Below are 144,179 nucleotides of genomic sequence, written 5' to 3'. Positions count from 1 at the left end.
GTATATACTGCCCCTGCTTCCTCAGTGCCATAAGGAGCATACTCTGCCACTACAGGGAAAGGCCTGGCTGTCCAGTATTGCCTGTGCCTGGGTGCATAAATCTGTCTCATTCCAGAGTTCTCCATTATCAGTTTAATCAGTAACAACAGTAATGTTTTTATCTCTCTCTATCTTACTTTTTGATTATCTCTTAATTGCTTTAGAACTCTAGAGGGAAACAGGGAAGCTATTTATTAGGCCCTACTGAGCCCCAACCTGTACCATTAGCCATAGCACTCAGCATGTTGCTTAGAAATATTCTCCATAGGTCTTCTTCCACTTTGGTCAGTGATTCTCAGAGAAGCCTTCAGTCCTCTGGAGGCCCCTCCAATTGTCAAGAACAGACCCAGAAATGCAAGTCTTCCTATCATACTGACAGGGAATGACACACTTTCCATTAGCTTTTCTTTTTACCTACTTACCTAATGTTACTTACTAGAAACCTACTGAGTTAGCAGTAGTTTCTAAATTGAACATGTGACTAGAGTTTACTGAATCTCTAATTCAGTATTCTGTTAAGAAGTCTGGTGGCTTCTCTGTTTGAAATACTGCAAAACTTTTATTGAGTGTGAGCACACAAGACAGGGTTTCAGTAGTTTTCAGGAAAGACAATTTGTGAATAATGTATCATTGATGCTGTCTTCAATTGGTCATGGTTTTCAACCACTGCTATTGGAGTTTTGCTTTTGCATTATAAATCACCATTAGTGTAACATCTTTATTAGTTGAGTTTATTATGTGTTATTTGAGTAACCTTATAGTGTAGAGTGATACCTACTTGTCCGTCTGGAGGACAGAATAGGGTAAGAATTTGAGCACAAGCTCTAAAGTCAGACCATCCGGTTTGTAGCCCAACATCACCACACACTAGCTGTGGCACTTTGGATAAGTTAGTCGAACTCTTCTACTTCAGTTTCTTCACCATTAAAATGGGGAGAGTAGTACCCACATCATGGGGATACTGAGAAGATTAAATGAGATAATCCATGTAAAGTACTTAGACCGCATAGTTAGATATTGTTGCTACTATTTTATCATTACTATGCACATGAACAGGACTTTTAGCCTCTAATTTTCCGATATCTGCACTTCAAGCTATGTATAGATGCAGTTCAAATATAAATCATCCATAAATCTGTTACTAAAGCAGATGTATCTGTAATCCTCCCAAAATTTGTTTACCATATATTTCATTGGTGTTATGTTTTGTAGCACATATTTATTTGCTTGGTATCTAGTGTCTGTCTTCTCTACTGGAACTTAAATCTCATAAGAGCAGTGACCTTTCCTTATCTGTGCATTCTCTACTATAGCCTCAAGGCCTAGAACAGAGCCTGGCACACAGTAGGCTCTCAAGAATCTTTTTGAATGAATTAATATGCTAACTATGAATTTACACTATATATCTTGCAGTATAATATTGAATTTGGCGTAATAAAGTTACTAGATTATCAAGTTTTTTGGCATTGTTTTATACCTTAAAACCACGTTTGAGCTCATATTGTTATCTTATTAAGTAAATAATGAGTGACTTATATATATCTACTTTAATTCTGTGCTATCACTGCATTATTTTCCACTGAGAACATGTGGGATAGGTGATCATGGGTCTTTTGTAAGGCTTGAGTGGGCCACAGCCAAATAAAAAACTGTATTTTTCAATTCAACAATTCAAAAATGTTTCAAATGACCCAGCAGTTTCAGTTCTACATATATGCTCAAAAGAAATAAGTGGAGTGAGTACCATTTGTTTATTTTTTCTTTTGTTTCCCTTCCCTGAGGAGTCATGATATCCAAAAAGATACTGCTAAGACTGATGTCAAAGAGTCTACTGCCTAGGTTTTCTTCTAAGAGTTTTATGGTTTCAGGTCTTACATCCAAGTCTTTAACCCATTTTGAGTTAATTTTTTGTGTATGGTATAAGATAATGTCTACTTTCATTCTTTTGCACGTGGGTGTGTGGTTTTCCAAACATCATTTATTTGAAGGGACTTTCCTTTCCCCATTGTATGTTCTTGGCTCCTTTGTCAATTAGCTGTCCTTAGATGCGTAATTTTATTTCGGGGCTCTCAATTCTGTTGCATTGATCTGTGTATTGGTTTCTCTGCCAGTACTATGCTTTTTTGATTACTATAGCTTTGTAGTATATTTTGAATTCAGGGAGTGTGATATCTCTAGCTACATCAAACTAAAAAGCATGGCAAAGGAAACTGTCAACAAAACGAAAAGACAACCCACCAACTAGAGAAATAATTTGCAAATCATATATCTGATAAGGGATTAATTTCCGAAGTATATATAGAACACAGATATCTCAACAACAAAAAAATGAACAATCTGATCAAAATATGGACAGACAATATGAACAACCATTTTCCCAAAGAAGATATACAGATGGACAAGAGGCACATGAAGAGATATTCAACGTCACTAATTATTACAGAAACGCAAATCAAAACTACAATGACATATCACCTCACACCTGTCAGACTGGCTATTATTAAAAAGACAAGAAATAAGAAGTGTTGGAGAGGATGTGGAGAAAAGGGAACTCTCATATCCTGCTGGTGGGAATGAAAACTGGTGCAGCCACAATGGAAAACAGTATGAAGATTTCTCAAAAAATTAAAAATAGAAATACCATATGATCCAGCTATTCCATTTCTGGGTATTTATCCAAAGAACATGATAACACTAATTTGAAAAGATATGTGTACCCCTACGTTCATTGCAGCATTATTCACAATAGCCAAGACTTGGAAGCAACTCAGGAGCCCATCAATGGATGAATGGATAAAGAAGTTGTGGTACACACACACAAACACACAATGGAATACTACTGAGCCATAAAAAAGATGAAATCTTGCCATTTGCAACAACATGGATGGACTTTGAGGGTATTATGCTAAGCAAAATAAGTCAGGGGCCAGCTCCGTGGCTGAGTGGTTAAGTTGGTGCGCTCTGCTGTGGCAGCCCAGGGTTCAGATCCTGGGCATGGACATGGCACCACTCGTCAGGCCACATTGAGGCGGCGTCCCACATCCCACAACTAGAAGGACCTGCAACTAAGATATACTACTGTGTACAGGGGGGATTTGGGGAGATAAAGCAGAAAAAAAAAAAAAAAAGATTGGCAACAGTTGTTAGCCCAGGTGTCAATCTTTAAAAAAAAAAAAAAAGTCAGACAGAAAGACAAATACCATATGGTTTCACTCATATGTGAAAGATAAACAAACACACACATAGATCTGAAGAACAGATTGATGGTTACCAGAGGGAAAAAAGGTAAGAGGAGGGCAAAAGGCGTAAAGGGGCACATATGTACAGTGATGGATGGAAACTAGACTTTTGGTGGTGAACACAATGCAGTCTACACAGAGTCAGAAATATGATGTACACTTGAAATTTATGTAATGTTATAAACCAATGTGACCTCAATAAGATACAAAAGAAATAAGTGGAAAAGTCCATCCAAAGATATTCAAGAACATTCACAATGGCTTTGCTCAATATATGTATAGATAGATATTCTATATTCTCTCTATATATACACATATAGAATAGGTAAAAATTGGAAACAAGTCAAATATCTATCAGAGAAGAATAAATAAACGGTGGCATATTTGTGGAATGGAATACTACACAACAATAAAAAGGAACACTGTTTTTACATACTCTTACATGTAGCTACCTGGATGAATCTCACAGACATAAAGGTGTGCAAAAGACAACATATTGTATGACTCCAGTTTATGAATTCAATTTATAGGAAGTGTATTAGTTACAGCAAAACTAATCTGTGGATATAGAAGTCAAAATAGTGGTTATGTTTCTTGGGGGAATGTGAGGGGCAAGAGAGAGCCCTCTAGGATATGGAAAATCTGTCTTCATTTGGGTGATAGTTCACAGCTTTGCGTGTATATATTGCCATGTGTGTATAAATTCATTGAGTTGTATAGTGAAGATCTATGCACTTTACAGTATGTATACTAAATATGGATATGTGTGTGTACACATATTTATATTTTTATTTTGAGAGAGAGAGAGAATAATTTCTGCATGTCTGACTTTTAGCTGGGCCCTGGAGATATCTGATAAACAAAACAGATATAGTCTTTCCCCTCCGTATAGTGTATCTCTGGTCTTAGCTTAGTTTCTATGCTCAGTAAATTGTTAGTGACCTGAACTGAGGACTCTTTTTATACACTAACCACTTAAACTTTCAAAAGAATACTATTGCTGATGCTAATGGCAACAGCGGTGCTTCGTATTTCTTTCACAAACATGTTTTGTTTCATTTTAGGCTTTTCAATCCGAGGTCATCATGATGCCTCATTATGGAAAAATCCCAGAACCTTCTCCTCCCTCCAGCGAAAGAGCTCTGTGCACTTTCATCCTACAGACTTCAGAATTGATTCTCTGTGCTGCTAGCACTCTCCATCTCCCATGGAGTTCTGAGCTAAAATCCAGAGCAATGAACGCACCTATGAAAAATGATGCTTTCGAGCCTGCTCCATGGTGCAGTAAATTTGAAAGTACTCTTCATAATAATAAGGATCAACATTGACTTTAATGGTCCTCAAATCCATCACGTAATTTCATTAGCCACCCAGCACAGATGCAAGCAGGGGTGATGTCATACTTTTTCCCCTTGCTCTGAAACCTGAGTCAGGCGCCAGAGATGGAAACCAGTTTTACAGACTTTAATCGGATTAAAGCTTCTGGCAGCTGCTGATCAATAGGTGGTAGCTGGAGGAATCCCAAAATGTTCAAAGCCCTCTCAGGCTCCTTCATGGCCTCACTCAAGCAGAAAGGAAGTTCAGGTGGTCACCTGCTGCGAGTGGGAAAAGTCAAGATGGTGTGTCCTAAGGCACTGTGCTATTTCCAGTTTTCCCCAGTACACAGGTCGACACAGGAGGGGGTCATCACAGGTCATCACTTATGCAGCATCCTCAAATATTGCTATCTGATCTTAGCTAAACGAATCTGTAACTACTCACCCATCCATCACATAGGAAACAACAGTTAAAATCATGGGCTTTGGAGTCAGACACAGCTTAACCTAAAACCTAGTTCCCCCATTGACTAGTTAACCCAAGCAAGCAACCCTACCTCTCTGAGACAGATTCCTGATCTGCAAGGTGGAGATAATAACACCTACCTCCTAAAGGTGTAGTGAGGATAAAGAGTTCATGTGTGTAAGGCATTAAGACAGACCCTGGGCCTATGTACTTAATAAATGTGCTCAATAAATGAGAGCTAATAATGAGAAGAAGTGATCAGCCATGATTAATAGCTACCAATCAACATTATAATTCATAAAACTCTGAAATTCCCCCTCACAACCAGATAGGAGAATTTTTGTTTGCCTTTGTCACTTTACTTATCTCAACTTTCCCATCTCTCAAACTTAGCACCAGCAAGAAGCCAGTGCCTAGATATGCTCATAACCCCCAGCTTGCTTTAACAAGAACTTCAATAACATGGCAAAATACAATGACCTCATCATCTCAATGTTGCAGCGGTAAAAATCAATGCTACTTAAAAAGCCTGACAATCAATCAAGCTCCAGCCAGATATCTGTGGAAGTCAAACAGGCCTTTATGAAAAACAGTTTCACCTAGGGATCTCATTAGAGCCGTGCAGCAGTATTTCCCTGATGTAAGCAGGGAGTTTTCACTTGCGTTGGTTTTTTTTTTCAACTATGGAATCCCTGTGAAATCAGGGCTATATGTCTCCCCAGCAGCTGGCTTGGGAGCACTTTTCTTAGTTGGATGTCCTCACTAGCGTTGCCGATGCAAACAGCAGCTCACGTGTTAATGTCATTCCACCCTGATGACTGGGACCTTCTATGGAAGGTACGAGCTGCTTTAGTCCGCAGTAGACTCTTGAAAGAGTAATAAACATGCTTTGTTTCTATCACATTAAATACAGTAGTATAGGAGTTATAGAATGCATAATTTTAAAAGAATACATTTCTACTCTATGAGCCATTTTCTAAAACCTCATTATTCAAATGTTAATGTAAAACGACTTTCCCTCTTCTGAACTCAGGTCATTTTGAGAAATAGCACCTACTCTGGGCCAGGCATTCTTCTAGGCACTGGAGGTACAAAGACGGATGAAGCATGAGCCTTCTCTTCTCAAGGATATTGTGAGACCAGCAAGCATAGATCCCACTAATTCCAGACCCAGTTCCTGAAAAAAAATGACCCACAGGATATGGCACACACTGCTTCTTTTTGACTCTAGCAGTGAAAAAACTACTAGACTCTGGCTTATCCACTCCAGAACAATCAACTTAGAATTGAAACTTAAACTAGTATGAAAAAAAATGGGTGAACCAGAATACGAAGCCCCACTGTTCCCAGCTGCCTTGGCAACTTTTTCATATAAAAACTCAATAAAGGTCAATTCAGGACCCAATTCTTGGTCTACTCCATATCCCATGCATACACGGTGGGAAAGGGAATGAGTTTACGCATTATAAATAATATATTCTTCAATTCCTCAGGAGCATTTCCTAATTTCTTTAATTAGTCTTCTTCTCTATGAGTATAATAATACATCATGGCTTCGATGTGAGAGTTAAATGAAGCAATATATATATAAAGTATCTAGAAAAGCTCTTGGCTTACAATAGGTACACACTGAATGAGAGCTGTAAGAAACTCAGTTCCAAGATACCAAAAGGAGTGTGACCACAGACACTCTGCCCCCTGGCTAGTTTCTGGTTTTCCTTACTTTGAAGCAGAAGAAGAATACTTTTCTCTAGCCACACCAGCCTAGAAAGATCTAAGCTTAGCTACCAGCACTAGAAGGTCATTGGGGCAACATCCAACCTTGACAAAAAGTCTAGAAAGGTATTCAATGAAAAACATAAAGATTACAGGAATATCGGTAATCCCAACAATTATACGTAGGTTGATTTCCCTTATTAAAAGATACGAACTTTTAGACTGATTTTTTAACAGTGAGTTCTAGCTATATGCTGTTTACAAAAGATATATCTAACACAAAATAATAGAGGCTGAAAATATCAGATGACCAGTCAAATACAAAAAGAAATCACTATAGGAATATTAATATTAGCTCAGATAGAACTCAAGGCAAAAAGCTCTACATGGGACGTAGAAAGTTGTTTCATATAGATAAGCAGTTGCTTCACCAAAATATGTAGCAACCATGAATCTTTTCACTGAATGTCGGCACAGTTCTAAGCTCTTTACATACAGCAACTCGTGTAATATCCCGAGAGCCCTATAAAGTAGATGATGTGATTTTACAGTTAAGGAAACTTGTCCAGGTCTGTCAGCTCATGAGGGTGGAGCTCAAGTTCAAACCAGGCAGATAGACCTGCCTCAGTGCTCTTTTTTTTTTTTGAGGAAGATTAGCCCTGAGCTAAGTACTGCCAATCCTCCTCTTTTTTTGCTGAGGAAGACTGGCCCAGAGCTAACGTCCATGCCCATCTTCCTCTGCTTTATATGTGGTACGCCTACCACAGCATGGATTTTGCCAAGCCATGCCATGTTCACACCCAGGATCTGAACCGGCCAACCTCAGGCGGCCGAGAAGCAGAACGTGCAAACTTAACTGCTGCGTCACCGGGCCGGCCCCCATGCATCAGTGCTCTTAACTTTGTTACTATACTTCCTCCAAAAAGTTAAAAGAAAGTGTTAGAAACAGAAAAAAAAGGTGTCAGACCCATAGGTATAGTGGGAAAGGTTAACAAACCAGTGCCAAAATGTGTCATGTCAAGATGACAAAAAATATATATATAAAAGACATGAATAATAAATATTACAAGCTTGACTTCATAGCAAATCATGATCTCACTAAAAAGGGGAAAGGACACATTATTTTCAAATGTCCGTGGAATATTTATTTAAAATATGTAAAAAGAAAAATCACTTAACAGGCCTTAAAAATTTTTTCAATAAGTTTCTAAAACTCTTGAAAGGACCCACTCTTATAGAACCCAATCACTCATAAAATTAAATCTAAAATCTCCCTTTTATAAATAACTTGTGTCAAAGAGTAAATAAAAATTTAATCTATAAATTACTTGAAAATTAACATATATTGAAACAGTAAGTGGAAAATTCTATGGAATGTAGCCAAAGGTTTACTCAGGAGAAAAATCATATCCTTAAGTTAGTTTTTTCCTAAAACAAGAAAAGTCTAGAATAAATATTTTTGGAACATTAGACTCAGAAACCAGAAAAAAAAACAAAATAAACAAAAAAAATAACAATGAGTTAGGAAGTTTAAAAAACTAGAATTGTTGAATAAAACTAATACTAGTTCTTTGGGAAAAAAAGCATTAAGAAATGTTTGACAAATCTGACAAAAAGAAAAAGAAGTTTGAGAACACATATACAGCATCAGCAATGGAAAATTAAATATAACTACAGATAGGGAAGAGATTGTTTTTAATAAAATAATACTACTTGTAACTTTACGCCAGTAATGTGAAAGCCAAAAAAAGATCAACAATTTTCTAAGAAACTACTTGAATTTTTTTTAGAAAAGAACAGAAATTGAAAGAATTAGTGACTTCAACTCCCCAAAAAAGTTCCAGATGTTGGCTTTATAAGAAAGTTCTGTAAAGCTTTTAAGAAGTCATTTCACAAAGCTAATATAACCCTGACGAAGACAGTGGGAAAAAAGTAACCTTTAAGTCAAATTCATTTATGAATATATATACCCTAAAAATAGTATTAACAAATAGAACCAACAACACACTAAAAGAATAACACAGCACCTCTAACTAGGATTTATTTCAGGAATTCAAAGATGGATCAACATTAGAAAATCTATCAATGTAATTCACTAGATTAATAGATTAAAATAAAAAAATGAAATGATCAATACCTTAGTAAGAAAAAAAATTTTAATGAAATGATAAGTTTGATAAATGCAGAAAATACAGTTGATAAAATTCTGTATTCATTCTGGCTAAACCTACAGACAAACTAAGAACAGAAGGAAACTTATTTAATATAATACAGAACATTTTTTTAAAAATCTGTAACAGTCTCTTTTAAAAACTTATTATCTGGGCAAAAACTTTGAGCGACTATTCTATATTAAAAAGAAATTAAAGGTACCTAACAACCAAATATAATGAGTGAAACTTTACTCGATCCTTGGTTTAAAAAATAATATATAAAGGCAGGAATAAAATGTGTTTTGGGGAAAAAAATATGTAACAGAGCAGTAAAAAGGTTAGTATTTCTATTTTATAAAGAGGTCTTATTAATCAATTTTTTAAAAAAACAAGTGATTTCTCCTTCCTCAAAAGTAAGTAAAGAATCATGAGCAGGGCAATTTCAAAAAAAGAAACACAAACTGCCAAAAAAAACATGAAAAGATAGTCAGCCTGATTACTAACCAAAGAAATGTAAATTAGAATAACAATGAAATATCATTTTCCACTTTAAGATTAGCAAAGATCAAACAATAATAATATTCAAAGTTCATGAAGCATGGATACTCTACTGGTGAAGTGTAGTTCAACTTTTTGGAGGTAATGAATCAGACAATATATACCAAAATTTTACATAAGTATTCCTTTTGACCTTGCTGGTAAACTTATAGAATCTGCCCAAAGGAAATAGTTAGACAAATGAACAAAAATTAATGCACATGATTTCTTTTTGCAGCATTGTTTATAAATTTTTTTTAAATTAAATCTAGACGATCCATGAAATATATTGCGCCTTGGCCATATAATGCACGCTTTTAAGTATTTGAATAGAACAAGTAAATCTATAAGAATTAGCATAGAAATATGTCTGTGAAATAGTTCATTAAAAAATTTATGGGCGAGTAGGTCTAACAGGATTTTATCTATCTAAAAGATAGATTTGTGCAGATACATGTGTTAATAGTTGCAAAGAAAAACTGCTGGAAAAGTATACAACAAATTATAACAATGGCTATGTCTGTGAGGTAGAATTAAGGGGAATTTTTCTACGTCACGGATATCAGAAAAATTATAAAAATACTAGGATATTGTGGGGAGACAGAAAGCGGGACCCTGTGTTCCCTCTTCCCTAGTGAAAGCGAAGTCCCTGTCCCCTCTCAGTGGCTCCCTGAGAAGCACCCCCAGCAAAGCCACTGGGATTGGGGCAAAAACCAGATCAGGGCTGTGGGTCTCTTGCTTTGTAAAGCTCCACAAGCCTGAGCCTGAGTCACATGAGAGATTGGCCCCCTTTAAGGTCACCCTTATTGCTATTGAAATAACTACTCCACATCTGGGAACAAGAAATACATTTCCCCAAGGAAGCCCCTGGTTCCAAATCTGCACCCTGGTTTACCATCAGTTTGAGCTCTTGGCCTCTGATGGACCATCTGTCCAGCATGTCTCTTTCTCCAGTTAACAGCCACCATTATTTTTAAACTGTCTTTAAACACAGATTCAAAGGCAAAGGCAACAAGAATGTTCCTTAATTCTCTGAAATAAATCAATCCCTGTAACCTGGTCACCATGTCCACTCTGTGAACATGAGTGTGATTAGGGGTGTCATGATCGTCATAACATCTTTGCCCTGAGAATCAATACTTAAAGGCAGGCAGTTAGCACAGGGTGCCTGCCAGGTCAATATAAGCAGAGGTTAAGGAGGACTTTGCCAGTGTGATTCCGAGGGGCACAGAGTATGTGCGGGGCTTTACACATCCGAGGGTGATTCAGGAAACAGTTCAAAGATGCTGGGCTAGTGAAGAAAGGCAGGCTCTGGGTAATTACATTCATAGCTTGAATACCACATGTGGGGGTAATTAATAATCTGTAAATGTCCCGAATTAGTGCACATATTGAATTATTCCATCATTAAAAACGGTGGCAGTGTTAATGTGGTTCCTCTGTAGGGTTCATTAACTGGACAGAGTGTCAAGTCAGGGTGGATTTATTTTTTCATTTCTTCCATTTACTCTTTATTTTGTTCCCTTCCATTGTTCATAAATAGAAGTGGTGATTATTGGAAGAAAAAAAAATTTCTCAATGCTTTTGCTGGATATTATAGGGAAAGGTGGAAATTATTTACCAGTAATCATCTTGCCAAGTCTGCGGAGAACTAAGTGGAAATAAGCAATTAACTGGAAGATTTGGGTTTTAAAGTACTTTGAAAAGTATAAAGTTCTCAATATTAGTAAGGTGTTTTTCATCTTGTACTCTGTATATGTGACTTCAAATTGATCTTCAGGCTAGAGAAATCCCAGTGTAATTCAAAACTCCTAGCTTGCCATGGAGGGCTGCATGTAACTTGAGAACAGTTCTCTATGCCTTAGCCCCATCTCAGAATACCACAGGCTTCCGTAGGTCTCCTATCTCAGAGAAGAGATAACCTTACATCTTTCTAGGACCAGGTCTTCTCTTGTCCTCTTGACCCCACTTCCTCCTGTCCTCTCCCAAATCTGCTCCAACATCTATCTGCTGTCTACTGAAAGGTTAATCTCTCTCCACAAGATATTCAGCCCACAAACTTCTTCAATTCTCCCATAAGCTAGGATACACACAGTATCCCCCAACCAACTTCTGCTCAGGCTGAATTCCCTTTAGTCCCCTCACAAGCTTCTTCCAGAGTCCTCCGCAGTCTCTGCTCCATCACCTCCACCTCACCTCTCATCCCACTATAACTTGCCTTGTGCCCTCCACTCCACAATGCCTCAAATGTCCCCCAGCCCCTTCCTCATCCCAAATTCCATGGCTTCCTCTTCCTTTAATATATGACCACTTTTCTTTTCCTTGAAATTTTCTCCTCCCCAACCTTCTATGACAGTTTATTCCTCCATTACTTTCTTCCACCTCTCCAACAACCTTTCTTGATTCATTCATTCTTTAATTTATTCAATAAATATTTATTGAGAACTTACTCTGTATCAGGCACTGAGATAGATATGCAGGGAACACAAAATGACTAAGATCTCAACCTTTCTGTCAAGAGCCTAAAAAGAGATATCGTTGTGGGAACAGATGAATTACAAGAAAATGTTAAGTATAATTGATCATTCATTCATTGATTCAGAAATATTATGGAGGACCTACTACTTGCCAAGCATTGTCCTATGTACTAGGAATACAACTGTGAACAAAATTGATAAAAATTCTGCCTTTATTCAGTTTACACTGTAGGGGAGGAAGACATTTCCTCTACGTGCTCATGGTCCTTCTGGCCAAGAAATGAATTAAATTCACATGAGACAGAATAGCAGGAGAAAATTAAACAAAGCTTTATAACATGTGTACATGGGAGAGGCTCACGCAAACTGAGCAACTCGCCAAAATGGCAGAAGCTTTCCCCTTAAACACCACCCTCAGGTAAAGACAAAGGAGGATATTGGGGGTGAGGGGGGTGGATCATGGGAGGTTACCAAAAAAGTACAATAAGCAAGAGTAAGGTTATTATGCAGACATGAGTCCTTGCCTTCCACATTGATGAGTTTCTAGAGATAAGTTCCTCTCCCCTTCTTCCTGGTACAGAGAGGAAGACACCTTTACAGATGGAGATTTCCCTTACAAATGTAAATGTCTCTTAACAAAGGGTAAGTAAATTCTACTGTTCAGAGTTTCTTTCCTGTCTACAGTTTTTAAAAGTAACCAGCCCAAAATAATCCTCATGCCAAAGAGACATATCTTGGGGTGGCCAATTCCAGTCCCCCACAACACTAAAGGAAGAGAAAAATAATGTATATGAGTAAAATACATAATAGGTCAAAAAATAATAAGTGTTATGAAGAAAAATAAAGCAGGGGAGAAAAATAGGGGGAGTGCTGGGAGAAAGGTGGGTTTGCAGTTTTCGGTAGAATGGTCAGGGAAAAGCTTATGACGAAAAAGACATTTGCACAAAGATTTTAAGGAGATGACAGAGTAAACCATGTGGATATCTGAAGGAAAGTATACTGGGTAGAGGGAATGGCAAGTGCAAAGACCCTGAGATAGACTCATGTCTGCAGTGTTCTGGAAAATTGAGGAGACGAGCAGAAGATGAGGTTGGGGAAGGGTATGGCTGGGGAAGTGTCAACCATATAGCCTATTGTCCATCAAAAGACTTTGAGTGAGATAGGAAATCATCAGATGATTTGAACAAAGGAATAACATGATCTGAACTAGATGTTAAAGGGCCCCTCTAGCTACCGTATGTGAAAAAGAGTAGGGAACATGGGCAGAAGCAGGGAAACTAGTTAGGAGGAGGCCACTGCAATAATGTGGGAGAGAGTTGGTGGTGGCATAGAGCACGGGGAACAGTGGGAGAGATACAAAATGGTTAGAGTTGGGGTGTTTTTTGAAGGCAGAACAGATTTAGTGATGGATTGCAAGTAAGAACTTCCCAGAGAACACACAAAAGTGTCCCACAATCCAGTTGGCCCATGTGAGGAGTCAGCTGCCATCGACAGCATTAGTCAGGTAAGACCTCTCCTGCTCCATCCCTCCTCTCAACAGCCCTTTCCACCTTCTACTGTGAAGTTGATCTGAAATAGTGGCTTTCATCTCAAAACAAGGGAGGAGGGGTATGACACACACTGGAGAAAAAGAAAAGATGGCGGACCAGATCCCCTTGTGCACAATGCCGACGGCTGGCCTTCAGTGGACCTGAGCTGGAGGAGCAAGAGAAGCACCAACATTTAATGCAATATACTAATTTTATTATTACACTGGCTTGGACACACTACTGGGACAACCTACTGTTAACTGAAAGTGGCCAGAAAGCTACCATGATTTGCCCTAAATTTTGTCTGTCATCCTGGGAACTAGCTCCACAGAATAAATGCACAGGGACGATAGAAGACAAAATAATTAAAATAAAGTTATTGTATTGTTATAAAGTCATGCTTGTTCAATGAAACATTTGCTTTAGGAGGTCAAGACTAGAATAGTCAACGAATGCTCTTTACGGCCAGTTAAAGAGCAAACTTATGTCCAACTGATGATGAATACCTCCGGGCCCAAGCACAGCTTGCAGGAGCCCTTCTTTTAGGGTTAAATCTGCAGAAAAAGCCTCTCTCTTAGACACAAAACTGTTAGGAGCTGGTAGGAAAACAAAGTGTTTTGTTGTTGTTGCTGCTGCTTCTGCTTTTGTTGGTGGTGACGGTGCTGTCATGCAGTAGAAGCCCTTAAGGTTTGGGGAAGCAGAAATCCTGCACTGAATTTATGATTTAAGTAGATTTTTCACAAGTCAAGATAATCCTTCATTTGACATTTCTTCACTCAGTTGGTTTTCCCGTATTGTTCACATGGAGCCTTGCCAACTGATTTATTCTTACTGTGGGGACCTGAAATTGGCCACCCCAAGATATGTCTCTTTGGCATCAGGATTATTTGAGGCTGATTGCTTTTGATAAACTGGGACAGGGAAGGAGGCTCTGAGGAATGGAACTTGCCCTTTGTTAGGACACGTTTACATTTGTAAGGTAAATCTCTATCTGTAAAATGTGCCTCCCTCTCTGTACCAGGAAGAAGAAAAGAGATGACCTTCTCTCCAAAAACTCTTAATCAATACCAAAGGCAAGGACTTAAAATCTGCATTTTATTGTGCTAGTCTGGTAACCTCCTGTAACTGACTTCCCTCCCCCTCCCAACTTTGGCATTTCTTTAAGGATTAAGCATCTTTCTTTAGTCTAGGAACTGATTGCTGAGCTCACCTGTGACCGCCCAGCTCCAGACAATTAACTAGCCTCCTGCTACGCCCACCGAGACAGCAGACCACTATCTGCTGTGTCCATCAAGCACTGTGCTGAGGGACATTTCAATCATATGTGAAACACCCTCTTTGAGGGTATATAACTGCCCTATGTACCCCCACTTCTTTGGAGAGCTCTGTTCCTTTGTGGAAAGACTCTCTCGGGTTATAATCCTCAGATTTCAGCTCAGAATAAACTCACCCAAATTTTCATTTACAGATTGGTTATGGATTATTTTCGTCAACAACACGGAGATGGAATGCAAATGTTTATTAAACAGCTTTCGCTGGGCCTAAAAATGGGTGTGTTGGTGTCTTTCTATCACACCTATTTTACATCATATGATAGCTATCACGGTATGAGCTCCTTCCTGGAACAGGCCTTCTATGTTAAATTCTTTTAGGCAGTTTGGTGGGGGGAACCTCGAATGTTCTTTGTGAGCCTTCTGAGCCTTTGTTCTCTTCAGATGGAAATAATCTGCATACCAGAATGGTGCGTCTTGGAGCGGCCTGCCCTGAACCCCATCACCAGTTATAGAGAAAGTACTCAGTACATGTTGGACCCCTTCTTGTGTAGAGTTTATTTATGACACTGACCAAATCTCCCTTGTGGTGACTTTAATATCTTTTCAGAGCATAGCTGATGGAGGATGCTGTCAATCCAGAGTTTGGCAGTCTCTCACTCCTATGTAAGGCAAATGTCATGCCTAAAATCCCAATGAATTTTCCTACTTTTTTTTTGCATAACTTGTTGGGGTTAGAGAATTATGACTGTTTTGGAAACATTCCAGCACAGAAGCTGTATACCAGAAGAAATGAAATTCTGGCAAAATATCTCCTCTAAGGAATTAATTCTGTTTTTGGAAGACTACCACATATATTTTGCTTTATATTATACTTCTTAAATTGCATTTATTTCTTTATTTTTAAGTAATGCAATAATTTAAAAGAAAGCAACATCTTGGCTTCCCCCAAAGATGATATAGCTTCCTTCATTTGGATGCCTCATTTAAAAAGGAGTATTTGTGCTTTCTCTGCCAACCTTCCAAAAAATTCACTGCAGGGCAGAGAAAGAGGTTGTTAAATAAAAAGTAATTTGTTCATAAAATTTATAAACTGCTAGAAATAAGGGCCCAGGAAGAAAGTGCCAAGTCAGCTTTAAGTAGGAGATAACAATCAAACCAGCAAGTGTACAAGTGCATCATGGTAATGTAGGGGAGGAAGACATTTCCTCTTCCCAAATGGGGGTTCGTCTGGCCAGAGAATGAATTAAATTCACATGAGACAGAACAGCAAGAGAAAATTAAACAAAGCTTTATGAGGAACCATGGCCCGGGGCCTTTCTTCCCGAAGGAAGAAAGGGCACTGAAGAAGTGGGGTGCACATAGTGGTTATATACCCCCAAACGGGGTGTTTCACATGTGATTGAAATGTCCCTCCCACAATAGTCACAAGATTGCCCTGTCTGCACAGCGCTTGATGGACACAGCAGGTAGTGGGTCTGCTATCTTGGTGGGCGTAGCAGGAGGCAAGTCTATTGTCTCCAGCTGGGCAGCCACAGGTGAGCGCAGCAATCAGCTTCTAGCCTAAGGAAAGATACTTAATCCTTAAGGAGACTCCAACGTTGGGAGGGGGAGGGAAGTTGCACCTTTACCTGAAGGGCCTTTGTTCTTGCCATAGGGAAAATCTAAAGCAGATATACAATGCATGCTCCACGGCCCCAGTCAGGCCCTTTTGGAAAGACAAGGTCAGGCCGAATTAGGTTTACACCAAATGGCTTCCTTGTATACTCCAATATATCCTATTGCTTGCCATTTTTATTTGTCATCTGGGACTAAAGAAATCCAGAAGTAGGATGCCCAATTGTGTCTGCAGTCTCAAAACACCACCTATCTTTAATACACCGGTGTAAAAATCCAGAAATTCTAAAAGACGGCAAAAAAATTCCCATGAAGCTAAAACAACTAGCTCCAGATGCTAAAACAAGGTAATGTTTTTAACAGTGCCAAAGAAGCCAAACTTCAATGATAAGAACATTAAAGAATTTTACTGAAGACAAGAAAACACGCTAGGGATTTTGATTTTGACTCTACAGAAAGGCAACTTCATCACACTGCGATTGCACAGACTGCACTCCACTTTCTTGAGAAAGAAACAAGGAATTGGGCTCATCTCAGGACATATGCAAAGAAGTAAGTGTCAAGATTTGTCCTGGGATATTACCTATTTAACCTAAAGTGGGCATCTGACATTTATCTTAGCTTTCCTATATGAACCCCTTTCTGTGGGGAATTCCGTACTTTATGAGCTTTGGTGAGGGGACAAGATAATCTCTCCCTAGAGGAGCTGAAAATGTTAGCTATGACCTCACCATGAGGGCACATCCAGGAAGCAGAGTTTCAAAGCATCACACCAGGATTGAAACAGAAAGCACCCTCACACTGAGTGCTCTCCATCTTTCTTTCTCTGTCTTCTCCACCCCCTTCCTCTTCCTCTCTCAGACTAGTGAGAAGAGCAGAAGATGGAAGGTGAACTTCCTGGCACAGCAGCTGCATTTAAACCTGTGCTGTCCCAATACTCCATGGCTGCAGTGGTGGCACTTTCCTTATGGGACCATGTCTTTGTCCTGTATTTGGGTGTTATTTCTGGAAGCCCAGCCTCAAGACTGGCTGTCTCCAGCCCTCAATACAATTGTTTGAGTGCCCTCTATCCTCAATAAGTCAAAATCCATTTCTGTTGCTTGCAAACAAGAATTCTGACTGAATCAAAACCCAGCTCCAAAAGGACTTGCCTATCCAGCCCTCCAGCATTCTTTAATGGATGACCTGCATCATTAAGAAAAGGTTCAGTTATATCTCATATACTCTAATGACTAGGATTAGAGTGTAGACTTTATTTTAGAAAATTTCTGTTTAAAAAAAGAAGTTGGGAAAAAAGATTTTGGTGCTTAAATCAAGTTATCCAAAACAACAATCATCCAAACACTTTATGCCAAACCGTGCCAGGCTCATGAGGTCTTACTGTGATATGATGTATAATACAATGTATAACATATATTCCATATGAAAGAAATGCTTAGAAATACCAAGAAAGTATATATGTGGCATTCATTTTGTGTCTCTGGGTCTCTCTGCAGGAAGTGGGAGGAGTTGTGGGAAAGGGGAAGGTGTAAGAAGCAGAAGCAAGAAGTAGTTATAAACACCACTATCATTGATTTGAGTTTATTTGAAGGATTTCCAACATTTCCAAATTCAGAACTCTGAAGGGATACCACACCGTGACTTCTAATTACCAATAAGCAATATAAGGGCCAGAGCAGGACGGGGGATGGGAAAAAGATTACAGAATGTCTCTTATCACAATTTATGCCCAGTTTTTAAAAAGAAAGAAAGAAAAAAGTTTACCAACAGTAAATTACATAAGACTAGCTGCACCGTTAACCCTAATATGATTCTACCAAAACATCTGGAGTTCAAGGGTACAAAAAAGCCCGTGAGTTTTCTGAACTTACATGTATCTAGCAGATATAAAGACACTCATACTATTTTTTTGTTTTACCACATTCAATTCTACCAGGCAGGGGTGTAGAAACAAAAAAACGTTTGCTGTCCCGTCAAGCAATAGGAGTCTACAGAATAATCGAGGGCACACTAGCTGCTCCGATATTCCAGAAAAGTGCATACCTCAAAGGAGCTTTGAGAGCAGTTTGAAGCAAATGGAAAGAGCATTGAAGAAAAAGGAAATGAAAGAAATGTTAGAGAAAGGTAAATTTCTTTGAGACAGAAGGCAAGGGACCATTGATGGCAGTTAAGCCTGAACTAAAATCATTAATCAAATCGATCAAATAGTTCAATGTTGTCAAAAAGAAAAAAAGGGTTTGATGTTTTTGATGAAACTGACCAGATAATTAATTAAATGGATGATCAAGTCAGACAAAATAGTCAGGACGTGTGTGTAGATGCACAAGAAAGCTCAAAGGAAAAGATCCTAAAAGTAGCAGAAACACCAAGCGAATTCAGAATAGAAAGCGACGCAGATGAAAACGAAGATGGCAAGTGATGGAGCAATGGCCCCTCGCGGGCTGTGAATTGTGTCAGGCAAATAAAGGCTCCTGAATAACTCCTGGCTGTGCCGTTAATAAGGTAGAATTCTGGGGATTACTTATGATTGCAGCAATTTTCAAAACATTAGAAGGTACACGAGACAAGTGAATGATGAGTTCAAGGGAGTGAATGAAGAAAAAGGGCCTATAATACAGTTTTAATGAAAAGTGAAGGCAGAAAGCAGCCATGAAATAATGTCACTATATAAAAAATGGGTGGCAGAAGGGGCACCCGGCAGCCCCAAAAGGAAACACCCCAGGCAGCAGTAAATAGGCTGGTTCATAAAACAGAAAAGCCTCCCCTGTCCTTTTCCAGCTGTGTTTCAAGACAAATGCTTTGAAATAGTTAATTCTTTTTTTTAAATGAAATATATCACACAAAGATATTTTATGTGGTGATGTCTAATTATGTGAGATGGAGAGATGATGGTGTGACTGCCACTGCTTTCTCTACCTTTCTTTCGCTCTGTTCCTAACAAGTTGCATATTCTCCTTTGCAGATCCACATAAAATTCACAGTCAGCAGTCAGTCAACAAACATGTACTGAGCATGCACTGTGTGTCAGCACTCTTCCAGGTGCTGAGATTGCGGTGGCAAACAAAACAAAAATCTCTGCTCTGATGGAGCTAATGTTCTGGTTGATGGCAGAGAGACAGAGAGAGGCAAATAATAACATATGCAGGAGGTCAGATAGTCAAAAATGCTGTGAGAAAGGAGCAAGCAGGAGTGAGAGGACCCGGATTGTTGGAGTAAGGAGCTGCCTTACAGTCATACACACAAATGAAGATGAGCGAAGGGGCTGAAGACGACCTTGGGTCCTGAGCTTCTTTTATTTTTTCTAATTGTGGTAAATACACAACATAAAATTTCCCATCTTAACCATTTTTAAGCGTGCAGTTCCGTTGTCGTAAGTACCTTCATGTTGTTAAGCAACCAATCTCTAAAACTCTTTTCATCTTGCAAAACTAAAACCTTCTCCTCATTAAACGACTCTGCCTGGGTCCATCCTCCCAGCCCCTGGTCACCACTGTTGCACTAGATTCCTTGCGTCCTTGGGCATACGCCTTCACTTCTCAAGGCCTAATTTTCCTCATCTTTAAAATAAGTTCTTTGTTCATTGCCCATCTTCTCCTCTAAAATGTAAGTTCCTGGACATCAGGGCCTCTGTTTTATCAATTGTTCTATCTCCAAAAGGCAGAATAGTACCTGGTGCATAATACGACACTCAACAAATATTCCTTGAATGACTTAATGAATAAATAAGCCCCTGTTATCTGCTTAGCAATGTGCTAAGTGCTGCGGTGAAACTATCTAGCATATCTGAGACATTTAGAAAACAACGCATTCCAAACTCAATGGTACTAACCACAGGCCTCCCCTATGACCACCCTTGGTTGCTATCATAGACAAATAATCAGTAATTTAGATAAGGGAGAGAGAAATGCAGCCATTTCATAAGACAATGCCATAGAAAGATGAGATTTGAGCTGGGCTCTAAAGGGCAGGTAGGTTTTAAATAAGAAAGAGGAGAAGAAAAGTCCTCTGGAATTGCTAAAAAATATAATCAAGCATGGCCTGAACAAATGACAGTGAGAAATCCTTCCCAAAGCCTTTCTTTTCTCTCTGTACGCTCTCTTCCTAGGAGTTCGATTTGGGACATGTTGGATTTGAGGTGCCTGCGGGAGACATCTAGCTTACATTTGGAAATTCGAGTTTGAAGCTTTGCCTAGAGATCTAGAATTGGAAGTTACCCACTGAAAGGTAATAACTGCCACTGATGCCGTCCAAGAAATTGCAACTCTCCCTCCAACTTACCCTAATTCCCTACAGCTTTGGATCTTTGAAACGGAAGATGGTATTCATGTTGAGAAACAATCCACATATTCAATCTCAAATCCGCCATGTAGCCATATTGCAAAACAAGCAGATCCAATCTGTCCTCAGGTTTGGGCACCCCCAACCTTACTCGAACACAGGCACCAGAGACCAGTTTGGGCCAGGAGGAGGGAAGCAGAACGACCTCACACTTCACTTTGCCCAGGACAGTTCTAGTTTATACCTCTTGTCCCAGCATAATTATAATAGTTCTCCTTTCACTCTCAAAAGCACCCCAGTTTAGATGACAAATTACACAATCTACTAATTTTCCAAATAACCAATTTCTTGAGTGACCCATTCCCCAAATGACCAATTTGCTTAATGTAATTATGGCTTTTAACTTTCTAGTTTAGGTGATCAATTTTCATTTTGCTTTCATAATACTATCTTAAGAAATGTTGGGATAGGCCCAGTGGCGCAGCAGTTAAGTGCCCACGTTCCACTTCTCAGCAGCCCGTGGTTCACCGGTTCAAATCCCAGGTGTCGACATGGCACCACTTGGCAAAAAGCCATGCCGTGGCAGGAGTTCCACATATAAAGTAGAGGAAGATGGGCATGGATGTTAGCTCAGGGCTAGTCTTCCTCAGCAAAAAGAGGAGGATTGGCAGTAGTTAGCTCAGGGCTAATCTTCCTCAAAAAAAAGAAATGTTTAGACTGTTTCTTCCCCAGTTCCCCAACACTTGAGGTGGAAACTTAAGCCTCTTGGTCTTTCTCTCTATCTGTGCCTCAGTTTACCCCTTCCTTTCTCTAATTCTGTCCCTCAGTCTCCAGCAGCAACAGCAGAGAGCTGGGGCAGAGAAAAATTGAGCGTATTCTTCTTATGAATATATTCTCCTCATGAATAAATGTTTTACTAATATATTCAATGAAAATATTCTTTATATGAAAGTATTCTTTATAAATAGTGCCTTCTTGCATATATTCTTGAATGTGAAGAGTTCATATGAATGTATCAGCCTTCTTAATAATAATAACAATGAAAAATCTACTTATAACAATTCTTCCTATTTAAGAATATATCCTTATGAATATATTTTTATTGTGGTCCTCAGCCCCCCTGCCACCCTCCTCCATTTCCCCTGCTTTCCATCCCTCAAAGTCTGCAGGCTGACTAGGGAAAAAACTGTTGAAAAGTCCTTAAAATGCCATTAGAAAATCAAAATGAAAACCAGAACTAAATAGTACATATAAATGACATAAATAAGCTCGGTGAATTTGTCTTTCGATGAATTTGGCCATGCAATGAATTAGCTTACAGCAAATTGGCTTTCAATTAGTTGACTTAGTGACCTGACCTATAGCCTTCCTGACCAGCCCATCTAAAATAGGTCAGCCATTATCCTCTCCATGACCTCAACCCCACCAAAATTCTCTCTTGGAGGATTTGTTTCATCTTTTCACAGTTTTCGCAAAACCAAACATAATTGTGTTTGCTTACTATTTTCCCCTATGCCCACTTAGCATAGCCCCATGAGGGCCAGGGCCTCTTTGTGTTCACCAGTGATTCCACAGTCCGATAACAATCTCTGGCACATAAATAGATGCTCAATAAATATTTGTTGAATAAACTAAGAATGAATGAATGCACAAGGGATCCCAAGAGAATCTCTAGAGTCATGATAGAAACAAGAAGGAATATACATTGTATACTAATCTCTACCTCAGTGCTGACCACCATCATCCCAGCCACGCTCATTTTCCATTGAAAAATAAACAGAAATCATTAAGTAAAACTTTTTTTAATTAGGTATGAAAAGAAGGGGGAGGGAAAGTGATTCAAGAGATGAGCAAGCTTCAAACCATTTTTTAATCAGATAGAACCTGTTTGACCATCTGAAATCAGAATGCAGTGAAGAAAATCTCTACCCCAGATGTTACATTGCCCATTTTGTACAGCGCTACTTGAGAGCAGATGGTGATGAGTCAGGACTTATCAAAGACCTTAATGGCTCTCCTGCCAGCCCTTGGGCTATCATTTGCATAGGAAGAGATTTGGCTTGGCTGCTAATGGTGATCACCTCTCACTCACTTGGACATGACTTCATTTTCATCTCTCCATTTTCCATCTCTGCCATATGCAGTCATAACCTTCTGGGAAATATTGTGCCACAAAATATAAAATAAAAGCAAATCCTGATCTTTTGAAGCACTATTTTAATAATGATTTTAGTGATATACCTCCTCATTAGAAATTCATTTTTAATCAGTCTAACACATTTGAATTAGTGTGACATGGTTTCCTTTTCACCCATTTAATGTCTCAAGTCAGAAGTTTAGAGCATGGCATCAGGGTAATTACATGAAGGGAGGCCACTTTTAAAGATGCGTATAATTTTATTGTAGATTCATACTGTTTACGAATTAGGTTTCTAGGCTTCACCTCGCCTCTAGATGCACTTATAATCATCAGAAGGAGAGAAGAGAGACATTTCACAAATGAAAGCATAACCTCTTTTCCATTTGGAAACAAATCACCCAATCCTAACAAACACAAAGGCATTTATTTGCTCTTGGACAATTTACCTGGGGAGGGGGGGCACAGAAACAAGGTCTTCATTTATCTACCATTTCAACTCACTGAGGTCCAGCCAACAACGTAGTTCCTCAGGAAAGGACAGGAGACAGAGGGGCTGGAGAGTGATGTTATTAATTGTACTTTCTGAGAGCAGGAGTTCAAGGGACACAGCAGGAAAGTCTCACTTTCTTCCTCTCCTCTCAAATCCCTCAGAATTACCGAACCCAAAGTTCCAATAACCAAGTCCCATAATGTTCCAGCTTCCAGATACCCAATGCTCCAAGCCAAATCCTTAGCCTATCTCTTCCTTTGATTCTACAGGTCTTAATGGTTAATTAATCTAACAAAGGAGGGAAAGTAAATGATATCAAACATTTGAACAAAATCCCCTATTTTGTAGCATTGCTGTGTAAAGGGATGCTGACAACTGTACACAGGACACTGTTTTTGAAACAGTGGCTTCCCTGTCCCTGTTCACCCAGTCCCTTGCAGTTTCCCCTGAGGGCACTTCCTGAAGAAATCACTTGCACCTGTATCCCAGCCTCAGGATCTGCTTCTGGGCAGCTGACCTAAACTCTCTCCCTGTTGCAAGTATAGGCCTGTCTGAGGAGATGGGCCTGACCAGATTTTTCTCTCTCTTTCTATTTGGCCTTGACTAGAACGAGGTTAGGTCAGGTCCTGGTCCACAGAGGTGGCAGTCATCTTAGAATCAAGGAGGGAGTGGAAACCTCAGGTAAGTCTTCAGACCTTAGTGGGATTATCCAATTCAGCTTCTCCCAGAGCCACGCTTTAGAGATCAGTATTCAGGGGTCAGCCATAAATACGGCAGGGCTTTGATATCCATTTAGCTGCTGTTCTGAAATAGCTCCCTCAGCTAGAAAACTGAGGGGAGGAGTGGTAAATGATTTAGGTATTCCTGGTTCCTCTGCCCTAAAACTATCATAATAGCAACAGAAACCTCATCCCTACCTTCCTACAACCACGTAACCAGGCTTTACACAGTGAAAGTCATCCCATATAGCTTCAGAACTGGAAAAGACCTTTGATATCTAGCCTTTAGTATACAGATGAAGGAACTGAAGCTAAGGCTAGGCGTTTTCCCAAGGTCACATCGTTGACAGTAAAGCATTTCACTGAATCTGAGTCTCCGGACCCAGAGCAGGGCAGTGGGCGCTGCACACTGTACCACGCTCTGAAGGCAAGATGAGGGGAGGTTAGGCTACTTGACTGCTGCCCTCCCAAATCCCACCCCCTGAAAGCATCTCTGGGTATCTGTAAACACATTCGTGATAATTGGCTGGTTTGAACTGCTTGATCTTTCCCCCATTAAGAGGAACAGTCTGAAATGTAGATTAACTCTCATCATCTTCCTTGAAGAAAATGTAATCAATATAGTCAGTTCATTAAGGACAGTCTCGGTCACATCACACTACATATACCCAGACCTAGCACAGTGTCTGCCATATAGTAAGCACTCAGATCATTTTTTAGGAAATTCCTTGGACAAAAATTCATACCGGGCACTCAACTGTGATTGTAATGATCCTCAAATTTATTCATGGGAAGACATGTAATAGAGTTATGGCAAAATATCATGAAATGTTGACATTTTTTAATTCTACCACACAAATTACAAATAATTTTACTAGTGGTAGGATATGGCTGTAGGATATGTATTTATATTTCTTCATTCAAGAAATAATAACACACTTAAGTATGCATAAGCATACTTTACTCACCAGCTAGCCCTCACTACCAGTGAAGTAACATTATCAAACGAAAGAAATTCTAAAATTGAGACAATGTTCCATTTATTAATTCATTATTCCTTGAAAGCAGAAAAACAATCACTATTATTTGACTTCTCCATAAACCAATGACCCGGCTTATATAACAGCACGGTTCCTTGAGAACATCAGTTTGAAAGCACTACATTAATGCATTCTTCTCACGAATAACCTCTAACACAGGTTAGTAGTAAGCAATTTTCAGACAGACAACTGAATCAGTATCTGGCCCAAACACGCTTAACTGCCACTGATCTCAAAGTAGGGAAAATATCCACTGTCACAAACACATGGAAATGTTGAAAGAAATGTTTAGGCATAAACCCCCAAAACACTGAAGACCCAAGCAATGTTTACAAATTGGGAAATGAAATTAGACTCAGTTCTCCTCTGCAGACAATAAACTTGTGAAATTTCTGAAAAGGGACCTATCAGTATATTCATAAATAGGATGAGTGATTATTCTTTAAATGTTTTCAAATTCTGGATGTAATTCTTCTCTCTTTTTGAGGAAGATTAGCCCTGAGCTAACATCTTCCACCAAGCCTCCTCTTTTCTGAGGAAGACTGGCCCGGAGCTAACATCCATGCCCATCTTCCTCTATTTTATATGTGGGATGCCTACCACATCATGGCTTGACAACCGGTGCATAGGTCCACACCCGGGATCCAAACAGGCGAACCCCAGGCTGCTGAAGCAGAACATGTGAACTTAACTGCTGCGCCACCAGGCTGGCCCCCGTCTGGATGTAATTCTATATAAAATGTGTCAGAAAGGGAGCAAAGTGTCCAATAGCACAAGCAAAGTGTTGAAAGGGAAGGAATCATGACATCTAGATCTTTCCCTTTATTGAGGTGATGCCCAAGGTCAGACACAGGAGGTTGGGCAGGGGAGAAGTAGTCCAAGCTGTGAGGTAATGGGAAGGGAACTCAGCCTGAGGGCGGGCTGTGCCGGACCAAGGACAGCCTATTCAGCTGAGTTCAATAAGCAATAACTGTCCCCCTGATGTCAAGCTCCATGCTGTGTGCTCAGGATAAAGAGATGAAAAAAGCACCACCCCTGCCTGACATGAAACCAAACTGAAGAGTAATTAAGAGGACACTTAGAGAAGAGAAGGATGATGACAGGGTAACTGAGGGGCCCTTGGGAAGCCAGATGGACATTGCCAGGCTTTGCCTTTGTGGTGGGCAGAAAAGAAGATGATCTGATTGTGCTTGAACAAAAGACAAGTCTAGTCCTCTTTTGCACCAGCTGACAGAGCCACTGCTTTCTATCAGTTGCTACCCTGAGTCATTAACTAGCAGCCATTCCCTGTAGCAGCATAAGGAGCAAGACCATAGACAAAGGTGCCGGCCCTGTGGCCGAGTGGTAAAGTTTGTGTGCTCTGCTTTGGCAGCCCAGGGTTTCACCGGTTTGGATCCTGGGCACAGACATGGCACCACTCATCAAGCCATGCTGAGGTGGCATCCCACATAGCAGAGCCAGAAGGACCTACAACTGGAATATACAACTATGTACAGGGGGCATTTGGGGAGAAGAAGAAGAAGAAGAAAAAAGAGAAAAGATTGGCAACAGATGTTAGCTCAGGTGCCAATCTTTAAAAAAATAAATAAATAAAGACCAGGGACAAAAATCACAGGCTTAAAAAATTATTGCAGGGGCCGCCCAGTGGCGCAGCAGTTAAGTTTACACATTCCACTTCTTGGCAGCCCAGGGTTCACCAGTTCGGATCCCGGGTGTGGACATGGCACCACTTAGCATGCCATGCTGTGGTAGACATCCTGCATATAAAGTAGAGGAAGATGGGCACGGATGTTAGCTCAGGGCCAGTGTTCCTCAACAAAAAGAGGAGGACTGGCAGTAGTTAGCTCAGGGCTAATCTTCTTCAAAAAAAAAAAATTATTGCAAATTTACTGTAGGTATTCTTATTGACAGATGATAAAATTTGGACTTAGGAAAGTTACTACCTTGAGCACTTTTCAAAGCTATCAAGTGAAAGAACTAGCATTCAAATCATCACCCATCTACCATCACAGTCTAATATCTTCCCCACTCACCACTGCCTCTTTATACAGTAGTGTGTCTGACTGTATAAGACTTTTGCCCCATTACATCCCCCAGAGGACAACAGGGAGACTTCTGGTCGAAGTCTAGATTGGGAAACGGGGTCATGAAATCCCAAATACGGTTTAACTACCTCTGGCCGCAGGATTGAGATCCCCAAACACCATCATCCTAGGTGCCCCTCAAAGGAGTGAACAGACCTTAGAGCCTAAGGCTCCCCACAGTGGGGTACAATTCAGGTGGCTCTCATGCTGGCTTCAGCTGGGGAACTTGGAGATTCCAAAGAGCAAAAGAAGAAATGGGCTCTGGACTACAACCATGCTTAACATTAGGGCCAGGATCTGTTAAGATGCTCCATGGTTTTGCCTAATTTTATGAAATGGGTCTTCCCATTTTTACTTATAAGTTTCTCTCTGTCTGGGATGCATACTTAAGTCCATGGGGTCAGGTCAGGGAAGACTCGGAGGCAGTCGCTTCACTGTACAGCATCCATTCTCTCACTGCACACCTACTCTTCTAGGCACTGGGGCTAATAGAAAGAAAAAAGAAAAAAATCCCTGATATCATGAAATTTTCTTTCTAGTCAATGAGGAGAAAGAGGATGAATAAGCAAATACAGCAATGAGAAAGATCATTTTAGATAGTAATAAGCACCACGAAGAAAAATTTTAAGGGGTGGAGGAATAGAAGAGAGATGTTGGGTATTTAGATGGATGATCTGAGAAGTCCTCTCTGAGGATGGAAAATTTAATTAGAGGCACAAGTCACTACCCCCTTTTGAGATCTAAGATTGGTTATTAGGCCAAGCTTATTGTGTCTGGTTCCTCCTTCCTTCCTGAGGAATTCCTTTCCCAAATGACCCTTAATCCTCATATACAGTCTTTTGGCGGTCCTGCCCCAACAATGCAACAGACAAGCCCAGCCATGTCCAGATTCCCCTTAGACAAAAGCTGGCATCTGTGTTACATCAGCGGCAGCATCAATATTATTACGATCACTTTTACTGCAGGACTACACATCTATGTATGAGCTGCAACTAAGAAAGAAAAGAAACACAAACCCAGGAAAGGACAGGTGTGTCCGGGCTCCCACAAACAAAGTAAGTAAAAGTGGATTTGATCAAGTAACTCAAGGGCAACAAGAAGATATGTTTTGTATGTGTATGTGTGTAACGAATAAGATCTATGCTAGCAGGTGATATGACTCTTTAAGGAGATCCAATGAGAAAATTAATTCTCATGGTGTAAAATCTGATAATTTTTTTTAGGTATCTGGAGGCAATATAAAAGAAAAGCAGAAAAATAAAATTAAAAAGTTAAGCTCCCCGCTGAAGTCACGACCACTCATCATCCTTCCTCTCCCGCTCTGTCCCCAGGTTTTAGAGCTTCCACTTTCCTCTGCCCAGCAAAAGAGAGGCTTGGGAGAGACTAGCTCAGATTCATATCTACAATAAAGGAATGATGGTGTTTGAGGCATAAGAAGAGGGAAGACAAAGAGAGAGAGAGAATTCTGGAGGAAAGTAGGAAAGAGAGGGGTCTGGGCTGAACACTCTGTCAATCAAAAGAATAGCCACATGGGAACATCCTCGGGGGGATAAGAATTGGCCACCCCAAAATGTGTCTCTTTGCCTTGCCTTGGTTATTTTCAAGAATAAAAGACTCAAAAAGGAACTTTGAGCTTCCCCCTAACTTTCTAAAGGAAATTTAAAATAAAAGCCTGTCCCCAGGACAGGCCATCATCATAGATAACTCTGGGTATTGATAGACTGGGAGGATCCTTGCTAAGCCCACTCTTATCAAAGTTCTATTAACCAAACATTTGCTTTTCCATGTCCATGTGAATTGCTTTCCTCCTCTTTGAAGCCGCAAACCATCCCCACCCCCCAACATCCCCCTTCTCTTTAGCTGAAGATGGTATTTAAGATGAGAGACTCTGCCATTTTGGTGAGTTGCTCACTTTTCCTGATTGTCTCCCATGTATACGTGTTGTAAAGCTTTGTTTGATTTTCTTCTGTTATCCTGTCTCATGTCAATTTAATTTGTAGCCCAGCCAGAAGAACCCAGAGGGTAGAGGAAATGTTTTCCTCCCCTACAATCCCAAAGGTATGTTCAGGAAGGCCTTGCTGGTGTCCAGAGCACAAAAAGGAGTCACCCAGACTCAGGCTGCATTTCACTCACACCCCTTGATGCCCTCACATTTGGTGTCTTCTATCATCATAAACTTAGCATAAGGAACTAAAGAAAGGTCTTTGGAGTTTATGTGCTTGTGATAACTCCCCAGAGAGAGGGAAGTAGACCACTGCCCACTACACCGCATAGCCCCCGATACCCAGCCGCACCTGATACATCTTCAGTGGCAAAGAGAACCCTCTACAGCCATCACCTGGCCAGGTGAAAGGGAATTTTCATGACCCTCTTCTTCTTCCACCCCAGAAAGGCCCATAGATTACCACCTCTCCCCACCCTACTCAACCCCCTCCAACCCAAAATAAATTAGTGACAGGTAACATCATTTTCACCATTGTTATCGTTGGCATCATGATCTTTTTTTCCCATTTTACAAATTCAAAGTGATTATGGGATTTTCTTTTTGTTTTGTTTTCCTGGGAATCAGTCCACATTTTATTTTACAGTACATTCATATAAATTCCTGCATTTCCAAGGTAACCAGATCACATTCAGGTTAGCACTGCTGGTAACAAAACTGTACAACTACCCTGGCTTCAGAAGCAAGATAGGATGACATACATTAACATTTCTTTCCCTTTAATACTGCAGAAGACAATACATCACACAAATAAAATCACATGCCTTTTGCAATCCAGTGTGAAGGCACATTATTTATGCCAAAATTAAACCATCTGGGACATGGGGAGAGTAAGAAGAGTTTTAAAACTTAAGATATCTAGAAATTTCCCCCAATGCTTTCTCTTCTATCCTCCAGTTGGCACATTCAATTTCAATGCCTTGGGAACAGAGGGACAGAGGAAAGCTGGGAATCATTTAATTCTGAAACTCGTGGCTTCTTAGGCTACGTCTGTAAAAACCACTTAAACAACCCAAAATTCAAAAAAGTTACTATTAACAAGGGATGGTAATATAGGAAGCACCTGGAGAAAATCCCTCCAGGCACTGCTGGGAAGTTTAAGCTGCAGACAATTCACAGTGCTGACTGCCGAGCTGAAACGCGAGCTCCAATCCTCTAATTTCAAACCGTGCTCATCTTTCCACTGCACCATCAGGGCATACCTGCCTCCACTGTAGGAACTTGGAGGTGATGCTGAAGAAACTGTGGCCCCATGTCATCTAACTGCTGGTACCAACAGCTTGCCAAACAGCTAAGCAAAAATATTCTCTCTCCAACATCTTCCACTCCATCAGTCATCAGATCTTAAATATGGCTAAAAGCCAGTTGTCTCCCAATATTAAATCACAAAATCAAGAGACTTAAAGTAAGAGCGTGCTCCCCACCCCATCCATACCAATCTCTGTGCAGATCCTAATTTTGTTCTTTCTTCAACATCCCACTCTTGCCATCCCTGATTTTTAATCACTCCAGCCTTAATTTGATTTCTAAATGTATCTGGATGTGATATTCCTATCCTGACTGGAATCAAGTGAAGAAAACGTTTATTAGTTCCTGCCTAGAATAAAGTCAAATTATGTGGCCAAGTCAGGCTTGATCCTGGCTCCTAGAAATGCCGGCTCCACGGTCTTGGAGTCCACAGCCTTTGAGGGGCTGCATGGCAGCTGGGAAGGAAGCACAGACAGGTGCAGCAGGAGTGAACACCTAAAACTCCTGCTGTGAGGCCATAGCTGGGCTTTGGGATGGTTCCCACCTGAATCTCAACAGCGTGCCTCGGATGCCAAAGCTGCCTTCAACTTTTATATTGTATTTGTGAAGTCCCACTGAGACCCCAACCTTCAACAGTTAACATCCCAATTCACACTGACAGTATGAGCCTCAAACACACACAGACTGGCCTGATGCTCTCTGTAACAACTGTGTGTTCACTTAAAGACTCATCATATTTGCTTCTTTAACACCCCTAAACTAGCCTTTAAATTTGTAGATTTCACTTCACTTTTAAAGAGGAATTTTCTCTCTTTCATAAAACAGCAGGCACCTACTGAATGAAAGCACCCACCTTCCAACTGGCTTTAAAAAAACATATTCATGCAGTTAAAAGACAATCTACAGACCACATGGATATCTTCCTGGGAGACCTGCCACAGGGCAGTGGTTCCTTCGGACTGAGGACAACTCAAATGTCCCCTCATTCCAGGCCTGGAAAGTTTAAAAGGCGAGAGAGAACACACATTGGCAAGGCTCAGGCAATGCAGCTCAGCTGACACCTGGACTCTGACATCTGGTCAGGCTTTCTCACCCGCTGCCTGACCTGCACAGGACTCAAACACAGTCCAAGTGGCTGGGACAGGATCAAAAAGCAGCACATACCACAACACCGGGTGCTGATGGAGATCTTGCTTCCTCAGGGTGAAAGCTGAAGTAGTTTAGCCAGAGAATATCACTCGCCTCTGTGGCTGGGGTGCTGCCATCATGCCACATTGTTGACCTTAGGGGAAGATGAAGTCAGAGGTTTCTGTAAGTGCTCCCTGCTCAAGCTGGGTGCTCCACCTTCATTCACACACAGCTACTATCTTCCTCCTCCACCAGCCTGGGGGCTGCTTATCCTCTGCCTCCTTCTCTAATTCCCACCCCATCGCCACAGGTGCACCAGGAGTGAAAGTTTGTTTCTGGTCCTTTCTTTAGGATAAAGTCCCAAAGTTGGAGTTGCTAAGCTCAAAGATATGTATATTTCAAAGACTTTGGGTACATATTGCCAAGTTTGCCCTGGGTATGGACACATGTTTGCCCGCCAGCTCTCCTGCCTTTGAAGACCCCCTTCCCATTCCATAACATTCTCATTCCTGCCCAAAACATGTGTCTCGGATGGCTCCTTAGATCCAGCTCCCAGCCTCAGAGCTGAGGTGGTGACTTCACTTGGCCAGCAAGAGGACTCCATCCCCTTGACCCAGGAAGTACTTCAGAGATGGACACATAACCCAAGGCAGGTTAACTGGAATTTCCTCAGGACATTTGCTGCAGATGCTTTGAAAGATGCTCACAGGCAAATCTATAGAGACAGAAATTAGATTAGTGGTTGCCTAGGGCTGACATGTTAAGGGGAAAATGAGAAGTCCCTCCAACTGTTACAAGGTTTCTTTTTGGGGTGATGAAAATGCTCTAGACTTGATTGTAGTGATGGTTGCAGAACCCTGTGAATATGCTAAAAATCCTTTATTGTATGCTTTAAATGGGTGAATTGAGATGGTATATAAATTATATCCCAATAAAGCTATTATTTAAAAAAAAAAAAGATGCTTGCTCTCACTCTCTCCCTTTCTCTAGGACAGCAAGCAGTAAGGATAATGTAAACTTCGGTCTGCCAACAGCTCTCTCTTCACCATGTAGAGAGAGGCTGCCTGAGAATATAGCCATGCAGAGGCAAGCAAATGAGACACAGAGACAGAAAAAGAGACAGAGAAGGAATCATTTGAACTACTGGATTCAACTTTGCATAAAGCCGCTGCCATCCTTGAACTTCTCAGTTGCATAAGCCAAAAAAATTCCCTCTTTTGTTTAAACTAGTTTAAGCTTAGTTTCTATCACAACCAACAAAGTCTTATTACAGCTTTCCTGTCCAAATGTGTTCCCTCACCAGCTGTGAATGAGTACCCACCCCCTCAAACCCTTACAACCCTGAGAATTATCTTTAATAATAGCTTTGTTCATAGTCAAAAAAATTACAAATCTTAGATTTCTAGCAAGATTGAACATTAATATCAACTCATATTTTTCTTCCTTAAATGGTCTATTTTTGCATGAACTATGTATAGGAAAATGTTACTAAAACTTTTGCATATGAATAATTTTTCTAGTTTATTACTTGCCTTTTGATTTTTATGCATGAAACCTATCAAATTTTTCTTTGTAATGCTATCATCTTTATTGCTAGAAAATCTTTTCCCATCCTGAGATTAGACAAATATTCTCATGGCTTCAGTTTTTTTTTTTTTTTTTTTTTTTTTGAGGCTATGATAGTTTACAACATTGTGAAATTTCAGTTGTACAATATTACCTGTCAGTCACCATATAGGTGTGCCCCTTCACCCTTTGTGCCCACTCCCAAGCCCCATTCCCCCTAGTAACCACTAAATTGTTCTCTTTGTCCATGCGTTTATCTTACACATATGAGTGAAATCAAACAGTGTTTGTCTTTCTCTGTCTGCCTTATTTTGCTTAACATAATACCCTCAAGGTCCATCCATGTTGTTGCAAATGGGAGAATTTGTCATTTTTTTATGGCTGAGTAGTATTCCATTGTATATATATACCCTATCTTCTTTATCCAATCATCAGTAAATGGGCACTTAGGTTGCTTCCATGTCTTGGCTATTGTGAATAATGCTACAATGAACATAGGGGTGCATAAGTCTCTTTGAATTGTTGATTTCAAGTTCTTTGGATAGATACCCAGTAGTGGGATGGCTGGGTCATATGGTATTTCTATTTTTAGTTTTTTGAGAAGTCTCCATGCTGTTTGCCCTAGTGGCTGAACTAGTTTGCAATCCCACCAACACTGTATGAGGATTCCCTTTCTCCACAACCCCTCCAACATTTGTTATTTGTTTGTCTTGATTATTATAGCCATTCTAACAGGTGTAAGGTGATATCTTAGTGTAGTTTTGATTTGCATTTCCCTGATGATCAGTGATGTTGAGCATCTTGTCATCTGCCTATTGCCTATCTGTATATCTTCTTTGGAGAAATGTCTGTTCATGTCCTCTGTCCATTTTAGATCAGGTTCTTTGATTTTTTGTTGTTGAGTTGTATGAGTTCTTTATATATTATGGAGATTAACCCCTTGTCAGATATATGATTTGCAAATATTTTTTTCCAGTTAGCGGGTTGTCTTTTCGTGTCAATCCTGTTTTCCCTTGCCTTTTAGAAGCTCTTTAATCTGATGAAGTTCCACTTGTTTATTTTTTCTTTTGTTTTCCTTGTCTGAGAAGACATGGTGTTTGAAAAGATCCTTGTAAGACTGATGTCAAAGAGGGTACTGCCTATATTTTCTTCTGGAAGCTTTATGGTTTCAGGTCTTACCATCAAGTCTTTGATCCACTTTGAATGTATTTTTACGAATGGTGTAAGAGAATGGTCTACTTTCATTCTTTTACACATGAGTGTCCAGTTTTCCCAACACCATTTGAAGAGACTTTCCTTTCTCCTTTGTATGTTCTCAGCTCCTTTGTTGAAGATTAGCTGTCTGTAGATGTGTGGCTTTATTTGCCGGCTTTAAACTCTGTTCCATTGATCTGTGTGCCTATTTTTGTACAAGTACCAAGCTGTTTTGATTACTATAGCTTTGTAGTATATTTTGAAGTCAGGGATTATGATGCCTCCAGCTTTGTTCTTTTTTCTCAGGATCGCTTTAGTAATTTGGGTCTTTTGTTGCCCTATATGAATTTTAGGATTCTTTGTTCTATTTCTGTGAAGAATGTCATTGGGATTCTGATTGGGACTGCATTGAATATGTAGATTGCTGTAGGTAGTATGGACATTTTAACTAAGATTTTTCTTCCAATCCATGTGTGTGGAATGTTTTTCTGTTTCTTTATGTCAACATCAATTTCTTTCAGTAAAGTCTTGTAGTTTTCATTGAATAGGTCTTTCACTTCCTTGGTTAAATTTTTTCCAAGATAGTTTGTTCTTTTTGTTGTGATTATGAATGGGATTGTGTTCCTGAGTTCTCTTTCTGTTAGTTTGTTATTAGAGTTTAGAAATAAAACTGATGTTCCTAAGTTGATTTTGTACCCTGCAACTTTGCTGTAATTGTTGATTATTTCTAACAGCTTTCCAATGGATTTTTTATGGTTTTCTGTGTAAAAAATTGTGTCATCTGCAAACAGCAAGTTTCACTTCTTCATTGTATATTTGGATTCCTTTTATTTCTTTTTATTGCCTAATTGCTCTGACCAAAACCTGCAGTAATATGTTGAATAAGAGTGGTGACAGTAGGCACCCTCGTCTTTTTCCTGTTCTCAGAAGGATGGCTTTCAGTTTTTCCCCATTGAGTATGATGTTGGCTGTGGGTTTGTCATATATGGCCTTTATTATGTTGAGGTACTTTCCTTTTATACCCGTTTTATTGAGAGTTTTTATAATAAATGGATGTTAGATCTTGTCAAATGCTTTCTTTGCATCTATTGAGATGATCATGTTGTTTTCGTTCCTCATTTTGTTAATGTGGTGTATCATGTTGATTGATTTGTGGATGGTGAACCATCCCCGTGTCCCTGGTATAAATCCCACTTGATCATGGTGTATGATCTTTTCAATGTATTGCTGTATTCAGTTTGCCAATATTTTTTTGAGGATTTTTGCATCTATGTTCTTCAGTGATATTGGCCTGTAATTTTCCTTCTTTGTGTTGTCCTTGTCTCACTTTGGTATCAGGGTGATGTCAGCCTCATAGAATATGTTAGGAAGTATTCCACCTTCCTCAATTTTCTTGAATAGTTTGAGAAGGGTAGACATTAAATCTTCTTTGAAAGTTTGGTAGAATTCTCCAGAGAAGCCATTTGGTCATGGACTTTTATTTTGGGGAAGGTTTTTGATTAGTGTTTCAATCTCTTTACTTGTGATTGGTCTATTCAGATTCTCTACTTCTTCTTGATTTGGTTTTGGGAGGTTGTAAGAGTCTAAGAATTTATCCATTTCTTCTTGGTTGTCCAATTTGTTGGCATATAGTTTTTCATAGTATTCTCTTATACTCTTTTGTATTTCTGTGGTATGTGTTGTAATTTCTCCTCTTTCATTTGTAATTTTATTTATTTGAGTCTTTTCTCTTTTTTTCTTAGTGAGCCTGGCTAAGCGTTTGTCAATTTTGTTTATTTTCTCAAAGAACCAGCTCTTTGTTTCATTGATCCTTTCTATTGTCTTTTTTGTTTCAACTTAATCTATTTTTGTTCTAATTTTTATTATTTCTCTCCTTCTACTGACTTGGGTTTTGTTTGTTCTTCTTTTTCTAATTCTGTTAGGTGTAGTTTGAGATTGTTTATTTGAGATTTTTCTTGTTTGTTAAAGTGAACCTGTATTGCAATGAATTTCCCTCTTAGGACCACTTTTGCCACATCTGACATGAGTTGGTATGTTGTGTTTTCATTTTCATTTGTCTCCAGATAATATCTGATTTCTCTTCTAATTTCTTCAATGATCCATTGGTTGTTCAGTAGCATGTTGTTTAATCTCCACATCTTTGCCCTTTTACCAGCTTTTTTCTTGTAATTGATTTCTAGTTTCATAGCATTATGGTTGGAAATGATGCTTGGTATTATTTCAATCCTCTTAAATTTATTGAGGCTGCCTTGTTTCTCAACATATGGTCTGTCCTTGAAAATGTCCCATCCATACTTGAAAAGAATGTGTAAGCTACTGTTTAATATATCTATTAAGTCCATCTGATCTAGTTTTTCATTTAATTCTACAATTTCCTTGTTGACTTTCTGTCTGGATGATCTATCCATTGGTGTAAGTGGGGTGTTGAGGTCCCTTACTATTATTGTGTTATTGTTAACTTCTCCTTTTAGGTTTGTTAATAGTTGCTTTATGTACATTGGTGCTCTTGTGTTGGGTGCATATATGTTTATAAGTGCTATGTCTTCTTGGTGGAGTGTCCCTTTTATCATTATATACTGCCCCTCTTTGTCTCTCTGTATCTGTTTTTTCTTGAAGTCTACTTTGTATGATAGAAGTATTGCAATGCCTGCTCTCTTTTGTTCACCATTAGCTTGGAGCATTATCTTGCATCCCCTCAGTCTGAGTCTGTGTTTCTCTTTGGGGCTGAGATGTGTTTCCATAGGCAGCATATTGTTGAGTCTTGTTTTATAATCCCTCCTGCCCCTCTGTGTCTTTTGATTGGGAAATTCAATCTATTTACATTTAGAGTGATTATTGATAGATGAGGGCCTAATTCTACCATTTTATTGCTTGTTTTCTGGTTCTCCTGCATTTCCTTTGTTTCTCATCCCATATAATTCAGACTACCAATTCGGTAAGGTAGGTTTCTATGCTGGTTTTCTTAGTTTTCTCCTTGTTTATAATTTGTGTCTCTGTTCTAATTATTTGTTTAGTTACCATGTGGTTTGTATAAAAAATCTCATAGATGAGATAGTCCATTTTCTAATAGCCTCTTATTTCCTTAGATTAAGCCAGTTCCATCCTTTTCCTCTTCCTCTTCTTAGTTGTTATTGTTACGTCTTATTTCATCTTGTGTTGTGAATTTATGGTTAAAATGACAAGATTATATGTGTTCTTGGTGTTTTCCTTTTCTTTATCTTTAATGTTATAATTAAGTATTTGCTAACCTGTTCTGATAGAAAGCTGCAATTTTCTGATTTTGTCTATCTGAATAGATATGGTATTGTAAACTTTTCCTTTTCTTTTCTGGTATGAGGACCTTCCTGAGAATTTCTTGTAGAGGGGGTTTTGTGGCAATGAACTGCCTTAACTTTTGTTTAACTTGGAAAGTTTTTATTTCTCTATCATATTTGAAGGATATTTTCACTGGATAGAGTATTCTTGGTTGAAAGTTTTTGTCTTTCATAAGTTTGAATATATCATTCTACTCTCTCCTAGTCTCCTGAGAAATCCACTGACAGCTTGACAGGGGTTCCTTTGTAGGTTATTTTCTTCTGCCTTGCTGCCCTTAATATTTTTTCTTTGTCATTGACTTTTGTCAGCTCTCCTGCTATATTCATTGGAGTTTGTCTTTTTACATTGATAAAGGTTGGAGATCTATTGGCTTCTGTCACATGGATTTCCAGCTGCTTCCCCAGGTTTGGGAAGTTCTCAGCTATTATTTCTTTGAAGAAGCTTTCTGCTCCTTTCTCCTTCTCTTATCCCTCTGGGATACCTATAATCCTTATGTTGCATTTCCTAATTGAATTGGATATTTCTCAGAGAGTTTCTTCATTTCTTTTCAGTCTTAGTTCTCTCTTCCTCTCTATCTGAAGCTCTTCTATATTCCTGTCCTCCACACTGCTAATTCTGTCCTCCACAATATCAGCTTTACTGTTCAGGGAGCCCAGATTTTTCTTAATCTCTTCCATTGTATTTGTCATCTCCAACATTTCTGACTGGTCCTTCTTTATAGTTTCAACTCTTTGTGAAGTAGCTCCTGAACTCATTAAATTGTCTATCTGTATTCTCTTTTAACTCGTTGAATATTTTAATGATAGCTATTTTGAATTCTTTGTCATTTAGATTGTAGATTTCTGTGTCTTCAGGATTAATTTCTGGATATTTGCCATTTTCACTTTGTTCTAGAGATTCAATATATTTTTCCATACTACTTGACAGTGAGGATTTGTGCCTCTGCATAGACATAGAATTTGGTCACAGTTTCCACTTACTGCCACTGGGGAAATGGGGCAGGAGCTGTGTAATCTGCACCCATGAGGATCCCCATCAGCTGTTCCTGTCCAAGCCTGGGCCACTTCTTGACATCACTGTGGCCCTCTGGGTCTCCCGCCAACTGTGGGAACAATCACACAGGGGCTCCAGGTTGCTGCTGCCTGCTCCCACAGACTTCCCAGATGCCCTCTCCCCTTAGGGACCACAGCAGTGTTATGGACTTTCAAGGCAGCTGGGAGTTTATTCACCTGGACTCACAGCTCTGCTGCCATCTGGTGCTTGGTTATATCCGCTGTTGTTCTTGATGAGTGGGGCCTCCCCACTAGGTCTGAGCCAGCCCCACTCCCTGCAACCGTAGTGGGATTATGGACTCTCCCACTGGTTGAGAGAGTGATCACACAGGGGCTCAGGGCTGCTGCCACCTGCTCCACAGTCCCACCGGTTGTACTGACCCTTCAGGACTTCTGTGATACTGTCAATGTTTGCAGTTCCTACTGGTACTTTCACCTGGGCCTCAGATATGCCGCCATCTGTTCCTAGGTTGCACCAGCCTTTATGCTTGGTGGGTGAGGCCTCTTCACTGGGACAGTGCCTGAGTCACTCTCTGGAGCTGCAGTGGGACTGTGGGTTTTCCCACTGGACCAAGGAGTGATCATACTGGCTCTCAGGGTTGTTACCACCTGCTTCCACAGTCCTGCTGGGTTGCACCTCCCCCTTTGGGGTTGCAGCAGAGCCATGGGCATTTAAAACAGCTGGAAGTTTGTTCACCTGAACTTGCGGCTGTGCCATGGTCTGGTCCTAGGTCATAGCAGCCTTTGTGCTTGGTGGGCAGGGCCTCTCTACTAGGACCGAGCCAAGTCTCTCCCTGAGACCATGGTGGGATTGTGCATTTTCCCACTGGACCAAGGAAAGATCACACTGGGGCTCAGGGTTGTTACTACCTGCCCCCACGGTCCTACTGGGTCTCATTTTCCCCTCTGGGGCTACAGCAGAGCTATGAGCATTTAAGGCAGCCAGGGATTTGATCACCCAGATTTGAAGCTGTGCCCCGTCCGCTCCTAAGTCGCACCAGCCTTTGTGCTTGTTGGTGGGGCCTCCCCACTGGGTCTGAGCCTGAGTCACTCCCTGGAGCTATGGTGGGACTGTGAGCTTTCCCTCTAGACCAAAGAGCAATCATGAGGGGCTCAGGGATGCAGTCACCTGTTTCCACAGTTGCGCTGAGGTACACGTGCACCTCGGGGCTGAGGCAGTGCTATGAGCACTTCAGCCAGGAGAACAGTTGCTTGCACGTTGTGCTGTCTGGGGGCTGGAGAGTTCTCGCCCATCTCCACTCCTCCCTGGGGATAGTCCATCCACCTTCTGATGTATAGCAGCATGGGTCTCTCAGGCATCCTGAAGTGCTGTGTGGGTATCCTCCGTTGACTTATGAATGTCCATTTAGCTGTAGTTTGAAGAGGGAGAGACAAAGGGAACCACTCACTCAGCCATGTTGCTGACATCCTCATGGCTTCAGTTTTAAATTGAACACCTTGATCCACATGGTATTTTAGATTATAATAAAAGCTTAGTATGTATTTTTACCCAAAATAGTTCACTAATTGTCCCAGTATTCATTAAATAATTCTTCTTTTTCCAACTTATTTATGATAGCTATTTATATCACATATTAAATTCATTAACATGCTAGAGTTTCTTTCTTGACTGTCCATGTGGTTATGTTGAACTGGGTACCAATATTGAGCAATTACTCTGCAACTCTAACTGTGTGATACAGTTTTGAGGGGGATTTTTTATTGTGGTAAAATATATATAGCCTCATAAAATTTATCATTTTCACCATTTTTAAGTGTACAGTTCAGTGACATTAAGTTCATTCACAATATTGTACAACCATAATCACCATCCATCTCCAGAACTTTTTCATCTTCCCAGCTGAAACTCTGGACCCATTAAATAATAACACCACACTCCCTCTCCCTCCAGTACATGGAATCCACTCTTCTATTTTCTGCCTCTGTGAATTTGACTATTCTAGGTACCTCATATAAGTGGAATCATACAATATTTGTCCTTTTATGTCTAGTTTATTTCACTTAGCATAATGTGTCAAGTTTCATCTGTGTGGTAGCATGTATCAGAATTTCATTCCTTTTTAAGGCTGAATAATATTCCATTGGATGTATAGCCCACATTTTGTTTATCCATTAATCTGTCAATGGACACTTGGGCTGTTTCCACCTTTTGGCTATTGTGAATAAGGCTGCTAATAACACTGGTATACAAATATCTGTTTGAGTCACTGCTTTCAATTCTTTTGTGTATATAATCAGAAGTGTAACTGCTGGATCAAATGGTAATTCTATGTTTAATTTTTGAGCAACTGCCATACTGTTTTCCACAGTGGCTGTACCTTTTGACATTCCCACTAGCAACATACAAGGGTTCTCATTCCTTCATATCCACACCAACACTTGTTTTCTCTTTTTGACAATAGCCACCCTAACAGGCGTGAAGTTGTAATACATTTTAATACATGATAGTATAAGTGTTCTCTCATTGTGATTCTTTGTCAAAAAATTCTTTGGTCATTCTCTATTTTTTTCTCCCAGAACAATTTTGGAATTATTTTTAAGTTCTCAAAATAGTCTATATGAATAATAATCAGAATTACATTAAACTTATTTTGAAAAAAGTTACATAATTCATATCTTTAAGACATTTAACCCCACCCCCCACCAAAGAAATAGTCTTCTCTTTCCTTTAGTAAAGTTTTAGTTTTCTTCATATTGGACCTATACATTTCTTGTTAAGATTATCCCTAGGTACTTCATATTTTTATGCTATTGTGAATGGAATAATCAGCCTCTTTTTAGAAAATAATTTTTGGAGGAAGAAACAGCCCCATAATCAGCAATAACACTCATTTATGAAATACCTGCTATTTTAAGATCAGTGATAACAGTAAACAGTGATTGTCTTCCACTGGAAGTTTACTGTCACAGAAAAAGAACACATTGGCTAAAACTTCAATGGATTGCTTCTTTTGAAGGCCTGGAGCATCACTCCAAAGGAGGCAGGTAAAATTGTGGGTCATTCAATGTTTAATCAATGTTTGTTATAGCTGTCATTAATTTTGGATCAAATTCATGATGCATGAGTTTTCTTGTGTCGCACGTGCACCTTATATTGCATTGGCCTTTCCTTGTGGATTTATTCCCACTTTATTACTTCATTAATTTACATTTAAATTATTACTGATTTACACCTGTATCTCTTCTCTACAATATATTTATATATCTGTGATTTATTTACTATCAACTCTTAAGTCAGAAAAATAATCTTTAATTTTACTATAACTCCTTGGAGGAAATATGACTCATTTTGTAACAATTTACTTTAAGACATTTGACTCTACTATACAGTTTCCTGGCTTAATGTGTAGAAAGGCTTATATTGACAAAATTCTTCCCTCATTGGGGGAAAAATGTCAATTCTGTTCTAGGTGCTGTATGCAGAGTGGCTATATAATAATATGCATCAAAAATACATGGTTTATGAAATTTAACATTCATAGCCTAGTCCTTTGGAAATGTATGACAGTTTTCCTGTGCTCTTCCCAAAATGACCTAAGAATGTCAAGAAAAAAACAAAGATACCACCTAATGCATCTTCCTCTCACATTTTTTCCCTTAACAAGTGAAGAATTTTGTCAGTAGAAGCAATCTACAGCATTTTGAGTCCTGATGAGCTTACGCATCAACCCGGTTTGCTCCCATCTCCCCCTCACCACCACCACTTGAGGGTCCATGAAAAGCAGATGGATTGTGGCTTCCCTATTTTTTAAGATTCATACTTTTAGCTAACAAAGAGCAACAAAAGACATTTTTGTACTAGAGGAAACAAAAAACGGAAATAGAAACCCATCGAGGTAAACAGTGGACCTCAGTCAAGTCATTATAAACCCTCTGGCTTATGATACCTATATTAATAGACTTGTTCTCCTTCACCACCAGTAACTCCACTCTCTTTACAAGCCTTCACTTACGTAAAAACAGGTCAAGTAACAATAATATAAACTGCTCAAAGTTGTACCCAAGAAATGACATGACTACTGTGAGTGACTCATAGCATTTTTTTTTTCATGCTGCTACTGGGTCTCTTCTGACTATTAAAATCTCCATCTTCAGAGGAAGGCCAATTGCATTTGGGATATACATTCCAATTTTGGACTGTGTAATATGATATAGTTTGTTGATCAGATATAATAGTACCATTATTTATTGCTTTAGGAAAACAGATAGTATCACTTATTACTGATTAGGGAAAGGAGAAAAAGATCCAAGTCAACCATTAATTGCTTTTAGTCCTCAACCCTTTATAAAAATAGCTACCAAAATTGTATCTATTCTTTGGATTTGGGGTTGGAAGGGCAATCTCAAACTAACGACTACTCAATGGAATAAACCAGGGAGGAATGTCATCTGAAAGATGCAAACCCATCTCCTCAATTTCCAATAATTCTAGCTAACAGAAAAATCTTGTGTCTCCACTAAATTGTTTCCATGCTCTGTTCTTGCAACCCAAATCCAATCAGAGAGTATTATGAAATAATGTTGGCATCATATAATTTGATCATATAATGATATAATTTGATAGCATAAACTAAATAGTAAAAAGAACCTTAACGTGAAATATAAAAAATGAATGTCTGTTATGTAGATAAAGGAAAAAAGCATAAATAAACCTTAAAGATCAGGGTCGCCCATGAATTGTAACCATTTTTAAGTCAACATATCTCTTAATTGAGATTTTATACAGCCAAGATCTTTGTCCAACTATCTTGCACCATCTCTGTATCAATCAAGAGAGGCTAAGTTCTGCTGTGGTAACAAATAATCCCAAAATCTTAGTGGCTGACAAAAATATAAGTTAATTTCTTGCTCACATTGAATGCCCATCATGGGTCAGCTGTAGTTCTGCTCCATACTGTCTTCATTCTGGGATCAAGGTTGATGGAACAGTCTTCATCTGAAACATTACTTATTGTTAGGGAAGAGGGTATCACAAAGAGAGTAAAGAGAGTATCACAAGGCAGGAACTGACTTTCAAAGCTTCTTCTCCAAAGTAACACATGTCACTTTGGCTCACATTTCATTGGCCAAAGCAAATCTCTTAATGTCACTTGAGTTAAAGAGGGCAAGGATATATAATCCTCCTCCTAGCTAGTCTCCCTACCTCTAGACTATTTCCTGTCAAAGCTATCCTCCCCCCAGGCCATTGCTCCCTGGGGGCCATCTTCAAATCTGACCGTATTCCTCCTCTGCCCAGAAATTTCTACAGCTGGAATTCTCTTGGTGTATGTATCAGCACTGGAGTATGTGGCAATGGACCGGGGGAGTTCTCGAATAAACATGGTGACTTTTCCAGAATGCTGGTTTTATTTGAAGATTTGGAAATATATATACTTTCTTTAATAAAATAAACTTGGATACGTTATTGGACAAAATAAGAATTAGCAAGCATCTCTAAAGAAAGTTCCTGTTTGAATCAGGTCTCGTTGGGCTAGCCCACATCTCCTAGTGCCATCGGTGCAAGTTTATCTATTCTCAAGGGTTCCTAAATGGAAGAGGTTGAGAAGTACCAAGACCTACGTTATCTTGCACTTTCTACCTCTCTAGAGTGGTACTGTCCATTATGCAAACCAATAACCACATGTGGCTATTGAGCACTTGAATTGTGGCTAATGCGACTGAGGAACTGAACATTTAATTTTACTTATTTTAATTAAATTTAAATAAGCATGTGTGGGGACCGGCCCCATGGCCGAGTGGATAAGTTCGTGCACTCTGCTTTGGTGGCCCAGAGTTTCACCAGTTTGGATCCTGGGGGCAGACATGGCAGCACTCATCAAACCATGCTGAGGCGGCGTCCCACATAGCACAACGAGAAGGACCTAGAACTAGAATATACAACGATGTACTGGGGAGCTTTGGAGAGAAGAAGAGGGAAAAAAAGAAGATTGGCAACAGATGTTAGCTCAGGTGCCAATCTTTAAAAAAATAATAATAACAATAAATAGCCACTTGTGGCTAGTGGCTACTGTATTAGACAGCACTGATATAGGACATTTCTATCTTTGACAGGCAGAATAATGGCCTCCAAAGATGCCCATGTCCGAATCCCTAGAACATGTGAAGATGTTATGTTACACGGCAAAGGGAATTAAAGAAGCAGATAGAATTAAGTTTGCTAATCAGTTGACCTTAAAGTAAGGAATCATTCTTGATTATATGTCTGGGCCCACTCTTCTTGGATCCAAGTCCCAGCCAACACCCATTCCTTGTTTTCCCTATGTATAGTTGAGTTAAGCAGTTGGATTCAAGCAGCATTTATTTAAAAACCAATGAATAAAGAAATAATAATGAATAAAGAAAACATAAACAGGACCAGTCAGAAACATAAGGAATCTGAACCCAAAGAAATTCAGTAAAAGTATGAAAGTGTTTTGCTGAGCCCCAGATCTCCTCTCCCCCGGTAATTGCTCTTGAACCACAGACCACTTAGCTCAACATACACCGTATTACTTAGTTAGGGTTCTTCTGTAAGGACTTTCCTGCCCCTAGATCAAAATTGCAGCTTATTATTATTCCTCAGAAATCTGAGGGTTATCTATGGAAGTACTCCATCCAAGTGCTATCCTCCAAATTACAATCAAAGGAACAAACCCAGTTCCAAGTTTCTCCCCCGGGATACAGGGGGACCCCAAAGAATGATCCTACCATCTCTACCGACTCACTCATCTGGCCCTGTGACTCACTCCCCACGTCCTCACCTCTCTTCCCAACATGGCCCATCCTTCAGGAAAGTGGCCTCCTATAATTAGAGTTTTAGTATTTAAAATTAGCTTATGCATATGGTGACCATAACACAAATAGAGTGCAGTGGGTTATTCTCTTACAAACCCTTTCCTGAGTATTTATACATCTTCCTAACATAGCAGCCTGTTTAATAAGGGTGGTCCAAATATGTGTTAACTCTGTCAAAACTAGAAATGTGCCTGGTACAAAGTCAAACACACACTCTTACCGTCTACAGAGAGATCCTCATCTGGCATTACTCCAAATGAAAAAGAAAATCTTTAGTAAAAACCAATAGCAAAATATCATTAAGTACTATTCTTATTTTTGCATATAAAAATATGTTTAATTAGCTTTTTTGCATTCCAAATTGACTAATTTTCCTCCATAATGAAAAACATCAGACTATTAGATCATACAGATCAGACGTTACTGGATTTAGAAAACAATACATGTAATTTCTAAAGGACCTGATAATATGCACTAACCCTGAATGTCAAAGCCAAAGATTGAAATTCCATATGAATGCATGAATCCATTAAGCAGCAGTCATTTTCAATTATTAAGAAGCAAAGATCGATATTCTTTATAGAAATTAGAAATGGCGTAAAATAACATCAACATTCATAACTGCTACAATTAGGACCAATAAAATTTTTAAATCAAATTAAATTCAGAGTGATAATAAGAGTAATGAAATTTATGTAGCACTATGTGGCTCTATTTCCTCAAAGAAATCCCTGAGTCTATTATTTTCAGGATGAAGAAACCAGTAGCCACTGCTTGTGTTTTCCAGGACACTGGACTAAGGATTCACCTGCACCAACAGGGAAATGGATGGAACGTCATCACACGCCCATGGCTACTGCCTCTCCGGCTCCGCTCTAACACCCAGGCCCTCGCTTCACCCGAGTTGTCCGATTCTGCTGGCAGCCAGGGCAGGTAGAGCCTAGGAAGGGCCTGCCTTCCTACTGGTTCCATGTCTCCCCTGCATTCATTTGGCTCTGATGGGTAACCTGATGCCGGGGGGGCGGGGGACAAGAATCAGACAGGGCTTTAGAACTGAGGAATCAACTTCCTATAGGTTAGCACATCTACGGTAACTACAAATATTTGTTTGTAAAGGCTTCCCACCCTGCCCATATAAGGCACATTTCTCTTAATCCTAAATTGCAGAATCAGTAGTGGTTATTAACCCATTTAAGGCCAAAATCACCATGAAAATCTAGTAGATGTCTCAAACCCTGTACCCAAAAAAGGTATTCAAAATCTGCTCTAATTTTTTTCATTCAATATCAGGAGGTGCACAAATCTATCAAAGCCCAGGCAGACCCTTAGGGGACCTATGAACTAATTCCAAGCTAGGAAACCTGTTTTAGGGTCTTTTTGCTTTTCCTTGATACACAGGATTAAAATAGCTGGCTTCCCAGACACAGAAAGACAAATACAGTTATGCATCGCTTAAAGACAGGGTTATGTCCTGAGAAATGTGTTGTTAAGTGATTTTGTCATTGTGTGAACATCATAAAGCGTATTTACCAAACTTAGATGATATAGCCTACTACACACCTGGGCTATATGGTACAAATCTTATGGGACCAACATCATATATGCAGTCCATCATGTGGCACATGACTTTACTGTATCTTACTTGTATGTGGAATCAGAAATAGTCAAACTCATAGAAGCAGAGAGTAGAATGGTGGTTTCCAGGGGCTGGGGGAGGGGGAAATGGGAAGACAATGGTCAAAGAGTACAAAGTTTCAGTTATGCAAGATAAATCATTCTGGAGACGTACTATTCAGCATAGTGCCTATAGGTAACAATTCTGTACTGTATACTTAAAATTTGCTGAAGATAGATCTTAAGTATTCGCACCACCAAAGAAAACTCATTTAACAATAATAATGGAGGTGGGAGGAAACGTTGGGACGAGATGGATATATTTATGGCCTTGATGGTGGTGATGGTTTCACGAGTGTATACTTATCTCAAAACTCCTCAAGTTGTATATGTTAAATATGTACAGCTTTTTACATGTCAATCATACCTCAAGAAAGCGGTTTCTTAAAAATTAAATTAAATTAACTGGCTTCCTTCCCAGAAGTTTAAGTCCTAAATAAATATAGAATATCGCTTTTCATGCTATTGTGATATTGGGTTATGTCAAGACAGTTGGACACCTGCACCCTAGTCTAAGTATCACTCTTGGCTAACTATGAGCTTGAAGAGGAACAGCATAACTCCATGGAATTATCTCTGGCCTAGGCATCTAAGTTTTACTCCAATGAACTATTCTGTCCTGATGCCCTTTCCTGCACTGATACAACTTGTCTTAAGCACACCTGGCAGGGAGAAGAGGAGACACAGACACAGCAAGCATGGGCTTCAGGCTGCCCCTCCCTCAAGAACAGAGAGCATAGTAACAGCACCTTCCAAATGACTAGAGGCACCATAGGCAGTTAAGAAACAAATGTTGTATACCATACAATTTTATCTTTTAAACACAAAGGGATATACTTTTTTTGTATTGCACCTGAGTGTCATGGAGCCAATTCGTACCCATCACACAAGGTAGGACTTCTCACTCGGATCCTCTTTCAGAACCAAGAAACAGTGGAAATCCACAAACGGATTCTCCCTTCATCGTGGGCCTTTGTTTCAGATGCATCTTTCAGCAATCCACTTGGGTACTCCTCTTCTCTTTCTGACATGGATTTAACCCACTGATGAAGAAATCATAGGTGATGGGGTCAGGAAGGGGTAGAGTGAGAAGATAAGAATATGGCACCCATTCACTACAGCAATTTCCCAGACCAGGCTAAAATCCTGATGAGAGAAGGATGAGAGGTTCCTTGGGAAAACCTCTCTCTCGGGAAAAGCATAGCCATCACCCACAAGATTTCTTAACATCATATCCGTAGTAAGGGCTCCCTACCATCTCTCTTTTCTACTGTCAGATCTCTCTAAATTGCTCTGGTTTTTCACATTACATTTTTGTAGCATTTCAAGCCATTTGCAAGGAAACATTAAATATATAGACAAGAAATAAGGTCTAAGCATTGAACACGAGAGAAAGGGCAACAAAGGAGCTCAAAGAGGGCAAGTAGGTGAAACAGACAGGTGTGCTGAAAGCACCCATCCTCTTGGGTCCATAAGGCAACAGAAAGCCCTTCTGTGAGTGTGGCTTTGAGGATGGAATTTAAAGGGAAGACACTTGAGAAAGAATAAGGCTTATACTTATAGAACGGTGGATCCCTGGCCAGGATTGATAACCCTTATGCATGGACTCCAATTATTTCAAGGCCTCATAGTAAATTCCACCCCGAATTCTCAAAACTAAATTCATTTTAAGTTTACTTTTAAGAATAAATTTTTTAAAATCTTCACATACTTTCAGTTAGGTGGCGTCATAAAAAATAAACAAAAAAGGGTGTTGCCACACCAAAAGATTTGAGAATTCTTGGTCTGGAAAGCCTTGAGAGCAGCAGTTCTCAACCCTGGCTGCACACTGGAATCTCCTGGGACCCACTCTTAGAAGATTTTAGTTAATTTTGATGCCTAATATCCAGACATCAGTATCGTTAAGTTTGAGAAACTCAGTTCTGGAAACTTTTTATAACAAATGCGTACTTAAATGCTAAAGCTTTTTTTCTTAATTTCTTAAGAATTGTTCCCACATTCCTCTTGCTCTTGATCCTCACTCAAGGTTTCTACCTCCTAGAGTGATCAGTATGAGAGAAGGAACGAGAAGAGGGACCTTCCCTGTAGGCAGAGCGGTACCCAGAGTGGTGAGCGAGATGAGGCTTTGAGGGCAAAGATGAGGTGCAAGATTTGGTCCCTCCGCATCTACATCCCTGCTTACACCTACCCAGAGTCTCAAAAAGGGGATGTGACACTGAAACTCATTTACGTCTCCGTTATCCTGCATTGCCATTGTTTGTAATGCCATTTTTCTTTAATTACCCCTGCCTAAAAAGAAAGGAAGACAAGAGGAGACAAAAAGGCTAATGCAACATTCCAGAAGAATCAGAAAAGCAGGGCATGGGACTGTCTTATTAACTTCATTGTGGCGATGTGGTATAAAATGCAAACTGCAGAAAGGGGGCAGTAATTTGTTAATAAATATGTTAATTAGGCAGAGTAAATGCCATACTGCATGCAGGGGAAAAAGATCAAGGATTGTAAACTCCGTGTACAGCAGATTTCAGAGGGCAAAATGTAGTTAATAAAACTACCTTTATGTTTTACACCGCTGCTCTTTAGCATAAACAGCTAATAACCAATTTACATTAATGGCATGGGTACAAAAGTAAATTAGCCCCTTTTTGGTTTATTCTACTGCAATGCAATCCTAAAGCTCAAGTGTTGTATTTGGCGATTTCCTTAAGGGAAAGGTCTGCAAACCCAATACAGTCCCAGGTCCTGCTTCAAGTAATTTTAATATGAAACCAAAATTACACTGCACATCCTTGTTCACCATGTGGGAATTTCCAGAAAGTGCTCTGCTATCAAATATTTTCCCTATCCATGGCTGTGTCCACAACCCCGAGCTCCTGTGGGTGTTCAAAAGGTCTTGCTGGCCAAAAATGCCTCCCAAGCCCCAGACTGTAACAATGTGGTCTTATGCAACTGCCGTCTGGACTTGTGCTTGACTTTCTTTGCTTGCCCACCCGTAGCAGCCCTGACTTGACAACAGACAAAGAGACCCTTGTATCAGATGGACTCTCATAGGTCCAGGTGGTTGGAGGAAGGAAGAGAGAAGGACCTTCAGTGCCTTCTGAGTCTGTGTTCCTACTAGCCACAAAGATTGAATGCAAATGCTAGCAAATTTTAACACACATCTGTGCTGCCTGGACCAGTGGAAGTTTTCCATTTCTGGCCTCATTCATCTGCAACCTCTCCTACTCACAGGGTCTTTCTTTAGTCATGCTGTGCAGGCAGCTACTGCATATACCAAAAGTTAATTTTACTACACACTTCAGTGTGCCACCGGAGGTGCCATAAATCACAAACCAATTTCCAATTTTGTTATGCCCTGCTTGATAAGGACGTGAAGCATTCTTTCCCCCAATATACATGTTTTTAAACATGAGGGTTAGAAGCAAGAACACGTCTCTTGATGTGCAGTGAAATTTTAACGCTCCTTTTTAAGAGAAGGTGACTGCCGCAGATCGTATTAGAATAAAACATCAACGTACGCTTTCTTTAGTTTGGCTCTTGAGTCCAGAAGCTGCCTACAGGCCTTCATGCTGCACAACACCACTTAAGATAAGTTTTGCATTTGGGATTTTTTTTTTTTTTTGGCAACTTCAGCAAATAAATTCTTTCAGATGAAGTTCAAGTTGTTGGCGCAGTTTTATTCTGAACTGTGCTGCATTTTTTTAAAGGTACAGAATAAGATTCATACGTATTTAAATTCTCATACAATCATATTCTTAAAGATGGATCAAGAGACTGTAGCATCCCTGATACAACTTTTACTCTTACTTTTAATACATCTAGCGTTAGCCCATTGCAACTGTGGGTTAATCTAATGCTAATCGATTGGTTCTTTGTTTTTGTTTTTGCTTTGTATACTGAGTCAGGATTCAGAAGTTAGATAACGACTATCAGCCTTCAGGTTCATTAATTCCCTTGCTGCTTTGTCTATACTCACAATGAGAACAATACAATATATATCTTGAGGTGATTTTGAGGTTTAAATAAGATTATATATCACTAATAATCAACCACCACAGTAATAACTGTTTTAGGCAGTAATCATCGATGGATACTAAAACTAGTGGGTGAAAGTTGGGTGAGAAATAGGGTATTACATGGTCTCAAAAAATATGCCCACAAGAAACTGGAAGGATACCCACTCAAATGTTGGTGATAGTTAGTCTGCTGAGCAAAATGAGAATAGGGTGGGAATATTTGAATGGGAGATGTGTATTACTTTAGGGTCCAAAAACATGGACTTAAGTGTAGAAGAAGGAGGAGGAAAAGGAGAAAGAGGAGAAAAAATGCTCCGATGCAGCAGTGATCGAAGGAAGCCAAGGAGGTGGGTTCTCCTCTGCAATCCCACAAACAAAGCGCAGCCCAAACTACAGCAGGACTCAGACTTTCATTTAGGCTCAAATTTCTGCCACAGAAAGACACATACACACAGGGACGTTGGATGCCTTCAGGTAGAGAGGAGACAGAATATGAAGCAAGAGAAAGCACACAGGGTTGGAAACAGCAGTCCTGGGTTCAAAGCCTAGCCCCACCTCCTGCCAGAAGCACATCTTTAGAAAGAAATGGATGTTGATAGGTAAATCAATACAATTCTAAAACCTACGGATTGTCCATCACACGCAGATCGCTCTAGAACAAGTCCTTTGTATAATTTAAAAACAAATTTTAAAAGGAAATATACAATCACTTTAGAGAACAAATTGGCACTATCTAGAAAAGTTTAAAATGTGCATATCCCATGAGTGAGCGATTTCATTCGTAGGTACACACCTTAGGAAAACTCACACACTTACGTGAGGAGGCACGTACAAGATTGCTTATTACGGTATTGTTTGTGGTAGCAAAAACTGAAAACAACCTAACTATCCATCACAAAGAGAGTTAATGTATACATTGTAAGATGTCCATATAATGGAATACCATACAGCTATGAAACTGAACAAACTATAATTATATGTATTTACATGGATGACACAGTACTGAGTGAAAAATCATGTGGCAGAAGAATATGTACAATGTGATTTCAAAAACATATTGTTTAAAAGCATTACTTTATATTGCTTAGGGTATATAAATATATCATAAAAGTATAAAAAGCGGGCATGGGACCAAATTCAGAAGAGCAATTACCTCTTGGAGGGAGAGGAGATCACAAAGGGGTATTAAAATGCTTGAGTGACAAGAGTAGGAAGGGTAAATATGTTTAAGTGCCTTTATACTTATTGGCTTCATTTATTAAATTGGAGGGTGGGAACACGTATGTTTGTGGCATTATTCTTCATAAATGATATACTTTTTTGTATGCCATAAATACTACCTAATTACTAAGTACCTAATTTTCAAACAAAACTATCTACATATATTCAAATATACGCATAGAAGATTTCTGGACAGAATCAAAGGAAACGGTTAACTGTATTTGCCTTTGGAGAGCAGGACTGGAGGCCTGGGGTGGGAGCAAGATTCACCTTTCACTACTGAACAGTTTGAATTGTACTGTTTGAGTTATATCATGTGAAAATGACATTCTCATAATAATAATTTTTTTAACAACTTAGCAAACACAGATTATTTGATACTATCTACACATGGCTTTTGCATTAATGATGGCCCTAACGCATTGCCATGTGTGTTTTAGCAGCTGACGAGCTTAACTCTCCTTCTCAGGAAATGTGGTATTAACTCTGTAGAGTGATACGGGCAACATATGTCACGAACTCCAGGCACAGCACTTCGTGCTATGGGTAGGACTTTGTAAGGCCTCCATAAAATCCCACGTAGGTGATCTTATCTACTGTCAAGACAGTAGAAGAAATAGCCTCAGAATTTTATTTTGTGATAATGACTATTAGTGTTTTGGCCATGAAATAGAACCTAGTGCCATGTCAAACTCAGTTCAAATCAACAAATGGTTATTGAATTCCTACTATGCTAGAGGCTAAGGTAGAAATGTGAAGAAGACATAAGCTCCTGCCCTTGAGGATAGAAACTTGTGTTCTAATGAAGTGCAATTGGCCTTACTTTATCTTCAGAACCAATCATCTGCATTTATTGGGTTTGGGAGCAGATACTAATCATCACTGCTCACTTTCTCTCTTCCTTCAGCTCATCAGCAAATAGTAAGTGCCTCCCGATGTTACCGCCATTGTTTTCCCAGTGTGAGAAAACGTCCATACCACGTGAGCAACTCACAAAGACTAAGCAGATGTGCACAATGATTAGTATTGCGATCCAATAAATCTTACAACCAAGTTGATCTGGCACACATTAGATGATATGCATAATCATTATCGTGCAGCCTGCTAATTAAGGATAATTGGTAAATAATTTATGTAAATTACCATAATTGATACAGCTCTGCAGCTAAGCCAAGATTTCTAGGATCAGCTAAGTGGAGTGAGAAGAAGTTAGCTGGCCAGCTGAAATCTCCCTAATCAGCTAACACGGAGAAACCTTTTCTTGCCTTATCAAGGCTTCCCACAGTCCTGTGTTTCCTAGGAGCCCCAAGCTTACAGCTGAACCCCGTCCCCCACCCCACGCACACACAATGGGATTCCTCCCTCTGACACTTCTGAGGTTCACAGCTGCATTTGGTTTCCTTCAGGGAGTGGGGTTTTCTTTCATTTATAGAGGTAAAAATATCAACAAAATCAATCAGACCTCAGGCTTCAGACCAAAATCTTGTGAAAGAAGGGGAAGGAAGCTGGACTAACTCCCCTCTCCTGCACTGAGGGGGCCAGAAATGGGTTTTCCAAGGCTGTGGATGCAACTTTCTTGTACCACTCCCTTCTTAAAGCCAGACACACACTGGGGGAAAATGTCAAGGGACAAGATTCCAAAAAGAAGTCCCCTGCCTACAGTTTCTCCTCTGAAATTCTAATTAGAGAAGCAAGCAGACCAACACAATGGGAGTGCAAAGGGGCCCTCAGTCACTCGCATGTCACATCTCCGTGGGGTTTTGTTTACTCAGCTTGGTTTCGTTACCCAGCTGAGGTAGAACAGCAGTAGGAACTCTGATAGAAGAGGAAATCACAAGTCAGAAATCATTCTGGAGCAAAGGAAAGTGGCAGAGAACAGGACCCAGGACAAAGAAGCAAAGAACCCAAAAGGTAGAAGAGGAATTAAAACACATGAGCCTCTGTGAAAGAGTATACTGGAAGACAGGCAGTATTAGAGCGCGATTTCTGTCTTAATCTTGGGGCCCAAGCTTGCCTCCCTTCTCAGCTCATTGTGTAGCGAAAAGTCCTATGAGCAGCCTGTTCACTGAACGGAGAAAAAGCCTCAGCAGGCCTTGTGTCTGAGCAGTGCTGAGGTTAGTGCAGTTTTTCAGGCCTATTCTAGTGCTCATTTGCTAATCTTGGTTGGTATCCCAGATTTGGTCAATCTTTCTGAAAACATCCATGTGTGTGCACAGGGTGTACATTCTAGAAACAGATTGTGAGTACCTATTGCCTCTAGAACATTGGAAAGGCAGTGGGGAGTGGGGACAGCAGGAGGCTGAGAATAGTTGAACTCCATAGGACAGAAATGAGTGTTGTCCCTCTGTGAGAAGACACCAGAACCTGTTCCTACAGTCTTCCAGGTATGGACAGTAACGGGTCCACACAGAACTACTAAAGATTTTCTAAAGAGCATTTCCAGAACACTAGCTCTGTGGGATGTGAATAGAATCAGTGATCGAATAAATTTTGGAGCCTCTGGTTTAAATAAATATAAACACATTTTCATATTACAAGACTTCTCAGAGCCTTTGATATGTTAATATATGCTATGGAAACCCAAGAAAGGAACAGGATATGCAATGTTTCCCAAACTCATATGATAATTTTGTGGAATACTAGTTCATATTTTCTCCCTGTCCTTTCTCTTTTCCCATCCCCCATTAGAGAAAAAAAAGCAGGTTCTACTCTTTCTTGCCTCGGGGGAGAAGCATGGCAGGGCTTCTTGAATTTTATTTCCAAATCAAACAGGGTTAGAGGAAAGAGAGCTTTGGGGATCCCAAGAGCAGGGACACATGCTCCCTATACCCTCCCAGTTCCCAGAGTGAGATCTTTGACTAGAGTTTCCCACCTCACCGAAGGCCCTGTGCCCCGAGCACAGTACAGCAGCAGCAGGGAGCCCACCTGAAGGGCTGTGCGGTCGGGAGAGTGAGCCCCTTCCCAGAAAGCAGTGCGGATAGGCATCAGCCCAACGCCTAGGCACTCTGTGAGACCACAGAATCTTGACACAACTCCTTGAAGCGAGAAGAGGAAGGAACTTCAAGTATGTCCAAGTTGAAATGTCCCATAAAGCTGGAGGGATGGAAGATAAGACTTCTTAAAATTAGGCTGATTGGGGCCAGCCCCGCGGCCAGGTGGTTAAGTTCGCGTGCTCCACTTCTGGGGCCTGAGGTTCACTGTTTTGGATCCTGGGTGTGGACCTAGCACTGCTCATTGCTCATCAGGCCATGCTGAGGCGGCATCCCACTTACAGGAACTAGAATGACCTACAACTGTCACGCACAACTAAGTACTGGGGGGCCTTGGGGAGAAAGAAAAAAAAAGAGGAAGATTGATAACGGATGTTAGCTCAGGGCCAATCTTAAAAAAAAAAATTAGGTTGATTTACAGAAAATAAGGAAAGGCAACATTTCCCTGTACAACTAAGTTTGTACATGGAAATTTATACCCACAATGTGTGTTTACACATAGAGCCCTTTTGTTAAGCATTACACAGGACTAGTGTTTTTCAGAAGACATGTAAAAAGAAGCTGAGGTAGATTATCCCATTTTAGAAGAGACGACTTCCGATCAATATTCTTGATACAAGTACTGTTGCCACTACTGAAAAGCTGTGGTCTGTGAGTAAGTCAGGAACAGAATACCCAGAATCCCTTCTGTTAATACCCAGAATGCTTAGAGAGAACTGTAAGCCCTTCGAGGAAATATGTTTATGGGAGCTGTGATGTTTGAAACTCCATTATTTGAAAAAATAATTTTGAATGTCTCCTGAACAGCTAGAATTTTTAACAAAAATCCTAGGAAACACCAAAAAGATGCACACTGAAAGAGGAGGAAAACTTCAAAGGGCAAAAGTTGCTCTTTATAACAGCTCACTGAGCCAGCTCCCCTTAAGTCAATAAGCACCAACACAGGGAACAAAACTCACTCCCTACATACAGTGGGGCCTTTGGCTTTGATTGCTCCCTCATTCATGAGCGTGTGAAGATTAAATGAGATGATCATCATAAGGCATCTAGTAGAGGGCCTAGCCTCTAGCAGACAAATCTGGTGGCAGTGGTGGTTGTAGTAGTAATAGTGTAACCAAAAGGTAGATTGATTTTCTCTTCTGGCAAACTCCCGGGGGCAAGGGGTGGGGGAGTTATAGTTTAGGTATGTTGAAATTTGGAGGGTTGCTATAGTTATAGGAAGAGAAGAAAGGGGTATGTGGGCTGGCAGCCCACCAGCACAATTCAGCCCCTAACTACAAAAGGGAGAGCATCTAATTAAATTTCTGTCTTTCAAGAAGTGTTTCAGGGCATTAGACTATCATTACTAATGATGTTAACACTCATTTGTCAGAAATAAATCTTCCTTTGGGCACCTAGAAACTGCAAATGGAGAAGAGGTTCTAATAAGATGAATTCCTTTGTTTTAAGATGACATCTCAAGCCTGCATGAGATGTGACAGCATAAATACCTCTGATCCAGTGGCGATGGAGCTGATTTTTTTTAATTAATTTCTTGCTCTTTGGAATCTCTCAAAAGTACAACAATGCCTTGTCCTTTCCAGATTCAAATGGCTCCTAAAAAATAATCCTTCTATGACTATAGAACCACTGAGTATTAATATTATTTTTTAATAGGCATGTTCCTCCTTTTTCCACCTTCACTTACTCCCCCCAGTGGTTTTTCTCGCCCTAACCAGCCACCATTACCTGCTCCTTTCCATATAGGGCAGCCATCTGGAGTGAAGTGGTGAAGAAAGATACTGCTCTTTCAGAAATCTCCCTCCCACGCAGGGTATGTGAAATGTAGAATTGATATTTTTAGTTTTTAAGTCTCTTTATCAGAAATGTCTTATCTAACTCATCTGTTCCCAGAAATGTGCAGCCACATCAATAATTTTATGACTTCCCTTGGAACTCAAAATAAGTTTAAAACCTATAAATTTTCTTCTGTGACCACCTCTCCTCAAAGTTGACAACCTCTGAGTCCTGTACAGATTGTCTGCAAAGGAGTTCAGCTAGCGACTCTTTTTCTTTGTGCAGAATCTCAGTTGTAACACCGGGTTTAATTTAATCTTATCTAGTATTCATTCCCTTGAATGATGGCTACTTTGTTGAAAATAAAACCTGTAAGAGGATATGAAACGACCCTTTACCAAGAGGCAATAAAGCATTGTGGTCAAGAAATCAGAGCTGGTGTGGTCACATCCCAGCTCTGCCACCAACCAGCTGGAAGATCTGAGCAAGTTACCTTCCTCCCTGTGCTTTGCTTTCCTTGTCTATAAAACAGGGGTGTCAAAGGACTCGCCTTAAAGAATTGCTGTGGGAACTAAGCATGTGCTAAGTAAGTGCAGCTATAATAATAATATTTTTCCTGAATGCACGTAACCAAAGTTATTCTATGATTATTTGTGTAAATTACTCTGTTCTTGATACAAACAGTTACTAATTTTCTTTGTATAGATCACTGTTGCACCGTTGAATTGATTCTGCCTGAGAAATGCCAATACTCCAAATCTCTCCACCTTTGCCTATTCACTTATTGGTTTCTACCAACAAGACGCACGTGTGAACAGCAAATGCCAAAAGCACACACCTCGTAATGGGAATCCAGCTTTGCAATCATTCAGCGCAGGCCTTGGAGAAAGGACTCCACCTTTCTTTCATTGACTTTAAGACCTATTTCCTGAGGATGCATTGCACCTCATAGCAGAGTTACCTGTGTTTATCATTAATACAATATATAGATCCATGCAATGTATGCATCTCTACAACTTTCTTTCATGCAGAGGCTGTCTAGTAGTTTGCTTAGCATAATAAAAAGGAAACCAAGCTCTGTAGAGTTAATCCACTAATCTTACTCCTGAGAACAAGAAAATAAAATAGGTGTAAAAAAATGTGGGTATAAATAAACATTTGTTGCCTACACAATCAGCAGTAGGGAGATGATTAAATAAATGATGATACATCAACTTGATCGACCATTATGGTGCAATTTTAAAATAATTATGACTGTGTAGCAATAGAGTTAAGTGAAAAAAGCAGAACCTGAAATTTTATCTAGTTCTTTACTGCATTGTTTGTGAAAGAAAAAATGGGGAACCTAAATGTCATCGACAGGGGAATAATTAAATCCATTATGGTACACACCTGCTAGCAAAATTACGCAGCACCTTCAAAAGATTGAGGAAGAGCTATACGCACTGACATAAAAAGCTCTCCAGGATATATTGTTAGGTAGAACATACAAGTCCTCAGTCAATATGTGAAATAAGATCCTATTAACTCCAGTTTGGGTATGCGTATACGTGCACGCGTAAGTGGCTACAGAGTGGAAGTACAGAGTAAAGGTCTGAAAGGTCACAGACCCAATGCTAGTAGGGCTATGTCTAGGGAGGAGAGTAGCACGAGATGGCTAAGGAAGACTAATGTCCACTCTATAACCTTCTATATTGTTGGAATTTTTCATAATTAGGACTATTACTTTTATATTTGTAACAATTTTAAGACTTTATATTATTTTTACACCTAAATTAAAGAAATGGACACACAAGGATTGGAGAAAAAGCAATTTATATGTTGGAATGTGAGACTGCCGACAATTTTTTCTGCATTCTGGTTTATTTCCTTTATAGTTAGCATATTAGTGGGTGGGAAATAAATCAAAACCTGAGAATAGTAATGGCTGCTAGTTAATTGCCTACTGCAGTGAATGCTGTTGGTGCCCCATTCAAGTCCTCTTTACTCACCAGTTCTTCCATCCTGTGGTTGCTATGGGTGTCAGCAGTTAACTTGCAGCTGTCCCCTTCTCCAGGGAGCCACCTCACTGTCCTCACCATACACTCAGAGCAGACCTCATGAAATGACTAACTCAGGGATACAAAGGTCAGCCTCTGGCCTCAAGGTGGGACCAACTCTGCAGTATAATTATGCTCCAGAGGTCCCTATGGGCTCAGGCTGAAGCTGATGTTTGCTAAGAGCACATCTTTGCTTAGCTTCCTTTCGCCTCCCCCTGCTATATTAGTCGGGTTTCTCCCAGGAAACAGGACCAAAAGAGAGAAAGAGAGATTTTTCGTTATGAGGAATTGGCTCACACAGTTATGGAGGCTGAGAAGTTCCAAATCTGCAGTTGGCAAGACAGAGACCCAGGAGATCTGACGGTATAGGTCCGTTTCAAGTCTAAGTCTGAAGGCAGAAGTTGGGACTGGTGTCCCAGCTCAAAGACAGTAAGGCAAAGAGAGTAAATTCTCCCTTGCTCAGCCTTTTTGTTCTATTCCAGCATTCAACAGATTGGATGAGGCCCACCCCCATTGGGAAGGGCAATCTGCTTTACTGTGTTACTGATTTGTATGTTAACCTCATCCAGAAACATCCTCACTGACATACCCAGAATAATGTTTAACCAAATATCTGGCCACCCTGTGGTCTATGCAATTTGACATGTAAAATTTACCCTTACACCTGCCCTATACTTTCTCCTCTCCTGTGCCTTCTCCTGAGAGCCCTCCCCCAGTAAATCCCTTGAACCAGGATTCCCATCTCAGGGTCTGCTTCCAGGGAATGTGGCTTAAATAACCTACCATGTGCCAAGAACTTTAAACACCAATCTTCACTATTCAACCCTCATAGCAAAAGGCAGTACAGAACAGTGGAAGGTAAGCCATAGTAACTATTAACAGCATGGGCTTTGAAATGAGGTATACTTCATCTCGAGATCAGAGTTTAAAACATATATATTAGCTGGATAAGCTTGGGCCAGTTACACAACCTCCCTCAAGCTCAGTTTCTTCATCTATAAAAGGGGGCCAATTTCAATATTACATGGTTACTCTAACACTTAATTGACTTGTTGTGAGGATTACCTCTCAGTAAGTATTTGTCGAGGGAATGGAAGGAGATAATGTACACAATGTTCACATATTGGCATCTGCTACAGAGTAAAAGCTCAATAAATATTGTCTACTGATTCGGAGATAATGTACACAATGTTCACATATTGGCATCTGCTACAGAGTAAAAGCTCAATAAGTATTGTCTACTGATTCTCAGATGTTAATTAAAGCCTGACCCCTTGAAATCTAGGTCAGCTTGGATAGAACCACCAAGACCCGTGAAAATCCAAAGTTCTCACCAGCTTTCTGCAAATTCCCAAGGGCTTCCATTCTCCTCTGTCTCTTGGGTACCTGTGTCATCTCATTGATCCAGACATAAAACCCAGGCCCCCATCCACTTATATAACACACATATGACCTAACTTCCATGAAACATTAATGAGTTTAGCAGACTTTATCAAAAATTGAGTCAGGAGCAGAGGAAGCTAGTAAACCAGCCAATGACATGGAAAATGGAGATCACCAAAGCAACACCCACACACTTTTAATGATTAAGGGAGCCTCACAGTTCTTACAATGTCCCCTGGCCCACCACCACTCTGCCATTTCGTTGGCCTCATTGCCTTCCTGCTGCTCTCCTTGCTGGCTCCTTTCACCTCTCTTCTCCCTTTTCTGCTCCTCGCGCCATTCTTTTCCCTCTTCTAGGAATAATGGAGTTCTCCCAGTACCCACCTGCCCTCCAGCTCCTGTTCCCAGACTCGCACAACAAAATCCAAGGCACTAGGCAGGAGAGAGGCTTTCCCTTTAACCAAACCTACCCTCTCTGAAAAAGACCTTTCATTGAAAAATGAAATTTTTGTTCCTATAACACTATATATATAAATCCCAATGAGGATGAATTTTGACCTTCATTTTACATATGAGGAAATCGAGACTGAAAGAGGTTAGATCTCTTGCCCAATTCAAAAGGTAGAGCTAGGCTTTGAACCCAGGTCTGGTTAATTCCACGGCCAGTGCTGTCAAATGCTGCACTACCAAAAATATCCCAGGAGGCCATTTGGCAGTATTCAAGTCTGTGGCAACAGTCTGTACCTTAACTTTAGCCAGCTGTCCCTCGAGATATGCCAGTGCTTTCAAGGGGCTTGGGCAAAATAGCATGAATTATTCAGCGCAAACTATTAGTCCCATTACAGAAACAATGAAACAAACGTAATCCGCCATCTTCCATGAAGAGTGATTTCCATATTCATTTGAGATGCCATATTCTTTTGATTTTATTTCTTCAGACAAGTCGTTTTGTGCATACAAGCTCTTAAAGTCTCTTCTACTTGGATTTACAGAATGTAAAAACTCAGTGCATAATGAAATATGTGCTCAATGAGGATTTGATGGTTAACTAAATGAATGGTAATGACAATGTTCCAGCCGTGTGACAGGCTGTGGGTAGTAGGAGGTACCATGATTCAAGAGATTTTCATCCCAAATTCATTTGAGCCCAAAGAAGGTGAATTCATTCTTCATGACTTAATAATCCTACAGACCCAAACTCCTGCTCATCTTACTACACTTCTGTGAGGATTAATTTACTCCAAAGGACAAAACCTTTCTTTCTTTCTTTCTTTTCTTTCTTTCTTTCTTTCTTTTTTAATGACACTCCTTAGTCATTGAGATATTTCAGGCCCTAACAAAGAAAGAAGGAATGTTCAACTGACAGCAAGCTGAAGGCGTTAGTAGTACTAATCTAAAATAAGATATGAGAGTTCATATCACTTCTTACCTGACATCTGTAATGTGTTGTGTTTCAAAACAATGGCCACAATTCTGGAAACATTTGCAAAAAAGAAACATTCAGTAGCAAAAATTCTAATTTTGAGAGCCCAAAGTGAAAATTTGCAAAGGGACCTTCCTCTGCTCCCTAAAATGTCCTCATAGCCCGTCAGGCCCTTTGGTGAATTTCCTGAAAATCTCAAGAACCTTTTAGGTGGTCACTGGCTTAAAAGAATTTTCCCCTCACATTCAGTCTGTTCTCGGCCCAAACGTGCCGCAAATCAGTGGTATGACTTTGAATAAGTCGCTAAACAGCTGTAAGCCTCAGTCTCCTGAGGAAAATGAGAGGCTGCCCTCATGCTCTCTGGAGCTCCTGGTGCTGATATTCATGATCCAATGAAATGACAAACTATAATACCTGGGATTGGCATTAGGACAAAAGGCTCATTCCTCAGAAGTTAGAAATGTTTGTGGTGGGGCCACCATATCTCCATCTCTAGACTAAGGCTCCCTCCTGAGCTGTACAGGTTGGGTCTTGCACAGGGAGAACGAGTAGAGGCTGCCACACAAGCCTTGTGCCTGCACAGCCTCACCCAGAGGAGCAGCCTCTTTTTAATTCACTCAAGAAATTTTCTGGGCTCCTTTGCAAGGAAAAACAACAGTTCAATAAAAATGTACCCTTGGGTACCAGCCTATCTGGTAAGAGAATGGAAAGCATAGATACAAGAGGGTCTATAATTTCTTATTCATTTCTCTCACTTGAACAACAAAAAAAAAAGCCAAATTTGAGAACATGATAGAACTTCTCCCTTACAAAGCTTTGTGAGAGAAATCAGTACAGGATGTTAAGGACCTTTATTGGTGAACAGACCTCAGAAGATACTGAGAATTGGATTCAGATGATATATCCACAATTTCAAAGATTTTTCTAATGTCTGTTAGACCTGAACACCCTGCCTCCACAGTCTCCCATCCCAGCCAGTTTCCCTGGCTGTTTCTCTTTCTTCCTGTTTTAAGCCTCTTTCCTAACCCTGGTGCCACAGATAAGCCCAGGAACACTTATGAGAAGCAGACCACACAGTGAATGAGCCCAGCCTGACACACTGCAGGTTTGGGATATGAACAAGTCAAGAGACCAAACGAAGAGCTCTGAGGGAGGCAGAATGTGGCCACCACATCCACCACTCACACTCTTCTGCAGCTCAGTTTAGGGATGAAGCAGGGAGAGCCCAATACCCTGTTCGAGGACCATGAGCTCTATTCAGGGCTATCAGGGGAGGTCTCTTGAGGATGGGACATTGAAGCTGAAGCCTAAATGATGAGGAGTCGGGCCTGGGAAGTGCAGGAACAGCATGTACCAAGAAGTCTAGAAAGTTTAGGAAATGTAAAGAAGAGCAACGTGACTAGAAAACAGTTAGTAGGGTATAGTATCTCTAGATCAAGTTGGGGAAGTGGGCAGAGACCAGATCACACAAGACCTTTGGCTTATGTTGGGTTCCCCTGAATCAGACCATGAGCAAGGATTTGAGTGCAAGTAGTTATTTGGAAGAAACACAGTCAGGGAGCAAGGAAATGAGACAGGAAGGGAAGGCAGGCAGTGCAGGGTATGCTAGTGAGCAGTTTACCACTGTGGGCTACCAGGACTCAGTCCTGTGGGAGACCTCTGGAAAACTGCAGAGAGCATACCTCAGAGTTCCACCACCTGAGGGCCAGAATAGTTGGGGTATTTATCCACCAACTCTTGGCCATCACTAGTTGAGACATGATCCTGGGGCATTAATTCCCAAGGGCTTCCTGCCTACCCTGCTGGCAGCCAGAAAACTTCAGGCAGAGAGTTGCAGGGTTTTGCAGTAGAAAGCTGCCAAGTGCACAGGTACAATGATTCCAAAGGGGATGTGGGCAGGGCACCAACAGCACCTGCTACAGCCTTGTAGACAAAGGTAAGGACTTCAGATTTCATTCCAGGTGCTTTAGGAAGCCACGGAAGGGGTTAAAGCCAGGCATCGACACTTTCCAGTTTACAACTTAAGATGGTTGTCCTCACTGCTGTAGAGAACAGCTGGAAGGAGGGTGGCAGCACAGAGTAGAGGTGTCATTCATTCTAAAATCCCGTGTAGTTCAAGGTGAAATAGTCCTCCCGGACCTCTCTCACAGAGGCTAACCCGAGCATCTCCTGACCTTGTCTGCCCTCCCAGCCATCCCTTCCGAAAGCCTCCCTCCCTTTTCTTTCCCATAGTTGCTTAATCCTCTCACCACTGACTAGTTAGATTTAGGCTCTTCCAAAAACATTGCCCAAGATTTTTCCTCACCTGTTGGACCCACAGTTTGTCATTTACACGAGGATTAGGTGCCACCTTTCCTCACAGCAGCACTCTACATCCACCAGCAAATGGAGGACGTGGGGAAGGGATTACACTTTCAAAAAGCATTGTGAAGCAGTATTAAGTCAGACAGTCTGGGTCCCATCCTGGTCCATCCACTTACTTCCCGTGTGGCCTGTGACAAATTACCTAACGTCATTGAGGCTGTAAAACGAGGATAAAATTTCTTCCATAGCGGGTTGTGAGAAATAAATGAGATATTACAGGCACAAGTACCTGGTACATAGTAAGTGGTCAATAAATAAGTGTTCATTACAATCATTATTATTAATACACAATGAACATTCAAGAGTCCCCTTGTGGTTTCAGAAAAAAACTAAAGCTGAAACACACACTCACACCCCCTTCTTTGTTTCTTCTGATGATCTGTCTGGTTTGAAGTAATCCAGGCTAACGTTTTCTCCCATTGTCCCGAACAATTATGCATTGGTTGTATGTACTGTTCCCTGAACATCGAAGAAATAATTTGACTTATTGCCTGGGCACTTCAGAACGTCAGCACAAAGAACACCAAGCAAAATTGAAGGAATACTAACCGAACACCTGATATTCCTAGTGCCAAAGGAAAAGAGGAGAATTTTCTTCCTATTTAAAACCTATTTTATAGGGAGAAAATAGTATTGGTCCTGGAAATTCAAATATTATCAGCAAAAACTACTAATATGATATGGAGGATTGGGTCCCACCCACTCTTGCCCATTTAAGTGAACAGCATGACTTTGGCAGCAACTAAAAGCTGACGGCTTGCCAATGATGTGCTCTTCCATCAAAAAGAAAAATAAGAGACTATTTGTGACTTTTTTGGCTTTGACTTCCACCCATTCCCTGGTGTCCACAATCCGAAATTAGCCAAACATCATATTCCTCCTTTAAACAAAAGTGGAAAATTACTATACTGACCCACACGTAGATTGACCTTTTTAGCAGGTATTATATCTGAAAAACTAAGGAGAAAAAGGGCTTCTAACGCCACGACTCTTCCTTTCCGTGCCGCCTTCCACGATTTCTAAGCATGCAAGCTGTGTGGAGACACTTCCATCAGGGAGTAGTTTAAAGACCATTGAACTTAGAGCCAGGGAAGTCCATCTCTGGGCCTCAATTTTGTCGTCTGTTAAGTGAGAGTGTTGAATTACAGAATAATAAGAAGTCTTTGGATTTAAATGTTCTACGTTGTCAGGTGCTGCTAAGGCAACTCAACCCATGTTTTCCCCTAAAAAGGGGAGAGGGAAGCTTCAAAACTTTTCCAGAAAGGAACAAAAGTGATGGAGATAGAATAGGCATGGGGCACGGCGGGAGAAGGGCACAGAAGCCATTCTTGCAAAGAGGCTTTCCGGAAGCCACTATGAAGAAGTTACATGGAATAAATGAGGGGTCAGTCAGATGACACAACATCCTGCCCGCTACTGGAGCAGTAAAGAGAAAGGTTGATTTTGTCTGCAACTCTAAAATATCCAAGCTTTCCATAGTCAACCTTAAAAGTACCTTCAAAATCATTTCAAAACTTGTCAACATTCTGAGCATCCTTCTGAATATCTAATAAATTTTGGCATCTTCTCCTAGAGTTTATATGTTAGAACACAATACCTCCTTTAGTATTTTATTTCAAGGAGTGTTATGTCTCTGCACACTCCAACATTCCAAGGACTGTGGAGTTTTGGATTCTATTTGACGATTTCTTCTACCAGCTCCGAGCTTGTGCAGACCCAAGATGTTCTTTTGCCAATTCCATCCCCTGCACCGAAAAAAAGCAGAATGTCTTAAAAGTTCAGGGGGATGGCCAATTTTAGCAAATCCCCTTTTCTCCTTCCTCAAGAAATGCACAGAGACAGGGTAGACATTGAGGTACCACTAATACATGCCTGCGCTCAAGCTATCAGCCAGGTTGCAACAGTGATTAGGCCAGTTGCCACCACAGGTGTTTTGTTTCTGCCAATATAAAGTTACGCTAGGGCAGTGGTTCTCAAACTTGAGTGTGCATCAGAATCACCTGGAGGCTTGTTAAACCCTAGATGTCGCCCTCCCCGCCACCAAGAGTTTCTGATTCAGTCAGTCTAGGATGGGTCCTGAGAATTTGCTTTTCTTGCAGCTTCCTAGGTGCCTCTGATGCTGGTGGTCCATGCTTTGAAAATCATAGACGTGGAGAAATCTGTAAGAATTCAGTAAACTGAAGCCTGCTCATCCCTGAGATCAAAAGAGGTCAAAGAAGGAAATCTGGGCTCATCTTATTTCTTCCTTAAATTCAGAGCCAATTAACATTTACTGAGTTAAATGGATTAAAGACTTGAATGTAAGACCCGAAACCATGAAACTTCTAGAACAAAACATAGGCAGTACGCTCTTTGACATCAGTCTTAGCAGCATATTTTCAAGTACCATGTCTGACCTGGCAAGGGAAACAAAAGAAAAAATGAACAAATGGGACTACATCAAGCCAAAAATCTCCTGAACAGCAAAGGAAACCATCAACAAAATGAAAAGTCAACCTAACAATTGGGAGAAGATATTTGCAAACCATGTATCAGATAAGAGGTTAATATCCAAAATATACAAAGAACTCATACAGCTCAACAACAAAAAAAACCAACAACGCAATTAAAAAATGGGCAAAAGATCTGAACAGAGAGTTCTCCAAAGAAGATATATGGATGGCCAACAGGCATATGAAAAGATGCTCAACATCATTAGCTATCAGGGAAATGCAAATCAAAACTACAATGAGGTATCACCTCACTCCTGTCAGAATGGCTATAATTAACAAGACTGGAAACAACAAGTTTTGGAGAGGATGTGGAGAGAAGGGAACCCATGTACACTGCTGATGGGAGTGCAAACTGATGCAGCCACTATGGAAAGCAGTATGGAGATTCCTCAGAAAATTAAGAATAGATCTACCATATGATCCAGCTATTCCACTGCTGGGTATTTATCTAAAGAGTTTGAAAACACAAAGGCATAAAGATACATGCACCCCTATGTTCATTGCAGCCTTATTCACAATAGCCAAGACTTGGAAGCAACCTAGGTGTCCATCAAGGGATGAATGTATAAAAAAGATGTGGTACATATACACAATGGAATACTACTCAGCCATAAGAAATGATGAAATCCGGCCATTTGTGACAACATGGATGGACCTTGAGGGAATTATGCTGAGTGAAATAAGTCAGAGGGAGAAAGTCAAATACCATATGATCTCACTCATAGGTAGAAGATAAAAACAACAACAAACAAACACACAGCAGTGGAGATTGGATTGGTGGTGACAAATAAAAATGGCAAGCAATAGGATATATTGGCGTATACGAGGAAGCCATTTGGTATAAACCTAATTTGGCCTGACTTTGTTTTTCCAAAAGGGCCTGACTGTGGCCATTGAGCATGCATTGTATATCTGCTTAGACATTTTGAGATAAAGGTGCAACTTCCCTCCCCCTCCCAACATTGGCATCTCCTTAAAGATTAAGCATCTTTCTTTAGGCTGGGAACTGATTGTAGCGCTCATCTGTGACTGCCCAGCTCGAGGCAACAGACCTGCCAACCTGCCTCGTTCACTGAGACAGCAGACCTATTTGCTGTTTCCATCAATCGCTGTGCTGACAGAGCAGCCTCGTGACTATTGTAAAAGTGACATTTCAATCATATGTGAAACATACTCTTTGAGGGTATATAACCACCCTGTATACCCCCACTTCTTTGGAGTGCTCTGTTCCTTTGTGGAAAGACTCTCCCAGGTTATAATCCTCAGATTTAAGCTCACAATAAACTCACCCAAATTTTCATTTATAGATTGGTTATGGATTATTTTCGTCGACAGTGGTTACCATAGGGGAAGGGGAGAGAAGGGAGGGCAAAAGGGGTGATTAGGGTCACATGTGAGGTGATGGACTATAATTAGTTTTTGGGTGGTGAACATGATGTAATCTACACAGAATTCAAAATATATTACGATATACGTCTGAAAGCTATATAAGGTTATAATCCAATGTTACTGCAATAAAATAAAAAAAATTACTGGGTTATGCAAGGCACTGGGTTAAATGCTTTCAAACACATTTAATTCTCACAACAATCTGTGCTATAGCTATTGTCATCCTCATTTTAAAGCGAAGCAAATTGAGACTGCAGAGAGAGCAAGAAACTTGCCCAAGACCACAGAGCCAGCAAGAGAAGGAGCCAGCATTCAAGCTCAGGAGCTCAGACTCCAAGTCTGTCAGGCGACCTCAATGATGCTGTAAATTCCACTCTCGAGGAGGCTGCCAAAGGGCTCTGAGTAGAGGTTGTAAATGGCGTTGATGAGGATAGGGACGTATTGCAGGAACTGCTGAGGGGCATAAAGGACCTCTCTTCATATGCACATCTGGCTAAGTAGGCTGACAGACTAATTCTCTTCCCTGTACCTCAGATCTGCCAACTGTGAAACTGAAGACCAAAATAGTTGCCACCTACCTCCCAGCTTGTTCCCAAGAATGAGATAAGAGCTCTCAGCTATTATATAAGAAGGATTTTTCTTACCAACCCCTCAGCGTGCTGATTAGTCTGAAAGGCTCCAAATCTTTTAAAGAATGGGTTCACCTTTACTCTCTTGAACCTCTTCCAATGGTCACCATGTTCTCCCATCCTCTGACCTCTGTCCCTCCACTCTGCCTATTATCAACAAGCTGCAAATTCAAAGTTCAAAGCGTGTCCCTAAAATGATGCGTGCATTTCAGAAACTCCATTTGTTCCTGCTGAGTGACTTGACAGAGAACTTTTCTGACATCCCAGTTGGACACATTTTTAGTTGTTCTTCAGATTCCACCCTCACTGTGTACCCCACAGGCCCCGAAGTCATATGCTATAGGCTCTACCTGTTGAGTAACTGGCAGGAGGCATGCCGTACCTATTTTGTAAGCTTCGAAGGGCTGTGGCAAGGGCCTCATCCTGTTAGAATTAAGACTCTTTTGTAGTGCTTAGTTGGTCTCGTCTAATGACCTGAGAGAAATGCTTGGGTTCCACATTGGTTGGCTACTGAACATTCCAGAGAATACATAAGTGTTCTGGAGTCAAAGGGAGAAAATAAAAGATTGATTTCTTTTTGTTTCCTTTTCTTGGCTTTGTGTCTTAAAGAGATGGCCAGAGTCCCTTTCCCCCAATCTCTCCTTCTGGGTGTTTGTTTATTAATGCAGTGGAGCGAGACCCTGAAAGCCATACCCTCGCTCTGAAGTTCTGATTGTAATGGAAACAGTCGCCAGGGGGTGAAGTGTCACTGTGGTTATCTAATGATCAAGGACAGCATGCCTGCAAGAGAGCGCAGCCAGGGTCTCTGGCTCTCACCACATGGCTTATTCTGCCTCTCCTCTCTCTGCCCTGCCAGTGACTAATTGATTTGTGAAAGTGCTTGGAGGTACTTTGAGTGAGAAAGATACTTTATATCTGTTTACAGCAAATCCTCGGAGGAACAAAAAATCCATTTCATGCACAAATTTCCCTGCTCGATTCTTTCCTCCATTCAATTCCCAGCTAGCTAAATCTTCAGCACCCAAAGAACTAAGTAGATGAAAAGAAATCTGATGGCCGGTTCCTGCCAGACAAAGAGATCGGTACATGAGGAAAAGAAATAGAATCAATGGTAAAAACGAGGATCAGAAAAGTAGCTAGTAAGGAAGGAAAGTGGCTCTGTGGCCTTTAAGCTATTAATTTAAGACGATTACCAAATCTCAAAGTCAACGTGTTCTGCCTCTAACACTGACCAATAATGAAGACAAGTCACAAAAAGCCAGAATCCTACAGTGCGGCCTTCTGGCAACTTCATTTAACACAAGCAAATTCTAATACGCTGATTTTTTCACCTCAGCAACCAATCTAATGTTTTTATACACAGACTCAAAAGTGCTGTCAGCCTTTTGTAAATCCATCCCCAAAATGTACCAAAGGGTTGTCTGGGATGTTTTGCTGCACACCCGGGGATGAGAGATGTATTCTGGCTTTCCTGCTCAGCTTCTGCCTACTGGGCATTGCTTTTCAAAAAGAGTTTGCCAGGGCTGCAGAGAGAGCTGAAGGAATATTGATAAGAAAACTGAACTTTTATCAAAAGCTGCTTCTTCTAAGTGAACTTGACCCAAACTCAGAGTTCTTCCCCCTATTGCTGACTGATCCCAGGGTTCCCTGGGTAAAAGCTATTAAAGTCATTCCCGGGACTTTTCTACGTGCAAAGGTTCAACACTTTGGACAGCTGCAATAAGGAAGCTAAATTTGTTCATTTTTCACTCAGTCAGTGTTTGTTAAGTACTGAAATGTGCCAGACTCATAAGTATAACTTATTTTTTAATCACTAATTGTTATGTTTATTCTGCGGAAAGAACTGGCCCATCTTTTTTGAAGCAGTATGCCACGAAATAATAGATGGAGGATAGTAAATGGAGGAACCTACTTTTCTTCCTTCTTCACAGCCTTTATGATAAGTTCCATGAGGCGAAAGTTCTGGAGCATTGAGCCATCTTCAAATTGCTAACAACGTTGAATTGCTTTGGCAACTCCTATTCCATTGGCTGAAAGCTGGCACAAAAACAGAATAATACACAACTTTCCAAAACCATCCACATCCAGATCCCATGTAAGTACAACCTCCCTTAGGACATTTTCTAATACCTACCTATGCAGCAAAGAATTTTAAAAATGAATTTTAAAGACACTTGGAGGTTTTCCTCCTACCCATTGCTGGGCTCTCTGAATCGGCACTGGTGTCCAAGCAGGACCAACATTAGAAACCAGTCAAAATAAAATGGAAATCTCTTTAATCTTTTGCAAATTCAGTCAAATTGCCATTATTCTTTTTCTATAAAGTGAATAAGTATTTCTAGGGCAGCTTCACAGGATTCAAATCTACCCTTGATTGCGGTATGGTCAAAGTAATGCATTATAATTTTAAAAAGTTATATTTGAAGAGTCCTTACTAGTTTATAAAACATTTTGTAGTTTACAAAAGCATTTTCTCATTTAATCAAAGCACTTTAACATTCATTCAACAAACACTCATTAACTTCCTAAGGAGGTTTCCTGGGTGCCTAGCACAGTACTTGGTAGATGAAAAATAAGACATAGTCTCTGCCCTCAAGAAATCCAGAGTCTGGTGGATAAGAAAGACAAGTCAACAATAACAACAATATGATACCAGTGCAACAGAGAAATATAAATGTGTAATGATAGATATTAGAAGGATAACAGCACAAAGAATCCTGAGAAAAAAGAACAAAGCTGGAGGTGTCACACTAGCTGATTTCAAAACATACTACAAACCTATGGTAACCGAAACAGCATGGTACTGGGAGAAAAACAGAAACACAGGTCAATGGAATGGAATTGAGAGGCCAAAAATACACCCACACATCTATGGACAGCTAATTTTTTGACAACACAGCCAAGAAGATACAATGGGGGAGAAAGGAAAGTCTCTTCAACAAATGGTGTTGGGAAAACAGGACAGCCATGCACAAAAGAATAAAAGTAGACTATTATCTCACACCATACATAAAAATTAACTCAAAATGGATTAAAGATTTGAATGTGAGACCTGAAACCATAAAAATCCTAGAAGAAAACATAGGCAGTACATTCTCTGATATCAGTCTTAGCAATATCTTTTTGGGTGTCTCCTCAGGCAAAGCAAACAAAAGGAAAAATAAACAAGTTGGACTACATCAAACTAAAAGCCTTCTGCACTGCAAAGGAAATCATGAACAAAATGAAAAGACAATCTACCGATTGGGAGAAAATATTTGTAAATCATGTATCTTATCAGGAGTTAATATCCAAAACACAACTCAACAACAAAAGAACAAACAACTTGAGGGACTGGCCCAGTGGCAAAGTGGTTAAGCTCGCATGCTCCACTTCAGTGGCCCAGGGTTCTTGGGTTCAGATCCCGAGCATGGACCTACACACCACTCATCAAGCCCTGCTGTGGCGGTGTTGCATATATGAAACAGAGAAGGACTGGAACAGATGTTAGCTCAGGAACAATCTTCCTCACCAAAAAAAACCAACATGATTAAAAAATGACAAGGGGATCTGAACAGACATTTTTCCAAAAAAGATGTACAGATAGCCAACAGGCACATAAACAGATGTTAAACATCACTAATTATTAGGAAAATGCAAATCAAACCACAATGAGATATCACCTCATGCCTGTTGGAATGGCTATTACTAAAACGACAAGAAATAAGTGTTGGAGAGGATGTGGAAAAAAATGGGACCCTCATACACTGCTGATGGGAATGTAAATTGGTGCAGCCACTATGGAAAACAGTATGCATATTCCTCAAAAAATTAAAAATAGAACTACCATATGACCCAGCTATTCCACTTATCGGTATTTATCCAAAGAACATGAAAACACTGAATCAAAAAGATATATGCGCCCCTATTTCATTGTAGAATTATTCACAATAGCCAAGACTTAGAAACAACCCAAGTGAACATCAACAGATGAATGGATAAAAAAGATGTGATACACACACACACACAATAGAATACTACTCAATACTACTCAGTTTTAATTGTGTCATTTGCAACAACATGGATGGACCTTGAATGTATTATGCGAAATGAAATAAGTCAGACAGAGAAAGACAATTATTGTATGACTTCACTCATATGTGGAAGATATGCAAACAAACAAATTCGTAAATAGAGAGAACAGATTGGAGGTTACCAGAGGGGAAGGGGGGTGGGGGGAGGTGAGAGGGGTAAAGGGGTACATGTGTATGGTGATGAATGGCAAATAGACTTTTGGTGGTGAGCACAATGTCATCTATATAGAGGTTGAAATATAATGTACACCTGAAATTTATATAATGTTATAAACCAATGTTACCTCAATAAAAAAAAGAAAGATGAAATATTAAGTATTCAAAATTAAAATTCACATTTGGGGGAGTTCTGTTTACTTATAAGTTCCTAGATATCAGGGATATCTAGGTGTATGTGCATAGATAGAAATATAACATGGGGCCGGCCCTGTGGCTGAGCGGTTAAGTTTGCACGCTCCGCCTCAGTGGCCCTGGGTTTCGACGGTTCAGGTCCTGGGCACGGACATGACACCACTCATCAAGTCATGCTGACACAGAGTCCCACACAGCACAACCAGAGGCACTCACAAGTGGAATACACAACTATGTAGTGGGGGGCTTTCGGGAGAAGAATAAAAAATAAGATTGGCAACAGTTGTTAGCTCAGGTGCCAATCTTTTAAAAAAACAAAGAAAGAAAGATAACGAAATATTTTTGATGGCAGTGTAAGACTGAGGGTGGCAACTATTGTGGTATAAGAGCTGGTGGTGATAGAAGTGGTGATGATGGTGGGTTTTGCAGGACTTGGACATTTCTTGGTTGATCAGAATTGATGCCCTTTCCTGTTACAGTACCAATTCCCAGCCATCCTTGAAACATCTCTCTTCATAGCCTAACCAATGGTTCACCATAGAGCCAATATACACCCAATTATAGCAACAACAACTGCAAAATATTATCAGTGACTGGCTATTTGGTAACAAATCGTGTGCTGAAGAACTGACAGCCAGTGGCCACTTAGAAATGTGCCTAAACGTCAAGAAAGCAAAGACAGAAGCCCTCTACTCAAACCTGCCTTAGATTAGTTGAGCACCATTTGCATGAAGAGGAGAAGCAACAATAAATTTGAGGAGAGTGAGAGAGCCAGTCAGGGGAGGAAGAAACCAAACACAAATTGAAAGCAGATGACACAAGCCCCTGGCTCACGTAGCCCCAGAAGAACAAGCATGAAATAAGTTTCTTGCAGAAGAGTGCTATCAGAAAGACTAAAAAACGGTTGTAATAAATCCTAACAGAAGAAAATGTTGGGCAATTTGTTGGATAAATATTCCGTAAGACTGATCCACCTCACTGCATTGTTGTAGAGAACAGCTAATAAAAATGTTTGTCAAGGACACTGCAAAAACCATAGGAGAACTAACCAATAACAAGAACATTAATAATAAGGGAGGACCTAGGAATGAAACCAGCTCCATCAAGACCAAAGATGTTGAGCAACCAACACAGAAATAAAGAAAACAGATACGACTGCCTGGAGGTGGTCCAAAAATACAAGAACCAAAATGCTTTTTTGCTCTTAATTTTTAAAAAGAAGACAAGTTTACAGGGTATAAGACTATAAATAAATATTGGCCAATGGGCTTTTGCTTTTCCCCGGAGACAGCTCTCTGTGAAATGACTTCCTGGAGGAAGGGGAGGAGGGAGTTGAAGGCTCCTACCCTCCTCCCTAGAGCTCATAGTCCACATCGGAAGGCTTCCCTCCCTAATCTCAACTATTTGGAATTGGAAAAAACACTGGAAGGAATCCAAAGCTGTGGTTCATTTCATTCTTTCATTTCCTGCCTTTGCCAAATGCTGACAATTACAAACAAATGTTGTCTTCACAAATACTTTTCTTCTAGATGAACATTCTGCTATTTTGGTTGGTTGCTTATGTGTATGGGACTTGAGAAACACTTTCCAAATCCCCCAGGTGACAGGATTTCCATGTAATGATAATGACTATTTAATGTCATCATCACAATGGGCTGCCTGGGCAAATGAAATGCTTGCTGGGTCTAAAGTATCCACTCAAGTGAGGTAAATTAATGCTTTCCAGGGTACCAGATTTCCCATGGGGACCCTAAAGAAGATAATTCATTACCCAGGCATCCTCTACCCCCATCACTGCTGTCTACTAGCAAGTTCTTCAGTTGCTTAAACTGTGAGACTTCTCAGCCAGTGTGGAGAAGTCCAAGAGAGATAAGAATATGCTGAGAAGGTCCAGGCTGGATGGATATTTTTAGTCATCTGAAGAGGGTGCAGGAGTGATAATAATCATAATAATAACCCACGTTAATGCAGCCCATATTACTTTTCAAAGCACTTTTATCACATAAATCATCCCCTTTGATCCTCACAATGATCCCCAAGGTATACAAAGCAGGTATTATTATAGTCAGCACCTCGCTACGGCAGTAACAAAGACATAGACAGATAGAATAGGGGCAAGCCTAGAAGACACAGGGAAGCAATAAGGAATGTAGCAGGAGAAGGGGAAAAATCCCAAAACCAGTAGCATCAAAAGCACTGAGGGTCTGGGACCAGGAGCCATGTAGAGTGAGGATACACATTGGCAAATGGAGGCAGAAATGTGAAGAGGCTCCATTGTCTGATTGGGTAGACTAGGTTGCTTTTTTAGACAAAGATTGCTCATTATCTGCTGTAAAAAAAAAAAATTACTGTTTCTAAAGCCAAGATCAAGAAAGATGGAAACTAAAATGAACTGTGGGGGATTGGAATTGGCCACTCCAAGATATGTCTCTTTGGCATGAGGATTATTTTAGGCTAGTTACTTTTAGAAACTATGGACATGAGAGAAACTCTGAAAAGTAAAAGTTACCCTTTGTAAGAGACATTTACATTTGTAAGGGAAATCTCCATCTGTAAAGGTATCTCACTCTCTGTACCAAGAAGAAGGGGGGATGACCTTATCTCTAAAAACTCTCATAAATGCAGAAGGCAAGGATTTAAATCTGCATAATAACCTTACTCTTGTTTACTGTACTTTTCTGGTAATCTCCCATAACTGACTCCCCAGCCCCAACATCCTTCTTTGTAGCTGAAGACAGTATTTAAGATGAGAACCTCCACTATTTTGGTGAGTTGTTGAGTTTTCCCGAGTCTCTCCCATGTATACATGTTATAAAGCTTTGCTTAATTTTCTCCTACTATTCTGTCTCATGAGAATTTAATTCGTAGCCTGGCCAGAAGGACCTAGAGCGGGTAGAGGAAATGTCTTCCTCCCCTACAGTTTGGTGAAGAGGATGGGATAAAATTTCACTGGCTGGACACTGCTTGCTCCTGGACTACTGCAGCTGAGAGATCCTGGACCCCTGACAAGAGCCAGAAGGAGGTAAGAGTTCTTACCACATCAGTCTCCCGGATCTCTGCCTGCAGGGTCCAGTGGAAGCAAAGGTGGTGAGTTTTTTCTGCTTTTCTAAATTTAGATTAGCAACAAAAAATTTTGGTGAAGCTAGCTTCTTGGACTTAGAGACTCTAGGATTCGGTTAAGTACTCATTGGTTGTAGATTCTTTCCTCCCATGGATAGTACTTTTCCTTGTCTCTCTTTTTTTGTTGTTTGTCATAAGACACAGGTATCTCTATAAGCTTGTTGTCTGGGAATATGCACATAAGGTGGAAGCTGTTGCTAAGGGCATCTTGGAAGACAAAAAGGCCGCAAATTTGATGGGTGCAGTTCCAGCAGTTAAGAGCCATTAGGGTGCTCACCACCTCAGGAAGTCTCCCATGAAAGGACGAGTTGGTCACAGAACTGGGTAGATGACACAGGTCCCCTACCAACTTCAAGAAAATGTCTGTGCAATGATGAGGTACCCTGTAAAGCATATACAATCCCCAACCCCACGGCACCTCCCTCCTAGGTATTATTCTGGTTCTAAGAGATCCAAAGCTTAGCTAAAGCTGTTGATGCACGTATTCGATGAGGTTTTTCTTTTGTCTTGTTCTATGTTTTGAGAGTTTGGCTTTGTGACATTTCTGGTCTCTGCCATAAGGAGGATGCATGTACCAGCACACATCTTGGTGGCCAGTCGAGTAGAGTGGGGTTCTGGAACATACTCTCTTTGTCAGGCTGTGTCAGCTCTCAGTGGAGTTTGTCGTAAGGGGTCCCAATTGCTTTCATAAAGGGCCTTTGTTGTGTCAACCTTCGTTGTTGCTGTGCAATGAAGGCCTTTACTTTCTTAGACTATTCTTGGTAGTGAACTTTCTGGATCTCTTTTGGGGACACCTCTTGCATCCATGATTAAGCTTATTGGTTGAGTCACTGTTAAGATCCTACTTGTCAATGTGACCAAATGATGGATCACTTAAATTGGAAAAACTTCTAAGTTGGGAAAAAATTTGTGAGAGCTCTCATCATAGTTTTTATTGGTACCTGTGAGAAGGCCAAATTAAAAAGGAAATACACAAAAAATATAACGACCAGCCTTAAGACCCTAAGTCGGGCTGCAATTGAATTGAGGAAATATAAAAGTGTAAGTGTTGATAAGATTACAAAGGTTGGAATGCTTGACCTAATTTTTTTATAAAGAGGTTGTATCAGCTTTGCTGAGTATGTTTTAAAATGTGTGGCTGGGAATACTTCCCCTATCCAATATTATAAGACCAAGACCTATTGACAAAGTCCTAGTGAAAGCTATGATTAGAGGTATAAGAGTTGGTGGAATTCAGATGAAATTTGTAGAAAATTGATATATTTACAGGCTTTATGTAAAATGATTATATCTCTTTTTTGTCTGGTTGTATTATAGTTTCCATTGTGCAGACAGACATTGTCGCACTGGGCAATGTTTCCCCTGCCTGACTGTAAGACTTTTAAAGGTGCAATACACTGTCCTGAAAGTTTCAGAGCATAAAAATCTTCGATTCATCTCTTAAGTTAAAAATTGCCCTAATACAAAGAAGCAATTGGAAGGATATAGCTGAAGGGGGTGAGTCAGCCTCTTTTTTTGGTCATTCAGGCTGTAAGCCAGTTCTTTGAGGAAATGGAAGAAACCATCTTTGTCTTGAAAATCTTTGTAAGGCTGAAGGTATGGCTCTAGAAGGTGAATCAAAATTCACCTGTCTTTTGCCAGTCCCAAAGCTTCGCCTTTTTCTCAAAATGCTCCTAGATATTAATTGAGACAAAAAGTTGAGACATTAGAAACAGATAAGACAAATATGCCCCAGAAACTCCATCTTGAAGAAAACTTGACTGATTTCTCTATGTCTTTATGATGTAAATTTTCTATTCCCATCTTCTCTAGGACCTAAGAGCTATTCTTTGAAATGCAAATGTTTCTCAGAAACTAGTGCATTTGGTATTGCACCTCATTCACAACAAGAATTTAACGTCTCTGTCTGTGTCTACCTGTGTGTTTATGTGTGTCTTTACGCATGTTATATATGTGTGATATTTTACCCCTGGATGGTATGGCCAAAATCAAGAGCTCTGTTTAATTGACTTAAAGTAAGCACTTACATGTCTTTCAAATTAACGTGATATGAAGTAATCTTTGGTGAACGAAAGCTTGTTTAAGTTTGTTGCTTTGATTAAAATAGGCATGCCATCAAAGTTATCAGCATTGGACATGATGCAAACATGTAGCCTGGGTTCACTAGTTAAAAAAAAAGCTCATGTTATGCCTTTTATAAATTTATCAGCCTAATAACTTAGAATGATAGCTAATTTTATCTAATGTCTCATGAAGTTTTTGTGGGTAATCCAAACATAATTTTGGGGGACAAATGATTTAGATATATGAAATAAGAGTTTATAGATAAAGTTTTAGCAATAATTATAGCTTATGGCATGTGTATTTAAAATAACTTCCAAAATCTCTTTGGTAACTTGAAACTTTGAAGTTTTGCTAGTTTAATTTAAATGATCAAATTCATTGAGTATCTAGATCACTTCCAAATAAGATAAAATATTAAACATTAATTACTAAGTGTAAGTTTATCTACTTTTGGCTTCTTATTGCAGAGAGGCTAAAAGTGTTTGAGCCTACTAGTAAACATGACCCATGTTTTATTACTGTGAAGTGGCGTGTTTCTAGAAATTATGAAAAGTGTTTAGAATGCAGGTATAAAAGATAGTTCATAATTGCTTAATTTTTAGTTTTTACTAGGGTCCATAAGGGTTTAAAATTCTAATTAATATGTATAATTAAAGCTACTGGAAATTAATAAGGAAAACATTTATATTCAAGGAAAGTAAGATATAAGTTTTCAGTAAAGAAGGTATGAAGAATGGAAATATTTTTGTTCATTCAGTTAAGAAAGATAATGTGTCCTAAAGTACTAAAAGGGAAGAAAGAAAGCATGGGACAAATTCTGAATGTAAAAAGAAATTTATAGAAGGTTTGTGAAAGAGAAATTCTGAAAAGAGTTTTATGCTGGTCAAGTTGACTAATATTAAAGTAAATCCAATTAAGTAAATGTTTTAATGTTAAAGATAAATTGGTACAAAAATTAAAATTTGGTTTTCTGTCAAAGGATAATTTGCTTGAACTTTTGACCTTCTCTAAGTCGACCTAAAAGACTTTCAGATTATAAAACTGAAGGGATTAAAAAATTACAGAATTCTAATGGAAAAACTGACGACCCCATCAAACTGCTAACAGAAGGCTAAGATCAATCAAAAAATCGATTACACAGGATTGAATGTACTGATGAGGAAGATGATAATTTTACCATTTTTTGTTTAAAATAGTGCTGATTTTTAAAAATGTTTTGGCTCTTTTTCAGATTTAAGGAAAACTTTGTCTCTTAATCTAACTATGACATAGCAATTTGTTAAATTATATTTTTGTAAACAAAATTTAAACATTTATCTTTTTCTCCCTACCTGATCCCTCTAGAATTTGGAAACTCTTAGTAAGTATTGCTATTTTCATAGCAACATAGTTATTTGCATAAATTCAATAAGAATCTGTTCTTGGGCCAGCCCAGTGGCGCAGCAGTTAAGTTCGCACATTCCGCTTCAGCAGCCCAGGGTTCGCCGGTTCACATCCCAGGTGCGGACATGGCATCGTGTGGCAAGCCATACTGTGCCAGGCATCCCACATATAAAGTAGAGGAAGATGGGCACAGATGTTAGCTCAGGGCCAGGCTTCCTCAGCAAAAAGAGGAGGATTGGTGGCAGATGTTACCCCAGGGCTAATCTTCCTCAAAAAAAAAAAAAAAAAGAATCTGTTCTCCTTATAAAAGGACAGAATTGGGAACATTGGTTATCTTACCAAAGCTTTGACTGGAATGTCATCTTTTAGAGAAATAGGCATAGACTCAGATATGACCAGACAGCTTTTGAGAAACAAAGATTGGAGTTTATGGAATAAAGCCACTTGGAAATATTGGCCTGGGTACCTTGTTTCCTAGCAACCTTATGGGTAATTAAGGAAGGTCACTTATCTAGCAGGTGCAAGGAACCTCAATATTTTGGGGAACCTCGAGAGAAGAGAGGAATTCACCCAAATCTAAGGTATTGCAGGCAAGACCTCATGACAAATCCTTGACTTGGTTTTCCTGGCCTGGAGAGGCCTTTAAAGTTCAATCTGAGAGTCTTCATAAAAAGTTCCAGCAATGCAGATTTAAAAGAGCCTATATGATCAATGGCTATTCTTGCTGTACTTACGTAAATTATTGGGCCAAGTTTACTGAAACTAAACTTACTTTGCAAAACAGTTTTAATTTGTCTATCTTTGGTAAAAATGAGGGTGATTTTAGAGAGAAAAATAATATTTCAGTAAAACACTGTAATATATTTGTGGATGTTAGATCCTAGTTCTGTTAATTTTCTTTGAGGTTTTTTCTACATGTGAACTGAACTGGATCCTGAATTCCTCCAGTCTCCTGAAATATCTGGCTACAAATTTCCAGACTGACATTTTTAATTTTTTCCATAATTTTCATTCAGAATCATTGAGAATTGAACCTGCCCTTTTTCCTGAAGCCTTGCAAACTGAAGCTGAACAACTTAATATAAACCTGAGAGACTCATGTCTGTTGCTGTGTAACCGGTAAGCCACTCAGAAAGATACCTGAATGCCCAGTGACATCATCAGAGACACTTCAAACTGGAAAAGATGCTTTAACTCTGACATCTAGAAATCTTGACTGGCTGCCCCCTGGGCTCAGGAGCTGGTTTATAATTTGCTCCAAACATTAACCTTGTTCTTCTTTTTGTTTCCATAGAAATACTCCTTATCAAATACCTGATTGCTTGCTTCCACAATCTAGGCCTAACTTTGGGAACCCACCTGCATCCATGCCTTCTAAAATAAACTTAACTGGACTGACCTATTATCAGGACTAAGAAATACGTTCAGTGAGATGAAACAACCTGCCACTCAGCTTCTGCACTATGAAACTTCTTGAAGTTTCAAAGGACTGTGAAACTTAAAAATTTCAAAGGTGGGACCATGGGGGATTGGAATTGGTCACCCCAAGATACGTCTCTTTGGCATGAGGATCGTTTTGGGCTAGTTACTTTTAAAAACTGTAGACATGAGAGAAACTCCAAAGAGTAAAAGTCACCCTTTGTAAAAGACATTTACATATGTAAGAGAAATCTCCATCTGTAAAGGTGTCTCCCTCTCTGTACCAAGAAGAAGAAGGGATGAATTTATCTCTAAAAACTCTCATCAATGCAAAAGGCAAGGACTTAAATCCGCATAATAACCTTACTCTTGTTTACTGTGCTTTTCTGGTAATCTCCCATAACTGACTCCCCCCACTCCCAACATCCTCCTTTGCCTTTAGCTGAGGAGGGTATCTAAGACAAGAACCTCCACTATTTTGGTGAGTTGCTGAGTTTCCCTGAGCCTCTCCCATGTATACATGTTATAAAGCTCTGTTTAATTTTCTCCTGTTATTCTGAATCATGTGAATTTAATTCGTAGCCTGGCCAGAAGGGCCTAGAGTAGGTAGAGGAAATGTCTTCCTCCCCCACAGAACCCACTGTCTGCTATTTGCCAGGAGTTTTCCTGTAAGATATTAACTGATTTAGTCTTCACAACTAATCTGTGAAAGACAGATATCATCAACCAATTTTTTACAGAGGAGAAAACTGAGGCTCAAAAAGTGATGCTATTTGCCCAAGATCGTATACCTGCTGAGTAAAGAAGATGAGACTCAGGGACTAGGAGAGAGACAGAGCAACACAAGGCTGCGACTCAGGCCAGGAATGACTAGCAATAAGTTCAGGACAGCAACAATAAGAACATCAAGGAAAGAGTTTAAGAATAAGGAATAAAGGCTTTCTGAGCCCTGGGCTCCCTGGGTCCTTCATGCCTGGAGATGTATCAAAGCTGGCTCACAGTGCCTGTTGAGGAGTCTGACCGAGGTGGGAGAGATAGGCTAACAAGCGAGATGATTTTTGGCAATTATCCCCTTTTACAGATGGGGTAACTAAGTCCCAGTGAGGAAAGGTCACAAAGCCTTTGGGGAGAAGTTGCTTTTCTTCTGCAGGAGCAAGGGGGAAGTACAATGTGTGAAAACACAGAAGTCTGGAGGATCACGGCAGGTGGCAAGAAGTTTGCCTAAGGGATCAGGTTCATGCTGGTGAGAAGCAGAGGTGGTGAAAGGAAGTAGAATGGTCAGAGCCAAAGGAACATAAGCAGGGGCCTGGGGTAATAGAAAGGAATAGTCTATTACTTATTTGCTGTGGCGCATTGGACAAGATACTTCTCTGAGCTTCTTCTGAAAAGTAGAGTCAATAAAATCTACTTCGTAGTGATTGTGTGAGGATTAAATACTTATAATAATAACATACATGTAAAGAGTCTGAATAACTACAGTTATTCTTAAGCATCGAAAGAAGTTTTGATGTTGAGATAGGTGGTCTCTGGGGAGGGTAAAGTAGCAGGCAAGAGTATCATTTGGATATGGAGTGATCCCCTTCTTCATGTCTGATAAGATATTTCTATTGAAAACCTACTTTCCCCAATCTTCATGAATTCAGTCGATGTCATTACTTATGTCTTGCTTAGACTCTTGATCCGAAGAAGCACATAGAAAACCATTTCAGAGACCTTTCCTTCTGCAAGACTTATATAACATGCTCCTCTGACAGACTATGAACGTTCTGCGTTAAATAACAGAGATTCTTCCTGGAGGAAGGAATCACTCGAGGACGATAGCATTCTGCCTGACTTTTATTAGCATATAAGGATCACCGCCAGTAGCAGTGCAGAAGTCAACCAAAGAGCCTTCAAGAACTTCTCTAAAAGATTTGCCCAAGAGAGCCCATAAATGAGCCACATTCATTTCTGCCGTGATGCCAGGCGCCATGAAGACCCATTCCCAAGGAGAAAGTAAGGCAATTGTGAGTAATATCACTTGTAGAATTATCTGCAAAGGTGCTTAGAAAGTTTCATCTTACAAGCCTGGAATAATTCAGAGAAGCTTAGAGTTAGCAAGAACCTGGTAGGCTGCCTGGTCTAACCTCCAACTCTAACCCCACTGGTCAGTGTCCTCACAGAGCTAACACGGGGCTTCTTTATGCGGACCTGGGTTTGGGGAAGCTATTTCTAGGAAGTGCCACAGGACTCTTGGATCTAAATACAATAGTGTCAAGAGCCACTAAATGACTCTTTGAAAACGTCTGCAATTTCTCTAATCATCTTCTTCTATTATTATTTTCAAATGTCCATATTTGATATTAAAATATTCTGATAATATGCATACAACCTGGCAGCCTCATGACAAGCAGCTTAGCCTCCTGAATAGTCTCAGCATATCCTCTTCCCCATCTCCTCCACCAGGCCCACCCACAGGCCACAGCACTAGCTCATCTTCCAAACAAATCCACTGTGAGCTGACGACACTGGCCACAGAGATGACCTCCCCTCCAAGCCCTCCCCATTTGCCAGTGAGTACAGGGCAGGGCTGAAGTCTAAAACCAGACCAGCTGGACCAGTACTTAGCCCTGCCCCTGGCCTTTGGTCCCCTCACCCCATCTGGCAGCGCTGTTCCATCACAGGGCATTGCAAGCGGACATTAGTTTACTTTAGATTCTAAATGGAAGGCCTTCTGGCTGTCAGGAGCTGGGGAAGGAAGGAGAACCCCTAGCAGGTTATAATAAGCCTGCAGCAAAGCCCAAGAACCTGAAAGGGGCTGCAGAATGAAACTTTGGGCCTCCCAGCTTTACAACTGGATGTGTGACGCACGGTGCTTCTGTCGCGAGTTAGGGAAGCCGCCGTGCTGCTGTGGAAGTGGGATGCAGGCCTCGTACTCCAATTCCATCTGATAGGCTAGCCAGGAAAACGTCACTAACAGCATTCAGTGGAATGGAAGATTTCCAGTCAGCACAGGCTGTCAAAATAAAACAAAGTCACAGCTTGCTCTTCAGCAAGTCTTATCTTTCTGTCGTCGCAGGATTTCCCATGAGATCAGGATAAGGCTTATGTAACATTTGCTTCAGGTGACTTAGTCATCATTAGAAGTGGAGAAGGGGGGAAAAACTCACCGAGTTGTCTCTAGCTAAATGCCCCAAAGCAGCCACCGCCTCGCTGGACTGAACTCGAACAACCAGAACAGTGTTCTCCTTTTTTCAGGATAAGTAGTTCTCCAAACCGGAAATGGGGAGAGGGGCCTGGAGCGGAGGGGGTACAACTGAGGCTGCCAAGAACTCTGCAGCAGAAACCATCCTCCTGAGTTTCACTGCAAAAGCAGCAACTTTCAGAACAAATGGTAGGTCGTAAAGCTTGCGAGGGACTGGGAGGCCTGGCTGGAACTCTCAGCAGAAGGAGGAGCTGGCTAAACTGGTGACAGCACTTCTCTCCTGCCCCCCCAGTGCCCTTGGCTGCCCAAAGGAGCCCCTGCACCCCAGACTCCAGGTCTTTCCTTTCCTCCAAGTCAGCTACTTCTGAGTCCTGTTCCCTCAGGGCAAAGCACTGTATTTTCCAAGGTAACACCTAGCTAATCTAATATAGCCTAATCTGAAAGAGTGAGTGAGTATTATTGGATTAATGTGCTATTACTCCTAGAAAATACAATTTGCATTCTAGAGACACACGGCCTTAAATAAAGAAGTGGGAATTTCCATTACCCTGGCAGGCTAGGAAGGTAGGCAATTTTGTAAGGGGTGAGAATTTTAAGACCAAATTTAAACACTTGAAATAGCCTTGTCTATTCCTACAGCCGGAGAGGTTTCAAGTTTCATTTTTTAAAAGCTATCAACCCAGGCCTCCATGTAATATTTTGTCTAACTTTTTCCCACCTCCTCAGTATTGATGATGTGCTCAGAGGCCTTGAGCTCTTTTTTGACCTCAGGTAATAACGATGGTTGGTAGCGCTCGAGGTGTACTTCATTAGTGGGGATTTTAGTGCTTCTTTTAAAAAATAAAAATAAAAATACCTCCACAATTCTTATTTTTGTTTACTTTTATTTATTTATTATTTTTTTAAGATTGGCACCTGAGCTAACATCTGTTGCCAATCTTCTTTTTTTTTTCTTCTTCTTCTTCTCCCCAAAGTCCCCCAGTACATAGTTGTATATTCTAGTTGTGAGTGCCTCCGGTTGTGCTGTGTGGGACGCGGCCTCAGTGTGCCCTGACGAGCAGTGCCATGTCCACACTGGAGATCCGAACTGGTGAAAGATCAGAGCATACGAACTCAACCACTCAGCCACAGGGCCAGCCCCATTTTTGTTTGTTTTTGGTAAACCTAATAAACTACTTCAGAGATATGCAAGAGCTCTCAGAAGGAAGAGCTTCCACGTATCATATATGTACTATATGTCTATATATGTTCTACACCAGTTACATACATTGTCTCACTCCTTATGACAACCTAAGGAACTAGAAGCTATTATTCCTATTTTTCAAATGAGAAAACTGAGGTGCTGAGAAGTTAAATAAAATAGCTAAGATCACATAGTTGAAAGTGTTGGAGGAAGACTCCAAACTCGATTTTGGAGTCCAAAGCTTGCCTCGTAATCACCACTACCTTCTCCTGAGAGGGACGGGGTAGATGAGAGCAACAATGTTTCTGTGATCTTGAGCGTTTCCACGTTACGGTGCTGAGTTAGGAACTCTCAAAGCATGGTCCCTGGACCGGCAGCATCAGCATCCCCCAGGAAACTTGTTAAAAATTGCAAAATTTGGGGCCCACTGCAGATTTAAAGAATCTAGAGCCCTGAGAGTGGGGCCCAGCAACGTGTGTTTTAACAAACCCTCATGTGATTCTGACGCAGGCTCAAGTCTAACTTCATAAGCTGTCAATGCAGATTCTTAAAGTGTTGGGAATGGCTCAGTAGTAACGCCTTTTTAACAGCCACCCCTTGAAGAGTTCCTTTTTAGTTAGAAACTTCCACATAATTCTATTGTACCTCTAGAGAGATTTGAACAAATGAACATTGTTGGCACATGCTTGACAGGTGTGGAACACTGTGAAAGGAAATGAGGTGATCAACGCAAAAAATAGCTTCTCAAAGTCCAGTAAAGTAGTCTAATAAGACTGAGTTTAAACGCAGTGTAATGAGTATTCCTGAGTATAAAAAAATGAGTAAAGTTTATCTAGATTGGCTATGCACAATCAGCTCCCCTTAGGCTGCTCCCTACTTGTGCAAAATCGTGTGAAACACCATGGACAGTACCTGTGAGGTTCACTTGACCAGTATCTAAAGAGGTTGCCTTACCCTTTCTCTTCAGTCTGTGCTTATTCTTTCTTAAAGCAAAACAAGACTGAGAGGCCACCTTTGGCTTGGGAAAAGCCCACCCGCCTGAGGCCTTCTTTCCCCCTCTAGCTGGAAAATCTCTGGCTAGAGGACAGGAACAGACCAGCGCATAGGCACTCCATGCACATCTGTGCTTAGTGACTCGGGGCTCAGAATAGGTCATTTTCCAGGAAGCGAGGTCTATACTCAGTCTCTCAAGCCCCATGTGTCTTCTATTTCCTTGGAACCTAGATATGTCCTGGATAATGGAAAATAGAAATTCATGGACATCATTCTATCTTTATCAGGAAAAGAAAAATGATCTGAGTTGGTTCTCAAACTGGGCCAGAGGTCAGAAGTAGAGGGGAAACTTCCTCATGGAGGCTGAGTCAGTGACTTCAACCCTTTGAAACCAGAGTTAACACATTCACGTCCTGCAAGGAGGAACTTGTTCTGATGGAAAATAAAGTTTGAACTCTGTAGCCACATTGGCCAGGAGTGCAATTCTAGCTGGGAAATTTGCTAGCTCCCAAACAGGAGTTTCTACCTGTGTGACTTTGGGCAATATACTTTACCTTCTTAGCCTCAGTTTCCTGAATTGCTTTGGGAAGGCGGGCACAGGGGGCAGGAATAATATCCACCACACAAGAATGAGGAAAAATAGGGCATAGTGGCCTAATCTACCTCAGGAGTTGATAAACTAATGTCAGCTTTTTTCCTCTTCCCCTCTAAAGTGCTGAGGTGGATTTTTACCTGACTAGGTGGAAGCATTAGCCTCAAAGAGCAGTCAGCAGAGCTCAGATTAACAGGGGTTACGTGCCCTGTTAACAGGGCATTTAGCATATCTCAGGGATCCTGGCATAGAAGGGTGTGGTTTCTAATCTTGAAACACAGAGCAAGGCCCGGATGCCTCACATCCCAAAGAAGGGAACACTGTAATCCCCCAGGCTGGGTCAGATCACAGGCCTTCCCCCAAAACCCCTGGGGAATGCTGGACTCACTTCCTCCCCTCAACTTCCCACACACAAACACACCCAAAAAATTGACAAGCGCAATCCTCAGTTAATGCTAAACATTCAGGAGAATGACACACCAATCAACTACAAAGAGAAACACTGCACTGGGAGTATGATATTAATTTTAAAACCCTTCTCAAAGACGTTTCGATTTTTCCCAAAAGGAGGGAGCCCTCTACTGGCAAGTCGTCACTCTGCGAGGAAAGGGCCTGATCCTGGAGCTTCGGTGTCAGCCAGTCCTTGGGGGCTGTTTCCTCCTTTTTCAGGCAGCAAACGTGTGAGTTATGACCAATTGGCCAAGTTTTTATCCATGGTGGGAACAGCTGTGGGTATGAATTAATGATGATATAAAACCCAAATCTCATAAAACCCTCTTGGCTGGCCTGATGACAGTTTACTGCAGCAAACAGAGAAGGTAAAGAGAGGTACAAGAACTTCTTCCCTCTCCTCCCTAATATGTGGAGAATCTTCCAGAAGTGTTTCATGCAGTGGGCTCTGCCCATTGACTGTAAAGGCATCACATCAGACTGTTTGGAGGAGACTGCAACCAACTAAATGGCCATGAAGAGCACGTGAGAAAATACGTGGTCCATCCAAACGATGGAATACCAGCAGCTTTAAAAAAAAATGAGGAAGCTCATTCTATACCCAGATGGAAAAATCTCCATATCTTTAAGTTTAAAAAGAAAAAGAAAAGTACAGAAACAATATAAATAATATGCTATCATTTGCACAAAAAGGATATATATTTGTATTTGCTTCTACATGCATAAAGTAAAATATTTCTAGAAGTTTGCACACGAAACCATGGTTACACTTGACAGGGGTATGAGAACTATAGGAATGATGGACACGGTGAGGAGAAACTCACTTCCTTATATATTGTGAACTTTGACGTAAATGCTTTAACTAGTCAAAACATTAAGGAGATGGTTTTTCAAATGAAAGTCAGAATGGGCTGAAGTTTTCCCTTTTTCAGTACTTTAATAATGGTTAACTTTCATTTAGCATTTATAATGTGCCATGAACTGTGCTAAATGCCTGACATGTGTTAACTCATTTATTTAAACCTCCCACACACTCCGTGAGGTAGGAACTATTCTTCTCATCCACATTCTAGAGATAAAGAAACTAAGGACAGAGGGATTCGGTTATTTGCCCAGGTTCACACAGACAAGGCCTCCAGGCAGACTGATTCTAGAGTTCCTGCTCTTAACAGCGCGCTCTGCGTGCGCCCCAGAGAGAGCTTCTCCAACACGGTAAAGCTGGCATCAGAGAGCTGTAAGGTAAAATGCAGGAACCTAGTTGAAAGTTCAAAGAAAGCCTTGACTGGTAGTCTCCAATGTGCAATTTTCTTTGACTGGACAAACAGACACACCTTTACTCACACACATTCACAGATATATTCTCATACTTAGGCACACTCACAAACATACACTCACATATTCTCACACTCACGTACTCTCATACAGTCTCAGACACACTTGGACATACACTTATACATTCTCACACTCCTTCATACACACATACATTCTCACACACTCACATACACTCATATATTCTCACACACATACACACCCACTCACATTCTCATATGCGCATACATTGTCACACGCTCATATACTCATGCATTGTCTCACACACTTGCACACTCACACACACAATAGTAGCCTACCCTGGCTCCAGCCTAACCTCTGCTCTGAGCTGCCTGGCACAGCCCCAAACAATGGTCCTGGTGTACTCCAACCCAAGGACTCCTGGACCTCTCTCAGGCCCACTCTCTCTTGCCCAGTCTCAGGACCTCCTCTCTAAGCATGAACCTTTTCCAAATAAAATATGGGTACCCATATTTCTATCTCACCCAACCCACTTATACTCCCACATATGCTCCATGTTGTCCAATTCAATCTTTCATTTAGTCCCCTGACAGCAGATTTTTCTCTTCCTCGGGACCTTAAGAAGGAAAGATTGTTTTTCCATTCTACTTATGCTTCCAGCTTCTCTGCTTGCACAGGGAATGAAGAATTTCATGCAATTTGATTTTTGACAAGAAAGAGGTAGTACCTTCCATCTATCTCGGAGAGCACGCACCCTCTTAGGACAAGCATACACGTGTTTCCTCACCAGCCCTGGAGGACACAGAACCACTACGAGACCAACATTTTGTGCTGCCAACAAGCCATTCAGTGTCCCTGGAGCACTGACCTGCAAATGTTCCAGATGCAAAACCACTTCAGAAGGAGAACGAGGTACAGCATTTTACATGTACTCTTTCAATTCTTTGTTGGGTTTGCTCCCACTTCAGAACATAACAGTTCTTAAACATTTTCCTGTCGCCCCAAAACCCCTCGTTGCTCTGCTGTTTCAAATACTAGAGGCCAAGATACTTTCTGTTTGTATCATACATTGTCTTATTATACAGTAAAATGACATCAAAATGCCAGCCACTCTTTTGAAATGTTTATATTTATAATAGTAAATAACATTGGAAAGTCCTTCACAGTCATTACTCCATTTAATCCTCTGTGACACTGATTATTATTCCCATTTTGCTGATGAGAAAACTGGGATCACAAGAGGGAAAGTAAGTGGTCCAAGTTCATACTGCTAGTAATTAGTAGAGCAGGAGCTAAAGCCAGATCTTTTTTTTTTTTTAAGATTTTATTTTTTTCCTTTTTCTCCCCAAAGCCCCCCAGTACATAGTTGCATATTTTAGTTGTGGGTCCTTCTAGTTGTGGTATGTGGGGCGCTGCCACAGAGTGGCTTGGTGAGCCGTGCGTAGATCCATCCTATAGATCATCAGCATCCGAACCTGAGAACCACCAGCCAGTAAGGTGGAGCACGTGACCTTAACCACAACGCTCCCAGAATGGCCCCTAGAATGCTTTGTTTATCTAACTCTGCTTAGACATGAAAGGATGTAAATTGCCCATTGAAATGTTATATAGAAAAGAAAAGAGCAATATGAATATGAAATGTACTCATATATGTGTATATATGTATCTCCTATTATCTCATTGTTGAAAACAGTATATAAATATATATTTCATATATATTTTGAAAATACGAAAGGAAAGCTGCCAGGATATTAGCAGTTATTAACTCTAGAAGATGGGAATATCAACTTTTTTCTTTGTGCCTATCAGAATTTTCTGATTTTTCTACAAAGCACATGATTGAGTAATAAAAGACTAATTTTTAAAAAAAAATTATGTTTTCAGTGACTATTGAATAACATAAGAAAATATTTACCAAATATTACGATATATTTTGCTTTTATAGCAAAGGAAAAAAAACAGAGAAAATACCTCAAAATGTCCACTTTTGTTATCTCTGGGAAGGAAGATGGAACTACAGGGAACTCTTCTCTTCTCTTCCAGAACACTAACTCCTCTTCTGGTAAAGCTTGGGGTTCTCATTTCAACCCCAGGAGCCTCATTTTTCTTTATCTGTAAAATAGGAGCAAGATAGGTTTCCTCACAAGCTTCTTGCAAACGGTTAAAACTTTTCCAAAAAGAAATGCTTTGTAAATGAATAACAATAGTATTAAATTATACAATAAATGATTATGTGATCTTTATGCAGCTTTCATAACAAAGACTTTAGAGGGAATGATGCCCCGTCAACTAATAGTGGGAATTTTAGTGGAATTTGTATCTTTTAAAACTCTACAAATCTCTTGTGTCTTTTAAAAACTAAGCCTCTGCCTACCTTATATTCAGTGAATTATTGTGACATGATTCTTCATGGATGATTCAAGAAAAAAATACCCATCTACATCAATAACCTAAATAGCTCAGCTTCTTTTTTTCTTAGTGAAATGGAAAATAGACACCAAAATGATAACCTCAGGGCTCCTCTTGCTTTGCTATTCACCCTGTTGCTGTGGCCCAGATGGGCCAGGCATGACAAGGAACTCCTCACCGACGTGCTGAGACACCACTGCAGATCATAGACAGGCTGGAGGCAGGCCATGGAGGCACAGCTCAGCCGGTCTTCTCATCTGGTGGAAGCACCTCCGGGATCAAAATGCCACACAAAACAGCCTTTACACAGGAAGCATGGACGACCACAAGCGCGTTCCATTTCAGGAACCCTTAACTTGGACCCTGGTCCTGCCCAAGCCCCCAAGGCTGACTCTTCCCTTTCCTTGTTCAACCATCCTCCATTACATTCAGCTCCAGGTGTGCCAGCCAAAGCACTGGATGAGAGCCAGTCTTAAAAGAAGCTCTCTTCAATTCTACACATGTGCATTCAGCAACCATTCTGTGCCCAGCATCAGGCACCTCCACACTTTCCTTTAAACTCGAGTGATTTTTACAACTGTTTTCCCTACTCTCCATTTCATCTCCTTTCCACACAACCCAGTCGTATAGATGACTTCATTCGCAAGTGACCAGCATCCCCATATGTCACCAAATGTTTAGTGATTTAAGCTTTATAAACCAGGAAGAAAAGAACACATCTCAATCACCTGGTAACACTTCAGCCACCCAGAATCCTTTGGGAAAAGTCAAACTTCCTAGATGTCTGCAAGTCCGACTCCTTTAAGCATCACAACCTTTAAGACATTCATAGTTTTGAATGGAAATCCTTTTCCATTATAGTCTATGTTCTCTGCTTTCTTAAACAGATTACACTGAATTTAACATCTTTTTGATGACTCATCCTCATGCACTTCAGTGACTGCCTTCTTGGGGTTGTTGCCTTGGGCAAGACTCTGCCCACCGGTATTTACCCCACACTGCTCTCGTCTGAGGTTTTCATTTTTCTGTCCCTTTCCTTTGGGGAGCTCCCTGTTTCTGCTCCCCTCCAGCCTTACTGGTTCCCTTTTCTAATCCACTGCTAATAATCTGCTGGGTGTTCAGAATCCGCTGATCAAAGATCGTTGGTTTCAGCACATAGTCAGAGTAAGGTCTGAGGACCTCTCCTGTGAGTAAAATGCCCACACCTCAGGTCATCGACTTGATGCTGCCTATTTTGGCTGCTCTGAGCCCTGTCAACCCACTTCCTGGTTCTTATTATGTTCTAAGTCCATGGTTCAAAACAGACGTTTCAGAAAATTGAAGCTTTCACTGCATCTCAAGTCATACCTAGGAACTAAACTTAAAAACTTTCCAGTGACTCCCTGAGGAAGAAGTGGTTGAGTGAGAGGACCACACCATTGTAGCAAACTATGGAGATTAGAGAGAAAAAACAAAAAACAAAAACAGAGAAAGAGAAAGAGCAAGAGGAAGGTTTTTATACCTTCTTTTTTTTCTTAGCTGGTTGCTCAAATTTTTCAAATATTTACCTCCTCACTTCAATCCTATTCCATAATCTCAATCAGAGGGTTAAAAAGGACCAACAAAGTACATGATGGAAAATTGGAAAAGTTCATTTAGAGCTAATGAAATAAAGAGAGATAAAGATGATTCCAGACATAAGAGTGGGCATAATGTATTCTGAACTCATTCAATCATAAAAATAAAATTTCATTTTATTTCAGTATTAACCTGGATAAAAGGGCAAGACTTGTTGCTACGAAATATGCTTCCAGGTTTTCAGGCTTCACAAAAACCCTTCTTTAGGGACACAAAGTTGTGTTTCTCAGTTGTCTCAGACTCTTCAGAGCTGTTTGTTTTTTCATTCATCTTACTAAAGCTCCCAGTGCTAACTCTGACACTTTGTTCATTTAATAGCATTTATCCAGGTCCTACTACGTGCCTGGCACTTCCCAGGGTGTGGTCACAATAGCCCTTCCCTCAGCTTTCTATCTCCTTCTGATTAAAGATAATCAAAATGTCTCTAGAATTTTGTTGTTAGAATTCTTCCTAACTGCTGGTTTGCAAACTAGCTCCCATACATGACAGGCAAGGAGAGACTGATGAATGAGGCAGACCACTCCAGATTGGTAAGTGGCAAGTTTAATAAGCAAAGGAACTTACTTGTGAGGCTCGTCTTGGGCAGCCACAAGACAAGTAGATTTCCACACCCACCTGCCAGAATCTTAAGAGTTTATACTGAGGACTTAACTAGGTTCAGTCACCTGTTATGTCCAGGTAGTCTCAATAACACCTTGTTCTCTGATGGCTACATCCTTGAAACAGGTTCCCATTGTGGGAACAGTGGGCAGAACATGCATTCCAAGGACAGGGAAGGGGGCGAGGAGCCTGTGGTTGCCCAGGTCTAGTTTTTAGGTCAACTGGTGGTCATGTCCTCTAAATGACGTCCTCCAACAGTAACAAATGAGCAAAAATATATGTATAAGCTTGTTCATTTCAGTATTGTTCAAAATAGCAAAACAATAGAAAGAAGCTAAGTAGTCTGAAACATGTAATTGATACAATAGTATATGACGTGGATTTCATAATTATTGACCCAGAAATATATTCATCTTGTATTAATAAATAAGAAAAATAGATATTTTATGGACTGGTAACTACAGCATAATCACTTTCATAATAGTATACTATTTAGAAATATAAAGATGCATTCTTGGACCTGGAAGAATATATACCAAAAGAGATGACAAGAATTGTGAATGACTTTTCTTTCATTTTTTTCTCGTCTATATTTTCTAATGCTCTTCTAAATGATTAAAGATATGTGAAATCAACCTAGAACACTGTGAAATAATTTTCTCTGATCAAGAAACGCAATTCTGGGGCCGGTCCTGTGGCTGAGTGGTTAAGTTCATGTGCTCCGCTTCAGTGGCCCGGGGTTTCACTGGTTCGGATCCTGGGCACGGACATGGCACTGCTTGTTAGGCCACATTGAGGTGGCGTCCCACATGCCACAACTAGAAGGACCCACAACTAAAATATACAACTATGTACTGGGGGGATTTGGGGAGAAAAAGCAGAAAAAAAGAAGAAGAAGATTGGCAACAGTTGTTAGCTCAGGTGCCAATCTTTAAAAAAAGAAAAAGAGAAACACAATTCCATTGTCTTGTCAGTCACTGTAAACCTTACTAAAGTGTGAGAGAGGCTGTCTTAAAACCAAATGCATTAAATCCAAGAGACAAAGACAGAGGTCCCAAAAAACTGAGCAGTCTGTCCCCTTAACCACTATGCTATACTGCCATATGAAACACGAATGGTTGAAGCATCATGCTATCCAGGTTGAAACAATGAGAGAAGAACTTTTGGAGTCTAATTGCAAATGTCACCAGAGAGCAGATTATGAATGCATTGAATGGTACCTTAGAGAGATTCGGCCATGAATTTCCAGCTGCAGAATAACGGGACCTCAAAAGCCCAGAAACTCCCAGAGAAGACGGCACTAACTAAAAAGGATCTACATTATCTAGAACCTCAAAAACACTAAGCTAGAAAGTAAAGTACAGATAACTGACTGAATGTAATTGACATCTATCAGCTAGCTTTTTCTATATTATGTCTTTTATAAGAATTATAAGTCATATAAATATATGTTAAGAAAAACCTTATGAAGACATTAGAGTAACAGTTGGTAAATAAAAATAAATATTGACTTCTAGTCAAGATGGAGTAATGAGTTCACAGTTTTTCTTTTATGCTCTAAATATATAGTAATATGTGAATAAATATAAAAAAAGAAAAATGTTTCAGACTTGAAAACAGAATAAACGTCTTCATGGAACAGAAATGCCAGGGGATCAGCTCTTCAGGAGCCAAAGACTTTAAAAAACTCCATAAGTGATGGGGAACAATGCTCACTACTTAAGAAAGTAGACTGAACAAAACATAGCTGACTTCTGTCTGGAGGTATAGCAATGTTTCTAGCTTTTTTTTTTTTTTCATTATTATCCCCCTAAGTAGGAAAATTTAATTTAAATTTTCCCTAAAGAGAGAAATTAAATGCTAAGGAATAAGATTTTTAGGAATAGGGTTGAGCTTTGAAGGGCCACTGTAATAGCTAAGATTTTTTGCCCTCCAAGAATCAATTTTCACTTTATTGGGGGCAATATCATCCCTATTAAAAATTCATAAGCTATAGCTTTAAAACCCATAACTTTGCCAATAAGAACGGAGTCAAACTGTTCACTGGCTATTTGACTGGTTCTTGGGTACTCCACTATCACTATGAGGTAGGAACCCCACCCAGCAATTTAAAGCCTGATTACAGATGAAGGATCTGAAGAATGGTTGAGTGGAAGGGAACTGCAAAAATGCTGGACAGAGAGGCAGATGGAAGTAAGAAAGAGGAACAAAAAACAAAAAGTTCTTATCTAAAATTACCAGTAAACCAAAAGTCTAAAAACAGTAATTTGTTGCTAAGAAAGAAAAGCAACAAAATTAATGATCATGCATTCACTCCAGAAAATTAATTTTATAGAATGCCTTAACGAAGACTTTAAATTAGAAACATTGGGAATTTGCAAAAAAAAAAAAAAGAGAGAGAGAGAGAGAGAGAGAGAGAGAATGCAGCATAACCTCCACTTTAAAAGAATACAAAATTTTTCAACAAAAACAGGTAAAAAATGAAACAAAAACAGATGGATATTTAAAAGAAGCAATTAGAAATTAAGAAAGGAAATGTATAGTGATTGAATTAAAAATGCAATAAATGGGACTGGATTGTTCTCCTTTCTAGAGAGAGATGGATGGATGGACGGATGGATGGATGGATGGGTAGATAGATAGATAGACAGACTTATATGAGCAGTTATGAAATATGGAAGATAGATTGAGAGATTCCAACATTTTAATGAATAGGAATTCCAGTAGAATAAACTGAAATAAATGATAGGAAAGCAATATTTGAAGAAATTTTTGTTGACAATCTTTCAGAATTAAAGAAAGCAAATCTGATGAATCATCAGATCAGTACAATCTAAATACTAAGCAGAATGAATACAAATAAAACCAAACTTGGGCACGCTAAAGTGAAACTGTAGAAATCAAGAGTAAAGAGATAGTCTTGAAATCTATCAGAGAGAAAAGATAAATAATGTAAAATGGAATGGCAATTGTCTTGACAGCAGATTTCTTAGCAGCAAACGTAGACACCAGAAGTTAATGAAATAATATCTTAAAAGTGCAGAGAGGTAGTCATCTAAGATGTTAACATAAGGGATAAAACGGGTGAGAAGAACAATATATGAAAACTATATTATCTTTGCAAATTTGCTGTAAACCTAAAATAATTGCTCCAAAAGGTTTCTTTAAAAAGAAGTGCAGAGAGGGGCTGGCCCCGTGGCTGAGTGGTTAAGTTCATGCACTCCGCTGCAGGCGGCCCAGTGTTTCTTTCGTTCGAATCCTGGGCGCAGACATGGCACTGCTCATCAAACCATGAGCGTCCCACATGCCACAACTAGAAGGACCCACAATGAAGAATACACAACTATGTACTGGGGGGATTTGGGGAGAAAAAGGAAAAAATAAGAAAAATCTTTTAAAAAAAAAGTGAAGAGAAAGGGGAAAAAAACTGTTAACCTAGAATTTTATAGCCAGTTATCGCTCTGCCAAAAACATGAAAATTATTATTAAATGTTATACATCAGCAAGAAGAACACTGAACACTGAGAAAAGCTGTAGGATTACCAATAGATGGTGAGCCTAGAAACTGATAAATTTCATTCTTTTCTTCCTTCCTTCCCTCCCTCCTTCCTTTATAAATAATTCACTCCAAAATCTATAGGGTAGGGCCAAGCCAGGTGGGTATCCGGGGGCTGTGGGGAGGGCAGCAGTGCAGCTCAGCACAGGGTGTAGAAGCTTAAGCACAATGATATCATCTAGGCAGCCAAGTGCAGCTTGTCCAAGGTGAAGCAAGGGAAGGGAGAGAGATGGTAGTAGGCTAGCATGGAGTGTCAAAGCCCAAGTAGAGCCAGGAGATCATCTGTGTAGGGGAATGCTAGTGGTGGGAAAAGACTGGCTATAATAAGTAAATACATTGAGAATAATGAAAGCCAGGTTTTTCACTGTCAGAGAAGAGAGTTACAAATAAAGGGAGTTACATATAAAGGGTGAAAACTACAATGACCTCTATGATGGTTTGGGATTGGAAGTATTGATGTTAACTCATGGTTTTCAATATGTGTGTGGGGGTGTATGTGAACACAGGTCTGTCCACTGAAAGGGCCCAGGAGCATCAACACCCTAAAAGCAATAAGCAATGCACTGACCAAATCTTGGTTTCAGAATACTATTCTTCACTAAAAGGAACCAAGGCTTCCTGTAGAAATGGCTACTTCCAGAGCTCGGGCAGGGAAAGCTTGGAATACTGTGTTAGTATAGAAATTAAGATGTGCTCCTGTTGGTGAGAATGCAAATAGGTGCAGTCACTATGGAAAATAGTATGGAGGTTCCTCAAAACATTAAAAATAGAACTCTCATATGATCCAGCAATCCTACTTCTGGATATATATTTTAAGGAAAAGAAATCAATATCTTGAAGAGATATTTGCACTCCCATGATCACTGCAGCATTATCCACAATAGCCAGTATATGGAAACAAACTAAATGTCCATCAACAGATAAATGGATAAAGAAAATGTGATGTATATACACGATGGAATATTATACAGCCATGAAAAAGAAGAAAATCTTGCCATTTGTGATGACATGAATGAAGCTGAGGTGAATTATGCTAAGTGAAATAAGCCAGACAGAGAAAGACTAATGCTGTATGATCCCACTTTTATGTGAAATTTTAAAAAGCCAAACTCAGAAACAGAGAGTAAAATGGTATTTGCCCGGGGTTGGGGAGTAGAGAGTGAAGATGTAGGTCAAAGGATATAACTTTCAGTATAAGATGGGGATCTAATGTACAGCATGGTGACTATAGTTACTAGAACTGTATTGTATATTTGAAATTTGTTAAGAGAGTAAATCTTAAAAGTTCTCACTACCAAAAAAAAAAAAGGTAACTATATGAGGTGAGAGATATTTTAAGTAACTTGACTGAGGTAATACATTTCACGATGTATGCGTAAATCATCACATTGTACCCCTTAAGTAGATACAATTTTATTTGTCAATTATATCTCAATAAAACCAGGGAAAAATAACCCAAAAAAGGCAAAACTACTTGCAAAGAAATCTTAAACTTTTAAACTTAACTATGTTTTACTAAAAAGTATAAGCATGGTATTTTGGAAACAAATATATTAATATAAAGGGAAAACAAGGTCTTCTATGTAAGAAAAAAGACACATAAAGCCAAACTTTAAAACCTAAAAATAAAAAAGGGCTCAAAAATGATGGAGCAGGGAGGAGAACAGTCTCTTCAACAAATGGTGCTGGAAAAACTAGATATCCTCAGGCAAAATAATGAAGCTGGACCCCTACCTAAATGTGAGCCAAATGTGAGCTAATGTGAGCCCTACCAAAGAAGACATGTAAATGACCAGCAAAACATTAAAAAATGCCCAACATCATTAGTCATTAGAGAAATGCAAATCAAAACCACAGTTAGATATCCCTTCACACTCTCTAGAATAGCTATAATTTAAAAAAGGAAAATAAGTGTTGGCAAGAATGTGAAGGAATTGGAACCCTCTTATATTGCTGGTGGAAAGGTAAAATGGTGCAGCCACTGTGGAAAACAGTTTGGAGGTTCCTCAAGGTATTAAACATAGAATTCCCATATGATCCAGCAATTCCACAGGTAAGCATATACCTAAAACAATTGAAAACAAGTACTCCAACCAAAACTTTTACGTGAATTTTCAAAGCAGCACTATTCACAATAGCCAAAAGGTGAAAACGACCCAAACATCCATCAACAGATGAATGAATAAAAAAAAGGTGGTATATCCATACAATGGAATATTATTCAACCATGAAAAATGAAGTACTGATACATGCTACAACATAGATGAATCTTGAAGACATTATGCTAAGTGAAAGAAGTCAGACATCAAAGACTACATATTGATTGATATTGACTACATATGACTCCATGTATATGAAATATCCAGGGTAAGCAAATCCATTGAGACAGAAGGAAGGTTTTTGGTTGCCAGAGACTAGAGTGAGGGGAGAATGGGGAGTGAATACTTAGTGGGTGTAGGGTTTCCATTTGGGGTGATGAAAAATTTCTTGAACTAAATAGTGCTGATGATTGCACTACATCCCGAATGTACTTAATGCCACTGAATGGCACACTTTAAAAATGGTTAAAATGATAAATTTTATGTTATATGTAATTTACCACAATTAGAAAATTATATAAGAAATATGAAATGATAGAAACATGTTAAAAGGATGCAGGAACCAAACTGAAGCACCTCTCACTGGCCCTCCTGGGACAATCTGAACGTCAAAATAAGTAGTAATAGCATGTCAGCAACACGGTGGAGTGAGCAGTTTTCCTTGTCTCTTCCCCTTCAAGTTACAACTACATAGACATTCATTGATCAACAGAGGATACTCACACAGCATCTCAGGACACCTGAGAGATCCATACTGTTATACATTGGAAGGTTGATGGACTATCCCCAGGGATGAGGCAGAGATAGGTGAGACCTCTCTGGCCCCCAGACAGCCCAGTATCCATGAATGACTCTCTCCCAGCTGAAGCACTGATAGCACTGCTGCGGCCCTGAGGGTGGGTGTTCACCTCAGCACAACTGTGGAAACAGGTGACTACAGCCCTAAGCCCCCCATGATTGCTCTTTGCACCAGTGGGAAAATCCACAGTCCCACTGCAGCCCGAGGGAGTGACTCAGGCTCAGACTCAGTAGGGAGGCCCTGTCCACCAAGCACAAAGGCTAGTGCAACCTAGGAGCAAACACAGTGCAGCTGGGTAAGCAAAACACTGACTGCCTTAAATGCCCATAGCTCTGCTGCAGCTCCAAAGGGGCAAGTGAGATCCAGTGGGACCACGGGAGTGGGCAGGGACAGCCCTGAGGCCGAGCGTGATTGCTCCTAGGTCCAGTGGGAAAGTCCACAGTCCCACCACAACCCCCAGGAGTGACTCAGGCTCCATCCCAGGGGGGGAGGACCTGCCCACCAAGCTCAAGGGCTGGGGCGACCTAGGAACAGATGGCAGCATATCCTCAGCCTGGTTGAAAGTGCTCCTGGCTACCGCAAACATCCACAGTACCACAGCAGCCCCAAAGGGGCAGTAAGAATGTGGAAGCAAGCAACAGCAGCCCTGAACCCCTGTGTGATCTCTCTCTCGACCAGTGGGAGAGTCCACAATCCCACCCTAGGGAGCAGCACAGGCTCAGAATCAGTGGGGAGGCCCCAACCAACAAGCACAACAGCTGATGCAACCTAGGACCAGCTGGCGGCAGAGCTGTGAGTCTGGGTGAACAAAGTCCTGGCTTCCCCAAAAGCCCATAACACCGCTGCAGTCACTAAGCAGGGAGTGTATCCAGGTGGATCTGTGGGAGCAGGTGGTAGCAACTCAAAACCCCCACGTCATTGTCCCCACAGCTGATGGGAGAACCCACAGGGCCACTGCAATCCCAAGAAGTGGCCCAGGCTCGGTCAGGAACAGCTGACAATGATCCTGGTGGGTGCAGATTACACAACTCCTGCCCCATTACCCCACTGGCAGCAAGTGGAAGCAGTAGCCAAACTCTGTCTCTATGCAGAGGCACAAATACACGCCATTAAGCAGTATGAAAAAATATATTAAATCTCCAGAACAGAAGGAAAATGACAAGTACCCAGAAAACAATCCTGAAGAACAGAAATCCGTAACCTAAATGACAAAATAGCTATCATTAAAAAACTCAATGAGTTAACACAGAATACAGATAGACAACTCAATGAGTTCAGGAGCTATGTCACAAAAGAGCTTGAAACTATAAAGAAGAACCAATCAGAAATGTTGGAGATGAAAAACACAATGGAGGAGATTAACAAAAATCTAGACTCCCTGAACAGTAGGGCTGATAATATGGAGGACAGAATTAGAAGTCTGGAGGATAGGAATATAGAAATTCTTCAGATAGGGGAGGAGAGAGAACTAAGACTGAAAAGAAATGAAGAAACTCTCCGAGAAATATCCAGCTCAATTAAGAAATGCAACATAAGGACTATAGATATCCCAGAGGGAGAAGAGAAGGATAAAGGAGCAGAAAGCTTGTTCAAAGAAATAATAGCTGGGAACTTCCCAAACCTGGGGAAGGAGCTGGAAATCCGTGTGACAGATGTCAATAGATCTCCAAACTTTATCAATGTAAAAAGATCAACTTGAAGGCATATAGTAGTAAAGTTGGCAAAAGTCAATGATAAAGAAAAAATATTAAGGGCAGCAAGGCAGAAGAAAATAACCTATGAAGGAACTCCTATCAGGCTGTTAGCAGATTTCTCAGCTAAAATCTTACAGGCTAGGAGAGAGTGGAATGATATATTCAAAATTCTGAAAGACAAAAACTTTCAGCCAAGAATACCCTATCCAGTGAAAATATCCTTCAGATGTGATGGAGAAATAAAAACTTTCCCAGATAAACAAAAGTTGAGGGAGTTCATCACCACAAGAGACCCCTACAAGAAATCCTTAGAAAGGCCCTCACACCTGAAAAAAGCAAAAAGAAAGGGGTTACAAAACCCTGAGCAAGGAGATAAGTAGATAGACAAAATCAGAAAATTGCAACTCTCCGTCAGAACACGTTAGCAAATGCTTAAGTATAACATCAAAGATAAAGGGAAGGGAAATACCAAGAATAAAAATAATCTTGTCATTTTAACCACAAACTCACAACACAAGAAAAAAATAGATGTGACGATAACAACTTAGAAGGGAAAGAGGAAAAGGATGGAACCGGCTCAGTCCCAGGAGTCTTTCAGAAAATGGACTATCTCATCTATGAGACATTTTATACAAACCACGTTGTCACAACTAAACAAATACTTAGAACACAAGCACAAATTACAAATAAGGAGAAATCTAAGAAAACCAGCATAGAAAACTACCTAACTGAATTGGTAGTCTGAAATACATGTGACAAGAAACAAAGGAAATTCAGGAGAACTGGAAAACAAGCAATAAAATGGCAACATTAAACCCCAACATTTCAATAATCATTCTAAATATAAATGGATGGAATTCTCCAATCAAATGACACAGAGTGGCGGATGGATTAAAGAACAACACCAAACAATATGCTGCCTCCAGGAAATACACCTCAGCCCCAAAGATAAACACAGACTCAGAGTGAAGGGATAGAAGATGACACTCCAAGTTAATAGCAAACATAAGAAAGCAGATGTCACATACTTATAGTCAGACAAAGTAGACTTCAAGACTAAACACATAAAGAAAGGCAAAGAGGGACAGTATATAATGATAAATGGGACACTCCACCAAGAAGACATAACACTTATAAATATCTATGCACCCAACACAGGAGCACCAAAGAACATAAAGCAACTATTAACAAACCTAAACGGAGATATCAACAACAATACAATAATAGTAGGGGACATAAACACCCAACTTACACCAATGGATAGATCATCTAGACAGAAAGTCAACAAGGAAATTGTAGAATTAAATGAAAAACTAGATCAGATGGACTTAATAGATATATAGAGAGAACACTCCATCTAAAAACAGCAGGTGTACACATTCTTCTCAAGTACACATGAAACATTCTCAAGGATAGACCATACGTTGGGAAACAAAGCAAGCCTCAATAAAGTCAAGATGGTTGAAATAACATCAAGCATCCTTCCCGACCATAATGCTATGAAACTAGAAATCAATTACAAGAAAACAGCTGGGAATAGGGCAAAGATGTGGAGATTAAACAACATGCTACTGAACGACCAATGGATCATTGAAGAAATCAAGGAGAAATCAAACATTATCTGGAGACAAATGAAAATGAAAACACAACATACCAACTCATTTCAGATGCAGTAAAAAAAAGTCCTAAGAGGGAAATTCACTGCAATATAGGCTCACCTCAACAAACCAGAAAAATCTCAAATAAGCAATCTGAAACTACACCTAACAGAATTAGAAAAAGAAGAACAAAGAAAGCCCAAAGTCAGAAGAAGGAGGGAAATAATAAAAATTAGAGCAGAAATAAATGAAATTGAAACAAAAAAGACAGTAGAAAGGATCAATGAAACAAAGAGCTGATTCTTTGAGAAAATAAACAAAATAGACAAACTCTTAGCCAGGCTCACTAAGAAAAAAAAAGAGAAGACTCAAATAAATAAAATTAGAAATGAGAGAGGAGAAATTACAACAGATACCACAGAAATACAAAAGAGTATAAGAGAATACTATGAAAAACTATATGCCAACAAATTGGACAACCAAGAAGAAATGGATAAATTCTTAGACTCTTACAACCTCCCAAAACTAAATCAAGAAGAAATAGGGAATCTGAATAAACCAATCACAAGTAAAGAGATTGAAACAGTAATCAAAAACCTCCCCCCAAATAAAAGCCCATGACCAGATGGCTTCTCTGGAGAATTCTATCAAACATTCAAAGAAGACTTAATACCTATCCTTCTCAAACTATTCTAGAAAACTGAGGAACATGGAGCACTTTCTAACACATTCCACAAGGTCAACATCACCCTGATACCAAAGCGAGACAAGGACAACATGAAGCAGGAAAATTACAGGCCAATATGGCTGATGAACATGGATGCAAAAATCCTCAACAAAATATTGTCAAACTGAATACAGCAATACATTGAAAAGATCATACACCATGATCAAGTGGGATTTATAACAGGGCCACAGAGATGGTTCAACATCTGCAAGTCAATCAATGTTATACACCACATTAGCAAAATGAGGAACAAAAACCACATGATCATCTCAAAAGATGCAGAGAAAGCATCTGACAAGATGCAACATCTGTTTATGATAAAGACTCTCAATAAAATGGGTATAGAAGGAAAGCATCTCAACATAATAAAGGCTCTATACGACAAACCCACAGCCACATCAGACTCAATAGTGAAAAAACTGAAAGCCATCCCTCTGAGAACAGGAGCAAGACAAGGGTGCTCACTCTCACCACTCTTATTCAACATAGTACTGGAGGTTTGGGCCAGAGCAATTAGGCAAGAAAAAGAAATAAAAGGAATCCAAATATATAATGAAGAAGCGAAATTCTCGCTGTTTGCAGATGACATGATTTTATGGATCAAGAACCCTAAAAATCCATCACAAAGCCACTAGAAATAATCAACAATTATAGCAAAGTTGCAGGGTACAATATCAACTTACTTAAATCAGTTTCATTTCCATACTCTAATAATAAACTAACAGAAAGAGAACTCAAGAACACAATATTAACAAAAAGAGTAAAACGTCTTGGAATAAATTTAACCAAGGAAGTAAAAGACCTATACAATCAAAATCACAAGACTTTCCTGAAAGAAACTGATGAAAGAAGGAGATGGAAAGACACTCCATGCACATGGATTAGAAGAATAAACACAGTTAAAATGTCCATACTACCTAAATCAATCTACAGATTCAATGTAATCCCAATCAGAATCCCAAAAGTAGAACAAAGAATCCTAAAATTCATATGGTGCAACAAACGACCTCAAATAGCCAAGGTAATCCTGAGAAACAAGAACAAAGCTGGAGGCATCACAATCCCTGACTTCAAGATATACTACAAAGCTATAGTAATTAAAACTGCTTGGTACTGGTACAAAAACAGGCATACAGACCAATGGAACAGAACTGAAAGCCCAGAAATAAAACTACACATCTACAGAGAGCTAATCTTCGACAAAGGAGCTGAGAACATACAATGGAGAAAGGAAGGTCTCTTCAACAAATAGTGATGGGAAAACTGGACAGCCACATGTAAAAGAATGAAAGTAGACCATACTCTTATGCCATTCATGAAAATAAACTCAAAGTGGATCAAAGACTTGAAAGTAAGACCTGAAACCATAAGACTTGTAGAAGAAACCATAGGCAGTACGCTCTTTGACATCAGTCTTACAAGGATCTTTTCAGACATCATGTCTTCTAGACAAGAGAAACAATAGAAAGAATAAACAAGTGGGACTTCATCAGACTAAAGAGCTTCTACAAGGCAAAGGAAACCATGAACAAAAAGAAAAGACAACCTACCAACTGGGAGAAAATATTTGCAAATCATATATCATACAAAGGGTTAATCATAATATATAAAGAACTCACACAATTCAACAAAAAACCAAACAACCCGATCAAAAAATGGGCAGGGGATATGAACAGACATTTCTCCAAAGAAGATACATGGATGTCCAATAGGCACAGGAAAAGATGCTCATCATCACTGATCATCAGGGAAACACAAACTAAAGCTACACTATCACCTTACACCTGTTAGAATGGCTATAATAACAGAGACACAAAATAGCAAATGTTGGAGAGGTTGTGGAGAAAAAGGAACCCTCATACACTGCTGGTGGGAAAGCAAACTGGTGCAGCCTCTATGGAAAACAGTCTGGAGATTCCTCAAAAGATTAAAAATAGAAATACCATATGACCTAGCCATCCCACTACTGGGTATCTATCAAAATAACTTGAAATAGGCAATTCAAAGAGACTTATGTACCCTGTATGTACATTGCAGCATTATTCACAAGAGCCAAGGTGTGGAACCTAGGTGTCCATTGACTGATGACTGGATAAAGAAGATATGGTATATAAATACAATGGAATAATACTCAGCCATAAAAAATGACAAAATCACCCCACTCGCAAGAACATGGATGGACCTTGAAGGTATTACATTAAGCAAAATAAGCCAGACAGAGAAAGACAAGCTCTGTATGATTCCACTCATATGTGGAAGATAAACAAACACAAGGACAAAGAGAACAGATTAGTGGTCACCAGGGGGAAGGAGAGTGGGCACAAAGGGTGAAGGGGCACACCTATAAGATGACTGACAAATAATAATGTACAACTGAAATTTCACAATGTTCTAAACTATCATAACCTCAATTAAATAAATAAATAAATAAATAAAATAAGTAGTGATATAAATAGATTATAGACCATTGAATAAAACATAAACCCGTTAGTCCAAACCAATATATAAGTCCAAATGGAGAAAGAGAAAATTTTTCCTTTCAGTAAAATGCCAACTAATCTTTGTAGAAGGAATGATAGAATCAGAAAATCACCATTTGGTAACCATCATAGTAATAATTAATTCAGTCAAGAAACATCAGTCGCTAATAGTTGGTAAAAGTTTGATGAGGAAAGAAACATATACATAGTCTCAAAGTACCTGCCCACAAGATGCTTATTAATTACAAAAGGCAAATGAGTAACTTTATAGAGGAAAAAACCTGACAGACACCACCTTTATTAAATGATCAATGTTAACAGCACCAGTAACGGGACAAATCAAAATCTTGTACTGCCTAATAGGATGCAGTGAGAACACAGCAACTCTGTCAACAGTCAGGTGTTGAACTTGGCCAAATAACATGCCCCTTTAGACCTCTGTTCCTTAATCTGAAAAAGGAAAGAAGTAGGCTAGATAATATCTAACTTCTACCCCAGCTCTAAATCCCCACTACTCTAATACTTAATGCACTAATTTAAATATATGTCAACATGTTCAGAACTCGGCAAGGGGAGGTAGAAGTTCTTTTCTCAGTTTAAGTGGCTGATGTTCTTATATAAGAAAATCAGGTGTAGAGTGCACAGAAGGACATATTTGGTAAAACCTACGAACTTGGGCTAATTTCATAGGGTAACTGGAAAAGTCTAAATTTGAGACTTTTTAAAACAATAACAATCATTCCTTTCAAGGACAAACCTGAGTTCAAACTAGGGTAGGAAAACGATTATATGTAAATGAGTGCTTATATAAATAACTGCTTGAAAGGGTTTTTCCCCTTAAGAAAGTTGAGTATGTCTCCTTCCGCCCTATGAGCACCATTCAGGGGCCTAGCAAAGTCTCTGAGGTGTAAAAGGTGAAAAAGCTGCAGGCCTTTCAGGCATGGGACACATTCCAATCACTAAGAGCATCTTCAGTACAGGACAGACACCTCTACTTGGCCTAAAATCACTGCTTTCAGAAGGGGAAGATTAAGGTCATTTAGTTAAGCAGCAGAGAATGATTCAAATTATCAGCAGCCTCATAAGTAAATACAGTCATGTCAATATTCAACTGGTAAACCATCCAAAAGTGAAATCTGAACTGATCATATTACACCATTTGGATTCAGTTATCAGCTTTTATGCAAACAGAAACAAATTAATTGGTTAATTAGTAATCTTTTAAGATTGGAAGAGCCAATTTGCTATAATCATTTTTACTAAATTTTTATCATCCCTTCAACATACAGAACAAACTATATCAATTCAAACCATCAGAGTTTCTAATGGTTCTGGTAAAGAATGAGTTACTAGCTCATGGTTTGTGCTTTTTTTAATTGTTCTTCCTTCCTACACTAAAAACATGAACTAATTATAGTATCCTTGAATCAGTTGTGCTTGTTTCCTCTCCATCACTTATATCTAGTCAGTCACAAAATCCTGCCAACTCTTCCTTGTCAAGTATCTCTAGAATCCAATCTTTTACTCCCACAGCCACCGTTCTAGGCCAGGCCCTCATTATCCCACGCTTGGTTTAGAACAACAGGCATAGAACATCTACTATGGCTCTCCAGGTCTTGCAAAACCTACTAATCAATCTGATGTAGTAACTATCTCTTTATCTTTGTATCATTGCAACTCTGACCCTAAATTCTTTCTACACAAGAGGTTTTTTAACCAGGTTGCTGAGGTGGGGCACACCTCAGGTACTCTCCTCCAGATCTTCTTCAAGTTCCCGGGAATCCACTGGTACACACAGTCCTAACCTACCTACCCATACTACTATCGAGTCCACATTCTTCCATATTCCATTCTTCCCATATAAAAGATTTTATTAAATTACTTGCTAAAAGTCAAATAACCAATATCTTCAGCATTTCCTCCACTAACATCTCTTGGGTCTCATTTGCTGACACCCCTCCCTCTGCTGGCCCTCTAAAAGATGGAGTACTCTAGATTCAGACTTTAGCACTCTTCTCCTTTCTATTTTCATTCCATCCCTAGATGATCTCATCCAGTCCCATAAATATCTTTATACTGACAACTCCCAAATTTATATCTTCAGCCTTGTTCTTTCCTGAGCTTCCTACTCAAATATCCAACTGTACACTCAGAAGTTTTTCTGGGCGAGGAAACATAGCATGTCCAAAGGCTTACCCCACCTCAGTAAATTGTTATCACCATCCATCTAATAACTCAACTCAAAAACTTTGAATTCACCCTTCGCTCTTCCATTCACTTACCTCCCAACATCCAACCAACAATCTATGTCTCTGAAATATATCTCAAACCCAACCTCTGGAACCATCTATATTGCTGCCACCTACTCTAGGTCATTAACATTTTTCATCTGGATTATTACAATAGCCTCCCAATAGGTGATGAGTTTCTGTCATTCATTCAGACATTCATTTAGAATAATAGACCTCATTGAAAAAGAAAAGAAGATTAGCTTGGTAATTTGTATGTTTAATGAAATCCTGATGGAAATGACCACCTTGTTTCTTCCTTTTCTTGTTCTCTCTCTGTACTTTCCTATCTTTCTATGTGTATCTCCATCATTCTCTTTCTAACTCCTTTTTCTTTTCTCTCCCTCTTCTCAATTTCCTCTTTCTCCCTCTCCATATTGTTTTACTCAATAATAATATAGTGTAAAAATGCCAGAAGTTAGACTTGAAGAAAAAGGTTTATTTCCGTGGTCTGTCATGGTGAAGGAGGGTAATTATGACAGTCAGTTTATATTTCTGGCCTTCAGCTATCTCATCCATTAAATAAAGAGATTATACTGGATGGTCTCTGAGGTCCCTTAAAGTTCTAGAAATCTATTCAAGTTATTTATTGAGTAAAGTGTTATGTACCTTGTCCTTAAAAGTAGATAAAGTCAATGTTTTTTATATTCCCCTGAGGGGAAAAAAGCAAATTAGTTTTTTTACAAAGCCTTCAATTGATCCTTTTCTATCAGAGGTCAGTGGCTCTCAATAGGAAAAAATGCACCTCTCCCTTGGTATACTCTGAATGTTCAATAGCTCTGTAGTTATTTCTGTCTTTGGGCCCTCCTTGGGACAAGCAGCTTCCAAGAAGAGGCCAAAAAGCCACTTAATATGAAGACTATCATTTATTAGGTACTCGTTTTGCAGGCTCTGTGCTGAGGATTTTTTTTTTTTTCATTTAATCCTCAACACAAGTCTACATAAGGTGGGTATTATATTATCTCTCCTATTTTACAGAAGAGGAAACTAAGGCTCAAAGAGATGAAGAGATTTGTTTAAGTGCACATAACCAGTTGATGATGGGACCAAAATTTGAACCCAGATCTATCCAACTTGAAAGCCCATGCTCTGAAAGAGTACACTATACTACCTCTTTCCTGAAATGCTAAACCCCTCCAGTCTATCTGACAAGTCTCTATCACCTCTTGGACTGACAAAACCTGGGGCATCTGATGTTCTGAAGACCACACCCTAGCCTCAACCTGACCCAACAGGGTCAACAGCGCTACAAGGGTTTTGAGAGCAGAGACTCATAATTTCTTATGGTATCTGGTAGCAGCCATGTTGGCACTCAGTCAATGCCCTTGCCTGTGGAAGGCCATGCTGAGAATCAACTTATACAGCTAAGACTGCCCAAGGCAAACTCTGGTGATGCAAAATAAAAGGTCACGATGAAGGGGAGATTGTACTAGGACTAGAGATGTGGTCAAGCTTCCCATAAACCTTAATTTCCATGACTCCATTATCATTTGCAGAAAATAGGGAAAGCTATTGATACCCCTTGAGAATCACTTTAGAAAATGGTTGAAAAATTGTTTTAATTAAGACTCTAGGTAGTTAAGTGAAATAGCAGGTCAGCACATTTGTGGAAGAATTTCCATTTTTAAAATGCTTCAAAAGGTCTTCAGAATTGGGATTTAATTTTCATGACTATCTCTTGAGCAACATCTGTGCAGAATCAACTCTCAGGGAGTCTTCGTACCTGAGGAATTTATGGGTTTTCTGGCCAAGAAGGCCAATTGGCAGTCTCTAAAACTCTGCCCCATCTCTGAGAGAACTGTCTTTGGGTAGATAGAAACTCTTGCTGAAATAGGAGGCTACTGAAGCACCTGGATGTCTTCCTGGGACACTGGTTTGGTGTTTACAAAAAGAAAAAATTTTATAGCATTGTGTGGTGCCATTCAAATATCCTCAACTGTCCCTGGGATTGGTTGTCTAAAACCTCTTAAGACAAAGAGTGTTAGAAGAACAGAAAGATCTAGACTGCCCTTTGGGATGTTCTTCACTTAGAGAACTGTAACATTGGTGAAGAAAGAGAGTGAGAGGCAGCAGCAGACAGGCATAACAAGGTCATCAAGGTGCTGCGTGTGAACTCCCAACAGAGGCCAACCAGTCCCCAAACAAAGATCAGCACTGGCAATAGCAGAACAGATATTTGAGAGGTCGAGAGTCTCCAAGGAGAACATATGCATCAACCAGGACCAGGCCAAAGAAAGGCAGAGAGCTTGGAAGGTGGAAGGGGGAGGGAAATGTTGATGTCCCAATGATTCTGCCTGGTAAGCGCTCAAGGTCAAAATTACCTGTGATCATCACACTCGCCTGGGTTTTCCAAGCCTGTCTCCTTAGATTGTGTGGCCTGGAAAACCAGTGTTGGAAAGATGGTCAAGTAACAGGATTATATCTACATGAAATATTGATTCTGGATATTTCTTCCTTTTCTTATACTTCCTTGGTAAGAACATTTTTCCAACCTAAGAGACGGCACCAATTGAACCTGTTTCTGATTTATTTTATCTAGTCAACTGCAATGCACGACTAAAATAAAAGAACTCCACCAAAAAGAAATGACAACAGCCATTAATGCAGATAAACAAACATAGTCATTCTTTCTCTTTACCCATGAATGGTATTATTGACTGTACCCACCAAAAGAACATTAAGCACTTTATCCATCCCACAGAAATCTCATTTTTTTCCTTCTTTTCAAAATGAATTTTAAATTCCAATTTTCTTAAAAGTATATTGCGATGTGACATTCTAAGCAATCACTGAGAAGTGTAGAGTATAATAGCTGTAATTAACTCTGTTTATATACCAGACAGACTTACTTTTCACTATAAATATTCCACATGAAAATCTTTGAAAGAGGGCCAGTTATGCTGAGAGGTTTATCTACATGGCATTTGTCAAGAGAAAAAAAATATGCGGCAGATCCTCTTTGAAAAAATTATTTCCTGGGACAATGCGAGATTGTACACGTAGCTAAGGAACAAAATGAGGAGGAGTCTTGAGCTGACACGACGAAGTGCATCTGCCTTAAGCTACAGGCCTCTGCCCCTACTCCCCTATCCTATCATCAAAATACAGAGCACATGGAAGAGGGTGCTAATTCACATGATCTTAAATTCCAACACAATCACTGGTCACTGAGGGAACATCAGTGGAGACAGAAAATCTCCCTATCACGTCTGTTCTCCTGTAGAAAAAGTCTATTTTGTTCCTAACCTTACAGCTCAAAATGAAATTACCATTTGAAACTAAAATCTTTCTTACTCTTATAATTTCTACTTAGAGTGTGTTACATTCATTTTGTTCTTCCTCTGCAGTTTGTCACATACTGTTAATCTTAGTTTTTAGGGAAGAAAAACAAAACTTTTCAGTGTTCTGTTTGTTTTTCTGTCCTTTTTGTCCCTAACGCGCTTGAATATAAATGTGGCCTTCAATCCAATTTAGCAGAAGCGTTTGCATACATTTTGCAATTCTCATTGCAACTTCCGTGATCTGGTCCTTTTGGGGCCCTAGAAATCCTACAAATCCAATCTTGAAAATTAGTTCCTTTGACTCAAGGTATTTGTGAGAAAGACAGCCATGTACATATAGCCAGATAGGCTTTGGCGATAGGAGCAAGACTGTTAGTCACTGGTCCTTTCCTACCAGTTGTTCTCAGCCAGCATCTGCTCTGATAGATTATAGCTTCTTTTCTCATTGGTCAGTTCTCAAGCCATCTCAGCTGTTAAGTATTTTTTTAACACCCTGAATTTAAGTCAAAGAAAATCTTTATCAAGTCCAGCTATCAAGTCCTTCAAGAATAAAAGGTACCTATCAGATAACTGAATTCACTAGCTCTGGAGTTTCAATGGAGCTTCATTAATAGCCTTACACTATGACTCCACTACTGGAGAAATAAATAGCAGCTTTTCCACAAGCTACTATCAAACCTTCACAGCAAAGCTTTGGGCAAGACTTGCCTGCATGTACTCCCTCTACCACCTCACCTTCGTTCACTCTTCCCACCTCATTCCTCACCATCCCATCTCATCTCCCACTAGCATCTACTCCTACTGCTCCCCTGAAAGTGTTCTTGGGGAAGTCACCAGTGATCTCTAGACTGCTTACTCAGTGGGCCCCTTTCTGTCTTTATCTCAATTGACTTTTCTGCAGTATTTCACCCTATTGCCCACTTCCTCCTTCTAGAAACTCTCTCCTCCCATGTCTTCTATGATAGTTTCTCTCGATTTTTCTCATATATTTCTTTCTCAACCTTGTAACCTTCCCCTCTCTCCACAAACCCCTAAAATACTGGTATTCTCCAGATCTTTGCTCTGTCTACACCCTCACTAAGAGTGATCACATCCATTTCTGCCTCTATATCAATATGCAGTATTGCAAATGTGCAAAACTAAACTCAGCCTACCTCCTAGTTCAGCAATGATTCCACCAACCAACCAGTCACCCAAACCAGAAAACTGGCAATATTGCTGACTTCTAATTCCCCACTAATTCCCATATTCAATAGTCAACAAGTAATTCCACTCTACTTTACTTCCTTATTATGTCTTGAATCTCTCACACCTATTCCCTCTCCACCGACACAGCTTCAGTTCAATCCCTAACATTTCTCCTGTCTCTATGCCCTAGAAACATAGATCAGCTTCCTAAACGGTCTGTTTGATTTCTCTTTAGTCTCCAAATTGATATCAGAATGACCTTTCTGAAATGACGCCACACACCAAAAAGAAAATCTAGGACTTGCTTTCTCCTATAAACTTTCACACACTCTGTGCATAGCATTATGCTAACACTTATCATTCTGTCTTCTAACATGTGGAGAGTTATTCGTCTGCCTCCTCAACTAGACTACCAGCCAGTTGCGGGCAGCTTCTAGGTCTTAGCGAGTGTTGCTGATACCATGCCTAAGGTAGTAGATGCTCACTTAACATTTGTTGAATTAATTAATTGGAAAACACTACTGATGCTAAATGAGAAAAATTTTAAGAAATAAAAAAGAGAAAGAGGTATAGAAACAAGGCTGCTTCTCTGGGACTTCTCAACAGAAGGGGGAGGAAGATGATAACACAGGGCTTCTTAAGCTTTATTGGACCATGAATCCTTTTGAGAATCTGACGAAAATTAAGAAGGCTCTCTACAGGAAAAAAATACACCTCTACACATCACACAAAATTCTGCATACAATTTCAGGTGTTCTTTCTACAGGCATCCTAAGGATCTATGAGTCCCAGGTGTCACAAGAAAACATGTGGGATAGATCAGAGGTGGGTACATCTGGAATGAGAATTTATTCCAGAAAAAGAGGAAAGTTTCCCTACCTCTCATGTTACACAAAACTATTTATTAGATTCTTTAAAGGGCTAAATAATTGCTTTTAAGTAGTGAATTTCATTTTCTTTTTTTTTTTAAGATCGGCACCTGAGCTAACATCTGTTGCCAATCTTCTTTCCCCCCGTCCCTCTTCTTCTCCCCAAAGCCCTCCAGTACATAGTTGTATATTCTAGTTGTGAGTGCCTCTGGCTGTGCTATGTAGGATGCCAACTCAGCGTGGCCTGATGAGCATTGCCACGTCCGTGCCCAGGATCCGAACCAGCGAAACTCTGGGCTGCCGAAGCAGAGCATGCAAACTTAACCACTCAGCCACAGGCCAGGCCCTAAATAAGTTTTTCAACTACAAAGTGTTTGGGAAAATATTTTTGTAATTTTGGAGTACATAGAAAATCATTAAACCATAAAGGAAAGGACAGGTTTGACTACATGGACTTCCGAACAACATAAGACTTCACAGATGAAGAAAAAAGATAAATTTCAAAGTATATAAAGTACGTGAAATATATAAAATCCAAGTAATTCCTATCCAGAAAATGCATAAGGGATGACTATAAGCCAATAATATAAAAAACAACACAATAGAAAAAAGGTTCAATGGACAAGAACAGACATTTCACAGAAGACTAACTGCGAATGGTCACTTAGCACAGGGAAAAATGCTGAACTTTTACTAATCAAGGAATTATCAACCGAAACAACTAAGTCATTCTTCTTCATCCACCACACTGGCAAAAATGAACAAGATTGATAATATCCAGAGTTGTCAAGAATTTGGGAAAAACGGAGACTTTCAAACACTGAAGATGGGAATGAAAATCAGTATTCTTTTAGGACGGCAATTTGGCAACATCTGTTCATGTGGTAAATATACATAAATTTTACCCAGAAATTCCACCAGTAGGCCTCTATTCTAGAGAATAGATGCTTGCACCTGTGCACAAGAGGCATCAAGAAGGATATTCGCTGCAGTGCTCTTCGTAGTAGAGAAAGTGAAATATCCACCCGAAGGAGGATGCTACAGTTTAAAAGAATGCAGTTGATCTGCTCATGCTCTCTAAGACATTGCTAAATGACGAGACAATGCGTACAACATCATCCCCTTCACTTTTTTTTAACCCACATACTTGAATACATACATATATTTGGGTATGAAAGGTCTACACATAAAGAAAACACCAAACAGTGGTTACCTCTGGGAAGGGAAGGAAAGTTGAGATGGGATGAGAAATTAGGATGCTTGCCTTTTATTCTACATTCTTTTAAATTGTTTGAACATTTTGCAAGCAGGATAAATGGGAGTGGGGCGTATTGTTAAGGGAAATGTTTCATCATATTGCCTAATTCCCTCCTTCATTCTGGCCGTTAGAATGTCTCACAATTTTGCCTAATTTCTACATTTAACTTAATCCTCAAATTGTATGCTCTCTCTCAGCCCATACTGGAGCCTGTGGGCAGTCATCACCTGCCTTGCCTCTCAGGGGGGTGCCACATTACTCACCAACTGCTGAGTCCCAGTGGCATCCTATAGAAACAGGAGACTTTGACCCTGTGTTCTTTTGCCATTTATTTTGTTCTCTTTGATCATTTTGCAGAGGAAACCACGACTCTATATAAATGGGTAGCGTTCAGTGACAAGTCTATACATACTCAGTCATAGGTTAAGTGACATTGCTTTCGGAACTTAGCACGTGGGCTGTGAAATATGTAAGTTTATGAGAATGTTCTCATAACCAAATGGGAAATAGAAAGGACAAAATAAGCCAAATTGCTTCTAGTAGAGATCACTGTAGTAATCTGCCATTAATCCCTCTGCGTGTCAGGAATTAGCCATTAATTTCCCCTCTGGATTTTCTCAGGATAATCAGGTTCTAATCCATGAGCATTCTTTGCCTCTCCCCTCTGTTGCCAGATTGCATTTAGGACTCTTGGAGACGTTTTACCAACAATGCTTTAAATGCCTAAATAAATGACATCCTCTTGGTCCACCTAACCCACTATTCTATTAACATTGTGGCCTCATAATAAATTTTTTTAAAATTTATCTGCCATGGTTTGCCCGTGTCATCAAACACTTAGAATAGTGTTCCAGAGCTACTTTTAGTCAGCCAGATTTCTTCACATATTAACTCTTCTACTAAGAAAATATGGTTTAAATATTTATTATCTCCAAAAACCTAGATATGTTTCATGTAAACAAGAAGTATTTCAATGATATATTTGGGGGTTACATCTCAGCATTAAGGGGAACATCAGTGTTAACATCTCCATTTTTTGAGGAGAAAACAGAGACATGGAAAGGCTTAAATTCCTGGAATTCACAGAAAAATCTGAGCCTGGAAATACAACCAGGTTTATTTTTCCCTTCCCTATGTACAAAACTGATGGCCACACACAGCTCTAGCATATTCCCATAGTAATCGCCCCAGTCAGCCCGCAGGCTCAAGCCAGTCCCCGCACTGATGGTCAGGTGCCACTCCAAATATCCACCGGGTGTTGGCGAAGTACAGCTGGTGGTCCAGGCAAGGAAGAACATAGAACTCCACTCCTTTTGCCTTTGTTTCCCCTCCTGGACCTGGGCCTTTTCAAGGCAGGACACTGGAGGCAGTGCACTAACATAAAGGCACGCAGAAATGTCCCTTTCTCCATATTTAATGCCAATTGAACAATTCATTGTCCTAGTGGATGCCATAAGCGTAGCTAAACTGTGCCCTGTCAAGAGACACCTGTGAGGAGCATGAGCCCTCTGAGTCCCATCTCGTGTTTATCCAGGGTGCTCTGGCTACAGAGTGATTGCCGTGAATCAGGGTCCACTTTGCTTCGCGCAGTTCTATGCATGCCTCATTTCAATAAGCCACTCTGTGCAGTATGTGTTGTTATAAGTAATGTGCCCACACACCACAGATTTTAACGCATACTAGAAAGCAAATTACTGTCAATGATGAGTTATATGGCATTCCTGACCAAATTATCTGGTTATTCATCTGAAGACTGACAAACTCAGCCTCTGTTGAAGCGTAAAGGAAAGGGAAAAGCGTCAAACGATTACATAGGTATTCTATAATGAGGGGTTGGGAATGGCCGTATTGGAATCCTTTCCTTAGCATGGCTAAGCTGCAAAAGATCTAGAGAGGTCACTGAGTGCAGCTCCTGCCTCAGCCTGCTGCAGACTCCAGGGATCCATTAGCCTAGTCCAACAGGAAGAAAAAGACATATACTAAGAAAATGTGTCTTGTTGCAATTTCGACAGCTACATTTTTCCTAGGGCTACTCCACTGGAAGTAGAACAAGATGTCAAGAATAACTTAGGAGAAGTTTTAAAAAACAGTCCTAGGCGTATGTAAGAAAGTTGGCTATGACACGAATAAATGAAAGAGGAAAAAACAGACAGGTGGCACTCGATGAGCTCAGATCACCCCTCACCTGGCCAAGAAAGCCTACTCAGCCAGCTGATTCCGATGCAATGCCTGCCAGAGGAAGGAGAAAACAGGGTTTAGGAGCTATTTTTCTATTTCCATACTTCAAAATGTTCTTAACCCACACTCCCTAGCTAGCGTAAGCATTAATAGGCTCAAGCTATGCTCTAGCATAACTGTGGACTAATTTCATTCTTTGGGTTGCAAAGGACCAAAATAAATTCACTCAGGCTACCTCAAGAAATGAGGATGCACTGTTCAGTTACACAGGGCAATACTTGTGGCATCTCCCTTCTCTACCTATCCACTCTACTCTCACCATCACCTAAGCCCAAATCCAGCTGGCTGGTCCTCTCCATATTTCTCAGTTCAAATTCCAGAGTCTGTTTACCAACGTCATTACTTAACTCCCATTCATCAGAGCTTTTCTTGTCAGGCCACCTCTCAAGTTACTCACCAGCCTATGAACTTGGCTGCCCTTAGGTCAGGTGTCTGCCTTTGAGCCAGTCAGTGGGTGCCCGTTGTACAAGGTACAGTTTACGGCAGCTTTCTTCAGCAAGGAGCTGTTGACAAAAGCAAGTTTCCTTAGAAAAGAATGATGAGTGTCTCAAGCACATGTCTATGTCAAACTGCCACCAAATACTTAACTACAAATAAACCATTGATTTGGAGGTATGAGTCTTTATAGGACCAGGGCCAGCTTCATGGGCTATGACCTGTGCTATTGCACAGAAGGGCCCACACTTGACTTAATGTTCCACTATGGCCATCTTGACATTCTTAATAATGTTTTAATGAGGGACCCTGCATTTTCCTTTTGCATGAAGCCTTTCAAATTATATAGCTGTTCCTATATATGAGTTTTATTATATAAAAACTGAAGCAATTTCATAGAATCAAATAATTTTGGATGCAAGGATTCTTGTGAGATCATTCACTCCAAACACTCACTTGACAAATAAGAAAACTGACATCAAGGAAAGGATAATTGGCTTAATCAAGATTTCACAGGGAGTACTGGCAATGTCAGGCTGGAAACAGATTCTTATCACTCTAAGTCCAGTCTTCTCATTCCTCTACGTGGCAGGCTTCCTAGCAGAGAAAACTGCCTTATACTGATCTATTTTGCCAGAATATTTGATAAACTACTTACAAACCTCATAAAATGAAGGCTGATATAAAAACACGAATGGCAATCTTTCCTTGTTCAGTCTTACAGCTGGTTTCTTCATCTATGGTCTCCTCGGAACAAACTCCACTGACAATCCCTAGAACCTAAAACAAAAGCTGGGGGGAGGAATGTAAACTAATAGTGCTCAGATTATCAAAATCACAGTGCTCGTATCCTCAACCCCATAATTGCATTTCTACATGTAGCCTCATACATTCACAAATATCGCATGCCCAAAATCATTTATTGCACTGCTGCTTATAATGGCAAAAAATTGGAAACAACCTAAAGATCCATCAACAAGAGACTGGTTTAAGAAAAAAAAGATGATACTACATTCACGGAAAAGAATATTATGTAGCTCCTGGGAAAGAAGAAGTTAATCTATATTTACTAATATGGAACAATTCTTTTGTTATTGCACAAAAAAGTAAGGTGCAAAACAGTATATAGTATGCTTCTATTTATGGGAGGAAAGGATATATAATTATACATCCTAAAATTATACACATACACACGCGCACATGGGAGGGGCGTATTTGGATATACATAGAATCTGTCTGGAAGGGTATACAAAAAAGAGTATCTGCCTCTGAGGACGGGACACAGGGATTCAGGGATAGGAATGTCAGGGAGATTTTGATTCTATTTCGTTCCCTTAAAATTTGTGCTATGTGTATATATTGGCTTTTTAAAAACTCATCAGTTAAATTGAATGAGGATCTGAAAGGGGACCCCATGACACTGCCAGTACTGTATCACGACTACAATAATGAGAAGCACACTATTGCTATCATTTTTACTAAGGTTTTTGCTGAGATTTTGCATATTATATTGAACTTACAGACAAAGGAAATTATATGTAGGTAAATTAGACTGAAAAGACAATTCTCTCCTTTCTCCTCCTTTGCTCTACACAAAAGGAAAAGTCTGAAAAGTTTTCAAAAGCTGCATAATCCATTGTTTGTTTCGTCACCAGCACAGCTGTGTGATACAGTGGAGAAAATGAGAAACGTTCCCAACTCTTCCTTTGGAAACAGGCCGATATCGTGTCCAAAGAGTCCTTCAGACATTATTCACTCAAGTTTTTCCAGAGCACTTCCCATCACAGTGTTCCTAAGCACTTTAACAAGAGTTATACTTTGAACCAAAAGCACCAAGGGGAACACAAACTTCAGTACTACCCTGGTTTAGCAGAACATTTTTTTCAGGTGACAGCAGAAAGGGTGAGCTTAGTCCTCCCGATGAACCCACATCCCTTAAGAAAACTGTGATTCCTAGCTAGGAAGCTAAGTCAAGGGAAAGTCTTTCCTCCTCGTATCCTCTTTGTTCTTCCATTTCCAGACTGTCTATATTTATGCAACCCACAGGTGGTGGATCAAAGATGGCCACAAAATCTTTGACACTCCTCTCCTCGGGAGGTGGGATCTGTTTCCATTCTCCTTAATTCTGGGCTGCCCTGTGACTGCTCTGACCAATGCAGTATGGCAGAATTGGTGCTATGCCAATTCCAAGCCCAGTCTTTAAGAGAACTTGCAGCTTCCTCCTTGTTGTCTTAGAGCCTAAGCAAGCCACTACATAAGAATCCAACTGCCCTTCTAGAGAGAGTATGTGGAGATACACTATGACTATATGGAAAGGGAAAGGAGCCCAAAGCTACTCCTGTCAAGATACCTGGCATGTGGGTGAAACCATGCCCGCCACCAACTGAAGAGTGGCCAAGTGACTCTGGTCAATGCCTTGTGGAGCAGAAGAATCACCCAGCCAAGTGCTGCCCAAATTCCTCACCCACAAAATCATGAGATACAGTAGTCTCCCTTATCCCTGGGAGATACGCTTCAAGACCCACAGTGGATGCCTGAAACCACAGACAGTATTGAACCCTAGATAATGCTATGTTTTTCCCTAATACATATTTGAGGTGCAACAGCAAAACTAGCACAAAATTATTTTTCCTCCTTCACAATTTAATGGATAGAAGATTCGCTATTACCATAGATCTTAGCAATCTCATCATAAAATTTTTTTTCTTTCCTTATTAAGTGGAGAACTTTCACCTTTTCACTTAAAAGAAGCGCTTTATGGCTTCTCGTTGGCCACTATTGCCAGCATCGCTACTCTTGCGCTTTGGGGAGATTATTAAGTAAACTAAGGGTTACTTGAACATAAGCACTGCAATACCAGGACAGTCAATCTGATAACTGAGAGGGCTACTAAGTGACTAGCGGGCAGGTAGTGTATACAGCATGGATACACTAGACAAAGGGGTGATTCACATTCTGGAAGGGACAGAGCAGGGCAGTGTGAGATGTCATCATGCTACTCAGAACAGCACGCAATTTAAAACATGAATTGTTTATTTCCCGAATTTTCCATTTAATATTTTGGGAGTGCTGTTGACTGCAGGTAGCTGAAACTGAGGAAAATGAAGTTGTGGATAAAGGTGACTACTGTATAATTAAAAGGTTATTGTTTTAAGACACTAAGTTTTGGGATAGTATGTTACGCAGCAATACATAAGTAGGATACCACAGTATCAAACATGAAACACTGACATCTTCAAACCTTTCATACTCAAAATTCTATCTTTCCTAAGTTACCTTACAGTAATGATAGAACTATCTCATGCCAAGCAGCCATGGCTATTAGGAGAAGGGGCCCGGTCCAAGCTGAGACAAAAGGAGAATGTCCTCACTCAGCACCTCCTCCCCCAGCACTAGAGATGAGTCCACACTGGTCTAGTTGAAGGGCCATCCCCCGACACCAAGAACTCCAGAGACCATGGGCCATGATGCCTGGACCATCGCCCCTGAGGGTATCCTTTGACCAGCCCCAACCACTTCAGTGCTTCACCAGCCCCATGTCCATGGGGGTCACATGTGGTGATTCTTGGAGGTGGCTGAGAACCAGATCCTGTTGCTGCAGCCCTTGCCCTTTCAGGCTGGGCTGAGAGAGGGAAAGCTAGGTCATGGAAGGAAGGATTCCTGGGTTAACTCCCCCAGCCCACAACAACTGGCAGCTGCCACCACCTCCAACCCATGTACCTGTTCTCACCCACCCACAGGGTTGCTGAGGCCTGAGGGAGGTGGCACTGTCCAGAAACCATATTTAGGGACTTCATCATATACTTTAGCGCCCTGAGAACAAATTCTTCCTTACAACGTGCAAATCTATTGTTCAATTTTCAGACACCCAACTAACTTTCAAACACATTGTTGGGAACCCATTAGGTACAAAAGTGAGACATTGTCTCTTCTGAGTTGTAGACATGGCCTTGAAATACGGAAAAGAGCATTTCTAGAGTGAAGGCAAGAATGGAATATTTAAAAATAAAATGATGAAAGAGGACAACGAGGCCAGCAAACATGGTTCAGCAAGGTCCGGGTTATGCAGGGATGAGCACGTACAGAGAAGCTGTGAGAGAGGGAAAAGAGGGGATGAAGAAGGTCTCCCCTCCTGGTTCCTGGCTTCAGAGGAACGAAGTCCATTCAATGCCACTGAACACCTTTCATCCTGGCTGTATGGACAAATTCAAATGCTGAGCTGACCATCTGAACAAGCTGTTGTGATAGATCAGAAAGCCTGGATATTATTGGAGGAGAAGGTATTGGCTTGAGGGAAAGCTTTTTTCTCAAAAGCCAAAGGAAGGGATTTTATGATCTTCCTTAATTATCTCAATAATTTCTCAGTCCTTCACTTCAGACAAAATATTTAAGGAAAATTATTTCCATCGCATTCTTAAGTCAGGTCTATAGAGGCAGAGGAGAGAAGAGGGAAGGGCAGAGCCACCCACATTACCTGTCTGGTTGCTTAGACTGGTCCAATTTCACTAAGAATCACACAAACCTCCTCATTCCTTCCGCTGTGTTCACCTGACCTTTTTCAATTTCTTTTTCCCATCTCCATTACCCTAAGGGAGTAATCTAGCCTCTCTGGCTTTCTTTGCATGCAAAATGTAACAGTTCTTTCTTTCTTCTTTCAGATAAAGGCAGTTTTGGTGAGGGGAAAAGAAAAGCTCCTGGCTTCTTCAAATTAGCTCTGAAATAAAAGTCGCTGCCAGATGTTATATAAAAGATGACGTAATCCTAAAGCACTTCATTGCATATGCAGCTCTGCCCTTCAGCCCGGGAGGAGTTTATTACATTTGGTCGATCCCATTTTCTCTACCCACATCATTTTTACATAATTTTTTCTGCCTGACAGACATCTTCACATTTTCACAGCAACCTATCAAGATAGCATTAAAACAGCACAGGGAACCAGGTTAACGGTTTACAAATAATGGTGCTAATAAGCCAGATTTGTCCCTGAGATAGAAACCAGAGGTAAATGGTCTGTCCATGCACATGAGGAGCACATCTATTTTAGAGTGATAGGGAAGAAAGCAGAGCGCTGTTCCAGCTGACACTGTGTTCTTTCAGAACGTGTCCCGAATCTATTCTACAAGTAGGAAAATGGAGAAATGCCCATCTAAACTTATTCTTGCAATTCTCTTCATTTTCCTAACAAATTTCTGTCTCATAGTGAAATAGATAGCCATGGCAAATGCATTAAGATCAAACTTCCTGCCTTTTCACACTGGCATAAAATTTAGAAGCAAATGCACCATTTGTACCAGTGCAATATCTAGCTACTGAGATGCGTTAAGTGCAAACAGTGGGAGACACTTCCTCCCACTCCCCAGGCACTAAGCATCTTTCCCCCTCCTTCCCCGGGCACTCAAGCCTCCACTGCCCTCTGATGGTGAAAAGGAAGAGTGCAGGCTGCACGCCTCTTCCGTCAAGGTTTAAGGACAGGTTGGAGTGAATGGCTGAAAGGGAATCTGCCTTAAGGTCAGTGTAAGAGGCCCAGTCCACTCAGCTCTTAGCTACTAGTCAGAAATGAACCTATCTGAGTCAGAAATCCAGTGAGATAAGAAAGTGCCTGTAACTCCCTCCCCAAGGAAACACCTATGCCATTCATCTTGAGAACCTCCTTCAGTTTTAAGGAAAGACCCTTGTTAAAAGGAACTTTATGGTTTCAAACTGTCATTGCAAACTTAAGGTAACAGAGATTCTCATTCTTTTATAAGAGCAGGATTTGAATATGGGACAGAAGGAGATGTAAAGGCTTTATGGAGGAGCTCCTGCCTCCCCGTGTGCTCCCTCCCCCACTGCCCGGGGAACAGATACAGATCCGTGGATAACTAGCACCAAGAGAAATTTATCCTATTTCCTACTTTTATTCAAGGTCAGCACATTCCTTAGCTCTACAAGTAATTTGCTTCATGGGTTCAAATTTTCTTTTCCTTTTTTAAGTAATTCTTCTTTATGTGAAGGTTGTTTGTGCACATAGTGTAAAGAATGAAATAGTTCTACAAGCCTCATCCCAAAAAAATAGCCATCCCAGCACTTCCCATCTTCTGTTTCCTGAACCCAAGAGGCAGCTACTTTCAGCTCTTTTAACTGAATTGTTTACTACTTACCTCCGTATTTCTAAATAATTTATGTTGCTACTTCTTGATATTTCAGTTCAGGCACCCTATTTTAAATTTGCACTACAGAAGATGATTTCATACACACACACACACACACACACACACACACAGACAACTGGCACTGCCATATATGTATAGTTCCCAGTATATTATAATTTTGTTCAGATTAATAATTAATATTTATAGTCCTATGACTATTAAATTCTTGACAACTAAGTTATGTGGTATACCATATGTACCTTTCCCTTCCTGAACAAGTTTTTGTTTTCCCTGCAGTTAAAAAATAAAAGCTCATTTCCTCACAGGCTAAGTTCGTATATACTTGTTGCGTTAGTTTCCTAGGGCCGCCCTAGCAAAGTTCCACCACCTGGGTGGTTTTAAACACCAGAAAGATGTTGTCTTACAGTTCTCGAGGCTAGAAGTATGAAATCAAGATGTCGGCAAGGCCATGCTCTCTCCGAGGGCTCAAGGGGAGGATCCTTCTTTGCCCCTTGCTGTGGTGTTTGCTGGCAATCTTTGGCATTCCTTGGCTTGTAGGAACATCTCTTCCTTGGTGGTCACACGCCCTTTTTCCCTGTGTATGTCCCCGTCTTCACATGGCATTCTCCTCACTTTTTCTCTCTCTATATCCCTTCTCCTCTTGTTATCAGGACATGAAGCATCTTGGATTAAGGGCCTACCCTACTCCTGTATGACCTCACCTTAACTTACATTTTAATTACATCTGCAAAAACCTTATTTCCAAAGAAGGTCACATTCTCAGCTACCAAGGGTTAGGACTTCGACATATCATTCACTGTTCTACCCACAACATTTATCTTCACTAGTTTATCTCCAAACTCTGTCCTATTGTCTAAATCTCCTCTGAGCATATTCAGACTTTTTCTGTTTTCTATCTGGTTTCGTCTTCCGTGTTGGTTCACACTCAAATGGGCTTTCCCTTTATGATTGGATGCAGCTACAGTCCATGTCCTTTCAGATTCAAGTGCAAAAACAGTCTGTTTCTCTCTCGACAGTCTCATTGGCTCTACAGGGACACAAGCCAATCTCAAACCAACAGTTATAGGCAGAAGAATGCTTTATGCACACTGGCTTAACCTTGGTCACACGCTCCATCCCGGAGCTGGGAGTGGGGCCAGCTTCACTTAACTACATGTCTGAGCATGGAAAAGAGGTGATTCCATAAATGGTGAAGTGATGCTGAGCACCAAAAATAACTTAACGTCCACTACAATAACCTGTTAACAAGTACTTCAAGGTCACTTTTCCCCAATCCCAGAACACAGATTTTGGCCCTCCAGAGAATTTTATAATAATCTACTCAGTCCAGGAAGGTTAAGAAAACAGAAAAGAAATTGAACAAAAATACATTCCGAGCTATATTTTATCCTTGTTCTGCTTTTCTAGGGATTGGTTTGGTAATATCTAAGGGAAAAATGAATGTCTCTTTAATACATTTTGACATCCTAAAATATTTGGGGAGAAGGTATTATCTCAAATACAAAATGTCCTACAAATGGAAAGAAATATCCTCTGGTCAAATTCTCATAATTTCAAATAGAATGACGCAGAAAATAAAAAATGTCAACCAGGCAGGCAATAACCATCCTGTTGATAAAAATGTTCTCCTGCTAAGATGCCACAAGAAGTTTTCTTCAAATGAGTTTCACACTACACTCTAGTCGTCCAACATCATCCGCTCCCATCTGTGAAGAGTTTTGAGAACAAAGGCCTCACTCTCCCTCCACCTGACAGCATCGGCCCTGTGAAGGAGTTCAGAAATGCGTAACTTTGGGTTTCCTTTTATTGATTTTCCTATTAATTTTTTCTACTTTTGACCTAATTTTTTTGTACTTCTGAACTACAGATTATAAACTTTAACAATCACCTTATTCACTGACATGATTGTTTGAGCCTGAGAATTAACCATCTTTTCCAGCCTGAAAGCCTCAGTCAAGGCAAAATAAAGCCTTAAAGACATAAGGCCTAAGATGACAAAAGAAAAAAGAAAAATGGGAGAACTGGGAGAAGACGGTGTGCTGGTTAGTTTTAGATGTCAACTTGACTGAGCCACAGGATGTCCAGATATCTGGTTAAACATTGTTTCTGGATGTTTCAGGAAGAGACTGGCATTTGAACCAGTGGACTGAGTAAAGCAGATACTCCCTCTCTCTCCCTTTCCCCGTCCTCACCCCCAATGTGGGTGAGCATCATCCAATCCATTGAGGGCGTGAATAAAACAAAAAGGTGGAGGGGGGTTGAATTCTTTCTCTGCCTGACTGCCTGAGCTGGGTCATCAATCTTCCTCTGCCCTCAGCACACTCCTGGCTCTCAGGCCTTCAGATATAGACTTGAATCTCCCCTCTCAGGTCTTCCAACTACACCTCTGGATTTCCTGAGTCTCCAGCTTGCAGACGCCAGATAGTGGGACTTCTCAACTTCCATAATCACATGAGCCAGTACCTTATATAGATCTCTTTTTATATATCCTATTGGTTCTATTTTTCTGGAGAACCCTGACTAATACAGATGGAGTCAAAAGGAAGCTAGGAAAAAAAGGAAAAGAGAAAAAGAAAGCCAGGAAAACAATGGAATAAAGAAAATGGAGAGAATAATATAAGATTATAAAAGACTAACCTGGGTATGAGGACCTGAGCTATAGACCAGCTGCTTCATAATTCACTGTCCAGCCCTGTGCACCACTCTGGGGTTACCTCTCTGGGCTTCAATCCCCTCACTAACAGGAGTGGCCCAACACATCTCTTGAGTCCCTCCAGTTCTAACACTCTGTGGTCTTGATTCCTCCAGGGGGCTATGGAATGGGTGCTACCCCCTCAGTTAACAGTCATGTGATGGGTACAAGGGAGGCAGGGTCCTCACTTGCGTGAGGATGACAATCAAGCAACTCATTGTTGGGACTGATTTTAAATGCTGCCTTAGCCGAGAAAGCTGTCTTTAGCATTCTGAGATCAAAGGGAGGATCTCCAGTGGGAAGGGCAGCTAAGTGCTGAATGCAAAGCTGCCAAACCAGCAGGCCCCAGGGAGGCACTCTTAGAAGAGCATTTCCTAAAAACTCTGTGTTTAAAATGACACATCTTGACATCACTTTCCCAGAACCCATCACCTCACCTCCTGTGGGGTTTTATTGGTTGAAAAAACAATGTGCTCTCAATTCCAGGTGATGTTTGCAAAGGGCCGATTTCCCAGATCAATGCCCTCAACCAAATACACCAAAGCAGAGAGAGAGCTCTTTTATGTCTTATTCACCCTTCTCTTTGCTGTTGCCCTATACATATGCTCCGGAGATTTTATAGTGTGACGAGTATTGAGAAATTTGGGCTGGAAGTGATCTTCAAACCTGGGACTTTCAAATCACCTAGAGAGGTTTTTGCTTTGTTTTGTCTTAATATGGATGTTTGGATCCCTTTCCTAAAAATTTTTATTGAATCGGTCTGGTGAGGGATCCAGGCATCAGTCTTTTATTAACCACTCCCCAGGTGATTCTAATGTCAGGCCAGGATGAGAACCACTGGGCTGAGGTTCTGCAGTGTTTCCAGAGGGTTCAGAGTAGCAGGGAGAGCCTCAGACACACCTGCTTTACATTCCAAATTTTTTTAGCCAAGAATTCTTAACAGAAGGCAAGTTCCACCCACAATAGCAGTAGATGCTGTGTATTTTGGTCTGGCTTTTCTTTTTCCCTTATAGAGCTTGCAGCTGGTACAGACATTCCCCAAGCAAGCAAGGGTCTTACCAAGGGTTAAAAAAAAACCAAATTCTTGCCAAACTAGTGTCCTTTTAAACTTGGAACATACATCGCCTTTTCAGAACTTACACTAATAATCTATGCACCTCCATCTAAGGGAATGTGTTCCAATGCCAGGCTCTTCTGTTTCTATAATATATTCATCAGCAAAGCCACATCTTGGGTAGTGGAGAAAGCAGAGTCAATGCCCATATGTTCCTGAATGTTAAACTTTCTCCAACATTCAAAAAAGTCTGTCTCTCCATGTAGTTTAAAAGAGCTATATCCATTTCTCCTGAACACTATCTCACAGTTTGTTGTGGATTTTTTAAGTAAATTACATGGCTTCTGTTGCCATCAATTTTTGCTTTTTGAAATTTGGCAATAATATTCCTCTCTATAACTTACCTTACATTTAGCCCTTACAATATATCAGGCACCACATTAGGCACTAATCTATAGTATCCCTAATTCACAGGACAACCCTGCAAAACAAGCACTATTTTCCCAAGGTTACAGATGAGAGGGCTCATCGCTAATAACTGTTAGAGCTGGGATCCAAATGCAGGTCTATCTGGCTCCAAAAATAATAATCTTTCCACAATGCTCTACTGCCTAGAGAAAATCTGTTGAAAGGTCAGTAACTGTAACAAAACAATAGAAGTAGATATTTGTATAGCAAAGAGCAGAATCATCCCCACGTTCTCTCCTTATTCCCTGAACCATAGAAAGGCATTCTTGAGTCCCAGCTTTCTCATCCTCAGCTGCATTCAAGAAAAGTCTTCAAAGCCTCCAAGTCCTTTGAAAATGGAGATACTTCCTGATTAATCTGTGTGATGCATTATAAGGCCACTTCTAAACTGCATATAGTCGGGTCCTACAGAAATTTAATCAGTTTGGCTGGTAGAGTGGAAACTAGAAGGTCCAAGAGACAGATGGACATCTTTTAGAGTCAACTAGGAAAAACACTTTCTAACAAGGATGCAAGTTGCGCTCCTTGAGCGAGAAAGGATATTTTGGGCAGATGCCCAAATATTTCATTTATTCAACCACACTCAAAGCACAATCGTGAATAAAAAGCACACACACACTCAGTCCCTGACCTCACAAAGCTTTCAGTTTAATGGTGGGGAGACAGGTGTTGGTCAAATAATCCCACAAATATGATCATGTGAAAAGTGCTATGAAGGAAAAGCACAGGGTTCTTTGACAGCCTATAGACCAGGGGACCTGATCTAACTGGAGGGCCAGGAGGAGTCTTGTACAGTAAAGGAAGACTTCTCTGAGAAATTTTTACTTTCCCAGTAAAAGTTTATTGTTCCCAGATTAACTGATGGCGTGTTCTGTATTATAAAATAATGATGGTTAGGTATGGTCTACTCTCCAACCTCCATCTTCAACGCCATCAACCAAACCCATGAGATGATGGATAGGATCCATTAAAATTGTAGACACCTGTTGATTCTCCTGGTCATCCTCTTTTCCAGGGTTTGAATTTCTAGGTTTTAGGCCTAACAGCATGGATCCAACAGCTTTGCATGCTAGTATTGCCTCCCTTTTCCTGCCCCCAGTGTTCTTCTCTTTCCCACTCTTTACATTCAGCCTAACAACAATATATCCATGGCTAATGGTAATTCTCCCATATCTTCAAAGACAAGGAAATTAGAATTCTTGCTAGCCTTTTAAGAACAAATAAAGTTCCCCCAGTGCCCTATAAGCCAGGTGAATTGACTGAGCGCCTGTAACGTTTGGTCAGCTACATTCACCAGGGTTGTCTTAAGGAAGCCAGGAAGAGCAAGACCATAATAGGTAAGCCCCTACTTCACTCAGTAGGTCCCAAAAAAGTTGGAGGAATATTGTATTTTGAATAAAGAGATCCCAGCAGACTTGGCCCTTCTCATAGAGACAATCTAGTCTTAAAGAAGGACTGTCCCCCCTTCTTTGCTATTAGTAGGCAGTGGCCTCCTCACCATCTCCTCCAGAGGCAGGAAAGTGAAGCAAATAGAAGTTTGATTTCTTTTCAGATAAAAGAGAGCATGAAAATGAGAATTTTATCTTGCATGGAGGAGTGACAAAGTAGGAGAATGAATCCTGCTTGATTACAATCTTCCATCATTCTGATTTTATAATTACTGAATAGAATCAATCAGCATTCAATTGTTACCTTGGTGAAAGATTAAAACATCATTACTTGTCCTACATATTTCACACTTTAGCAAATTTTAATAAACAATGCATGAGAAATGGTTATATTATCTTTCATGATATTGGGATGCTAATGACATTTCTATTGATTTTAATTCACATTTGCTGGTCAAAAAGAGTCAGATTCCAATGAGGCATGGCATCCTATAATCAACACTAACAAATGAAGATTACTGAACACTGAAATGACCCAAATGAAATCATTAATCAGAAATATCATAAAATAATTGCCAAAAAACTAGGGAGGGCTTATCGTCCTGATGAACATCTTTTACGGTATATTGATTCAATTGCAACTCTTGCACATTGGTGATTTCTCTACTAAAATATTCTAAAGTAAGTATATAAAAAGCACTTTGAAAAGGCAAAATTGAGAGAACACCAACTTGTCAATAGAAGGGATCATAAATACCACCCCCTAAAAGATGAAAAAGACTCCTGAGGATCATAGAGTACATACAACTCTTCCTTAAAACCATATGAGTCTGAAAAATTCTTAGCCCAGTTATGAGAAAGACCATACAGAGTTATCAATAACATTGAATCGAATAATAGTTGAAGATGAAGGTTCTGTAGTTAGATACCATGGCTTCAAATTATTTTGGCTACTTTACTTCTTCTTGCCTCAGTCCCCTCATCTGTAAAATAGGAATATAATAATAATACTTTTTTCATAGTGCTGGTCTTAGGATGAAATGGGATAATGTGTATAAAGCATGTGTCAGTATATTCCAGTCAAACTTCATTTCCATGGTTAAAAACAACATTAAACTTCATATATATGAAGATTTTGTTTTGATTCTCCCAAATTCTCTCTCTGTTTAAATTTTTTCCATTACTTGTACTTTCTAACTGGTAAATTGGACCATGCCTCACAGGGGGCTAATCAAGTCTGCGAGAGCCTGGTATCTGGAGTTCAGACTTGCAAGAGGTAAAGAGTGAGGGATGAAGAAGAGGAAAGAGAGAACAGGCCCTTAAATGCTCTACAATGTGAACCTTTCCCCCCAAAGCCCCAGGATCTAATAGACCTATAAAAATTATGATAAATGTCTTCTATGGGATTAAGTTATTATAGAATTCTTATAAAAGCCAGAAAAAGCAATGTTTTTCTCCAAAAGGACAGAGAAGATAAAATATAGATGGCCCTGCAGCAGCTCGCCAGCTGCCTCTGACTCATGGACTCTGGCTGTGTCCCAGAGGGGGCAAGGGACACCCAGTGTGACTGTTTGCGAGGGCAGGGGTGTGTTGGAGTCCAAGCCATCCTGCTCTGTGGTCCGGGGGGAAAATCCACAGTCCCACAGCAGCCACAGCAAAAGCCTCTGGGCAGCATTAGTGGAGAGGCCCCACCCAGCAATCACAAGGCTGGAAGACCCTCAGGCAGAAGTAGCAAAGCTGGGTGAGCTAACCACAGACTGCAGTAGACACCCATAGCTCTGCTGTGGCCCATAGTGGACAAGTGAGATCTTGCGGGCCCTGACAGTGACAGAGCTGTGAATATAGGTGATCCTGCTCCCGGCCACTGGGAAAGCCCATAACACTGCTGCAGACCCTAAGGAGGGAGCGCATCTAGGTGGTACCAGCAACCTGAGACCCCCTTGCTATTGTCCCCACAGCTGACAAGGGACCCCACAGGACCACTCCTACAAGGAGGAGCCCAGGTCCAGGCAACAACAGCTGACAGGGATCCTGGTCAGTGCAGATTAATAAACAACTCCCACCACTCCCCCACTCCAGTAGAAGCAAGTGGAAGCAGTAACTAAACTCTATCTCTATGTGGAGGCACAAATCCACACCATCAAGCAGTATGAAAACATATATTAAACCTCCAGAACAGAAGGAAAATGACAAGTACCCAGAAAACAATCCTAAAGACAATGAAATGTACAACCTAAATGACAATGAATTCAAAACAGCCATCATTAAAAAACTCAATGAGTTAAAAGAGAATACAGATAGACAACTCAACGAGTTCAGGAGCTATGTCACAAAAGAGCTTGATCCCATAAAGAAGAACCAATCAGAAATACTGGAGATGAAAAACACAATGGAGGAGATTAAGAAAAATCTGGACTCTCTGAACAGTAGGGTCAATAATATGGAGGACAGAATTAGCAATTTGGAGGATAGGAATATAGAAATGCTGCAGATAGAGGAGAGAGAACTAAGACTAAAAAGAAATGAAGAAACTCTCCGAGAATTATACAACTCAATTAGGAGATGCGACATAAGGATTATAGGTATCCCAGAGGGAGAAGAGAAGGAGAAGGGGGCAGAATACCTGTTCAAAGAAATAATGGCCGAGAACTTTCCAAACCTGGGGAGAGAGATGGAACCCCATGTGACAGAAGCAAATAGATCTCCAAACTTTATCAATGTTAAAAGACCAACCCCAAGGCATGTAATAGTGAAGCTTGCAAAAGTCAATGACAAAGAGAAAATACTAAGGGCAGCAAGGTAGAAGAAAATAACCTACAAAGGAACCCCCATAAGGCTGTCAGCAGATTTCTCAGCCAATACCTTACAGGCTAGAAGAGAGTGGAATGATATATTCAAAACTCTGAAGGACAAAAACTTGCAGCCAAAATACTCTATCCAGCAAAAATATCCTTCAAATATGATGGAGAAATAAAAACCTTCCCAGATAAACAAAAGTTAAGGGAGTTCATTGCCACAAGACCTCCTCTAAAGAAATGCTCAAGAATACCCTCATACCTGAAAAATAAAAAAAAAAGGAAAGGGGCTACAAAACCCAGAGCAAAGGAGATAAGTAGAAAGACAAAAGCAGAAAGTTGCAGCTCTCCATCAGAACAGGTTAGCAAAAGTTAAGTATAACGTTAAAGATAAAAGAAATGGAAACACCAAGAATAAATATAATCTTGTCATATTAACCACAAACTCACAACACAAGAAGGAAGAAAAACAAATCTGACAATAACAACCTAGAAGGGGAAGAGGAAAAAGACGGAACTTCTTAATCTAAGGAAATAAGAGGCTATCAGAAAATGGACTATCTCATCTATGAGATGTTTATACAAACCACTTGGTAACCACTAAACAAATAGCAAGAATAAAGACACAAATTACAAATAAGAAGAAAACCAATATAGAAATCTACCTGCCTGAATTAGTAGTCCAAAAATCATGGGATGGGAAACAAAGGAAATGCAAGAGAAGCAGAAAACAAGTGATAAAATGGCAGCATTAGACCCCCACATTTCAATATCACTCTAAATGTAAATGGATTGAACTCTCCAATCAAAAGACACAGAGTGGCAGGATGGATTAAAGAACAAGACCCAACAATATGCTGCCTCCAGGAAACACACCTCAGCCTCAAAGACAAACACAGACTCAGAGTGAAGGGATGGAAGACGATACTCCAAGCTAATAATGAACATAAGAAAGCAGGTGTCGCCATACTTATATCAGACAAAGCAGACTTCAAAACAAAACAGATAAAGAAAGACAAAGGGGGCAGTATATAATGATAAAAGGGACACTCCACCAAGATGACATAACACTTATAAATATATACACACCCAACACAGGAGCACCAAAATTTGTAAAGCAACTCTTAACAAAACTAAAAGGAGACATCAACAACAATATAATAGTAGGGGACCTCAACACCCCATTAACACCAATGGATAGATCAACCAGACAGAAAGCCAACAAGGAAATTATAGAATTAAATGAAAAACTAGACCAGATGGACTTAATAGATATATATAGAACACTCCATCCAAAAACAGCAGGCTACACATTCTTCTCAAGTGTGCATGGAACATTCTCAAGGATAGACCACATCTTGGGAAACAAAGCAAGCCTCAACAAATTCAAGAGCATTAAAATAATATCAAGCATCTTTTCTGATCATAATGCTATGAAACTAGAAATAAACTACAAGAATAAAGCTGGAACAGGGGAAAAATGTGAAGACTAAACAACATGCTACTGAACAATGGATTATTGAAGAAATTAAATATTATCTAGAGAGAAATGAAAATGAAAACACGCCATACCAATTCATTTGGGCAGCAGCAAAAGCAGTCCTAACAGGGAAATTCATTGCAATACAGGCTCACCTTAATAAACAAGAAAAATCTCAAATAAGCAATCTCAAACAACACCTAATAGAATTAGAAAAAGAACAAACCAAGCCCAAAGTCAGTAGAAGGAGAGAAATAATAAACATTTGAGCAGATATAAATGATATTGAAACAAAAAAGGCAGTAGAAAGAATCAATGAAACGAAGAGTTGTTTGCTCAAAAAAATAAACAAAATTGACAAACCCTTAGCCAGACTCACCAAGAAAAAAAGAGATAAGACTCAAATAAATAAAATTAAAAATGAGAAAGGAGAAATCACAACAGATACCACTGAAATACAAAAATTACAAGCGAATACTATTAAAAACTATATGCCAACAAATTTGACAACCTAGAAGAAATGGACAAATTCTTAGACTCTTACAACCTCCCAAAACTGAAGCAGAAAGAAATAGGGAATCTGAATAAACCAATCACAAGTAAAGAAATCCAAACAGTAATCCAAAACCTCCCCAAAAATAAAAGTCCAGGACCTGACAGCTTCTCTGGAGAATTCTACCAAACCTTCAATATTTAATACCTCTCCTTCTCAAACTATTCCAGAAAATTGAGGAAGATGGAGCACTCCCTAACACATTCTATGAAGCCAACATCACCCTGATCCCAAAACCTAACAAGGACAACACAAAGAAGGAAAACTACAGGCCAATATCACTGATGAACATAGATGCAAAAATCCTCAACAAAATTTTGGCAAACCGTAGACATCAAAAAGATTATATACTACGATCAAGTGGGATTTATACCAGGGACACAGGGATGGTTCAACATCTGCAAGTCAATCAACGTGATGCACCACGTTAACAAAATGAGAAACAAAAACCACATGATCATCTCAATAGATGCAGAGAAAGCATTCGACAAGATCCAACATCCATTTATGATAAAAACCCTCAATAATATGGGTATAGAAGGAAAGTACCTCAACATAATAAAGGCCATATATGACAAACCCACAGCCAACATCATACTCAATGGACAAAAACTGAAAGCCATCCCTCTGAGAACAGGAACAAGACAAGGGTGCCTACTTTCACCACACTTATTCAACATAGTACTGGAGGTGTTGACCAGAGCAATTCGGCAGGAAAAAGAAATAAAAGGAATCCAAATAGGCAATGAAGAAGTAAAACTCTTGCTGTTTGCAGACGACATGATCTTATATATAGAAAACCACAAAGAATCCATAGGAAAACTATTAGAAATAATAAACAGCTACAGCAAAGTTGCAGGGTATAAAATCAACATACACAAATCAGTAGCATTTCTGTATGCTAACAATGAACTAACGGAAAAAGAACTCAAGAACTCAATCCCATTCACAATCGCAACAAAAAGAATAAAATACCTTGGGATAAATTTAACCACGGAAGAGAAAGATCTATACAATGAAAACTACAAGACTTTCCTGAAAGAAATTGATGATGACATAGAGATGGAAAGACAGTCCATGCACATAGATTGGAAGAATAAACATAGTTAAAATGGCCATACTACCTAAAGCAATCTACAGATTCAACACTATCCCAATCAGAATCCCAATGACATTCTTTACAGAAATTGAACAAAGAATCCTAAAATTCATATGGGGCAACGAAAGACCCCGAATTGCTAAAGCAATCCTGAGAAAAAAGAACAAAGCCGGAGGCATCACAATCCCTGACTTCAAAGCATACTACAAAGCTACAGTAATCAAAACAGCATGGTACAAAAACAGGTGCACAGATCAATGGAATAGAATTGAAAGCCCAGAAATAAAACCACACATCTATGTACAGCTAATCTTTGACAAAGTAGCTGAGGGCCTACAATGGAGAAAAGAAAGTCTCTTCAACAAATGGTGCTGGGAAAACTGGAAAGCCACATGTAAAAGGATGAAAATTGACCATTCTTTTTCACCATTCTCGAAAATAAACTCAAAATGGATCAAAGACCTAAAGATTATTCCTGAAACAATAAGTCTTATAGAAGAGAATATAGGCAGTACACTCTTTGACATCAGTTTCAAAAGAATCTTTTCGGACACCATAACTCCTCAGACAAGGGAAATAATAGAAAGAATAAACAAATGGAACTTCATCAGACTAAAGAGCTTCTTCAAGGCAAGGGAAAACAGGATTGAAACAAAAAAACAGCCCACTAATTGGGAAAAAAAATTTACAAGTTATTTATCTGACAAAGGGTTAATCTCCATAATATATAAAGAACTCACACAGCTCAATAACAAAAAATCAAACAACCCGATCAAAAAATGGGCAGGGGACATGAACAGACATTTCTCCAAAGAAGATATATGGATGGCCAATAGACACATGAAAAGATGCTCATCATTACTAATCATCAGGGAAGTGCAAATCAAAACTACACTATGATATCACCTTACACCTGTTAGAATGGCAAAAAGAACCAAAACAAAATGTGACAAATGTTGGAGAGGTTGTGGAGAAAAAGGAACCCTCATACACTGTTGGTGGGAATGCAAACTGGTGCAGCCACTATGGAAAACAGTATGGAGATTTCTCAAAAAATTAAAAATAGAAATATCTTATGACCCAGCCATCCCACTACTGGGTATCTATCCAAAGAACTTGAAATCAGCAATTCCAAAAGTCCCATGCACCCCTATGTTCATCGCAGCATTACTTACAATAGCAAAGATGTGGAAGCAACCTAAATGCCCATCAACTGATGATTGGCTAAAGAAGATATAGTATATATATACAATGGAATACTACTCAGCCATAAAAAAAAAGACAAAATCATCCCATTCACAACAACATGGATGGACCTTGAAGGTATTATATTAAGTGAAATAAGCCAGATAGAGAAAGACGAACTCTGTATGACTCCACTCATAGGTGGAAGTTAAACATAGAGACAAACAGAATTGATTGGTGGTTACCAGGTGAAAGGAGTGGTAGGGGGAGGGCACAAAGGGTGAAGTGGTGCACCTACAACATGACTAATAATAATGTACAACTGAAATTTCACAAGGTTGTAAACTATCATAATCTTAATAAAAAGTTAAAAAAAAAAGATAAAGGGAACAATCTGACAAAAGGATATAACATTTTTAAATATCTATGCACCCAACATAGGAGCACCTAAGTATGAAAAGCAATTATTAACAGACATAAAAGGAGAAATAGACAGTAACACAATGATAGTAGGGGACTTTAACACTCCACTTACATCAATGGATAGATCATCCAAACAGAATAGCAATGAGGAAACATTGCCTTAAATGACACACTAGACCAGATGGATTTAGTAGATATAAACAGAACAATCTATCACAGAATACACATTCTTTTTAAATGCGTATGGAACATTCTCGAGGATAGACCACATATTAGACCACAAAACAAGTGTCAATAAATTTAAGAAGGTTGTAATAATACCAAGCATCTTTTCTGACCACTGTGGTATGAAACTAGAAATCAACTAGAGGAAGAGAATCAGAAAAGTGACAAGTATGTGGAGATTAAACAAAATGCTACTGAACAACAATTGGGTCAATGAAGAAATTAAAGGAGAAATCAAAAAATACCTGGAGACAAATGAAAATGAGAATACGACATGCCAAAACTTATGGGATACAGCAAAAGCAGCTCTAAGTGGGAAGTTTATAGCAATACAGGCCTACCCCAGCGAAGAAGAAAAATCTCAATCTAATAGTGTACCTAAAGAACTAGAAAAACAAAGAACAAATAAAGCCCCAAATCAGTAGAATGGAGGGAAAAAAAATCAGAGCAGAAATACATGAAATAGAGACTTGAAAAAATCAAGGAAATAAAGACCTGGTTCTCTGAAAAGACAAACAAAATTGACAATCCTTTAGCTAGACTCACCAATAAAAAAAGAGAGAAGGCTCAAATAAATAAAATCAGAAATGAAAGAGAAGAAATTACAAAGGACCCTCAGAAATACAAAAGATTGTAAGAGAATATTATGAAAAGCTATATGCCAACAAATTGGATAATATAAAAGAAATGGATAAATTCTTAGTATCATACAACCTTCCAAATCCAAATCAAGAAGTAGAGCATTTGAATAGACCAATCACCAGTGAGACGATTGAAATAGTAGTCACAAACCTCCCAAAAAATAAAAGTCCAGGACCAGACAGCTTCCCTGGTGAATTCTATCAAACATTCAAAGACTTAATACCTATCCTTCTCAATCTTTTCCAAACATTGAAGAGGAAAGGGAGCTTTCTAATTCATTCTACAAAGCCAACATGACCCTGATACCAAAACCAGACAAGGACAACACAAAAAAAGAAAGTTACAGACCAATATCACTGATGAACATCAATGCAAAAATCCTCAACAAAATACTAGTAAATTGAATACAACAATACATTAAAAAGATCATACACCATGATCAACTGGGATTTATTCCAGAGATGCAGGGATGGTTCAACATCAAATCTGTCAACGTGATACACCACATTAACAAAATGAAGAATAAAAGTCACATGATCGTCTCAATAGATGCAGAGAGAGCATTTGACAAGATACAGCATCCATTTATGATAAAAAACTCTGAATAAAATGGCTATAGAAGGAAAGCACCTCAACATAATAAAGGCCATATATGATAAAGCCACAGCTAATATCATTCTCAATGGAGAAAAACTGAGAGCTGTCCCTCTAAGAAGAGGGACCAGATAAAGATGCCCACTTTTACCACTTTTATTTAACATAGTATTGGACATCCTAGTCTGAGCAATCAGGCAAGAAAAAAGACATAAAAGGGATCCAAATTGGAAAGGAAGAAGTGAAACTGTCACTATTTGGAGATGACATGATTTTATACATAGGAAACCCTAAAGACTCCACCAGAAAACTTCAGAAATAATAAATGAATACAGTAAAGTTGCAGGATACAAAATCAACATACAAAAATCAGTTGCATTTCAATACACTAATAGTGAAGTAACAGAAAGAGAAATTACAAATACAATCCCATTTACAATGGCAACAAATAGAATAAAATAACTAGGAATAAACTTAACCAAAGAGGTGAAAGACCTGTACACTGAAAACTATAAAACACTTTTGAAAGAAATTGAAGAAACAAAGAAATAGAAAGATAATCTGTGCTCTTGGATTGGAAGAATTAACATAGTTAAAATGTTCATACTTCCTAAAGCAATCTACAGGTTCAATGCAATTCCCATCAAAGTTTCAATAACATTATTCACAGAAATAGAAAAAAGAATCCTAAAATTTATATGGAATAACAAAAGACCCCAAATAGCCAAAAAATCTGAGAAAAAACAACAAAGCTGGGGGTATCACACTCCCTGAATTCAAAATATACTACGAAGCTATTGTAGCCAAAACAGCATGGTACTGGCACAAAAAAAGAGACACAGATCAATGGAACAGAATTGAGAGCCCAGAAATAAACCCACACATATATGGACAGCTGATTTTCAACAAAGGAGCCAAGAACATACAGTGGAGAAAGGAAAGTCTCTTCAATAAATGGTGTTGGGAAAACTGGACAGCCACATGCAAAAGAATGAAAGTAGACCATTATCTTACACCATACAAAAAATTAACTCAAAATGGATTAAAGACTTGAACATAAGACCTGAAACTATGAAACTTCTAGAAGAAAACATAGGCAGTACACTCTGTGACATCGGCCTTAGCATATTCCCAAGTATCATGTCTGACTGGGCAAGGGAAACAACAGAAAAAAACAAACAATTAGGACTATACCAAACTAAAAAGCTTCCGCATGGCAAAGGAAGCCATCAACAAAATTAGAAGACAATCTAAGAATTGGGAGAAGATATTTGCCAACCTTATATCTGATACGGGGTTAATATCCAAAAATATATAAAGAACTCATAATCTCAACAACAAAAACACTTACAACCCAATTAAAAAATGGGCAAAAGATCTGAACAGACATTTCTCCAAAGAAGACATACAGATGGCCAACAGGTACATGAAAAGATATTTGACATCACTAATTATCAGGGAAATGCAAATCAAAACTACAATGAGATATCACCTCACTCCTGTCAGAATGGCTATAATTAACAAAATAGGAAACAACAAGTTTGGAGAGGATGTGGAGAAAAGGAACTCTCATACACTGCTCGTAGGAGTGCAAACTGGTGCAGCCACTATGGAAAACAATACAGAATTTCCTCAAAAAATTAAGAATAGGGGCCAGCCCTGTTGCATAGTGGTTAAGTTCACGCACTCCACTTTGGCAGCCTGTGGTTCGTGGGTTCAGATCCCAGGCACAGACCTACACAGTGCCCATCAAGCCATGCTGTGGCAGTGTCAAAACAGAGGAAGACTGACACAGCTGTTAGCTGAGGGATAATCTTCTTCTAGCAAAATGAGGAAGATTGGCAACAGATGTTAGCTCAGTGCCAATCTTCCTCACCAAAAAAAAAAAAATTAAGAATAGACCTACCATATGATCCAGCTATTCTACTGCTGGGCATTTGTCTAAAGAACATGAGAACACGACTGTGTAAAGATACTTGCACCCCTAAGTTCATTGCAGCATTATTCACAATAGCCAAGACTTGGAAGCAACCTAGGTGCCCATCAAGAGACGAATGGATAAAGAAGATGTGGTACATATACAGAATGGAACATTACTTGGCCTTAAAAAACAATGAAGTCTGGCCATTTGTGACAACATGGATGGGCCTTGAGGGTATTAAGCTAAGTGAAATAAGTCAGAAGGAGAAAGTCAAATACCGTATGATCTCACTCATAAGTAGAAGATAAAAACAACAGACAATCACATAGAGACAGAGATTGGGTTGGTGGTTACCAGAAGGGAAGGGGGAGGGAGGAGGGCGAAAGGGGTGATTAGGCACACGTGTGGTGATGGATTGTAATTAGTCTTTGGGTGATGAACATGATGTAATCTCCACAGAAATTGAAATGTAATGATGTGCGCCTGAAATTTATATAATATTATACATCAATGTTACCACAATATTATCCCACATCTTCCTTTAAGGTTATTTGAAATTTCAAAACAATGTGATATTGAGTTTTTTTAATCAAACACTAGGTCAAGACATCCCTCGTATCTACTGTGGAAAAAAATTATATAGGCCATCCGTGCCTTGTCATGATGATGACAATAGCAGTTATCATTTAAGTGCTCACGATGAACCAGGCATCAGACTAATTACTTCACTTGCGTTAACCTATTGAACACTTACAACAGGCCAACAAAGTAGGTTCTGTTATTACAGATGAGGAAACTGCAGTCAAAAGAGATCACTTGTCCAAGGTCATAAGTTGGTGGTGAAACCAGGATTAGTTCATTCTTTCAGCAATTGTTCATTGAGGTAAAATATATATATAAGCCACATTTTTAGATCCACGTTAAAGAAAAGAGAGGTGCAGTTATATTTTTTTAAAGTATATTTATGCACAAGAGCTGTAAAAGCAAACGGAGAGCGATCACAAATAAATAGACAGCTTTACTTCAAAGACCTTGTTGCAGGATTTATTCTTTAAAACTAACCACAGTGATAGCTCCCATCCTGCATGCCCTCAATGTGATTTTAACTCTCCTGACATCACGATACAGCAGTCTAGGCTCCCTCCCTTGAATTTGGGAGGGCTTATGACTAATGGCAGAAGTGACACTATGTATTTCCAAGCCTAGTTCATAAAGGGTGCATAGCTTCTGCCCGGTTCTCTTGGGATGCTTGCTTTGGGAACCCAGCTACTACACTATGGGGAAGTCCAAGTATGAAGAATTCAGCTCTAGATCTTCCAGCCGAGCTCACAGACAACAGTGAGCATCAACCCGTAGACATGGGAGTGAAAGAGTCTTTGGATGATTTCAGACCACCATCAAGTTGACCCTTAATCTCCAAGTCTTCCCAGCTGAGGCCCCAGGTATCACGGAGCAGAAATAAGCTGTGCCCATTGTGCTGAAGGTACCCAGTCTGAATTTCTGACCCACAGCATCCATGAACATAACAAGACAGTTACTGTTTCACAGCAAGTTTGGGGTGATGTGTTATGTAGCAGTAGTAACTAGAAGAGCTTTCAACAGACATTATCGGTGTTTGCAAATTAAGAACTAGAGCACAGAAACATAAAATTTCAAGTAACTTACAGAGTCATGTTGACCTTTTCCTCAACTTTAGTCAGGTTATTCTTAAATTCTTCCATAAAGAAGAGCCTCGAAAGCTTAACAGAGAATTTCTGACACATTCATTAAAACGATCACAGCAGACACTACATTAAAACCAGGAAAAGGCCTCAGGTATGATCTTAAGCGGAAAGAAAGCAGAATACCAATTTTTACACATGTTGTGGTTACTCTAGATAAAGATTGTTTATGCAAATGGAAAAAAGTCTAAAAGGCAGTGTGGAAACATTAAAATAATTCATCTGGTATTGTGGTAAAATCTTATGAATTTTCTTCCTCACAATTAATATGTGATATCTGTAGTATAGATAAAAACATATTAAAATAAGTCATCAAAGAAAGAAATTGGGCAAATTTCCACTCCCTTCCCAGGAACTCATTTACATTGCTGGGAACATTTCCTTAGTTGTGTAGTTTCTCTGTGTCTCACTTTTCTTTCCCATGAAATGAGAAAATAATAGCACTTATTTCACAGGGTTGTTATGAGAAATAAATGAGTGAGTTAATTTGGTAAAGACTTAAACAGTGCCTGACACATAGAGATTAACAAATGTTAGCTCTCATTATTATCTAATTCAACTCCTAACAATGTAGATTAAGATCATCTCTGTTAATCCTGCCTTTAATTTCCAAATCGTGCCACTAACAAGCACAAGAGGACTGGACAAGGAGTGAGGAGGTCTGCCTCCTGGTGTCAACCATGGAAGAGAGCTGTGAGTTCCTGATCAAGTCTCTCAGCCTCCATTTCCTCATACATACAGTGACTTTATGATACCTCTCTGAATTCTTACGAAAATCAACTGATATAGTGCATTGAAAGGCTTTGGTCAAAGTCCAAAACAAATGCCATTTGTCTATCTTATTTTACCAATTCTATTAGCCTGCTAAGGCTCCTATAATGAAGTATCCAAAACTAAGTGACCTAAACAACAGAAGTTTATCATCTCGCAGCTCTGGAGGCTAGAAGTCTGAGATCAAGGCAGCAGCAGTGTTGGTTCCTTCTGCCAGCTGTGAGGAAGAATCTATTCCAGGCCTCTCCCCTGGCTTCTGATGATTTGCAGGCAATTTTTGGCCTTCCTTGGCTTGTAGACATATCACCCTGATCTCTGCCTTGATGTTCACATGGTGCTGTCCCTGTGTGCATATTGCTGTATCCAAATTTCTCCTCTTTATAAAGACACCAGGCATCTTGGATTAGGACCCACCCTAATGACTTCACTTTAACTTGATTACCTCTGTAAAATCCTATCTCCAAATAAGGTCACATTCTGAGGTACCGGGGATCAGGACTTCAACAGACAAATTTTGAGGGGACACAATTTCAACCCCTAACATTAATAAAGAAAACACCCAAGATGAGTAAACCAGTCATTTAGGGAGAGCAGGACATAAATCCAGCAAATGATGACAACCTGCTCAATGTGTATGTAAAGAAATGCACAAAACACTTCTTTCAAAATCCCAGACTAAAGCCACTCTGGTTGGGCCCTTTTATGAACCTCAAATTCGGCCCAGACTCATAAATCCTTGCAGAAAACTCAAGCCAATTTTGGAGTTTCTGACAAGCTCCAGAGGCTAAATATATCAGACAGAATCTCACTTGGTATTTAGGATTATTGAGTCTAACGTGAAACTCAATTCACTAATGTGAACACAAACTACTTCCAAATTGAACAGAAGCAAGTACTAAGGGTTCGTGAGCCACCTGGAATGCACATGCTGAATTTTGAGCTTTTCTTATCTCAGAAACGTAGGGGAGGGA

General features: G+C 39.9%; 1 long non-coding RNA gene across 2 annotated transcripts; it reads right to left on the bottom strand.

Annotated features, from left to right (window-relative positions):
- Positions 1-29,648: 29,648 nt before the first annotated feature.
- LOC139077793 (uncharacterized) lies at positions 29,649-122,766 on the bottom strand. 2 transcript variants are annotated; one of them, XR_011530307.1, is made up of 7 exons: positions 122,520-122,766; positions 118,008-118,113; positions 117,558-117,601; positions 90,881-91,021; positions 43,491-43,573; positions 39,746-39,986; positions 29,649-31,643 (listed from the first exon to the last, which is right to left on the bottom strand). It is a non-coding gene; the product is annotated as an uncharacterized lncRNA (long non-coding RNA). The 2 variants fall into 2 exon arrangements; XR_011530306.1 differs by lacking the exons at positions 43,491-43,573; positions 122,520-122,766 and adding an exon at positions 118,708-118,838.
- Positions 122,767-144,179: the final 21,413 nt, after the last annotated feature.

The sequence above is a fragment of the Equus przewalskii genome, chromosome 20 (genome assembly GCF_037783145.1).
Source record: "Equus przewalskii isolate Varuska chromosome 20, EquPr2, whole genome shotgun sequence".
In the NCBI taxonomy this organism is placed as follows: Eukaryota; Metazoa; Chordata; class Mammalia; order Perissodactyla; family Equidae; genus Equus; species Equus przewalskii.
Note: the sequence above shows the minus strand (reverse complement) of the source record. Positions and strands in the feature narration are given on the sequence as shown.